At 43.4% G+C, this 131,571-nt stretch overlaps 3 protein-coding genes across 28 annotated transcripts; 1 reads left to right on the forward strand and 2 right to left on the reverse strand.

Moving 5' to 3' along the window:
* Positions 1 to 24,531: 24,531 nt before the first annotated feature.
* On the reverse strand, positions 24,532 to 80,618 carry LOC124996393 (formin-binding protein 1). Of its 25 annotated transcripts, XM_047569346.1 has the most exons (19): positions 64,179 to 64,908; positions 63,561 to 63,676; positions 59,056 to 59,112; positions 57,661 to 57,808; positions 51,101 to 51,163; positions 48,545 to 48,649; positions 44,815 to 44,943; positions 43,651 to 43,797; positions 40,731 to 40,922; positions 39,214 to 39,402; positions 34,227 to 34,241; positions 33,855 to 33,890; positions 31,798 to 31,907; positions 31,590 to 31,722; positions 31,144 to 31,268; positions 30,829 to 31,019; positions 28,876 to 29,034; positions 28,106 to 28,150; positions 24,532 to 26,964 (listed from the first exon to the last, which is right to left on the reverse strand). In XM_047569346.1, exons 1-18 carry the CDS (start codon positions 64,218 to 64,220, stop codon positions 28,140 to 28,142), a joined length of 1,968 nt encoding a protein of 655 aa, XP_047425302.1. In that variant the 5' UTR covers positions 64,221 to 64,908; the 3' UTR covers positions 24,532 to 26,964; positions 28,106 to 28,139. The 25 variants fall into 25 exon arrangements, with proteins under 25 accessions (XP_047425302.1, XP_047425303.1, XP_047425306.1 ...); XM_047569347.1 differs by lacking the exon at positions 28,106 to 28,150 and having other exon boundaries at positions 64,179 to 64,898; XM_047569350.1 differs by lacking the exons at positions 24,532 to 26,964; positions 28,106 to 28,150; positions 64,179 to 64,908 and adding an exon at positions 80,147 to 80,618 and having other exon boundaries at positions 28,157 to 29,034.
* A 3,798-nt stretch (positions 80,619 to 84,416) lies between these two features.
* agpat2 (1-acylglycerol-3-phosphate O-acyltransferase 2 (lysophosphatidic acid acyltransferase, beta)) lies at positions 84,417 to 105,283 on the forward strand. Its single transcript, XM_047570238.1, has 6 exons — positions 84,417 to 85,070; positions 91,719 to 91,852; positions 96,954 to 97,129; positions 97,975 to 98,070; positions 100,912 to 100,984; positions 101,091 to 105,283. Exons 1-6 carry the CDS (start codon positions 84,895 to 84,897, stop codon positions 101,246 to 101,248), a joined length of 813 nt encoding a protein of 270 aa, XP_047426194.1. The 5' UTR covers positions 84,417 to 84,894; the 3' UTR covers positions 101,249 to 105,283.
* Positions 105,284 to 106,869: 1,586 nt separating this feature from the next.
* Positions 106,870 to 116,081, reverse strand: egfl7 (EGF-like-domain, multiple 7). Of its 2 annotated transcripts, none has more exons than XM_047570422.1 (9): positions 115,876 to 116,081; positions 113,581 to 113,819; positions 113,119 to 113,241; positions 112,137 to 112,249; positions 110,888 to 110,983; positions 110,574 to 110,807; positions 108,828 to 108,904; positions 108,298 to 108,460; positions 106,870 to 107,262 (listed from the first exon to the last, which is right to left on the reverse strand). In XM_047570422.1, the coding sequence occupies exons 2-9, from the start codon at positions 113,658 to 113,660 to the stop codon at positions 107,243 to 107,245; spliced, it is 906 nt and encodes a 301-aa protein (XP_047426378.1). In that variant the 5' UTR covers positions 113,661 to 113,819; positions 115,876 to 116,081; the 3' UTR covers positions 106,870 to 107,242. The 2 variants fall into 2 exon arrangements, with proteins under 2 accessions (XP_047426378.1, XP_047426379.1); XM_047570423.1 differs by lacking the exon at positions 115,876 to 116,081 and adding an exon at positions 114,845 to 115,118.
* Between the last annotated feature and the right edge of the window lie 15,490 nt (positions 116,082 to 131,571).

Genomic DNA, 131,571 nt, shown 5'->3' on the forward strand with positions numbered 1-131,571 from the left:
GTCAGCAGAGATCTAGTGCTTAGCCTTGAAACCTTTGATTGGGTTCAGGGCCACTTCAAACCGTTAGCACAGAAATACTGCATATAATATAATATAATGCAAGTTGGCACAGCATAAACTATATTTAGGAAGATTATAATAATAATAAAAAAAGTTGACACTGTTACAGAGGTAATAAATGAAATATATGTTACTATTAAGGCCGTTATCATTAGCCTCAGAGTTGGTCCACTGGACTGTGTTATATTAAAACGTGTGTCGAACATTGTTCCAAGATTCATTAGAAACTTCTACTATCATATTTTTAGCCCCGCTGTGGGTTGAAAGAAAGTATGTCCTGAAAGTCAGTATGGAGCAGCAGCAGCAGCAGCTTTAGTTCTCCATCTGTGTCTGGACACCTTCAAGCACAGCCCCGGGTTTAGGTTACCCACATTCTGGCTCCACTCATCGCCCAGAAAACAATCAAACACCTGTAAAAGAAAAGAAAATAGAGCCGAGGCGTAAAAATATACTGCGAGTGCTTATATGTTAAGACAGCTGCTGGATTCCAACGGAGGCGTGCGTGCTCCTTCGGATGCGTGCTAGTTGGAAAAATGTGGCTACAGAACTCCTGTATAGACGAGAATTAAGTTCATACACCTCGCTCATTTATTGGAACGAGTCTTATATTTCAGGGGGGCAGGGTGCCAAAGTAGAGGGCTCAGGCTTATACCGTGCACTGTAAGGACTGATTAAATATGCGTTAGTGCTGTTATGTTCTTCTGCACACCTACTGGCCGTGCAGTGGCTCATGCATGGGTTTAATTGCCCCCAATCAGCCACACCTGACAGGGGGTGGTTAAGGTAGACAACACGGTTCAGCTGCACCACGTCCCACTTGTTAAACCCTTTATTTTAACCCCGTCATAATGCCTCCACCTTATGTTTCGGCCCTCGAGCCGGGTCGTAACATATTTCTGTCGTTTACTCCCCAGCTATTGCAATGAAAAGATAAAATATTTGCTGCTGTGACATCTTTCCAGGGTGCTAAATCTGCATCGTAAACCTCTCTTATGCGTTGTGGCGTCTGCTAAAACCTTTCAGATCGCCGACGTTAAGGTGGACTTCCTGGATCGCATTTAACGTCTCGCCTGCAGACGAAGCGACGTGTACGCTTTGGCATTTTCTTTCTCCGCTGTGTGACCTGAACGTCTCCGGGGCGATTAATGTAATCAACGGGCATTAACGCTGATGACATGAATTATTTCTGTGCTCTGGGGGGCGGCTCTACAGAGGCGCACATTAGCAGAGTGATTAAATAAAGAAATGTAGTAATGATGTGTCGCACGTGAGGACAGGAAGCTGCTTGTGGGGTGCAGGACGGAGCAGGTCAGGGGTCTGGAAGGCCCTGTTTACTGAATCCACAGTCTGTTAAAGACATTAGAGCCCTCTCCCCCTCAGCTATCAACACTTCTAGAAACATCATCACACAACCTCAGTCAGTCATGCAAACACACTCACAGATAAGAAGTCGGTTTCACAAATACTAAAGAACAGGGGTCTTCAGAATTTTTCAGGACAAGGACCCCAAACTGATGGAGAGATTAAGTAGGGACCCTTTACCTACTATATATGTTCTAGTGCTATTTATAAATATACATTATTATTATCATTTTGCATTCAGTATTAAGCTATCCCTTATCCCTTTACTAAATTATATTAGATTCATGTTAATGTGTATTTGAAAAAGAATATATATGAAAATTGTCAAATCAACCAAAGATTTTGTCCCTGCAGGACCCCCTAGGGGCCGCGGACCCCCTGTTGAAGACCCATGCTATAGAAACAAACTGATAATTCATCTGCATGTCTTAGAATACTGGATGACCCAAAGAAGAGTCTGCCCAGACTGTAAGTCAAAGACCCGTGGCCCAGTGGGAGAGTGCTGACGTGGATGTTTTGCCTGGAGAGAGATGCTTAGCAGTTGAGTCATCCCAGGCAGAGGGAGCCGTGTCCTGGGCAGGCTGGGCCTCTCTGACCCGTCCACGGTTCTCCTCGGGGCGTCCTCCTCCTCCTCCTACTCCTCCTCTCTGCCTCTGATTTACGCCGTGTTTCTAAAGGGAGACTGATACACTGGAAGCTTCCCCTCCTGGGAGGTCGCTCCCAAAATCATGACGAGGAGCAGCACCCCCTCACCCCCAGCCCCCTCTCCCGCTCCTCCCCTGGCAGGAGGCTGGCTCCGCGTGGAACCCGAGAGGGTCTCCTCTCTGGGAGATGGAGGCCGACTATTGGCTGCCGCAGGAACCGGCAGACAGGAGAACAGGTGTGGGTCTGTTCCTCATAAACTGCCTCTAACAGGGGCCGGAGACCCCCAGGGGGGGTCTGACACCTATACATATGTGTGCATCTGCAGCACCCACCCACACACATACACACACACACACACACACACACAATGCAAACAGACACCTACTGCCGGCTGGGTGGGCACGCTGTTTGCTGAAACAACAGGAAACATCACGGCTGTCAACATTTCAGCATTCTGATTGTTTGCTTCTGTCTTCCTACTCCATTTACTTTATACTCAAATTTAAAGTGACAAATTACACACAGGCTGATTCCGGGCCAGTGCGTTGAGCTCCTGTTCTTTCTTTCCAAATACAACAGAGGTCAAGGGGATTTGGAAACTCCTGCCACACTCAGAGCATTAAACGTTGCCTTTAGAAAGGAATCCTTGTGTGTTTTTCCTACTTCCCCATTTACTTTGAACCAAAATTTAAAGTGACATACACCAGGCGATTTCCGGCCAGTGCGTCTCTTGCTTCTCGTTCCGAAATACACAGTGTCAGGATTTGGGATTTGATCTCAGGCATTAAACTTGCCATTGAGAAAAGAATTTGTTGTTTTTACTAACGTGTCCTGATACTGAGCCTTTGAAGCCTGAGAGAAACTTTAATGTATTGGCGGCCAGGGCGGTTTTCCATCGCCCAGAGGCCGTTAAAGCTTCACATGCAGTAGGAATCCTCCAGCTTCGTCCATTTTTTCGGGTTTGATTCTGCAATTAATTACCTATGGATAGAGGAGGACCAAAACAGTAATTTTACTCGTAAATTCATATATAACTGTACTAAAAGTTAGCAAAATGCAGAAACAAGTATTTCTTTTTTTTCCCCCTGTGATTCTGACTTATCATTCCATGGAATGGAATCCAGCCAATCTGACATTCAGAGGGCCGAGTTCACAATAATTTATGACTGTCGCAGTGCGAGCGAGCACTTTCGCAGGAATCTACTTTAAAATATTAGAACATCGTCAACGGAGAGAGAGAGAGAGAGAGGCCAACAGCGGCTTGTTTCCGCTAACGAGCAAAAAAAGCTTGGTTGCGGTCAGTCTTCGGCGCATTAAAAACTCATCAGTGACTCACATCGTTGCCCTAGATGATATGTTCCGTCATTACTTTTTGGTCGGAGCCAGACCTCTTCCTCCTCTGGCCGTTGGTATATAGAGAGAACCATTATGCGGGTGATTTGATCTCCCCGTTGAACTCTCTGCAGCTTTCTTTTGTCTTGGCTCAGCTGTGCGGCCACCTGGTTGTGCCCGTGTTGGAGTATTTAATGTATTCCGCGCCTCGCCCCCTTTAAAACCTACATATTTTCTTTTTTTTTGTTGCTTTTTGCATTCGGTGCCTTTTCCATCTCTCTGCAGTTTGTGTTTTCCTTTCCCCTCCTCCTATTCCTCTACACTCCTCCTCTCCCTTCCTCCCTCCATGTGTAAACTGTGGGTGAGGGGGTTTCGGTGAGACGGTGGGAAAGCTGCTTGTAGGAAGTTTTTTTCTCCCACCACCCCCCCCACCCACCCCACTCCATGTTAACGTGTTCACCGGCTGGACGGCGCATTCTTTCCACCTCTGTCGGCCTCGCGGGTCAAGCAAAACCATACCTCCGTCGTCCCCGGTTAATGCACCGATGTGACTCTGCTAAACTCCTCGAGTGGGAGCTTCAGAAGTTCGGGGTGGGGGTGGGCAGGGGAGGTGGGTGTGTAGCGTGGGCAGACGTTTTCAGTTGAATCACTGTTTCCAGCAGCAGTCCCCCCCCAACCCCCACCCCCAACCCCTTCTCCTCTTGTGTTGTTCAGGTACTCTTTCTCCGAAATGGTTAAAAAAAAAAAGAGGAAAAGGCTTTAAATATAAACATATGTGGCACAGCAGTAACGTGAGTGTTTCCATTCCAGACTCTTGATTTATGTCTGCCAGCTAAAACACAAGACACAGGATTTAAAAAAAAAAAAAAGGAGGGGAGGGGGGGCACGAGATAGATGTGGTCAGGATGGAAAGACTGAGGACGGAGAAGATGATGGAGATTTTTTTTTTTTTTAACGACGAATTCCAAAAACCCTCTCTCTTTGCCACTCACACACATGCACAAACACACGTCACGTGCGTACGGATCCCTCTCAGGGCTGAATGATGACAAGGAAAAGATCTGGAGAGCGTTGACCGCCTCCGTTGTTAACATCTTTAAACATCTGTAAAGTCTGCGCGGCCACTTTGTTTACTCAGCCCCAAGTATCTCCTCGCCTTTCCCCTTACAAACTGGAGAAGGTGCAGAGCCCCCAGGAGACGAAAGTGCTACACGAGTGAGTCATCGCTTACTTGGAAATTATTCTCCTTTCGTGGGTTTTTAACAGTCGATCGAGGAGCGGCCCCAGACACTGACTAATCCTGACGAAAGGTGACCCGACAGCTGCAGCGCAGAAGAAATCAGTGGAAAAAGTATCCCGTGGTTCAATCTGCATTTTCACCAAGTGGTTCAGATTAAGCGTTGGACGGCGACGGCCGTGGTCGTGATTCTGTGATGATGTGGCAACACGGTGAAGTCATGACACAACATTTTAGGAATTAACACATCAACCTGGAGGAGGTTTAAGGGAGCCTCGGGCAAAGAACGATTTGAGAAGCTGGGGTGGAAATGTCCGAAAAGGGTACGGTGGGGGGGTGGGGGGGTTTGAGATGTAGCACGGTTCAGATCTTTTGGCTGATATCTGAGGTAACTTAAACCTCTCTTTACACACACGGCTTAAACCAGAGAGGGAGCAGGAGAAAGGGTGAGCTCATTTGTTTTCGCCTGGGGTCCTGGATGGCGACGGGTCAGAGGTCTGCGCTGTCAAGTGAAATGGGGATGGTTAGGAGTAAAGTACCGGGAGGATGGTGGGGTGAGTGTTTAGCCAAATCAGCAGGTAATGAGAAAGTGCTGAGTTCCTCTCCCTGCCTTTTATCTCTGTCACAGGAAACCTATAGAGTGTTGCTGCTTTTCTTTTACGTCTTTATAATCTACGCTCAGACATAAACCCAGACAAACACACTTGGTCTCACACCTGTGATTGTAGCGCCAGGTCTCCGTTAAGAATAGGCGTACTGTGCTTGTGTTTATTTTCAGGAGAAATCAAATCCAACGGCAAAGTGTTCCTTGAAAGGGCCCAAAACGTCGGCTCGAGTGTCTCCAAGAAAGCGGAGAGAGGGCCCATGGAGTTGCAGGGGGTAGAGGTATGGAACAGAAAAACACAAATCCGTGAAACAGGAGAAACGGGTAATTTCATAAAGGTTTCGCTCCCTCCACACATCGGTTGACTGCCGCCTGAAATTCTACACTAAAGTGGCGGAGAATATTTGTAAGCACGCCCATCGAGCCGTCATCTTTGTCGCCGCTATGCTCGGCTATCTCACTTCATCGGAGACATAAATATAACACTCAACTGCGCTTCTGACATATTTTTAATACATGCACATCAGTGCACAGTGCCTGTTCCCTGTAATAATAACAATGTACATTTGGCACAAATTCAAGTTGGCAGGAGGGCAATACAAGCATGAGATTCATTTCAGCTTCCTAACCCCATATGACACGCAGACAGGCTGGAAATGTCTCTGTTAATTCATCAACATCCTTCTGTTCTCTGGCACCCGAATAAAGGAGGAAACTAATTCACAATGAATGAAGAAATAAAAAAGGATCTAGATCGGGGGTCTTCAATGTTTTTCAGGCCAAGGACCCCCAAACTGATGGTGAGATAATGTAGGGACCCCCTACCTACTATATGTGTTCTATATAAAACTCGGGTCTAGTGCTCATTATAAATATACATTATTATTATTATCATTTTGCATTCAGTATTAAGCTATTCAAATATACACAGGTTCAAATATTCATTTCCTTATTTCAAGCATGTGCAACAGTAGGGTGGCCTACTGGTGTGTTGACAGATAAAGTTTCAAATCTAGTAGGGACAGTGAATCACTAAAACATTTTGGCCTCAGTAGTTGGCTGATGGGAGTGAGCTGCACTGTTTCTCTCTGCTTCTCTTCTGCTAATAGAGTCTGGGATTTTACCTTTGGACTGAATAGACTCTCGGTCAATTGCAGCAAACCTGATGGAGTCACTGTAATATGTGCCCCTCGTGATTGATTTCACCCTATGTTGGATTCACGTTAATGTGTATTTAAAGAAATTTAAATTTGTGATGGAAACTTGTGGGGGAAAATTAAAAGAAAATAATAATAAAAAAAATTGTAATCAACCAAAGATTTTTTCCTCCACTTTCGACCTCACAACATTTAACTCCTATCTTTTTAAAGTTTCATTTTGTAATAAATCACTTATAGATTCTTATAGATGGATTTTAAAGGACCAAAACAGTAATTCTGTTTAATGGAGATGCAAACAGACCGTTGTCATATCTAACTGTACTAAAATGCAAAAGTGCAAAAACAAAACAAAAAGACTAACAGCATCTTTTCCGATAGAAACCCAGATTTGTTTCATTTTCATAGAATGTGAAAATCATTAGCCAGAGTCAGAAGCCTGATCATCAATTATTATTACAATTAAAGTGTCAATCTTGTTGATTTTGCTTGTAGTTGTTTATGTTAACAGCAAATATGAAGTTAAATGCTTTTACTGCAAAGCTTCTGTAGTTTGGTTTCATTAGCAGTGTTTTAAAATTCTGCATTCCTATCAGGTATCTGTTAATATAGACTATATTGGAAGACATTTAATACAACAATGGGGCGCCGTTTGTAAAGTTGTGCATGTCAAAAAGAATACTCAACTTTTCTTACATTTAGCTCCAAAAACTTTTTTTTAATCATATTTACTAAATGTTAAATCTCAATGTAAATGTTAAACCAAAATGTTAAATGTAAAATCTAAATGTTAAATCTGAATGTAAATGTTAAGTCTAAATGTTAAATGTAGTGTTTTGTGAAACCAAATATTTAGCCAATATGTTAATTGTATCTGCCACTCAGTAGAGGTACCAAAATAAAACCTTCATTCTGAGCAGTGTTGTGGTCAGGTGGTTGGACCATGCCATCGTCGGAGGTTTCTCTCTATCGCATGTCCCAATACAGCAGAAAATGCTGGAAGAGTGATTTTGACAGAAATTCAGACTTTCACACTGTTCGACTTAATAACCACCAGCCACCAAGTTACATGAAATTGCCAAAATCCTTCAAAGATACTATATAAAATCTACCTCTATGCTGATGACACCCCCTTTTACATTACTACTAACACAAGACCTGTAGACATGTGTTTCTCTACAATTAAAAGCTGAGTATATTTAAACTTTTTCATTAAACAACTAATGATATTGTGAGGTACACGGTCCTGATTTTGTAAGAACTTACGAAACCAGATCAGGTTCTTTTGTTGATCTAAGTGGTCTAGACAGCCGATAATAATTTAAATTTTGGGCGTCAGTGCTTGTAAACTGAGTTGTTCTGGTGTCGAAAGGCTGAATTGGACACCGATGTGATGCTGGCAATGAGAGCCTGAAAGAGTTTTTATGTGACAAATAGCAGTTGAGGCAGCATAAAGACAAGTTTAATTTTTCGCCTTGAAAAGAAACATACAGAAAGTCTGAGTCTGACTTGCTTGATTTAACTTGTTACCATCAATGTTCTGTTTTCTGTCTTGGTGATACAAAGAGCTGTTCCTTCCTTGAGGTCCTTTGAAGCGGTATTTACCAGGGGTTAACAAGCTAGTAATTTCAACATAAGCTCTGGCAGGATGCATAAATATCAGATTTTACTTGCTATCTCAAAGAGATTTTCTGCCCAGGCAGATGCCAACTTTTTAATTTTAACCGGAGACACACACAACAACTGGAAGTCTAGCTGTCCAATTTTTTCTGAGTCCTCCCCCTGTATTTTTATGCTTCCCTTCTGCCAAACTTGATTGCATAACATCAGGTGTCTTAGCTCTCTCCCGTCGAATCCAGAGACATTAATTACACCTACAGTTCCTCAGAGGCTCCGCAAATTTTTCTCCAATTTTTTAAAAAGCAGTGTTTACAATTCGCGTTAGCGCCATGTGAACGGAGGAGGGAACTCAAGGTGGAAGGCAGAGGTAAAGTGCCGATTGTGTTGTTTGATTGAAAACAGCCTGCTGGCCTTCATTTCCGTGATGTTTTGGGGATAGATGAAGCAAGTCTGACTTAAGACCTCAGCTGGGAATTATTTTGCTCCTCGGCCTTTGCTGATATTCTCAGAGATGATTTATAAACCTTGCAGCTGTGTGTTTAACTTGTTCATTTTTCCTTTTGGATGGACGGATGGCTGTTATGAGAAATCATTTACTCAAAAAACAAAAAAAACTAAACTAATTTGCCCGAAATAAACACTGTAACTCACGTGTGTAAATGTCCGGACAAGTCACTGAAAGTTGCAACATGACGAACTAAGTTTGGGACAACTATTTAAAAGCCTCTGCAGGAGCCAAGCCCTGACACAAGTGTCGTAAAGTGTACAACATGACCTGACTCAAGAGAAATAAATGAGGGATAAAATCCAATAACAGGGAAAATTTAAGAGTAAAAATCTCAAATGAGAAAAGTATGTTCAGGGCCAAACGTTCTCTATCTTCAAACAGTCTGATAAAATGTCCAGAATCAAGATGTCACCCACTGGCGCTGATTGCTGATTGTTTAGCTGAATTAAAGTGAGACATGTTTTATTTATTAATTCTGCCTACATCTGGTAACTCATGCCAGTAATAGCTTCCTTGGGGAATCCTTCAACATTGGAAAGGAATTTATCACCCTGTGAGTCAGATCTTTTTCCAGTTTTCCAGTCTGAAGGAAGGATCACCCTGTGGGGGTGGAGGCTGTGTTCTGACCGACAGGGGGGTGGGAAGTTGGCTTGCTCGCCACAATCAACCCCCTTCAGACCGTTTCGGCTCCTCGACTCACCCCAGGAGAGATTAACCACCAAGTGGGGTAGACGATGGTCACGGAAAAAAGTACACCTCAGCCGCCTACAACAAAACAGGAAGGAGGAGAAGATGAAGAGGAGGGAGCAGGAGTGACAGATACGACTGGTTATGGGGCAGGGCAGTGTCTGTGGCTCTGGTGGTAATGCATCCTAACTCAGCAGAGTTCAGGATCAGGGTTCTGCTCTGCTGCGGTCCGCTGTGCTCCACAGGCCCTGCTGGAGACATTACAGGCTCCTGTGGCTGGATTAGAGGGTCACGCTGCAGGAAAATGTCCACAATCTCCAAAAAACCCACTCTACTCGTGGACTCCGGAGACTACCCCGTGTCCAACATGTTCTCTCTCTGCCTCCTCTCCTCTTTGTTTCTGAGCCTCTATTTTCATGTTGCATAATATTACATTTTGGAAATCCTTCTACGCCTCCCCAAGCCTCTCCTCAAGTCAACTCTCTCCTAAAACTCTTGCTGTCAGTCACGAAAGTGGAGCAGAGCGAAGCGTCGGAACTGAAGGGTATTTGGAAACTTCCGAGCCAGGCCGAGTGATCAAGGGAGTGTGGAAGTTCATCATAAAACACCAAATGAGAGGATTTTGTTTGTCAGAGCGCAGAGGAACAAACATCTGGCAGACAGCTTTCTCCCGATCCCTCCCCTTCTTGTGTTTCCCGCTCTCAGCATCTATCATCTTTGCAGTGTTGTTACGAATGTAAACCAACTGCACGTGCACAAAAGTTCGGGTTATTTTTTTGTTAGTTTTCATCTTTTGTCTTACAGATTTGTACAATCCAATAAATGTAGTCATCATCAAACAGCACAGAGGAAGAGCATAAATCAGGAAGTCTGATTAATACTCTCTCCTTTAGCAGTTTTATAACCCGTCTTTAAGGGCTCCAGTTTTGGGGATTTGACAAGCAGTCACCCGTGCATGATTTCAAGTAGGCCTCGATGGAGCTGACAGAGAAGTGTCCCCCTCTACTGGTGAGAATGAAAAGCAAAACCTGTGACGCCTCCCGTCATCCTCTCACCTTGTCAGGGGAAATTCAATTCAGCAAAGGCTCCTGAAATGCGTGAAATTTGATTTTAATGTTGTCTCCAGAGTTCTTCCCAGCGAAACGTCAAACCAGACTTCTTTTGTTTTTGTTGTACGCACGATACACGAAATAAATTCATACAATTTGGTTATGCATGCATCCCATCTTTGTCCGATTTTTCCTCTCCTTTCTTTTTTCTCTCCATACTGCTGATGTGTCACCAGCCCCCCCAATTCTTCTGCAGCCCCCCCCTCTCTCATACTCTCACACACACATTGGCTCTAGCGTTTCCAGATGTGTGCTGGGATGATGTCATGGCAGACCGGAGGCAAATGGGCTCTCATCCCCCTCTTTTTCTCCAAAAAACATTCATCGCAGACGAAGCAGGCGGAAGAGCAGAACGTTGATAAGTTCCCAGACATCATTGTGAGCAAACAGGGCTTAAAACGAGGTTATCTCCCCCTGATTTGGTTTTTCTGAGTCACGGCCTGTTTGTCATGAACTCCCACTGTCTATCCACCATCTAAACCTTGCAGCCCCTGGAAAAAATGTCTCTGCGTGTGAGTTATTCAATTATGCAGCGCGTTACATCCCTGGACTACCAGCGGTACCTGAACATCCTAAAACATGCCTAATCCCCTGTTAGCAGCTGTGGCTCTGTGAAAAAAAAAAAAGAGGGGGTAACTACAGATGACATCGAGAGGATAATAAGAGGAGGGGTTAGAGTGTTGTTTTTTCGGTTGCCGGACGACTGCAGTGTAAATAAATTGCTAGGGGAAGGTGAAAAAAAATGGCCGTGTAAACCGTGGTCCTCAGCACGGGGCCCATCTGAGACCTCTCGGGGGTCGTGAAAAGAGGGAGATGACTTGTGAGGGGATAACGTGAGCTGTCCCTAACCTCGTTACACACTACAGCTGGACCGGAATTTGGGCCTCAGACACCAGCTAGAGGGAGGAACCTCTCCTAACATCCAGAAAGAAAGGTTGCAAGTCCTTTGGTGACATCAGGGAAAATACTGTATGCCATTATTAGCACATGTAAGGGGCCCTTTTTGTTCATTTTAGCACCGTTACAACATCACAGTGACCCATTTATATGTCATTTTATACCAGGGGTCTTTAAAGGAAAGTTTAAATAGGGATCCTTTACTTACTAAATGTGTTCTATATTAAACTGGGCCTAGTGCTATTTATAAATATACATTTTTATTATCATCATTTTGCATTAAATATTAAGCCATTCCTTATCCCTAACATATATAACACATATATATAACACACATGCACACACATATATAAAAAATGGCTAATCAATCAAAGATATTGCAAACCCCTCTGCAGTACCTCTATGACCCCTAGGTGGCCCATGGACCCCCTGTCGAAGTAACTTCATTTTAACTGGGATTTATTTATTCCTATAAGTCATTTTTTAGTTTTTAGTTAGCAAAGTCACATAAAATGATCAGCATCTGCAGTTTCAATCAATTTCATGTAGCACTTTAGCTTCTTTAAGCCCCTATTTTTGGTTTCGCTGGCTGTTGCTGCTACACAAAGCGGTGCAAATGCAGCAAAGCCCACTTTCCAAATAGGAAAGTTATTCAAAGGCAGTTAAAAGCCCCAAATTTGACTCAAGAGTTAATATAAATTAAAACGAATAAATAAATAAATAAATAAAAGGGCTTGGTTTGACCAGGCAGGCAAAGGCGTGTAAATAAGCGACCGTATCGTCTCGTGGGGTGATGTCAGTGTGGTGTGCGCAGCTTGTTTCCACTGCACACAAGTGACAAAAAAAATATATATTTTAACGGTGGTTTAAAGTGTGTCATGCGAAAAGGAAATGGAGCAATTGCTCGCAGCTGAAAAACATTAAAAAGTAATTGTGAATGTGTGGCTAGAAAACTTCAGGAACAGTTCAAAAAATAAAAAAATTAAAAAATAACAATCAGTGGGAAAAGCAAAAAACAAACAACTACAAAAAAAAAACAAAAAAAAAAACGCTTTCTCTGTAGGATTATAATTAGGAATGTCTTTCTGAAGTCACAGTTTAAATTTGCACAGTCAATGTGTTGATTGTGTTTGTATTCCGGTCTGTGTACTGCGACAAAAGTGCACAGTACAAATGACATACAACTGGCATGTTGCTGCAAAAGTGTGACACGGGAAATAAAGATTTTTTCTTGTGAATATTTTGACTTGTCAGCCACAGGTGCAACCAATACGGCTAACAATAGCCGTGGTCCACTTAGGTGTTCCAGTTCCAGGCGTCTGGCATCGTGCATGATGACTCACTTGCTATGACTTAGTGAGACACCTAATGGAACAGCAGGATCATTAATGTCATTGGTTCCACCTGTGCTTCTCTCAACACAAGTGTAAAAAAAAAAAAAAAGGGTCTGAGCCCTCTCCTGAGTCTTGATTCCCTTGAATGTTAATATATGTTCATATTTATCAGGAAACTGAAAAGCAGCATCGCTTTCAGCTTACACCGTTTGTAATGTAGCTTTGGCACATGACTCTTTTCTCAGCCGTAGTCTGTTTAAAGCAACTCAGTTTACCAGCTAATTGCTGACTTTAATCAGATTACTTAACTTTAGCCATGAGGCTCAGATCCACAGCCCACCCACATACAACACTTGTCTTGATGTGTGTGAAAATCTCCACCTCATCTTCTATAAAAAAAAAAGGCACAAAAGTCAAAGAAAATTACCAAACAGTGTGCGAGAGAGTTGCCTTTGATTCTCTGTTGTGATTAAAAATAAAAGCAAATCTTGATTTTATTCCTTATAAATCTAAATCCCCTCTCAGCTGGGTGGTTCAACTACAAAGGAGTGTGACGGATATTCCATCTGAGGCTAATCTGTCCCGATCTGTGTGGCACCTTAGGGTGCTCTGCCACTCTGTTACAGCTCATGATCAACAGATGTTTTGGTATTTAATTGATTTGATGTATAATCTCTGAATCTGACTCCAGGGCTGCTTTATTGTCCAAAGATTCAGAGATAAAAGAAAAGAAAAAAAAAAAAAAAACTCAGAGGAGAATCTCACACCTGGATTTAGTTTCCTGAGATAGCTCATAGTAAATTCAGGTTCTGGCCAAAAATCTGCCTTTGAAGTTCAAACCTCATGGAGTCAAGCTGAGAAAATCACTACTACACTTGCAGTTGCCTCAGATGCAAGCTGGAGAACCACAGCGGCACTATCACCGTGTTTCCTTTAAGCAAACACCATCACAGCAAGCTCTGTACAAGTGATACATTATAGAGAGACTGTGAAATCTTTCCAAGGAGCCAATTTTGCTCCATTTAATAATATTTATAGAAAATCAGAAGAAGGCCAGCCATTTTTAATCCAACAGTTTGAAATTATTCAACTGTTTCAAAAAGACTAAAACCACGGATGGAATATTTGTCTTTATAGGCCAGACCACATTAAAAAAAAAAAGAAAAAAAGACTGTGACGTCGCTGCAAGACGTCTGTGTCTGAGCAGAAGTTGCACTTGAACACACCACAAAGACTACCGTTAATGCATGAGGGGAAATAACTAACTGGTGGTAGTCAGTATTCATAATTCAAGAGAGGAAACCAGTACAGCTATTCCTAGCGTCAGCACTCCAGCTGAAGCTATAAGAGGGTAATGTGCCTCTAAAACGCAATGTACCAGAAAAACATGGAGAAGTCAGCTAACAAAAAACAAGGTTAACAATACTGGATTCAACACAAACTGTTGATATACAGTTAAATGTTGACAAAAAATGTCAAGGTTGCCTTTAAATTTTCATTAAGTAAAAATACAATGACCAGAAGGGGATTTACAGTAGCTTAGCAGCTTAATCAGCATGCCTAAAACTGTGAACATGTGCTTCTTGATCGTTTTGCAGAGCAATCATTCATCACCGATGAAAGAATGGTTTCCAAAGGTTTGTTTGTGCTACTTGAGCACGTGCCCCCATGTGTATATGTTTCAGTCAGCCAACAGACTTTAGAAAAGGAAAGACAGTAGGGAAGTAGGGCAGACACAGGGACACTCCTGGCTGTGAGGTGGAGAAAGAGTTTGTTGTAACCTACTGACGAAATAATTCCTGATCCCTGAGACAGTAGAGGAATGCGATCATATTCGCTGCACTGCTGAGTAATAACACAATACTGGTAAATCTTAACTAAATTTGACATTTCTGACTCAGGACATGGTCCTGTCAGAAACGGTGCGTTGGATGATTCTGGAAGAAACTAAAAAAAAAAAAAAAACATGAATCAGTCTTTCTAGGTCAGCGAAGAAGAGGAAACAAGTAATCCAGGAGATGCTTCCCAGATGGAAAAATGTGCTTGTTTTGGATTTTGGATTTGCTTTGAATATCAAAAAAGAGGGGCGGATCACGTTTGGAGAAAACTCAACTGAAGAAAGAATGCAGAAGTTTAAACTTTAATGTGACGCAAATAAAGGATCCTTGGTGTTTAGCCGTCATATTCAAGTTTTATTGTTGTGAAAAATTGTGTGTCATCGGCATACAAAGTGATCTTTAATGATACTGAGCATTGAACGCGAGGATTACGATAATCACAGGCCAACAAGAAAGGGAAGGAAGTGGAATTAGAACCTAATAAATTTCTAAAGACATGAAACAGGCTTTGTCCTTAGCTGCCTGTGAGGAAAAAAAAAAAAACATTTTAACATGTTGAAGCAGGAAAAGCACAGCTGCAACTAATAATGGGAATGATGGCTCTTTCCCATGTAGGTGTCCCAGCATGCAGTCACTGATAATTAATTACACCTGTGCTTTTTTGCAGCATTAGCATAAGAGACAGAAAGAAGCATCTCAAGATGACATGGTTTGCCTGTGACATGTTTTTTAAGATAGCAACGATATCTTAAAGTCCAGACCAATCCAAAGTCTGCCATTTGACACAGTATTTGATAACGTTAGGTAGGATTTTCTTCTTTTATGATATGGAAAAATATTGATATTCCCAACAACCTTTACTTTTCATTGTGCTTTGTTAGCTCCTATTGACTTATCCAGTCCTTAACTTGCTAAGCTGTTAGCCTCGGTAGTCTCTAGATGCCAATACTTTTCTGACAGCAGTGTTCTCACAAATTACCACTGATGTTACACTTTACCAATGACAAGCATTCCGATATTATACCCACAAGCTCATGAGTTTCATTTAGCAAATGTCGGAAGAATGGCTCGAAAAACTGCAAAAATACAACAACTTGCTTACTAACATAAACCTTAGCCAAACTTTCTTCATTGTGGTTTTGTCTCTCACAAGACACTTATACTAACTTAGTCAATATTTATCAGGATTTGAGTTTAACACAAGGAGATACTGATTCTTAAATACGCACCATTGAGGATAGGAGTTCATTCTGCAACAACAACAGCAGCACTTGATTTCTGCAAATTGTCCACACAGGCCAGCACAAGATTCCTTCCGATGCATGATTGATAATACGGGTTGGGCAAGTAGACATTATATTTTAACTGCACTTGGTCCAATGCATACTTTGAATCAAAGCAGTACATGAGAATACAAGTACAGACAAGAACACATATTGATGAATGTTCCACATTTTTTTTTTCTTTCTTTTTTCTTTTTTTTTTTGCAGGGGAAGTTTAGCTTATAGCTTCTATGCTAACTAAACCGAGTTTTAAGCAAACATAGGCATTTCTATATTTAACATGTAACTTCACCCTTTATTTGTTTTCTTTGCCCCTTGTTGCCTTGTCGTGGATCCTGCCTTGCTTCCACTTCTTGTCTCCTGTCTCCTCCTCTGTGTAATGTATAGGCGTGGCCTGCTCCTGTTTGGCCTGTAGTTGGCACACCTGAGCATCATCAACTCATCAACCCCTGCAGAATTTAAACCCTGCTCCCTTGATGAGTTTTTGCCAGGTTGTTACATCAACTCCAATGGGATTCCAAGTGAACAATTCCAGATCCCTGCAGGGTGTTTTCCTAGATCATTTTAAAAGGTGTTAATCCATTACTGTGTTTTCTGTTTGTTCTGCTGCAGCTAAGTGACTAAAGAGGCAATGATGCTTTGGAAGTAAATGTGATAGAAATACCTTAATACAGTTTATGGGCTAATAACTTGTAATAACTTGTGGGCGGCAGTAGCTCAGGAGGTAGAGCGGTCATCCAGTTACTGAAAGGTTGGTGGTTCAATTCGTGTATGATTGTGAGTGAACTATGTTTGTTGGATTTGCATGTTTCTGCCAGCCTACCACATGACTTCTATGGTAGTTTACCACTACCAGGGTGTGATTGTGCAAGCGAATGATTCATGCATTGTAAGTGCTTTGTGCATCTAATGGAAAAGTGCTATATAAAACCAGTGCATTATTATTAATATTACTAAAATGGATCAAATCAACCTGGAGCCTGGTGTGGTGTCCTTTTAACACAAGAAATTCCAAATGGTATATTCAGTCAACCCTGTCTGGCTCACAAAACGAATCACCATAAAGAGATTGATGAGAAATCCTTTGTTTAAATACAAACACTGGTTTGGTTGCAGCCAGATTTTCATTAACAGGACCCTGGGAATCCATTTGTTGATTGGTAAACAGTTATGAAGTGAGACAAGCCTGCAGTTAAGAGATGTCTCATGAATTAACTGGAAAAAGAAATTAGAACTGCTGTACTGCAGGGAGCCTGGGATTTCACTGGAGACAGAGCCTCTTAATAATAATAATAACATTTTTGGGTTATCCAGGGTAAAGGACATCTCTCAAGAGTCGACACAGACTCCCAGAGAGACTTGGAGCTGCCTCCAGGTTTTGTAAATGTATGATTCATAACGGCAACTGTGAATCATCAAAAGCACCTATTTGGTCACACTGACTTCTTTGGTATTTTACCTCACCAACAAAATGTCCCATAGGACTCAGAATTTAGGACACGGTCCCACCCAACAGCCCAGTTAGCTGTTTTCTTAACAGGAAACTGAATAAAAGTGGAACCACATTAAGCAGAAAAAGCATCATTTAAAAATGCCTTTAGAGAAGAAATCTGGATCTAGTCATGTCGTCCATCTTCAGGTTTTGCTTCCGGGTGTTATTGATGTGTAGCTGGGTGTCGTCTGCATATGTGGAATTTGAATCTATTGCGTTTCATTTAACCTGCAGAGCTGCAGATTATTATACAGTCTAGTGAAGCTCATAAAATAAATAAGAACATCATTTGGTATTGAGGAGTTGGGGAGGATCTGTGGATTCACTGCTGGCTCCGTGTGACTGGTTTTACCATCTCTGGGAGCAAGATGAGCTCTCTGTGGTACGGCTGCTTGGAGTCAGAGGTGGTCGAATGGTCTGGACGTTCTCCACAGCGGCAGTCATAGTGGGTAAAAAAAGACCTTATGAAATTGTCCAAAGATTACAAAGAGCAACTGGAGCAACAGACGTTCCTTTGTGCTGCGGTGAAGGCATTCCTTACACTCATGCGCTGTGGTATTTACTGTGAATGCTCGCTAAGGTTTGTCTCCAAATGCCATTTTCCATCTGTGTGTGTGTATGTGTGTGACTTATCGTGGGATCTAAAAAAGAGGATGATCACACTCCATATGAACCGTCCCTCCGGTGAAAATGTCACCCTGCAATCCCAGACATGTGGTTGCCGGAGCCAAATTACAACTCAAGGTGTAGAGGTCAGCGGGGAGGAATGTCATTGTTGGCTACTTGTTTTTTTTTTTTTTTTTGTTGGGGTTTCTTTAAAAAGTGTCAAGTACTTTTTTTTTTTTTCTCCCATCAGCACATTTCCAAACCCACACACACAGGAGAGAGAGGGAGGGAGGACTCAAACATGAGATCATCAGGTTGCCGAACCCACAAAATAAGCTTCTTTAGAAAATGTCATAGCATGTGGGAATTGTTTTTTGGATCGCCGCCCCGGAGTCTCATTTGATTTCCCTCTTTTAATGTGAGGCTTTCCGTGTAAGTTCCAAAGAACAAGCCTCCCTGTTAATAGAGTGCATTCAGAGGAACGCTTTTTAAAAATTCACGTGCGCCGGCGCTGAGCTTGCCCCTCTGGTAGGGAGCTCAAGTTTTCCCCCCACTTAGCGGCAGCATATTTTCCACCAAAAGAATAAATGGGATCCATCATAATTCTGCTGATGCCTGGAGCAAAGTGGAGGAGGAGGAGGAGGAGGAGGAGGAAAAAAAGGGAAAGGAGAGGGACAAGCGGGAGCGAGGGAGATTTTCTGGGGTTTTTACGGTGTTTGACCCGCAGTTGCGCCTCCGTCTCTAATTAGCAGCAGGTAATTAAAGAGCAGTGATGAGGGGGTAGTGGCAGTCGGGGTTGCTGTGGAGAAAGTGAAAAGTATCTGCTGACGCCCTCGGGCCTAGTGTAAACATATAGCACACATCGGTGCTAGCCACCCTCACCCCCCACCCCCACCCCCACCCCGCTGCCACAGCTCTATAAGTCACGACTGCTGTGAATCACCCCAAGAGCACCTTCAAGCTTCATCTCTTTGTCATCCTGCATGCATTTTCTTTTTTTGAAATACATATTTGTTGACAGTATCACCAGATGGCAACATCTCAAGGTCGCAGCGTCGTTGCGAGGAGATTGTCCCGCCGCTGACAGGAACAAAATATGAAAAGAAATACAGAAAACTGAAAGGCTCAGTCCAAGTATTATCTCAGCTCATCTCAGGACTCTCGCTCTGCCGACAGAATAGCTGTTCCAGATGGAGGAACCAGCTTCTCTCTGACCTCTTTCTGCACGTTTATTTATTTATTTATTTCCCCCACTGGTTTGCACAGACGAGCTTCGTTAGGAAAACGCGTGCTCCCTGATCCGTGGAGGAATGTGGATGTCATTGTGTTTGCTTCTAAAATTAAATCGGTCCCTGGCTCTGAGGTGAGGCTTGACATCTGTCCAGGTGGTGTCTTTTGTGTCGTCCTTTTCCCACAGTTCTTTGGGAACGTTTGAAGATATTTTTGGTCTCGGGAAAGGTTCGCCAGAGCTGATGATCCTCCGCAGCGATGGAGGCGAAGCCCGGCCAGCAGCTGAGTGCTGTTCAGAGTTGAAGGCTGTTTACTCATTTGACGCTGGCCTCACTGTGACTAAGATCGTGAATAATAACCCTTCTCGCTCTTTACCTACACCGTGGCTTCATTAGAAGGAGGTCCACGAGGCCCTCAGGGTCTCCCGGCTGACACTATCAATAACCGTTTGATTGCGTGTAGTGACAGCTCCATTCAGGAACGGCTTTGCACATAAAAAAAAAAAAAGCTTCAAAAAGCATTACGAATAAATCAATTTAGTCCACACACAAGCTGTGTAAGCACCGTAACGCACACACAGATACATGTACAGGGTATGAGGTGAGGGCCTTGATGTGTTTCACAGACAGACGCCAGCCCCATACCGGCCTTTTTAATGACGGGGCAGACTGGGCTCATCTCCAGAGGTGTGCTTTCCCCATCAGGCGGCCCTGCTCTCTCCCTCCAGGCTAGACAGGAACATAGCAGTAATGGAACAGACTGAAAGCAGCAGCAGCAGGTAAAACACACTGGTGGTGGCCGGCCAAAAGTCTGCTACAACCTTAAAACAGACAGACGAGATCACACCACTCCACCGGAGTTCACTGGAAAAGGTGAGCAGTGAATCAGTGGCAGAAGGTGTTTACTTTAGACAGGACTGTCTTAAAAAGAAAAACGTGGGATTGTACATTAATCGTGTCATGTAGTTTAATAAGGCAGACGACGCTTTCAGTCACTTTGACCAATGGAGGCTGTTAAGTTTCTGACACTGAGGTAGCTTTCCAAGGGAACATTATGCCATTTATTAATCACCAGCAAAACACCACAAGAAGCCAACAACTGTCTGAATAAGGCATAGAAACGTCCCGTCACTTCCTTGCATTGGCCAAACTGACGCCAGTTTCCTAGGGATACTGGTGGCGCCATACGCAGACGCAGTACGGTCCGAGAGTGGACCCACGCGGAGTTGCAGTGTCGATGATCCGCTCACACTTGTGTTTTCATTTGATTAATAGAGGGTTTGACTGTGATGTCACAGCTAGCGAAGTCTCCATGGTTACGGCCACTGAGTGGCAAAAAGTGACAGCTGAACCTGGAGATTAGCAGCATTAGTTTGAATCATAGGCTTTAATAGCGTTTAAATTGTAAAAATCAATTTAAAAAAGATGAAGAGCTGTTGTGTAATTGGATATATTTTTACAGATATCTGCCAAAGAAAAGAGAAGCAAATGGATCGCTGCACTAGGGAGAAACAACTGGAATCCTGGTGTTGTGGTTCACATTTAGTTTCAGGTAATATTAATTTAATAATTTTGATATCTTAAGTTACTTCTTAAGTTACGTTCTGGAGAGCTGTCAGATAAGTTTGTGGATGCTGTTGTTTTGGCGTAATTATGGCCAAAAGTAACTATTTCAGTTCCAACAGTAAATAATAAAAGACAAATGGAATATTTGTGATCACTTCTCATCGTCCTTTTAACATCTGGTTGGACGCTACAGTATTGTATGGCTAACATTATTTCTCAGTAAAGCTCTTAGTGTTAGCATCTTTTATTTAGCTACATTTATCATAACTGAAATGACCTAAAACTAACTTAAACTAACTGAAACTGAGGCTAATCCACTTTTCCAAATAATTGTTGAGTCCAGTTGTCCTTAATTTGATCTGATAATCCACATTTTCCCAGTCTCGCTGTATTTACTGATACATGTCACCATGTTTTTGCCACTCAGGCGCTCTGCTCTACCCCCACAAGTTACAAACAGATGTTGGATATGTACTTATTTGTTGCACATGTATTTTTTTTTTTCAACTCTCACTGTCCAACAGGACTGCTTTATGGAGTGGTTGACATGGCAACTAGTGGTTATTGTGAGGTCACATCAATTCTATGACTAATAACTAAAACAAAACTTACCAGAAAAATTGCCACTTCAGCATCCATCCGCGTTATATTAACTACCTGACATGACTGAAACTATCCATGAAATAAAGTAATTTGACATGTATTTTAGTGTTTTAGTTCGGTCCAAGCCCCATCGACTAACGGCGGAGCTTATGACCTATACTGCAGCCAGCCACCAGGGGGAGCTCTACCTACTTTGGCTTATTCACAGTCTATGGAATGAAATAGCTGCCTTTTAATGGCCTCCCATTACAGGTGGTTAGCTGGAAGAGTCTATTTAGAGGAGGACAGCATTACGTATTTACATGAATACAAATTCCTATCAATACATCACAAGCACAGATACTCATATAACTCAATGCAATGGTTCGTCTTTTACTGCCCCCCGCCTTAGCACAATGGTTTAGCCCATGCGTTCTTCAGCTGGTGGTCAGATATCCTTTGACCAAAGCTAAGGGAGATCATCAGGAGGAGGTGACATTCAATGATTTGAAACTTCTCAAAATAACATGAATTACAACACTATTAATGACACTAGATACTAAGTGTTCATTTCATTACCGTGCTGAATCGATACTGTACAAAGCTGACGGTCGGATCCAGATCCTTCTTTCCACTTTGGGCTTGCAAGTGATTTCGTGCCGATGAATTTGATGTCTTTTGATTATATGGTTTGACTTGAGTCCAAGGTGTGTGGCTCGAGTCCACGCTGCGTGCATAAGCAAAATGTTTAATCAACTCTACTTTAATGTCTGGGAAACTCTAGTAAAACATATTTATGTAAAATGTAATCTTGGAGAAGACTTAAAGACCAAAACCTGGCAGATGATGTAGTAAAATGTTTTTCAGAGGTTCCTCGATGAAGAACCTCACCCCTTCACTTTTACCCTCTCATCCCTCTTAAGTTTCCCTCGGGTCCTGTCAATTAAACTTCCTTGAGTCCTTTAAGGCCCCGGCTTTGGTTAGTGAATTAACCCCAAAACACACACATTGTTCCATAATCCAATCTGCGTTTAGTCCGTTTAATGTGCAGACTAGCTCTTGCAGTTAATCCACTGAGGTAAAACAGTCTTCCTCCATCTTACGTTTAAGACAAAAGCTGGGTTTTAGTGATGCTATTATATCAGCGGAGGTCATTCGTGACACTCTGCTCTGCTTCCTTTCTGTACGTGGAAGGAGGCGCGATGTCTCCGAGGACTGTGCTCCATGTCCAGACTCTACGCAGCAGCAGCAGCAGCCCTTTCAACCTGCATGCTCTCATTACCTGAAGCCTTCGGCACTGACGCTGCTGTCTGCCCGCACTGAAGAAAAGAGAATAAACTGAGACCGAAACGAAGAACTGCACCCACCTAGACCAGACCAGACCAGGCACCCCATAGCAATGACACTCCTTGATGGATGCAGGATGCAGCCTGACACAGACACAAAAACAGTTTAGGAACAACTAAAAAAAAAACCTGGCCTCCAAATCCACTAGATCCCAAACTGATCAAGTATCTGTGGGATGATCCACAGAGGCTCCTCCCCTCAACCCACTATTGCCAGACATCTTCAGAAGATCCATGTCCAGTCTCAAAAACAGTTTTGGAGGCACAAATATCAGGAAGGTGGTCATAATGTTAAGGCTGATCAGTGTATTTCATCATGGCAGAAATATTCGATTCGAACATTCGAGTCAAGTAACGGCAAACCTTCTGAATTAATTCAGCCCACGCTTTGAACGTGTCTCCACAGGTCCAGCGTCACCTAAGACCCCCCTAAAAAATAAAAACAGTTCAAACTATCCATCAGTGTCTGAATTATACACCTGCACCTGAGATATTATTTGGCCGGATGGGGATTATTCAGAGGCAGGTTTAGTCAAGGAGTTGTGGGATCATCTTCAAGACCAAGCAGATGAAGCTGAAGTAGCTGCCAAACCACTCAAGGTGTAGGAGTCTGAATAGACGGCTTCATAATTTGACTATGTGGCGATCCTGCTGTCTTTAATCGTGCTTATCCGGTTATTACTCCGCTGGGTGTTTTGCTGCTAACTACTAGCATGCTTGTCGTAAAAAACTAATGTCCTGCATTCACCTCGTTTCACTTTTTCCATCTGAGCACTTTGAGGAGGGCCGCTGCAAACGTCTTGCTCGACATTCTTTTCCCGCAATTGCGAATCATGTAAATTGACAAAGCAGGCTGTCCCTGCCAAATAAACCAATTAACGGAGCGAGGGGAGGGTGGCTCTGAATCAGGCTGGAAAGGGAAAACACTCCGGCCCCGCATGGATTCGCGAAAGCAATTAATTTTCCTTCGCCGCTTGGAGCCACCACAGTTCCAGGGGGCAAAGGCCAATGAGGCTGTTTGAACGTGTGCTGGAGGAGGTGAGAGCTGCATCTGCTGCACAGCATGCGCCTGCATATTTGTGCAGGGGCAACTGGGACTGATCACAGCTGCACCCCGACGGGACGGGATCAATCCCCGCGCGAGACGGATCGATACACGTGACTGAGGCGTGCATCTGGTTGTTGGATGCAAAAAAATAAACAAAAACAAAAAGCAAACAAAAAAAAAAGCAGCAGAGAAGACTTTTACTGAAGTAAAAAAAGGGAGAGTGAAGTAAAGGCCGGCAGCATCCAAACCGAGCTCTCTGAGGTCCGGTGTGCATAATTCAAAACCTCTGGTAGTTTTTTCACTTTTAGTGCCTGAGAAATCCGATTATTTTTTGAGCAAAGTTACTAAGTGTATATATATATATATATTTATATATATATATAGCCATAAAAAAGAATGAGTCTTCTCCTTTATTTCCAAGGAAAAGTTGGAGCTTTGGATGGAGCATGGCTACCCCCTAGTGGCCGTGAGGAGGAACTGTCCCATTTCCTGGTTTACAAAGCCTCCTGTCACCATAATGTCACATTTAGTTATGAATACAATTGACTAAAGAACACTTTTGTAGATTACTTAATGAGATATAGATTATTTATTTACTGTACATTTGCATAAATGTCAAAACTAGGCCTTTAATTGCGTGAATGCACGGGATATAACATGCCAAATATAAACACTGTAAATGTTTTGAAATTAAATCAAATATTTACTGTGTTCGGCTCCTCAAACCTGAAGATTTGCAGCTTTTTCAAAGCGTTTCATGTCTTTTTAAAGCGGCTATGGGGCTTTAGGATTCGCAGTGAGCTTAATTTATGTTCATTTTCCTGGGTTAGATGATTAAAATATAAGCGGCAGAACAATACATGAAAATAACCTTTCGCTGCTAAAGGAAAAGAGGTGAACATTCTGTGGCCTGTCACCATGAATCTATATTGTTAAGAATCGAAAATTTTGAAATTACCAAGTGAAGAAAAACTGAAGACACAGACTCCTTTACTTTCCAGGCATATTTAATTGGCACAGTAAACACATTACAAAGTATTCAGTGCTCCAAAAACACAAGCATGGGCTACCAAACGGAACACAAACGAAAAAGTGCAAAAACACACCATTTGGTAGACCTGACAAAGGAAAAAAAAAAAAGAAGTCTTACTTTGCAAAGCAGATAAAGTAACGGTAAGACTCTCAATAGTTAAAATAGATGTTTTTTCCTTTTTAAACTTTATTTATATATTCATATATATTCTCTCTGATTCCGCGCCGTTTCCACTGTACAGGCAGGTTAATCTGGGGCTAGAAGGTTTGTGGCGGTGCTCTCGTCTCAGAGCGGTGGCCAGACACAACAAAAAGCTGCTGCTGCTGCTGAAGCCTCATCATCGGTTTGATCGGTTATCACTCAATTTAACGAGCAAATAAAAAACGGGGCTTGATATCTCGACGAGCGATGGGGAGGGGGAAGGGGAGGGGGGAGGAGGCCCGTGACACTCGATTCAGCAGGGATTCGATCATTCCTTCCATCAAGAGTCCAAATGATCAGCACGTCGTCCGTCGATTCCCCCCCCTGTTCATGAACCTCTAGCAGTAGACGGTGAATATTCAACGATGGCTTCATCCCTAACGCAAAGCTTTCTTAGGATTTCAGTCCCATTCAGACGGAATAAGCAACGATACAACTTTCCAGCTCAAAAAAAGAAAGAAAGAAAAGAAATCAAATATAAAAGATAAATGTTGAAATCATTATGTGCCATTGAACGGGGGTGGAGGGGGTGGACATAATTTATCTTAACAGTGATTATAAAAACTTTTGAGATAACCTTCGTCCTCATACCACAGCTGACGTTGTTCTTATTTATTTCTCAGTTAGAACGCAAACCCGGTGATGATCTACATGTCGTCACATTTCAGTCACAGGGAGAAAATGTGGGTCACAGTATATTTCCATATACAGTAATAGGACTGTGTTAAAAAAAAATAATTAAAAAAAGAAAAAGAAAAAAAAAACATCACAGGTTTTTATTTTGCTGCTTGGACCAAGTGGAGACATTTCCACGGCTGTAAACTAACAAACGACTTACGTTAGACACTCTGATCAAAACATACTAATAGTTTTACACACACACTGTACTTAAATTCAAAAGCACAAGACATCCTTGACCTATTGTAGCATGAGATCGTTCAGAGAAGCAACATTTCGGGTCCCTAACATCCTTTTTTAAAAAAAAAAAAATAAAAAAATGGGAACACTGGGAGGAGCAGACTCTGCCGTTAGAAAACAGGGAGACGTGCTTTCAGAACAACAGTAATAATAAAAAATAATAATAACAACAATAAAAAAAAAAAAAAAAAAAAAAAGAGCCACAGGCACCGAACCCAAACAGTAGCATTCAGGTTAATTCATGACCAGGCAATGAGGGTTAACTGAACACAAAGGCTCTTCCTACGCGCTGCCAGCAGAGGGGCGAGGAGGAAGACAGGGCAAGCATGCAGCACACCACAACGCTGAGAGACCCCCGCCCTGAGCTGCTACAGCGATAACACAAAAAGAGAACAAAACAAAACAAAAAAAAGGCTCGAAGCAGCCATGGAGGGAGGACAGGGGGACGGTGGGAGACGGGAAGGGAGAGGAGGGAGGGAGGGTGTGGTCAGAGAGAGGAAGAGACGACCAGTGGGGAGGAGTCGGTGACGGTGGTGATCATGCATCGCTTTTCCCTCCAGCTGATCCTGGATATGTGTGATCATGGTGAGGAGAAGATGACACAGGAGACGTGAGACGACAACAAGCGGCGGCCGTGCGTGTAGATGGTTAATGGTTAGCACCTTCTTCCGGTTCCAGTCAAACCTGTAAAGCTGATTTGAAGCGGTGAATGTAGATGAGCCACAGATGACCACACACCTGCTGGTCTCCTTCCTGTCTCTGACCACATCCTCTGCCGTATATATATGTGTATGTATATATGTGTTTGTGTGTTTATGTGTCACGGAATAAAGGCAAAAAAATAAAAAGAGAAGGCGGCAGAGCCGGAGGGGTGCGTTCATGAACCGCGCGTTGCGCAAGCGTAGTTAGTTACATTAAGAAGCACAAAGCTGAAAACAACAGAAAGCAAATAGTGTGGATGCTGAATGGGGGTTAAGAATGGAGGAGAAGTTATGAGCGCTGAAATTTAGATCTCTTTATTCGCCGCTTCACGTCGCAGAGCTCTGCGCAGGAAGCTTCCGATAGTATTTTTTTTTTTATTATTATTTTTTTTTGTTTTGTTTTGTTTTGTTTTGTTTGTAAAATTCTGCTGTGTTCAAATCGGCCCGGCTGTCTCGTTTAGATTCAGGTCATCGATCGCTTTCTCGTGAGCGTGAGAGGAGCGGTGCGGTTTGTCTCCGAGGCTGCTTGCCCTGCCACTTCCTCAGCCAGCCTCGCGCTTTTTAGGAATCTGTAATTCAAGAAAAAATAAAAAAGAAAAGAAAAAAAAAAGAAATACAAACAAACGAAAAAAAAAACGACAAAAGAAAAGTTAGCTTTAGGAAGGAGAATTGAGAAGAAGAAGACACCAACCCAGAACATTCAGACGTGGAGAGGAGACCGTTGCATGTATGAAACCACAGAATGAATGTAACCCATTAACACAAAGATGTATCTGTTCAACTAAAGCCGGGCTCAGGCTACAGGAGGTCTCAAACCTTTAACAGGGGGGTCCACGACCCCTAGTGGGTCTGTGGAGGTACTGCAGTAGGGTCACAAAATTTCAGTTTGGGGGGTCCTGGAGCATTGAACACACCATCTAACGTGATCTCCTGGATGCAAACTAAACAGAGGCTGGTGCAACAACTTCCTCTGATTTAAACAGTCCACTAGATGGCGGTAATGCACCTGCACTGGTTGGCAAACTGTGAACAGTTTTGTTGTAGCTTTGCAAGCAAGCGTGAGGAGAACTGTCAGTTCTAGTATCTGTTGTTAGCTTACAAGGCTAAAACGTCTAACGTTGCATTATTTGTTCTCGATGGTTATTGTGGAAGTATTGCAGCCAGACGTAAATCCTCCAGATTTTAAGTGTCAGCTGTGTTTGTTAAGAACTGCAGTGGCCTAGAGGAGGCTTCTAGCAGTTTGTTAGGTGTAAGAGGAGATCTCTAAACGACGTAAGATCCGGACCAGATTTCTCCACAGATCTGTAATAGAATTCGAGCATAAATCTCCTGTAGTCTGAGACCAGCGTTTCCCTCTGGCTTGAATGCACGTTAAAATGCAGCCACCGCACTGAAACATGCTGAAATCCACTCACGATCCAAATCCCCACAAATGCCGCAGCATGCACCGCATTTCAGATGCTCTTCAGAAATATTTACCGCACAACCTGTCCACAACAACCCCATGCTGCACCGCTAACGGGCCCGATCAGAGCCAGCTAAAATGAGTGACAGGAGTCTGAAAGACACTCCTAATGATTCATGGAGGAGGTGATTTCCGAGTCGGGTTACAGACTGAAATGACACAGAGGCCATGCTCACACAGCTCAGAGACCCATGCAAGAAACCACAAAGCTTCATGACCAACTCCATAGCACAGCCCAGTCTCACCATGTGTCCTAGCACAGCTAACTCCTCTATTCCTTTACCAATGGCCTGGAAAAAAAAAAAGGACCAGAACAGCCCGGCACTATCATTATCAAAAAGTGAATTTAAAAAGGGGGCTATTTCTGTTACTAAACTTGATCAATAAGTGTATAAAATTTCTTTCACAACCTCTTCCTGGTTTCTATAATTAACCTACAGCATGCGACAACATGAGGGACGTGGATTTTTTCTTTTTTTTTTTTTAATTTTCTTTCAGTTTAACCTACAAAAATATCTTTTATTTATATTTTACAGCAGATTTAAATAACATTTGCGTGACTGCACATCGAACATGCATCTCCTTTAAGGTACAACGAGTGACCAAAACACCAAGAGAACTTCGCGCGATGACTTGACTTTTTCGCTCACCGTCACTTCGGATGATGCGCACATTCAGATGTTTTCAGTCGTGGAGCTTGATTAAAAGGTCGACATTCTCCAATATAAACATAAAACATATCAAAAAGGAATACTGCGTGTTTTCAAATGTACACGTGATCTTTATGTTATAGCTCGTGTGACCACAATGTGGCGCCGACGTGAATAGGAGGGCGAGGAACTACAAGCTTCTCCGCGCTGCTGCCACAACTGTCCCGACTGTGACGAGGCACGAGTTTGATTGGTCCTTCCTCCACGAGGAGTCAGGAAGCGTCTGAGCTACGACCGACAACCTTTCACCTCTGCAACCTCACCGTAACATAAGCTTTTCCAGAGTTAAATGTATGTCATAGCACCTTTGGCATTCGTCTCCAAAAAGACCTCGACGTAGGATGTGGGGACGTATCCCTCCTCGTCCTCGTTCCTCCGCACTCGCGTCCATCCGTCTCCTTTGTCTTCCTCTATGACGTACAGCAGCTCGCCCTCGGCCACGGAGATGGTGCCCTCGTTGTGACCTGAAAGATAACAGAGGAAGGAAAGAAGGGGTGAGAGCGCTTACAGGAACTAGCTTAGACCATACGTCTTCAACAGGGAGTGTGTGACTCTCTCTATAAATATCTATATATATAAATACTTCTGATCTTGTCAGAGGGGAGAGATGTTGGTCAAAGTGTAGTCGCATATCCCGTCATTTCTTACCTACTGCAGTTGGCTAGGCTAGTTAGCTGGTGTTTTCTAGTGTTTTACTTCCGTGGCTAGGCTAATTAGCTGCTGTTTGGTAGCATCTTACTTGTGATCTTGGCAGAAGGGAGAGATGTTGGTTGGAGTGTAGTTGCATGTCCCACCACCTCTATTACCTACTGCTGCTGGCTAGGCTAGTTAGTAGCTGTCTGCTGGTCGGTTTTTCTAAATGAGCTTTGCCTCAGATCATGGCACAAGGGATTGTAACATCTTGTCCCATTTATTAGTGTATTAATGAATATATATATATAGATAAAATGTCTCATCAGCCAAGGATTTTGTGACCCCCCTGCAGTACCTCCATGGACCTGCTGAAGACCTATGTTCTAGATCATATTTCCATGAAAGTGTTTGGTAACAAGTGTTTTGTAAGAAAATGCAATCATACAACTGTAGTTTCACAAGACAGAGTCATTGTGCCACTGCTCGGAAAGTTGCATTAACTTGAAGAATGAAATAACAACACAACAGAGAAATGGCTCAATGGGTCCCAGAGCTTGTGTAATAAACCTAAAACCTATTGCATGTTTTATCAGAGCCCTTGATTCAATTGAAGTAGACTGTCCGTCCATAAATGAAAAATTTAAAAAGTTAATACATTAGACTTCTGTATTCTCCAGCCTTTTCCCTTTCTTTCTTTTTTTTTTGTGTGTGAAACACTAAATTATTTCTTCCCTTTCCAGCTTATAAAAATAGTGACAAGCGAGACCTTTACTTTAGAAGACATCAGGTTATAAAATAAAGATGGCAGTGCCTAAAATAAATAAACAAATAAAGTGGTAGATGGTTTCACCTTTTTCCGCCTCCTAGATGGTTGTGATATTTTCTTTATGGGTTTGTACTTTTTATATGACGCGGCTTCTTTTGCACCCCTTTGTCAGGCTGGTGCACGCATCTGAGACCAGATGACCACACACACCCAGTCTAGTCTGGTTCACATTTGAGGGTGTACGTGTGACTGGCTGCAGCCACACGTCAAACGCTGGTTCTATTTTTTGATACAGGCCACGTCCGTTTCACTCCATTGTGCTCGGAGGATTTTAATAATCTAGGCCACACAGGTCTGTGGTGGCGGTGTAATATGTTGCCCTTTAATTCACTTTTACATTTCTAATTGTCGTCTATTGGGATTATGCATATTCCTATTATCATCATTAAGAACATTGTGAGGCTATATATAAATATATATATATTGGGATATATATATATATATATTATATATTGGGATCTAGTGAATTTAGAGGCCAGTTTTCTTTAATTGTTATGATGGGTGCTACATGTCTAAGTTGCATCCACACGAATGCCAGATCCTAAAGTTTCCCAGCAGAACACTGAACTGTCACATGATGTTATTCATTTTTCCTTGTCAGTGGTTTTAATGTTGTGGCCGATCGGTGTTGAAATGACGTGTGCTTCTATTCACACTCCTCTGCACATTTCCGCAGAGAGGTTACAAGCCCTGCACCTCCTCCTCACGCAGAGGAAGCAGAATCCTCCACTCAGCACCCGATAAGAGTCAGCAAATATTTATAGTAGTGTTTTGTTTGATTTCCATCGTGCGTGGTTACCTTCGAAGGGGTACAAGGCTTTGCAGGTGCCGATGGTGGGCAGGGTCTCCTCGTCGTCGAACTCGTCGTCGAACTCCGGCGTGGAGGAGGTGGGGACGGGGTTGGGGTTGGGGTTGGGGGCTACGTTGACTTTGACCTGAATCTCTGAACTCTGCTCCTCCGTGTAGCTGCCGTCCGGGCTGCTCAGGGGCCAACACACACATTAAATACACCGTGAAACATACATAGTTTTTTATTTTTTTATGACAAACACGAGGTGAGTTGTGGAGTCTAGTGTGTGGGCGGGGTGGGGGTGTTCGTCAGAGTATACCATACCTCTCTCTGTCCTGCGCACAGTTGTTGTTGCTCACTGCCGTGTTGTTCTGGGTCTCGTAGAGTCCGCTCCTCCGGTGGGTATCGCTCTTCGACGGCATCCTCTCCTCCACCTCGGCCAACCAGCCCTGCAGCAACGCATGTCATCGTTACGGGCTGGATGGTCTCCCGTTTGACCCCCGCCTCACATTCCGCCTCCCCGCCATTTATTTACAAGGTTAAACCCATCCCCGTGCTCTGGGACTCGTCTCTGCCCCGGACAGAGCTCCGACGTGCAGCCAGGCCCCTCCAGCTGCAGCGGCACATCTTTTCCTAATATGGAACGGCGACGGGGCTGCTCTGGAACGACTCCAGCTGGAAACGTATGCTCCGGCTCCTCATTATTTACCGTGTCTCACTTAAACCAAACAAGACGGCTTTGCCAACAATCACACTGCCACTGAACTCACCTCAAACTTCTGCATTTCGGCTTGGAGCTTCTCGATGTTCTGGGCTATCTCCGCTAGCCGCGGGTCTACGCTGGCCGGGTCTCCCATCTGAGGGTTCTTCACGTATACGTCTTTCATCTTAGTTAAAGCGTCTCTGTGAGGGAGTTTATTAAAGTCAGTACAAGGGGTGAATCTCGGAAGGGAAAAGCTGCTTAACGCTGCCTTTTACCTCTGGTCCATCTCTTTTTGTATGTCCTTGTTCAGCTCGTCGATCTTGCCCTGCAGCTTCTTCCTCCTCTGCTCTGGTGGCAGGTGACTGAAGTCCTCCGGTCCAGAACCCTAAGAACGTAAAAAAAAAAAAAAAAAGGGAGAAAGAGATTTGGGAAAAGGAAAAAGAAACCGTGAGAAAACTTTCGCAACTTTCTGATTCCTCTAACGGGGGATCGATTCTAGTTAGGTGCAGTATCTCCATTTGCAGTAAACCCCCTGAACCGAGACCGGGCGATAAATGGACCGCTGTTCAGATAATTGGGAGCTCTTGTTATGTTCTGACCTCATAATTCCTCTGAAGGAGATACTGCAGCCGTTCGCTAACACGGACCGAGCTGGGATCGCTGCCCGTGTATTTACTGGAGGCCTTTTCACCAGTTCAGTCGCCGCTCTCTGCGTCGGAAATGTAATAAAAGCCTCAGCTGCGTCCTTTTACCGCTCATATAGTGTTTCGTTGTGAAGTCGGTTAATGGGCCTGAAGACGTCGGGACTGTTCTCGGTGTGTTCTTAACATTTGGAGTGTGAGAAGTGCGAGGAAGGCGAGTCAGATGCTGCTTCCAGTTACTGAAACGAATGAGTCATGCTGCTCGGCAGTCTCTTAAACTTTCTGTAAACATCAGGTGTTCAGGTGTTATTTAGTGCTAGCTGGAAGAACGCAAATTTAAATAAATATAAATGAAATGCAATGCATAGCTGAGCTTTGAGCTATGTGCTAATGTCAGGGTGTCACTATTCACAATAACTTTGACCCTCTGGGGTTAATACACTTCTACAACGTGCTAAAAAAGAACTGGAGGACTGAAGTGGTCAAGGCCTTTCTGTTTTGGATCTCATTGAGATGGGTCACCACGTGATATAAAAGAGCTGGAGCTACGGACTCGAGGTCAGGATTCACTGTACACGGGCCACGGGTCAAACACAGGAGCTGAGTTACCGTGGTCGGCCTTACCCTTTCTCCCCGTATCGGCATGCAACACTTACCAGGCATGCAACATAACAAAGATTTGTCAGTCTTCATGCAGAGACATGCCCCTTCTAGCAGTGCAGAGGCCATTCATTAGTGCTTACATTCTCTATGTGAGCCTAGATAAAGTGAAGAGACTATTAACTAATGTGTTAATATAATATTGTGGTTACATTTGATCGATGGATCAACAAAATCTAAAGGCAGACATTTAGCTGTTTGTATAGAATCAGGCAAAGATCTACTCATTTGGGAACTCTTACTAGTTAGCTTAGCTTAGCATAAAGACTGGAAGCAAAGGGGAAGTAGCTAGCCTGTCATGTATTAAACCATGGGTCTTCAACAGGGGGAATACAGGGGTATTGCAGCGAGAGGTTGATTGATTAGACATTTTTTATATATATTTTTTAAATTTCCCCCACAAATTGAAATTTCTTTAAATACACAATAACCTGAGCGTATTTTAGTAAAGGGATAAATGGAATTTGCCTCCCTACACCACATGTTTGCTTAATACTTAGCTTAATATTGAATGCTAAATGATAATAATAACACATTTAACACGTTTAGCAGGTAGGGGGGTCCCTACTTAATCTCTCCATCAGTTTGGGGGGTGAAAAACATTGTAGACCCGTGTATTTAACAAAAAAGGGCGTGATTATAGGTGGTTTAACTTCCAGTTTGTGATTTTTTTCCCTCTTTAGATCCTGTTTTATGCTATGCTAAGCTAACTGCGTTCCTGACTGGAGCAGTAATGCATCAAAGTTATCATCATACACAGAGAAAAATAATCAATATTCCAAGAAATGTGAAATTTCATTAACGATTAAAGTAACAGATTCTCCGTGACGGCTTCACGCCATCATACGATTCTCTTAGGTTAGCGTCACAAAATAGCGCATGCATGCAGTGTGAGGACACGTGAAAATAACCTCTACGCAAGATCAGATTAGTTTTTTTGTTACGGCACAGACGTACACAATTTGTTTGAAACAAAAACAGGGACTACAAGTCAGACTAAGACAGATATAACATTGAGTAAATCTGATCACCTCAATGAGATTCCGGACGTGGGAATTGAGTGTGATCTGCACCACAGAGACCACAGACAGACACAGATTGGGGAGAGACAGGACGACAACCACACAACACAAAATAAAAAACAAAAAAACACACAAAAAAAAACAGCAAAATAACACACAAAATGAGACGGCGACATGAGTCTCGGGTCCATCGGTGTGTCACAGCAAAAAATTAAACAATTAAAGTTAGATCCGAAAAGCACAGATAAATAAATTAAACGAATAAAACTCCAAAAACATCAACGGCGCACGGATCGTTATTAACAATGTGTTACTGGGAGGACACAACATGCGTGCTACGGTCATGCCGCTACGGTCGTGCAGTTATACGGTCATGCTTACCAGCTTGAGAGAAAGCTTCACGGGGGGGAGGGAGAGGACAGAGAAATGGCGAGGAGCAGGAGAGAGAAGGAGACACAAGTCAGCATCGGGAGAATATTGCAGCCATTGTGTTTCATTTTCCTTTTGCACACACACACAAAAAAAAGGTTCAACTGTGTTTTATAGAGAATGTTTTTCACTGCCAGACTTCACCATATGAAGAAAAGACTCCCCGTCTTTTCTGATGTGGTGAAGTTTAACATTTTTAACACGATGGATTAATGAAAAATGAGAATTACGTTGGCAAAAAAAATAAAAAAAAAAAATGGGCCAACCTACTGCAAAAAAAGCGTGAAGTAGAGAATGAGGGGAAATCCGGGGGAAGACAGATGAAAATAAATGCAGAGGAGTGGAGGGAAAGTGTGACTGCGACAGGGGGGGGGATGGATGTACCCTTTTCACTTCTGGTTCCCTCTCTTTGCTGCCAATGCAATGACACGCAGGGGACAGCAGAGGGCGTCAGAAGCTCGTTATCACGTTGGCAGGTACGTGTGTTGACATGGAGGCAGATACTGAACACAAGACAAGCCGAGGGGGAGACGCTTTGAAAACAACCGCTCGCTATAAAGAAAAAAAATCTACTATATGTTTATGTGTCGCAAATGAAAGAGGCAGGAAAATAAATCATGAAATAAAAGGCCAGTAGAGTGAATAATAATAATAATAATAATAATAATAAAAACAGCTTATTTATGGAGTCATTTGAATAGAGCAGGTTAACAGCCATTGGCTGGAGGAGCTGGAGCAGATGACTTGTAATCCTGTTAGGGGCTCACAGGCCGGTGCACTGAAGAGATCTGCTCACTTTAGTCTGTTAATCAAGTCATCCACCTGGAATGGCCTGTTACAGCCCTCGCTACGACGCCTTGTTCATCCGCACCCGTCTCAGCTTCACACATCTAAATGCTTCTCTCATCCAACTACGTGTCCCTTATGTAAAAGTATACATATCAGTAAAGGGGTTAGGATCCAGTGCGCTGCTCTGCTTGTAAGAGAACTTTCTGCTTTAAGGTCCGGACTAAAGAGAAAGATTAACCCTTTGACTTCAACACTAAGAAAAACGATTACTCACGATTAACTATCACGAATGTTGAATCTATGTTAATAGCGCGCACTGCAAACCGAGTATTTTGACATATCATTATTAAACATGATTGTGCAGATTCTTACGATATAAATACTGAAGCTGTGTGATGTATATATTTGTATATTTTTGAGCTACTGTTCAAAAGCGTTATATCTCAAAAAGCATAAAAGCCACAGCTTATCTATTTGTATAATGTGTTCACACAGGGGAAAATTTGTGTATCTTACAAGCTGGAATGAGTAATGACAATGATTAAGCATTTTATTGTCTACTACTACGAAAAAGATCAACCGTGCGGCTACAATGCCAGTCAAAGGGTTAAATCAAAGATCCTGCCCTGCTTCTTTCCCCAAACGTAACAATAAAAGCTATTTATCACATTTCTTACGAAGTTAAAATGTTCTTCTCGTGCTGCGGTGCCTTTATAACAGCTGAATATAAAACGAGTCCTCTATGCTAGCTAGCTTAAGCTAACTGACAGGAAGTTAGCAAAAATTTAGCATTAATTTTTCTTTTCACTTGCAGCAAGACTTTATATATCATAGTTTCTTTCCTGTTGCTGTTTCTTTTATCTATAAAAAGTAGTTTTAAGTTTATCCGTCTTAAAAATGGCACTTGTTCCTTGTAGAACCAGTATTAAAGACTAAAACGACAGCGAAGACATGAAGATGATCCTTGTCTCTGATTGAAGTTTTGAGCTTTGAACTAATCCACCCAGACAGACATAGATATACAGGTATATCATACGTCTTTACAGACACATAACACCGCTGCAGAAAAGCAGAAAAGCACAAAAAAAAGCCCTGGAGGGGTGAATTCTGGGTACTGTAGGCGAAAAAAAAAAAAAAATATAGAGCCCAAGTGTGACCAGCACCTGTGGGGTTCCTCAACCCCGACGTCTTAGGTGCTTGTGACACTTTGTGAATTGACCCCTCGTGGATGCTCAGCAGGGAAACCCTGACACAGCAAGCGACAAGAAACCTCAAGCTGACACGTGTGATGTGGGATGAAGTCATCATCTTCTCTTCCTCTGTCAAAGCCTCGTGATCAACACTCGAGGCAGCCACAGACACTAGCCTCAGCCGTGACGACGTGCGCCGTACAGGCAGCCGTACAGGCTAGTGCCTGTGCTGCTGCCGGCCTCTCGCTAATCACACTCATGCGCACACATCCAGCGTCCACTCGCACTTTACTCGGACCGCACACCTCTCCTGGCGCCCGTCGCACGCACACTTACAACATATTGCCTTGCTTCGAAAGCATATGTGGGTCGACCCAGAGTCCTCTTCATAAGCTCTTTGTGATAAATGACCGAGCGCGGGGATTGCTGCTGTGGTGGTCATCAGAGAGAATAAAGCTTCGTCAGTGACAACAACGCTGATGCTCTTATACTCTACACCGCCTTAAATTTGACTCCCAAAACACAGACACTTTCTCCTGTTCCTCCCAACCGACACACACACACACACACACTACATAGTGACTGTGGATGGATAAGACGACTAATATGCAGCACATGAACCTCTCCTGTGCAGAGAGACTACATCCCACCTCCACGGGCACATGATCCCTAATGTCAGACTATGTTCTCTTTGCAGGAGGTAGCAGAGGGATACGGTTTTATTTAATTGTTTTGCCTGCAGGTGTGACCGCGGAGTAGACTTTAAAGTAGGTTTTATAACTTTTTTTCCTCGGCTAAATCCTTTAACAGAGGCCTGAAACGACCCCCCAACCCTGAGCTCGTTCCCTTGGTTCCTCCATTTTTAAAAATCTTCTTCTATCCCTGCAACTGAGCTCCTGATCCCTTCACTTCGACCCCTCTCATATCTGTGCAATATCAGGGTTTTCTGCAGGTTTCAACGTTTTTCAGGAAGTATGGATTTAAGACTGAATGCAATTTAAGTCCTACAATGCAAAATAAACTTGAATTTAGGGCATTTTAAAGAGTTAAATTGGGATTATCAAATTTTAGACTCTAAAAATCCAGGAGCCTTCAATCTGTCTAAAAAGTGTCAAATCAACCAAAGATTTGCAGGGACCTCCAGGGACCCCCTGATGAAGAGCTATGGATTAATCTGTAATAAATGTAAAATGCAATAAATCAAGAGTCAATGCTTTCCTATTATGGACAGAGTTTTACAACACACAGTTTTTTTTTTAAACTTCCAAGCTGCCTAAAATATTAAGCCTTACTTCCCCAAAACTGCCATGATATTGCAGAGCATAGGTCTTCAACAGAGGGTATTGCAATCTTTAAATACACATTACATATTTTAGTAAAGGGATAAGGAATAGCTTAATATTGAATGCATTTTTAAATAGTATATTTTTAAATAGCACTAGAACACATACAGTAGGCAGGGGGTCCCTACTTAATCTGTTCATCAGTGTGGGGTCCTTGGCCTGAAAAACCCTGATCTACAGATTAAATATAAGAGCTAGTTGACTGTGTTGTTTAAACAGACGGATCCAGGCCTGTTTGAACACCTGCTGATAACTAGTCAGGGCAACTTTAACAGAGGAATAAGCCCAAACTCCCTCCACTGTCCCTGAAATACGTGTTTACTGATCTTTAATTTATTCCAAAAGGAAAATGTAGTGTCTATCAAACAACATCTAAATACATGAAAACGTAAACAGGTAATACTTATGAGACATGAAAAGAAAGTATGAAAATGTCAGCTACAAAGGGCTGTCGAACATATTCTGACCTTAAAACCTTCTTTCAAGTGAAAGGTAAGGCCGGTCTTTTTTATCTGTGTATGGCCAAAAACAATGCGTCTGATTTAGCGCATTTTTTTTTATCACTCATCTCGACGGCTCTTGCAGAACTTCCGCTTTCAGAAAAACGTGCACTTCCTGCTCAGTTAAAAAAAAAAAAAAAAAAAAATGCACGCTTCCTTCTTTTCTACCTCTTTGCGATCATTTCCTCCATGAAACGCTCACGCGCTGCGCTGTTGCACCACATTGTTCTTTGGCCCTTTTTTCCAGACGTCACCTTTAGCGCCGATGTTTTCACTTTTTGCGCTGCCCTTTCAAAATTATGAGTGTAAACAAAAAAGAAAGTGTATTTGTGGGATCCGGAAGGAAACGCTGTGAATCGCCGCCTGTTCCTGAGGTCAGGGCGACTGGTGGTGGTGGTGAGGGGGGTGGGTGGGAACGGGGGTGAGGAGCACTCAGGCGTACTCTGACCTTCCCCGGTGACTCCTGCTACAACACGCACTGGATTCAGAACAGGAAGTGGTGATGACACCCACCAGGACACTGGGCTGGTGCTGATAAAACCACCATCCAGGAAGCCTTCAAACTCAACTCTCCTGGCCATGATATAACGATTTTGATTATTTATTTTTTTTTGTATGTGTGTTCTTTGCCTTAATAATACGTGCAAATACAAAAAAAAATAAAAAATTAAATAATAATCTGCCTCCAGCATAGACTGCAGGGAAGAGCCAAAGGGAGCGACTGCAGGTTCCATGCTACTGCCAAGACTGCTCAGGAGGTGTCTCGCTAGTTTCTGAGAGGAACTGTCATGGTGAGCACGGTTAATGTGAAGAATGAAGGGACAAGATGAAGAGAGACTGCTGGTGAGTCAGACAAGTACCATGGATTCATAGTCACGCGCTACGGAAGCATGCTAGAGAAGCACAAAGGCTGAGCACTGTATGAGCGAAGGCCGGTTAAAATAGCCTCATTTTGAATGGAGTTCTGAATGGTGGTCGTTTTGGGAGCGGGGTCCTTCGCTCATACAGTGCAGCAGGTACAGAGCTCAGGTACAGGTGTAGACACACACACACACACACGCACACACACGAACACGAACACGTGCATGCACAAAGCTGGACGCACACACACACTTACCCCTCGCCTCAGGCTCCGGAGGCAGTGCATTTTGGGTTTGGAGGTCATGAAGTCGTTGAGGCGGTGGGAGAGGGGCTCCTTTTGCTGCTTGGGAGACTGGGGGTCGTTGGGAACAGCAGAGGGTGAGGGCGGGGATGAGGCTGGGGGGGCAGGTGGGGGCTGGTGGGGGGACGTTAACAGGGACATAAGCTACCAGTAAGAGAGGGAGCCATGACGGAGAGGAGGAGGAGGAAGGAGGAAGGAGGAAGGAGGAAGGAGAGGAAAAACGTGGGGCGAGAATCCAACGAAAAAAAGGAAGAAAAAGGAGGAGGGAACACAAACGAAATAAATAAGCCTCCGACAAATATTAAAAAATAAACTGACAACAGAAACAGAACACAAAAGACGACCAAAGAAACCTAGTTGTATGAGTTGTGGGGGGGTAAAAAAATGTGAAACACATAAAAAACTGTTAAAAAGAACAAAAACAACCAGAGTGAGTAGGAAGCGTAAAATGTGTTAAAGCAAGCAGCTGCAACAAAGCGAACAAGAGTTTCAGTCAAAGCGCATGCCAGCTTCCATTTCAGAAATCCCTGTTCCTCCTCCTTCTTCTTCTTCTTCTTCCTCCTCCCTGACCTCACCAATGTGCCAGCTAAGACGGGAAACACGCGGCATCCCCACGGATAGCAGCAGCTGCTCAAATCGAGGCTCGGGGCTAATTGCTCGATGGCAGCCCTAAAACATCTGCCTGCGTAACTCATCACCGACAGTTTAAGAGTGAGAAGCAGACACCACACAATGCACATGCAAGTGACGCCGAACCCTTCAGAAAACTAAAACACCTGAATAGATTGTTAGAAACCCTTCGACAGGTTGTGCATGCATGCGGTTTAAATGAAGTTTGTCTCATTTTTTTGGACAAAACTCAAAGTGCACTATGCTTTCTCATTTAGCATAACACACACACACTCGATTGCACACCCACACTCGAATTCAAACCAAATAGTGCCACCAGCCCATACGGCAGCCAGAGATCGTTTTTTTCTTTTCTTTTGCTGTTCAGAAGCGGGAAACTGAAGGAAGCTACCCGAAAGCTGATCACCGGTCAGTGGGGAAACGCTGAAGGGGGAGAACTGTTACTTCAGATCCGACAGCACGATTAATGTCTGAGTCCGTCCGCAGAGCGAAGGTGGAAATACATTAGTGTGTGTTACAGAGAGGAGGCTCCAAAATCATTGAGGGTGATTGCCAGGAGGGGGAAGGGAAGGTGGCAAATAATAATAATAATAACAATAATAACAACAAAAATGGCAATACTAGCTTAACGGAGCTTAACATAGTGAACAGAAGTCAAAGGAGCTACACAAAAATGGAAATAAATGCATAATCAGTACTCGTCACACTGCTGCAAACATTGAACATGTGTTTTTTTTTTGTACAGACACAAACATTTAAGATCCCACTCCACGAGTTGACGCCCGGGTGATGAGGCTACCGCACGTTCGAGTGTCTGCGTCGAGTGTTCGTTCATGCGTTACCTTGTTCTTGTTCTTAATGAAAGGCCACAGTTTGCCCTTGCTCTTGCCGGCCGGCTTCTCTTTCGCCTCCTTGGAGTTGGACAGGCTGGTCTCGGACACCGTCCTCTTCATGGCCTGGCCGTAGTCCTCGAACTCCACGTCTCCCGGGGGCTCGAACCCGGACTTGTAGGACTCCACCACCTGCTTCGAGTCCTGTTGGGAGACAGTAGTTATAGATGGATATGTCATCTCCTCTTTGTCTTTAGCAAAGGCAAACATGGAGCAAATTATGGAGTTAGGTGTTTTGGGGATTGTGTTTCTTTTCTCTCTTCTTATCAAATGCACATCGACCAATAACCGATATGTAACGTTACCGGTACAACAAATGCTCTTTTTCCACAATGGGTTTATTTTTTGCATGTACAAAGAGCATCATAAAACAATACAATGCTTGTCTGTCAAAGCTAAAGTTGGAGGTTTCACACCTGCTCAAACGAAATGAACTATGGGAGGAAACAAACTAAAGACCAAACAGCTCTGGTGTGAAAACGACCAAAGGTGTTACATCCTAACAGATTCTGCTTGTCTGAGATGTCATTTGAGTTCAGCCCCCACTGGACATGTGTTCTGGCAGTGTTGATCTCTGAATTCATTTTGGCCTCACATCTTAAAAGTCTTCTTTGAAATTTGACAATCAGGTGACAATCAGGCCCAACCCCCGTCACTGCCATTTTTGGTGTCCCAGGCATTAACATCACCAAACCCAAAGCCAACTTCATAGCTTTTGCTTCACTTCAAGCTTGGAGACTTATCTTCTGTAATTGGAAATCTGACAGTCCCCCCCAGCTAGTTAAAAGAAGTGCTTTGCTTAGTGCCTCTAGAAAAACTCAAAAATCATAGATTCAGGTCCCGACACAAATTTAAGGTTGTGTGGTCTCCATTTGTTGAATTCATTCTTGCTCTGTCACATTCAGAAATAACATGATTGGTCGTATTTGTCACGACTACAACAGTCTTCCTTTTTGTATGTATCTGATGTCTTGACGAGTGTCTTAATGTCTGCCAAAGCTGCACTGTTAGCTCTGAGCATTTACCCCTTTACTTATATATGTATTTTAAGAAATGCAAAATTGTCGGGGAAAATTAAAAAAAAAAAAAATTAAAAAATGTCTTATCAACCAAACATTTTGCGACCGCCCTGCAGTATCTCCATGGACCCCCTAGGGGTCGCGAACCCCCTGTTGAAGACCTATGGCCTAGATTGTTGTATACTAATGCTATTTCTTTGTTTGATGTCTGATGTGCAAACACTGCATTTAAAAAAAAGTCTCTGATCATGACCAATGAACACAAAGGGTGATATCAAATCAGCAGGTTTGCAGATAATGCAAGTTTAGTTTTGTCTGATAACAGTCTATAAAAGCAGAAGCACTGTCCTTATGCAGTTTGTAGGCCCCAGAAGAAAGAGGGAAAGACCCAAATCTGTCAAGACAGGAGTTATGACAACACACTGAGCTAGAGGACACAGCCAGGCTCGTCAGACGCAGGAAGACTCCCATTAATCAGCTCCAGTGTTTGTCAGTCTATCTGAACCGATAAGGGCTGAGGGTCTGTTTGGATCGGGGGTCAAAGATCAGCTGTTGTTTTCTCCATACATGAGAGAATAAAGGAGGAAGCGAAAAAACGGCAGAGGGAAGCAGGATGTGATGTGTGATTCCCTGTTGCTGTTTACCGCTGCATAGCAGTTACAGACTGGAGTCGTCTCCCTGGAGCGGGGCCATACACACACACAGAGATAGTGTACGCTCCCAGGGGGATGAGCTTGGTTTTTGTCATACGGCAGGCCGCCAGCGTGTGACTTCTCATGATATCACACTGCTGATTTTGTCTTTTAACGTGGCGTTTCGTTTCAATGGCAAAATAATAAATAACAGACAGCGCCGAGACAGAAGTGAAGCCAAAAGCTTCAGTCGTGCTACAGAGAAATGTGAGGGCTGAAAATGGAAAGAGCTTGTCGTCTGTTGTGGTGCGAACATTCTCCAGAGCAGCTACAGGTATTGAAAAAACGTCAATACCACTCTCATATCTGCCCATGAAATATGAAACTAGACTGTTAGCCGAACTTAGCGAGGAGAATGGAAACTGGGTGACTTTTTAATTTATTTTTTATTTTTAACAAATATAAAGGGTGTAACATATTTGTTTTCACTATTCACTATTTCATTCAGTGCGTTTACATGCACATCTTAATCGAGCTCAGAATTCGCGTTGTCTAGTTAAAGTCCAATTAAGTCGTATACATGGCAGAGAAAATTGATTTCCAATCATATTATCTGGGTGTCTTGGATGCTCGGATAACAAGAACTCTGATAAAACTGTTTACATGCACTTAAACCGACCAGCAGTCGGCTGCAGCAGGCTGTACAGTTAAATTTGGATTAAGGCAATAATTTGCTTTTTCAGGTGCATGTAAACATACTGACTATTGTATCTGTGTGACTTTGGGAGGACGCCCTACAAAGCCACAGACACATGTTATGCAAATGTCTTCACAGTGTAAACTGAGCACCTTGTTTAAGTCAGGGGAATGCCCCTTTAACGACTATTTTTAACACAAAGCCCTAAAGAATTCCTGGGGAAAACACAGCATGTGTTTGTACCTCGTTGATCTTATTGATTTTCTTACTGTAGAGGGGATATCTGTTGAGCTGCTCTCTTTTCAGCCACAACAACAACCCTCCCACAGCACTTCGTTGTTCACAGGTGGGTTGTTTTTATGTTTTTAAAAGCCCCAGAAGAGTCACATTCGCCAGTGTGTGGGCTGTGACTGGCAACCTGGTTGAGTGAGTAATATGTCCCATATGGCGCTGTGTGTGTGTGTGTGTGTGTGTGTGTGTGTGTCTGTGTATGTGTGTGCAGACATGTTATTCCGCATACTCACAGCCTTGGGATCGATGCACTCTGCAGCTGCGGTCATGCCATCTAGACACTTTCCCACGATGGGCAGAACTTGGCGGTCCACATCCGCAAACGTCTTCATGCACACTCCTATCCTGTCAATTCGTTTCTCCTCCATGTCTTGCAGTTTCTACGTTGACAATGGAGACACATATTCATGAGTCATGTGTTAACACAAGCTTGGGAAGGGAAATTTTGAGAAAGAACAGTTGTTCAAATTATAATATGTGGTTGGAACCAGAGAAAGTAGTGTATTTTATCGAGCTTACTGTCCCGTGGGAAGACAGAGTTGAGGAAGCTAATGAGCGTAAGAGAGCTAGATATGCAGAAATGGCAGCATATGCTAAGCTAAGCTAAACTAAGCTAAGCTAAGCTAAGATAAGCGAGGATGGAGGGCCCGTGTGCGACTGGTGGATGCAGGTTGACGTGGATGCTGTGGCAGTACAGTGAGCAAGTGAGTGGGGAACACGCTAGCTGGGGAGCATGCTAAAGGTAAGGCTAGCTGATAAGTGTTAATAGTTGCTAGGTGGTTTGGTCTAAGTCAAGGACTCCAGGATGCCAGAACTGTCACTGTTAAGCCTTCTTGAGGTGTCGTGGGCCTAACTTAATGAAACATCGGTGAAGGAATGGTGCCCACTTGAAAACCCCAATGATGTGCCACATACTGCCTGCTGCCATTGGCTAGACTGGTTAGCTGGTGTCTTCTTGTTGGTTGTTAGCTGCTAGCTGACTGCTAGCCTGCTGGTCGGTTTGCAGTTGGACTGGGCTTCTAAATGTGTTTTGCTTCATGTCTTGGCACAAGGGATTGTAACATCTTATCCTGTGTGATAATGGATGCAAAAACACCACAAAACACTACACTGTGCCTTTAATAAAGATTGCTTGCGACCCTTAGTGTTTCCCGCATGGTGAAATTATATTTTTAGTTGTCGACCCAGAGGGGATTGGGGGTTGATGGGTTGCAAACAGCTTTGAGCTCACATGCGAACTAATGACTGCGCATGAATGCACCGTACTGGCAGACTATTCACAGGCTGCATTAGAGGTTTATACAGACAGAAAATGGGTAGAGGGCTTATTTGCATGGACAACTGCACAAAACAAACCAGGTTGAGTAAATGATGTGCTGCATTGTCACTGTGTTTACCTGGAATATGTTGGGGATAATTATGTAGTAATGATCATTCTGCTCCTGGTTGAACTTTTGCAGGTAGGAGGAGTATTCGCCTTTGCTGTCAGCCGCCATCTGGTGTCTCATCTGAGCTTGCTGTCTTGCCTGAAGAAAAAAAACACAATACAAACATTAAAGTCACAGTCACTTCCCTAAGCCTCACATCCTCTGATACGACACTCAGCCAGAGTGTGATCATTTAAATCGGTTGATAAAATTTTGCGTATGATTACTCATGCTTACACACATACAAACATGGAGCTCGTGGATGCACAGTCACAGGTCAGTAAGCAGCAACAGCCTGTGGTATTAGATTATATGTAGGCCAAAACAGACACATAAAAAGGGAGACGACAGCCTGCACTGGCTGCGGAATGGAGGGATTTTGGATTTTGACTGCCCGCCCAGTCTGGCCTATCCCTACTATTGGTAATGTTGATTATTTTAAGCTAGTTCGGGCTAAGGGAAGGAAGGCAGGCGGTCAGAAACGCAGCAGGAGTAGCCTATTACAGATCCACGGAAAGCAGATGGAGATGAGATTATCTCAGCTAGACAGCATGTGGGGTGTGTGTGTGTGTGTGTGTGTGTGTGTGTGTGTGTGTGTGTGTTGTGCAGCTAAGTACTGATATCTGTTTCCTCTTTCCATCACATTGCAGGCTCGTCCACACGTAAATAGTAGTTTCATCTATAACAAAGAGTCTTCTCATGAACCTGTGATAATAATCAGTATTCCATCTGCAAAAATAAAATGAGCAGCGGAGGGAACGTAACCTGATCTGTCGTAGTCCAGCTGGGAACTTTCAAAAGGGCTTCACCCAGGTTTCACCTACACACTAGTCTCACACTCACACACACGCATGGGTAAGCAATCGAGGACGCGGCGGGAAAAGAAAAAAGCGGGCATCGGAGTCGAGACGCTCGTCAGATACAGCGCATGAGGGATGACAGATAATACTAATGTGGAAGGTGATCGCCGCTACCTACAAAAAATGGAATGTGAAAAGCTCAAAAGCACATGTGAGAGTCCGGCCGTTTGAAATCACGGAGCGTGCAACTACGTGTGTGTTTTTAGCGTGCCGGCGGTGCCATTGAGATGCATGCAAAGTGGGGAGAGTGCTTTGAGAAAGGATGAGCGCTGTCGCCATGGCAACCTAACAGATAACAAACGTTCGACACCGAGCTGCTGCGCCTGCAGCCTCATCACATCCTGTTGTCATTTTCTGCAAATTACCCGTTTTGCCTGCACACAGCTCTGACAGTTCACGGATCTTTCTGTCAAATGCTTAACTTACTTTAAGTTAAAGTTCATATTTGCCTCTCTCCATCCTTTATTTTTTTTCCCACACACATGTAAACAGCAGTAAGCCACTGATCACACTCAAGACGGGACAGGGCGTGGTGACAGACCTGGTCGGGGTCACGGTACATGTCAGACCATGTGTGTGTGTGTGTGTGTGTGTGTCGAGACACAAGTCGAGACAGCGTGGGTGTGTGTGTGTTCCCACAGATATGAAAGGTTCTCTCTCCCACTGGACCTACCTTATGGGAACTTCGCTTCAAGGCATTGCATAAAATAAATATACAAACACACACACACACACAAAAGGATTGTTAGCCGTTTCCAGCTAAACAAGAAGTTGCCATAGATGCACTTCCTGGACCACCAGGCGTGTCATCACCCCAAAAGGGGAAGTTGGTATCAGTGTAAACAAACGGCATCACCACTACAATAGTGGAATTAACTACTGTTTCACGCTTTTAGTAGAGGCCGAACAGAAGTGGAGAGGAGTTCATTTTCTAATGCTTCACGGCTACAGATGTAAAACAGAGAAGTGTGTCAGCGTGAGAGACGTGGGGGTCCCCTCAGAGATCCGTTACAGCCTTTGTGGATATCTTAGCCTGTGGATTCAAACCCCAAATTGAGGGATTTGTTTGCCAGAGGTGGAGAGGGAACAGTTAGAGGTTTTCGCTAGCTGCACAGAAAAGCCACAATACCTCAGCTCAACAAACTGCAGCTCTTTTGCATTAAAGGAAGAGACATTACAGAGAAATGCAGCTCCTGGTGCTGAACTCGTCAAACGTGAAATACTGGCGATTACACAATTTCTCCATTAGTAATTCATCATATTGATGTCTTTAGCTGCAGAATGCTAATATACACGTGTGTCCTGCCTGTCTCAGATCTACAAAACACAAACTAGGGTTACGGCTGTAACATTTCATCCGTTATGGCAATAACTATATTCTTTATTACCTCCCAACAAAACGTGCACACGACTTGAATCTAGTTTTAAACACACAGTAGACAGATTTAAAGGGAAAACATACACACGAGTACCTGTTAGAAAAAGACAAGTAAGAGAAATATTTTTTTAAAAATGTGAAACATGATATCTTTTAATGATACTGGTGCGGAGGAGTTCAGACTTTCTCTGTTCCGAGTTCTTCATTTCCGAACAATGGACATGTGAGTAGGTGAAAAACTGCTCTGAGGTCAGTTGAATTACTCACGGAGAAAAGAATAGGAACAGAAAAAGACGGGTGGACATTTACAGAGAACTGTCACACAACTGTTTGCACATCGATTAAAGGGCGATACCGGTTGTTTTGAATGTTTTAATCCCATTGACTACATTCGTTTTTTTTGGCTCTACAGCTTTAATAAATACTGCCTCTCTCTCAGTTACAAAACTACCGGTATGGTCCTTAGTGGCTCATAAGGATGTTTGTGAAGCTTTTTCAGAGACCGTGTTACACAACATAAAACAGCATTTATTTCCTTTTACTGAATTCTGTGTAATGTTTGAATTGTTCCCGCTTCAGCCAATGGAACAACTGTAATCAGAGACAACGCAGCTCTTGTTGTAAAGACTAACTTCTTGAGCTGCTGTGCCGAATCTTTCCAGTTGAGTTCAGTGTTAGCCTAAGCCTATTGTGGGCTCCTTGGCTGTACGTCCGGAGTGCAGAAAGCCTCTTTATTCCAGCCTATATTTGCATAATAATCGGGTCTGAACTGTGTCAGCTCTGAGTCTGAGCTCCAATTCAACAGCTGATGAAGCAAGCGCAGGAGCACGCGCTGTTGACCCATGATGCCTTGCGGGCGTGGGAGCTGTGTGGGTTAAAGGCTACGATTTTAAAGCGCTCTTTTAATTGGTCATGACAACAGGAAATGACATCAGGCTCAGGCCCAGGGGGCTCTGGTCTGCAAGTCCTGAGAAAACGGATGATGTGTTGATTTACTTTACGGGACATATAATCACTGAGGAACACCGAAGCTGCATATTTGGTTCTTGGCTATGAAAAAGCAAAGCAAACCCATTTGTGTAATCCACAGCGCGCATAAACACACACACGAAAGCTCCGTCACTGACGCAGGCTTCTCTGTCGTTAAGGGTCCCTGCAGCACAGCAGAGTGTTTGGTAGCTGCTCTACGGTGATAATGAGAACTCACTATCAGCTTTGTCAAGCAGCAGATCACTGCGCTGCCGAGACAACGCCAGCGTTTACACACTGTCCCTGGCATCGAGCACATGATCACTCAATCTCTGCTGTCTCTGGGCTTAAAAGGGCAAAAAGAAAACGGGGAGAGAAGGGACAGGGGGGAGGGTGCGGTAGGCTGGGCAATCGCGTTTAAGCAATCGAGGGCATCCAGGACAAGCTGGCGTGACTCTGGTGGTCTCAGCGCGGGCTCCGACATGACACGTACCTTTTCCACGTCGGCCTTCGTCACGTTAATGTCAGCATCCATCTTCTCAAAGTATTGCTGCGCTCTGTCGGCCTCTTTGCACTCCCGCTCGAACTTTCTTTTACACTGAAACAGAACAGAAAGACGTAACACTGTTATTTCGTGGCAGCGACGCTGGAAAACTTGACTTTTAAACTAGCGCATAAGACTCAGGGGCCAAAACCGGCCCGCCATAGGGTCCAATCTGGTTGGATGAATTTGCAAAAGTTACATTGAAGATATTAGCTGATATTTTTCGGTAAAATAAGAAATTGCACTTGCACCTCTTAAGAAATTTACGGTTCTTCATTACATGTAGCTGTACTTTTCTGCGCTAAAGCAAAGGGAAACATTTGGAGTTGTTGTTATTTACTAGTTAATAAGCTACTGTGTTACTGATGAAATTGGGCTGTACTGTATGCAGCCCCTGAACTAAAATGAGTTTGACACCCCTGCAATAAAAGGTACGCGACATTACAGCTAGGGAAGTGTCAGAAAGTGACAGTTGAGCAAGGAGATTATCAGCATTAGTTTGAATAATAGGCTTTAATAACGTCTATAACTGTAAAACTAAATAATAATAAAACAAAAGGTGAAGAGCTGTTGTGTGATTGACTTTAAAAAAAGATTTGAAAAGCAGTGAGATATGACTCTCTGACTGAAAGAAGAAGTGAAACGCATCGCTGCATTATGAAAAAACAGCTGGAACCCTGGCACAGAAACCTGGTGTTATGGTTCACGTTTAACGTCAGGTAATATTAATATTAATTAATGCTGTATTTTCTGATGAAGACATATCTTAAGTTACTTCTTAAGTTTAACGCTACAGTATTGTACGGCTAACGTTACTTCTCAGTGAAGCTCTTAGCGTTAGCATCTTTTATTTAGCTACATTTATCACAACTGAAATGACCTAAAACTAACTGAAACTGAGGCTAATCCACTTCTCCAAATTCATACATCATTGTCCTTAATTTGATATGATAGTCACGATAAACATTTTGTATTTACTGCTACATTTCGCCACGTAGTGCAGCAGTGACGTCAATGCATACCCTTTATAATGGACATCACAACGAGGACGTATGCGTCACATACATTTGAAGCCCGGCATTGTGAGCGGTTTATGTCACTGACGCAGCAAAGGGGTCTGTTAAAGTCTGTAGCCTGCAGATTAAACAAATGTTCATAGTGGCCATTTGTGTACAGAAAAACAAGCATTCATCCAACCCTCTCTCGACCCCTCTAGCCGAACAATCAGTGTTTGTTGGGCCAGCGTGTACTCTGAACTATGCCTATCTGCCTCGCACACAATGGTATCATTGAATGTGCAGAGAAGTTTGAGGAGGACAAGGCAGTTATGCATCTCTCTCTCTCACACTCTTTTTCTCTCCCCCCCTCCGTCAAAGGGGCCAGGCAGAGATAAGAAGTGGGGTTCTGTGCAATCTCTTGTTGAGCTTTAAACAAATAAATCAGGAAATACCAGACTTCCTCTAATCTATCTTTACAGCATACAGTATACAGATCAATGCTATACTTTACAACTGACATTCACTTCAGTATTTTATTGCCTGAGACCATGTTCTCTACATTTTTACATTTAAAGGCATCACAGGTGGTATTACGTGTTTCTAGCTTGTTTGACAATGTCTGTCATCTTAGCATTTCATGGTTTATATCATCTAATAAACCATTTCAAGAGTCACTTGTAACTTTCTTCGTATTTATTGAGCTTTGCAGTATTCACACTGTTCTAATAACTGCCTTGTTTACGCTACAAGAACAGAAAAAATCACACAGTGTTTGAGATTTCTGGTGCAGACAAAGCAAGAGGTCCCTCAGGGCTCTGTACAAAGACCTCTGCTTTCTCCAGACAGACACTGCCTACTGTCTGCGCTCCGTGGAGTTTGATCATGATACTTTCCGATCACAGCTCCTCCTTGAGTGCCCAGTGAAGCATGTGCTTCAGTATCATGTGGTGTTGACAGAGGAGTGAGCCTTGAGCAATGAAGCACTGTTTTACATAAGTTTGTATATTTAATTCTGCGGTGTTACACTTCAATTAGTATGTATGTCAACGGTGAACACAAAATTTAACTATGGCAGGTCTCCTTATAAACATGTTAAGCAGACTAATAAAAAACATCTGATGATTAGAGTTGGGTTAATTGAAACCTTAGGCTGTTGTCGGCTTTGTCTGCTCCCTGCAAGATAATATTTGTACTCAGCTAGAGATTGTTTGTGAGTGAAGAAAAAGCATCACTCTGTGACACTGCTCGACAAACAACACTGGACTGTGTTTTACAAGGGACAAGTGGTAGCAACTCCTCACAAGAAAAATGATCTGACTGATCTCCAGTGCTGGGAGAAAGTAGTTTCTTGGTTATTTTATACTTTCACATCTTGTTTTAAAGTTGCCAACATCAGTATGACCGCTGACAACTTCATATAACAGATCAAAGTCATTTTTTAGGCTTTTTATCTTTCTTCAAATATGTAGCTAGCGGGGAACCTCCATAAACTAATGCAGCCACTTACCGATTCCAGCTGTTTCCACGAGCTCTCGATGTGCTGCTGTGCCTTACGTCCATCATGGAAATGCTGTTGGAAGAGTTGAGAGAGAGGACATATTATCGCACTATTTATTAGCTCAAGGGATTCAAGAGCAGGTGAACCTGACCTTGACACATTAGGGATTATATATTAGAGGCAGCGTGGAACGAGAATCCGCACCGTACCATTACTCACATTGTGACAGGGGAGTATTAATGTGAACCGAGAAACTAGGGCAAATTCAAGCAGATTCCACATTGTAGCCACATTAAATATAAAAACCACACAAACCACAGGCTTAACGCTCAGAGATTTGTCCCAGCTCGAGCAGATGGCTACAAGTGTGTTTGATTGAAGAGCGACCAGCTCATACCGCACCAGGTGCACCAATGCTGCACCAGAAAAACTGCATGTTTGAAATACCAAAACCATGTATTAATCTACTGAATAACGGCATTTTAGTTTTAGTTTAAAAGAAGCATACTGCACAAACCATAACAATGTCAACCAATGGAGCAGTAAGAGCGTGATGAAGCAGAACAGACGCTGTTTGCATGATGCTTCAAAGTCACATGTCGTGCCGACGGCAAGGTTTCTCCTGTTAAAAAACATTCATCTCTACTCTCTGAGGCATTCAATGCATTTACACAGTAAAAAGCATGTCATTTTTATTTTCTCTCAAAAGAAAACCCCCCAAAAAACATAATGAACAGCTTTAATTGAGAAAACATGTTAAAAGAAACTCTTTGACGCCATTCCTCTAATGAGACCTAAAAAGAAGAATTAGGTCAGAAAACAATCAGTTTCTCTGTCGGTTAATCGGATCAATACTTATTGAGCCCGCAAAAAAAACACACAAACACAACAGACAAATATATTAATTTAGCAAACACAAAGCAGTTTATCAAACCTGATTTTACTCGTGGAAATTGCATCTATGGCCACGTGTGAAACCATATAAAACTTGCACATTTCTGCCGGCCATCCATGACGGATCCGGATCTACAGAATCTGTGCGGTTCCTTTTTGATGATTATGTCATCGCCTCGACCCCGTAGCCCCCGACATCTTATAACAACAACATCAATGGCGGACTACAGCCTTGTGACGGTGCTGGAACAGATATTAACCCTTGTTGGGTGGCTAGGTCCAACATACACTGTTACTCCACCACTATGATGAGCTAAAAAGGATTATGGACTGTAGGTTTGTATGTGACTTGCAAAGCTGACTTGTTCTTTTTGTTTTTTTTGGCTGAGTTTTGTAGCAGAAAAAGTGCCAGGCTTAGGAGGAATTCATGCATCTTAATTTTGCAACTAGACGTTACCCCATGAAGCACATTGTTTCTTTATTTGGTAAATATCCAAACGGATCAGATGTATCCAATAAATAATTAGAGAAATAAGAGTCAAGCGTCTCTTCAACTGACACCTTTGATGTAATGGCTGCAAATGTCATTTTACGCTTGAAGCTCAATGGTGACGTAACACAATAGCACACGCAAAACCCTCAAATTAGCAAATGACTACGCACAAACTGGGATCTCAGTAGATCCGGCCCTTGGGTGCTTTCCTACGAGGCCTCACTTGGTCTGTCAAGGTGCACTTGGCCCGGAGGCAGAGCACATCCCTCCACGGCCCTCTGTGTGGACTGCAGCCAAAACCCTTGGAAGTGGTGACACAGACGGACAAATCTAAGCCTTTTGTTGTTTTTAAATTAGATTCTGATCACTCATAAAGGACATAAATACTTCCTCAACTGCCTGCGGTCCGGTAAGCATGCCAAAGAATTTAAAAAGAATCGAATTAAAATGAACACGACGTGGAGGCCTGACTATCAATGAGGTATCCCCTGGTTACGCCGACCACGGAAGCTGGACACAGTAGCTGAGCTGAATATCGATGCCGACATTCAATAACGGACCCGGGCCGTAATAAAGAACAGAAAGCGGTTGTTTGTACTTCTTGGGAAGCACAAGGGACTGGGTAATTCTGCGTATGAGCCTACAAGCAAGAGATGTGAAATTAAAAGTAACGTAGAAGGGCTCATCTCACCTGAATAACACTGGCCATGAGAGTGGTTAGTGAGAATGTACCCTGGTTTACCTCAGGCATTCACACTTCTCATTTCCTAAGGTTTCGGGGGAAGCTGAATAAAATAAGGAAGTGCTCCAGCGTTTCAGAGGAAGTATTTGAGCTGTAACTGACGACGGGACATCGTGGAGCCGCTCAAGTCCTGACAATCCGAAGCACGTTCTAGCATTTCGTTTGCGACCCTCGCCTTCAAATACCTGCTTGATAAGAGCGGCCTTGTCGGTGATGGACTTTGAAAATATGTCTAGGTAAATGATACCATACAGAAGATACAATTAGACTTTATACGCGACACAGTGTTGCAGCACTGGGTGACATCATTGTTGCAGCGGGGCATACTTTTCAACCAAATGTTTGTCTCCATAACAACATTCTGAAAAATACCCAGCATCTCATCTGGATTAATAAAACATCCATCACCGCGAAGATAAACAAACTACGATGACACTCTTGCCCAAACAGATACATTAGATTTACAGGATCCTGCTGGAGGACGAACATCAACCGTCCACGGTGTGACCAAGCCCAAAAGGAGACGCACGCGCGCGCTCGTTTTTAAAAGGCGATTAAAAAAGCAGCCATCAGCCATCTGGGACGCAAATGTGGCGGCGCATATAGGCAGATGTTGTGCAGTGTCTGCTTTTTCTGAGTTTAGTGACTGCAGGGATACACAGTGTATCCTTTAAAGTTCATCCAGTTCTCACTGTCGAAGCCAAGATGCACCAAAATCTGACGTGAAAGCATTTTTCCTCACGTCGTCTCTTTCTGGGGACGAAACATAACCTCTTGAAAGCAGCACATGCAAGACTGCACCTGCATTAAGGGAATGCCATGCATACCAGCAGGTGGCAGTAGTCTGGGTTAATCTCTGTTAAAAAAATGCATCATACAGAGGCGGTATCTCAGCAAAGAGCATCAGATTTCCTCTGGTTACCATAAAACCATGAAACAGAACTAGGGTGCGTAGGAGGAAACGGACATAGGTCAACTAACAGGTGAGATGTGAGACAGCTATAATTCTGTGGAAACTGCAGAATTTCCGGCCTGCGCGACAGAAACTACTCACCGTCTGATTAATCCGCCTCTTTAGTTTCCAATGTCCACCCCTGGTCTGGACTGAAATTTAGTGCAGCATTTATTCGCCAGCTGCCCCCCTCCACCTCAGGAAATATCTAACCGGCACGTATACATTCATAAACTCCAAAAATACATCACATCTTGATACAGTGTAAAACAAACATCCGCTGTCTGATAAATACGAGCGGAAGGAAACTTGCAGCGGCATTTACAGCGGTGGCAGGTGCACAGGTGCACACTCAACCTTTAACTGATGTGTTAGTCACTCGTTGGCACGGCTTGGGTCGCAGGAATGTGCGCCTGCAGCCCTATGTAGTGGCCGGCGCACAAAAAACCATAAGGCGCAAGAAGGAAAGCCACAAGTCAGAAAATATGGAGAATGAAATATCACTTTGTATTCATGTTTAAGCCGTTTAGATCAATTCTCCCCTTTCCTATATGTCTTTCTGTGCAACACAAGAAGGCACCTAAGGCCACTTCAATGCTTTAACATTGCATCCTTCTTCTCTGCCTCTAAAACCACATAAAGATGTTTTATCGTACACTATGGTTTCCGCTGACTTTTCGCTAAATGATGTTCTTACTTTTTTCTGGTCTTGGCAGTGAAATATTATATTTAATTTTTTCTGGCCGGTTGAACGTGTCAAATCTCAACTTCTCCAAAAACCAAACGGCGTCATGTGATGTGCTGTGAGCGTACAACCTTCAAGTAGGTCTTGCAGACTAGTTAAGGGTCTTGATCGTAGGTCTTCGCTCGAGAGGACACTTAAGCTGTGTGATCAGAGGCCTGTCAAGGACGGCAGTATGCTGACTAAACACCTTATTATGATTCCTCAGCACAAACACAGTCCAGTAAGACTCATCCCATTAACGCTGCCGCCTCACAATACATATCATACAATAGACCCCTTCGCAGTTTGTAAACAATAATATGTTTTTTGAGGGGTGGGGCTTAGCTGGAGGCAAAACGTCTCGAACACTACAGCCTGCAGACGCTGGTTAGCATATTTCAACGGCAATGGGAAGAATGGAAAATGCATATTTTAGAGAATATACCAACACACTCATTTTCCGAGACTCTGTCTGATGGGACTATATTCACCGACGCCTACACTCTCACTCACTGAATGGACGCTTTCACTGAAGGAGGACACAGAGGGGACGGAATCTTTAACAAATGAAGCCTTTCCAGCAAAGATATTACAAGAAGTAACTGGACTAACCATAGTGGACTGTAATGTAGTAAATGCAGCTTCTGCTTGGTCACCCCTGAAACAGCAACTTACGTGGCGAAGCGTCTCCAACAAAGATATGTACCCTGAAACACGTTGCGTTAGCTAGCGATTAGCATTAACATGTAACGAGCTGAAACTTATGATTTATCTGATATGAAGTGTTGATGAATTGTCTCACATCAATTCTTTCTTTTAATCGCCAAAGCCAAACCATAGTTGTTTACGACCGGCAGTGGCTGATTTGTGATAAGCCCTCAAGTTAGTGTTTTTCCGTTTTGACAGCCTAAAAAACATTTCCATGTTTGGAAGTGACAGCGTTCGCCTCAAGCTTCGCCCCGTTTTGCCTCCAGCTAACACTGTGACGTCACAGTGACGCAGGCCATGGAGGGGTCTATGAGGCATTCAACAAGCAGCACATCTTACCAGGGGCATATTATATTTTTGTCTGAGCCTGAGTCTGACCTATAAAAGATTCCACATTTAAAACAAAACAAAACAACTACATCTGTTCTCCCAAAATCCGTTCAGGCAACATTCTTGGCCTCACCTATAATGCCACCCCATGCCGAGCTTACCAAGAGGTTCACTGAGGGAAACAGCAAAGGGAGGAGGGGAGTTACAAAACAAAACAGCCCCTTATGAAAAACTAATGGGGGATTATTTTCTCTCCTTCTTCAGGGTTTGGAGTGTGGATTTTACCTGCCCAATAAGCTCCCTATGCAACCAAGTAGGTCTGGCCTTGGCCTTCCTCTAATCCCACTGTCTGGGTCTGCCTGCACAGCTGAATCAAAAAGAAGCAACAGTCTCAAAAAAGTGAAAGAAGAAACTGACGAATGAATGACGAAATGGGGAGGAAGGGGTCACAAGACATGACCATTCAGGATACCAGCAACACTTTGACAATGATTTTCTGCACCAAGTAAAGACCAGTTCCGACAAAGGCCTTTTTCTTTCTAGTCTAAACTTCCTATCTTTAGCCTTTTCAGACCATGAATATGCCACTGAGCGCCCTCCTTTGCCATTCATGAGTGTGTCTAAATAAAAGCTTACACACTGATCATACAACAAGGACACAGTTCTGAATATGATGGAGAAACTATTTGCTCAATGTCTTTACATGAAACGATCCTCTGTTCATAAAAGAAAGCGTAAGTTACAGTTTCATGCTCTGAAGGGAACCCCCCCCCCCGGCACTGGGTAACTGAAGAAACCCTGTTGTTGGCTTCTTTAGTCAAGACACATGACTCACTAGCACTAACATGAGCTGTAAGAAAACACTGGGGAGAAAAGCTTTTTGAAGAGAAACGAAAAGAGACCACAGAAGAAGGGAGCATTAAGAATGAAATAAAAGAAATCTGCAGAGGAATAAGGAGGAAGAGAAGTGTCAAAATGACATCCTGCAGACTCAGAGCAGCGGGGGTTTGTCCAAGAACTCTCTCGGCGAAACTAAGCCAGGCTAAACCAGAGCCAAAACAGGCCTGGAAACCTCGGATGATACTTCTCCAGAAGAGCTGGAAATCCCCGTTATCTTTACAGCGCCTAAAACTGAGCCTAAAATAAATACTGATCACTAATATCGTGCGTCTAAAAAAGGTCACTGTGCCTTTGAGAAGCATTCTGGTTTGGGCTTTCCACTTCAGTTCGCTCAGCTGGATTTCCAAGACCCAAGACTTCATAACAGATTCTTCAGAGAGTATATTTTCCAGCTGGGTAACGCTCTCTCCCTCTCTCTCTGCCCATCCACCATTTCTGTGGATTTAATGGGCACAACACGGTTATCTATGTATCATGTTGCTGCAGGTCTTTGTAATGGCCACAAGGAAAGTGACTTCACCATTTAAGAATAGTGTGTGGTGTGCCGATCTTTAGTAAATTGGATTAAAAGAGGTAAATAAGGCCGTAATGACAGAGAGGGGATGACTGTGTTGCATAGAAAGGATTCAGTCAGTCACGTTTTGCACTTCCACTCAGCCTTTGGGTGTATCTATATTTACTCAGAGATGACCTCAGTTCATCAGGAACATGAAGAGAACTCACTGGAATAGGGTTACTTCATTTCTTGCAGGGCCAGTGTGTAATCTAAAGTCACTTGCATGGGGAGAAGGACATGACGATATGGACAGATTTCAGGAAGACCAACCGATTTTCTCTCAGACTTGAGTTCCTGCAGGTAGCGGGTGAGCTCTGCGATGATTTGAGACGTCAGGTTCTCCGCTATGACCTCGTGTTGACCCGCGTAGTCGTTTAACTCATTAAGCGTCGTCAGGAAGGCTCGACAGAAGCTGTACCTGGTGAGACGTGAGACGCGAAGTCAGAAGAGAGATTTGCCAACATGGCTGCCAAACACAGAAACAGAAGTTTTTTTTTGTTGTAATGAGATGGATGGAAGTTGCGCTCCAAAATAGGCACTGTGCTAAAAGATTAGCTCGATAATTTAAGGAAGGAACACTCTCACATCTGTTCATTACGTTTCATGATGCAGCAAAAAGGCTCAGGGGTTCATGTGTTATGTACTTTTCACACTTAGGGTCTGATTTAACAAACTATAAGCTTGCGCAGGCAATTTAGCTCCCCTTATTTGGGATCTTAGGCTTCTGTATGGGTAAAATGAAAAGAGATGCTTCCAACTACTTCTAGTCTTTATGCTAAACTAAGCTAATTAGCTGTTAGGCTCTTATATTTAATGGACAGGTTTGAGAGTGTTATGCAACTGCTAAGGCTGAGTGATATGACCAAAAATGTATATATTTTTTAAAAACTCTAATGGTATCACAGTATTTTCTTTTCATGTATAATCACATGTTCACAACTATTTTGTACTGGTTGAGAGAGGAATTAATGCAGTAGATTGACTAAGGATGGACTATTTTACTGTGATGATGAGTAATTATTGTAGAATAATCCCACACTAGTAGTAAAACAGGTTAACATGTTTTACCCGTGTTAGCACTGCCTGCTGATGAGGAAAACTGGAGACATTTAGAGCTTAAAACAATAATTAAAAGTTATCAAGATGAAATGAAGCAACGGGGATGGTTCCGCTTTTATTTATTTCGACATATTTATTCGTATTTAAACATATTTATGCTGCTATGTCTGCAATGTCAATAGCAGCACGACCGGCTGCCGTAATAATTGTAGTCCGTGCGCAACATTTTTTTCCTCATTCATAAAAGGCTAATATTGAGGACATTTTTGGGGACATATATATAGGCGGGGGACAGGTCATCTAAATGGGGACTGTCCCCAGAAATTGCAGACATCTGGTCACCCTAAAAAAAAGGGAAGTTTTCTCGTTCTGCCGCTTCATTTTTTGGATTTTCCATCTTGACCACGCCTCACAGTGACACAGTCTCACCATGCTTGTTTAGAAGCGTTACATTGGAAATGGTTCGGCCTGAAACAGTGTCTCACAGCACTTTGTTCTGAACGCTGTGTAATCAACTACACCGGTATGGTGGTATATTAAAAATTCATATGATAACAAAAAAACAAAAAAACAATGTTTAATTTATTTAATATGCAGGATACTTACTTGCTCTCCTCCTCTTCTCGTGAGTTCTTCTTGGGCTGATATTTCTTCGATAAATTCCTGTGAGGACAAAGAGTTCAGAACAGTCAGCCCAGTCTGCAGATGGGTAGCGTGCCATTTCCCATTTCTCTGACACCACCCTTATAGACCTGCCAAAGGATCATCCAGCACACCATTCAATCCAGCAGAGTGCTTTATGCTCCATGCTACTACTACTACACACCCCCTTTCCTCTCTCCGGGTCATGAATCACTGCCCCCCAGGAGTATGCGCGAGCGCAGAGTCGGTCACCGGGAACACGCATGCTTTTCGAATGCACCCATTGCCCTTGTTTTGACTCCGGCTCTACGTTTAGTGGCACGGGATGGGAGCGGTGTGTAACGATGAAAGAAAATGCCCCAGTGCTAGCTGTAGGTGAGCGTCGGAAACGGGCTGCGAATCAACAGCGGAGTCTTTCAACGCTCTTCTCTCAACAACGTCATTCACCGTAGGCCACACTACATCATGTCACATGGCCGTTTCATGGAGACTGTGTGACATGTCATCACCCAACTCTCTCAGCAAAGCATAATAACGTGCACTATGCTCTGATGGATTTGGGAGCGTGTTGTGTGCCTGCGCCTTCGGGATCCTTTGTCTAATTCAACAGCGCTGTTGAAAATGAGCAGGCGAGCGGCGTGCGTGCACAAGGAACACAAACAGGAAACAGTAAAGAGCAAAACTGTGAAAAAAAAAAAAAAAAAAAAACGGGACGAAATTGAGATGCTTTTTTGTTTATTTCCCGGTCAGAAATTTGTGTCGAGACAAATTCATCATTAAAAAAAAAAAAGCATCTGTGCATCAAAACTGTGTGCAGAGCTTTGGTTATGATCAAATGTATCTGTCTTTGTCGCTGGATTACAGCTCGTTATTCACTGACGGTGCACGCGTAATTCCTGCCCAAATAAATCATTCAAAAACTACATGTAATGTAGGTCTGTGCTGCACTCCCGACCAGCTCCCCCAGCCTACACCTCCCCCACCCCCCTGCCTCCCCAGTGGTGGTGTTTGTACTGTTGCTAGGCAGATTTATCTGTCTATCTCGCTCTCTGTCCTTCTCACTCCTCCTCTAATTATAGCGCTCGTTCATTCACTCACAGCCAGATGTCATGTGTCAGACTTCGCCCCACTGAACCCAATAACACATTTAAAAGCCTGGGTCAAAATTAGACGCTCGCTCTTATTAAGGCGAGTAAAAATGCCACCGTTAGATCTACTGTTGTTTTTGCTGAGTTTTTTTGTATGTGTGTGTGTGTCTCTCTCTTAATCTGATATGACTTTGTGCTTTACTGGAAACCTACCAGAAGAATATGTGTACATGCCGCCCGGTAGTATGACCTCATGCTCTTTCTTTCAACATCACCCGGTCTCTTTTGTTGGCAGGAAATTATTTCTACTTTATCATGGATTACACCAGACTGGAATTTGGGCGACGAGGAGGAGGAGGAGGCTTTAATGCATCGCCCTGCAGTGACTAGACTGGAGCATTGTGCATGTTTACACCAATGCGAAGGGTGGGGTGGGTGTGGGGGTGGAGGGGATTATCCATGGATTAATGTGTGGTTAGCATGGTGATAGAAGCGGTGTAGAGTAGAGTAATAGCCACGGAGGACATTTGATTTCCTGGGGGAATGTAGGCTGTTTCATTTAAGGTGCTTTCCGATTGCTGGAACTTTTTCATCGCTCCTGAAAGTGTCAGAGAAAGTACCCTGCTCTGGGGTTTCTACAGTGTGGGGATTGTAAATAATAATCATTCTGAGAACTCAACTTTAGGGTCTTTTTTTTTTTAGCTTCTACATCAGGTACTTTTCCAACACAATAAGAACATTTAGTGATGTAAGTGTGCGGTGATTGCTCAAATACTGTAAATCATAGGTCTTCAACAGGAGGTCTGTTGAGGTACTGCATGGGGGGGTCACAAAATCTTTGGTTGATTAGACATTTTTTATATATTTTTTAATTTTCCCCCACAAATTTAACATGAATCTAATATATTTTAGTTAAGAGATAAGGGAGAACTTAATATTGAATGAAAAATATTTAAAAATAGCACTAGTTTAATATAGAATATGTTAAATAGAGCTGAGAGATGTTCCCGCTAGGGGTGACCTGATCTGATATTGATATCGGCCCGATATCGGCAAAAAAAAATACAAAAATAAAAAAATCTGATTATATTGACCTGCATCTAAAATCTAGCACTTCCATCCAGCATGCAGAGCCCACATGCTCATAACAACAGCGTGTGCTAAGATGCTAACGAGGTAGCAAGGAGTGGGAGTGATGATGTTGCAGCTGCAGCAGAGTGCAAAACTTATCACGCACAAGTTTCCCATGGTGGCACAGAACCGGGTGCAAGCTTAATGAGACCAACCTCACTGCGCATTTAAAGCAGCTTCACATTTTTCATCACATTATTCCAGTAAGTTAGCATGAGGACTTTCAGAAGACCACTCAAACAACCGACATCTGTTGCTGACTGTTGTTCTGTGTTTGAGTGATATCACTTAATCAAGCCTTTTCTAACATTCCACACTACGTAACAGGTAATAAAAGCATGTTGATATTGGATTGATATCGGCCAACGCTCAAGGCTGTGGTATTGGTGTCGTATTATCGGCACACACTAAGTTCCTACGTTGGTTCAGGGTTCATAAACACTTGACTCTCCCCAGCTGGTAGAGTCATCATCATGATCTCAATAAATCAGTTAGTCCATAAAAAAGTAAAGATGCAAGCCTTCCACTTACTCGTTTTATCCATTTAACAACCCAAATATTAAATTCCTATCAACTGACTAACTGATTGATTTCATGGCTCCAATCTAAGAAGTGTACCAGCAGTCTATTCCAGTAAGTTAGCATCTGCAAACCAAACTTATACGATTAATGTTTCTAAATACACCTGTGCCTTGCCAAGTCAAACTGTCCTCTGTAAAAAGATGTCAGCTATGAGACAGGGAATAAAAAAAAATATCTGCCCAACGACACAAATGAGAGAAAAGAGAAGAAGATCAAAGGGTCAATTCCATTAGTTTATTAGATTTAAGAGTCCTGCGTTTCTTTTGGTAGGAGTGTGCCTGATAGATTAAACCTGATGAGCTAAGTTGATTACACAGGATAATTAGACGTACGGCCGAGTGGCACCACAACAGTGGAGCCGTGTGTTGAACACCGGAAAACTCTCTGACTCAAGATGTCCTGGCTGTACAACCTAATTTCCTCATTTTAGTCAAATACATGTGTGTGTGTGTTTGTGTGTGTGTGTGTGTATAAGTGCATGTGTGTGTGTGTCTACTAGAGGACAGACCCCGTTTGACAGAGGCCCGTCTGTATAAACATACAGTCCGAAAACAGCCGCACCATCTGTTGAGCCTGAAGTTCAATAAAAGCCAACCTGCCATGACAAGATGGGTCGAACATACTGTAGACAGATGCCTGACTAATTGAATTATGGGAAATCTATATGTGTCCGAATACGAGTGGAGGTCCGGGAGTGCGTGCTACATGTTGTTGGTCCACTTTATTAAAAACACGGCTTTAATTCAGCTTTAAAGTCACATATTTTGGATATGATGTTTGATGTTGTTTCTGTAAGTTTGCATTCCTAAGCTTATATTTCTTTGTACGTGTGTGTGTGTAAAGTGGGTGCAGTGATACGTGGCTGATGCGTTCATGTAAACACAGACAGCTAGTCCTATTAACTGGAGCGGGGCTTAATTCTCAAAAAGGTGGGTCGTGAGTAGAGGAGCTGGTTTATGTGCGAACACTTCGACGGTATTGGCCAGTCGCTGTGAATCGGGGGAGGAAGGGGGTCAATATATGGAGCATTAGCCATATTGCCTGGCGTCTTTAGAGAGGAGGATTGCGGATTTAGGGTGGTATCTCCTACTGCGCTGGGATCACTGAGGGATGGATCGTCCCGGCTCACGCTCCCATCGCTGCCTTTAAAAAATAAATAAATAAATAAACCTGCACCGTGGATTCAAACACTGTGTGTGTGTGTGAGGAATAGTAGGCATGGGAGGGGCAGCGGCCAACAGTTGTGGCTGGAGGGAAAAAAAAATCTGGGTCAGACCTGGGGTTGATAATGCTGATACCTAGCAGTCTCTATGGAAACACAAGCTCCACCCCCCTCCCCCCACAACCTGACTTCCTCCTGCCCGAAGGCACAGCAGCAACAACAACAGACAAGCATGCGTGACGGAGACAGGCTCTTTGTAGACCAAAAAAAAAAAAAAGATGGCGCTGGAATACACATCCTCTTCCGCTCTGTAGTCATTCTGTTCTTTAAAAAACATATGATATTACATTACTCTACTCCTCATTTTAGCTTCTCCGGAGGGAGGTCAGAGGTCAGGGTTAGCTACAAGATCGGTGTCTTGTTTTTGAGGATTCCCCACTGCACGGTTCGCCCTCATTATATAATCCGCAAGAGCCCAAAAACGTGGATTCAGCTCCAGAACTCACCTAATTTGTTTTGCATAGCTGGTTTCAATCTCCGATCTCTCCTTGACAAATTTGGTGTACTTCTCCACGAACTCGATGCCCCACTGCGTGTGCTTCTCCAAGTTGTCAAACTGATCCTGCAGGAAAACAAACAACAACAAAAAGGATGTGATGATTACATCATTCAACAAAAAAAAAAAGATTACATCAATTTGAGGTTACTCTAGATTGCATGCATCGCGGGGATTGCACCTCGCTCGCTGTGGAAGTTTTGCAACCTCCAAAAGTGACGCGTCTGGAATACGACTTTTGATATGCAGTGATTTCGGGCTACGGAGCGTCCTCTTTAGCTCTGAGTGTTGCTCATAGTAAAAACAGGCGCGAGCAGTCTGCACTACTGATAACCAAACACAGCTGTTTCGGGCTGAACTCATTACTCATGATTTGTTCATGACTTGTGAGGAAAAAATGAGCCTTTACTTGGCTGAGGTCATGTCATTTCAGAAAAGAGAGTATTTCATCTGGAGTATCAATTAACACACACACACACACATACACACATGCCACACGGCTATAATTTACTCTCTATCACGTGGCTCCTTCAATCGTCTTACGGAACCGAAACAAAAAAAGAGTGACCTTGGTGTGGCTCCAACAGTCCCCCATCCTCTCCTCTACCATGTCTGGAGTCCTCCCAAAATCCAGCCAACAACAGCTCTTCTTCTAGCAGCGGGTAAAACGTGTCGGCACGCAGAGGTTTGTTTTAAATCTCATCGCAAAGCATGGGAAGTGCACCGGAGCAGCGCCTCTGCCATCCTGCGCCGAGAGCTCTTACGCATCAAAGGCAGGAAGCGGTTGTGGTGCTGAGAGTTAGCTGCAGTGTCTTGTCGCCTACAAAAGTTTAGCTGATCAGCAGTCTGGGGAGTCTGAAGGTGTGTTGAAGTGTTTTTTTTTTTTTTTTTATTCATTTATCAGAGCATCCCGAAAACTCAAGACATGCAGCTTATTTTCTAAAATTATTTCATAGAAACTACAAGTGTGATGAAATCCCCCCTCGAATGAGCATTCACCGACTCAACGACTCCCAATTGACGCGCTCAAGGGACAATAGAGATTCCCCCCAAGTGTTGGGGACTTTCCAGTCTGCTTTGTTAATCGGTTTCAATGAGCAGTCACTCATCAGCGGCCCACTCAAAAGGGGGGGTGACGAGATAAAGTCAAACAATTAAGACATTTTACTGAATAATGAGGCGGCCCCCTCTGCCTCTCCCCTGCTCTTTGTTGTCTCACTCTTCTGTCTGTTTTTTTTCTTGCTTCCCTTTCAATGCTCAAGGGCATGCTCACTCTGAGACCCAATTAAGGTAATCAAACAGCGTTTGCTTCATTATGACCAGACAGTTTTATGCATGGGATAAAACGCACGTCACCGCAGCCATAGAAAAACCTCCTCCTCCTCCTCCTCCTCCTCCTCCTCTGCACACATAACTCAGATTACCCTTTTCTGCAGGGGCACCATCTTATCCACCGTGTCCCAGCGTGGAACGTGCACCCTCGTGAAATATCCGACGTCCACGCAACTCGCCGCCTCCGAAAGCCGAGGTTTAAGTCGGCGTCCACGGGCCCATTCTCCAGGTGTCCAAAGTGGACCAGAGTAGCGCCCGGGTCAGGATCGATGTCCGCTGACCGCTGCCGCCCCCCCCCCCCACGCCCACGCCGCCACGCAATAACAAAGAAAAACGCGCGGAGTCGTGGAAAGTAATTCCCGATAGTCCAGGGAGAGAGAGAGCCGAGGAGGAACCGACCGCAGAGAGAGTGCAGGCTCACTCAAATGCACACTCTGAATCTGAGGCCGCTGCTGCTGCTGCTGCCCACAGCTTTCAGGCTTAATGCTCCATCAGGCGTAAGGTGGAATAAGTGGGATGGGAGAGGAGCATAGTACGAGAGAGGGAGCGGAAAAACAGAGGGAGGAGGAGGAGGAGGAGGAGGAGGGATGGGGGGCTTGAAAAGGAACAGAAATGACAAAAGAGGCGGGATTACACGGGGAGGGGATTAAATTCGGAGAGGGACTAGGTTATGCTGGTGGGACCTCGTAAACTTTATCGCCCCTTCACAAGCACCTTATTTTAAGATCTAATAAAATCTAAGTAAAAAAATAAAACCTATGATCCACGGTATGATGAGTCACTCTGAGGTCGTGAATCTTTGGCCAACGTCGCCCAACTTTTAAATGGAAAGTTAAATGGAAAACCATCAGCAAAGCAATTTCCGGGGCTACTAGAGACATAGCAGATTAATAAATGATGAATTAGAAGGAGGAGGGAGCCATCAAAGAAAACAACATATAGCGCGATGCTGAGTCAGACACTATCCTGTAGACGCCCTGTTCATTACATCAACCTCTTGTCGTTCCAGCATTTGAAGTATTTAATCCCATTAAAAAAAAAACACTATTTATATGATATAAATGGCTATAAAATATAAAATAAATGTTAATAACTGGCAGTTTAGCCCATCATCATTCCAACTTTTTTTAGGAGATACCCCAAGTGCTGTTCATGGACATTTTGGAGCTCATGTATTGTCTTGGTCACTTTATAAAGCCAAGACTCTGAAGTTTCTAACACAAAAGTCAGAATCCCTCTAAGTAGTATTGTTCTTGAGTAATCACAGTTGGCACACAGTTAAAAATAAGAAGTTGTTGTTTTTGCTTACCGATACCTACAGAATAAACCTAGGACAGATCTCACCAGGATAAGAGTAGACAAAGTCTTTCATATACTTCCAGTTCGAACTGTATATACAAATGACCAAAACTGAGTTTCTCTTACTTTATTTTCTAAGGGTATAACCAGGCGTTTCCAAACTGTGCCATTTAGAGACTCCAAAATTACCTTTGGAGACATTTTGAACTAAAAGGCCATAACTTTTGAACACATACAGTCTTAATAATCTTGGGCTGGACTGAAAATACGACTGAAGTGGACTGTTTGGGTGCTTACCAAAACAAAAGGGGCCTGAATTCTGTAGATTCTCAGATTTATATAAGGCTTTTCAGATGAGTTAAAGCTTGTTTCTTGTTTTTATCGATTTGAAAAAATGTGTGGGTTGAATCCTATAATGGCTCATCTCAATGAAACCAGAAGAAAATGAGCTTTCCAACAACATATTGCGTGCAGCGTTTACTCAAACACAACTCATGCACAGAGTGAAAAATACCTATTCAGGTCATGGCCTTTGAAAGAAACAGCTCGAGAATAAACGCTTTTGTTACTTTCTCCTACGTGAAGATCTTTTAAAATATGACAGAAAATGTGATTAGATTTAGATATTAGACAGTTAATTTGACAAATTAAGAAACGTCAAAGTGCTGCAAAGTTGGGACAAGCAGCAGACTGAATTAATAACAAATAATCGTAAAATACTGTTTAATAGTTGGTAGTTACGGCCCTCAAATAAGTGTGTCCTATTTCAGCTCAATTTCCAAATCAAAAATAAAGACAAATATTTTCTTCTGCAGTCACACCAGTGGAAACTATTAAGTAGGACAGAGCCAAGGATACACGTCACCATTCTCTACTTTGGTTAAAAAAAAAAAAAAAAAAAAAAAAAAGAATACCCTGAATAGAGAATGATGATTTTCAAAGAACTGACCAACATGTGCAAAATGAATTCACTTCTCACTTTTCTCACTTGCTAACGTTAGCACGGGGCACACTGCATGCAAATCACACAGTGACAGAGTTAAGTTTAAGAGTCCAACTTGCACGCAAACTTTGTAAACCCTCCACCTACGGCCCCCGTACCGAAGCCTAATAACTCCTTGTCCTGAACTAGACCTACATCCACTCTTTCATCTGCAGCCTCTGACACCTGACCCGGTTCCTTCAGGAACGAAAAAGCGGGGGATCCCGTCAGGAGATCAACCGGGCCCACTCTGCTTATTGTTTCAGGGCGCAGTCCCACTCGCTGTGATGCATGCACTATTGTGGTAGCGCATGCAAGAAAACAAATAGAGCCGTGCGGCTAAATATTCTTTTATTATGCAGGAAATGAGAAACAGGTTCCGACGGAGAACAAAGGAGACGCTTAGCAGTTACTAAATATATGTAGGCAGCCCCGTGGGCTGTAAGAAAACAAATGCATGCTTGTTTAAGGATCAGCCCCGTGACCTCCAACCCTTCCTTAGCGGGAAAGGGGATTACGGTGCAGGTTAATGTATCGGACTGCCAGTTAATCTGAACTAATGTATATTATTTAGCTTCCATTCCAGCTCAAATCTCTCATTGACCTCTATACATACAGCTGTGAACTTGTTCCTCTCTCTCGATTTAACAGCAACAACGACACAGGAGGAACTGTTTATGTTTGTCTATGCTGAATCTTCGAAGGAAGCAAATACAGGATTGTGAAACGGAACCCTAACCCTAACCCTAACCCTAACCACCCAGAATCTCTAATCTAAAATTTTCCCAGAGGGTCTTAACTTTCAGGGCATGCAAATTTGGATGAAAGAAAATACATGTGAGCAGTAAAAATGGTCAAATCTGTGTCTAAACACAACAACAAATGCAGTTAAATTCTTATCCAGCCTCATGTACTTCACCTCTCTGCCACAGGTGGCAGTAGAGAGCAACACAATGACTGCCACTGAGCAAATAACCTCATTCATTCATTAAGAATGTGACTTTACTAAACACGACAGAATGATAAATCGCATTAGAAGCAGTTTTCAAACAACCGAGATGCACATTTAAAAAAAAAAATTCAGAGGACATTTGAGTTTCACCCACATGATGAAGGAGCCCAGATAGCTTTAAATAAGAACCCTTTTCATCCTTTCAGGTGATGAAGTCAAGATAACGAGATCATGAATCGAGAGCCGGAAACATGCGAGAGACTGTGTCAGATCAGCAGAGAGAGCAGAGACCAGGACTTTACAACCTCTGAACAATCACTCCCGGGGACACTTCACGTTTTATCGGTGCCTTAGCACCTCTGCAGAGGTCGGTTTGCTGCTCTGATGATCACAGCAAAAATCTATGGGCCATTACGTACACGAGAGGAGAAGAAAATTGACGGGGGGGGGGGGGGGGGCAAAACATGTAACAGGAAAAGGAAATTGCTGACTAAAATCGAATGCAGCGCTGGAGTCTGAAATCACAATTTCCTCTTGAAGATGTCTGCACAGTCAAAAAGTAACGGATCTCAACGTCAGCCAGTTTTTATCACCTCCTGTGAGGTTGTCATAGGTATTTGGCAGCAAATATTTATAGTTGTTTTGCACCTTGCGAAGCATTAGGTAATTCTACAGAAATAAAGAGGTCTTTCATTAATTTAATTAGTGGGTTCAGAGTGTACAAATTTGAGATTAATGTAATTATGCAGGATTTCGTTGCTGGGTGCACAGCGTGCCAGATTAGCTGCTTAATTGCCTGCACAAGTAAAGGATATTCAGATGGATATGAACTAGATACAAACAGAAAGAAATAAAAAAAAAATCTATGCACTGGATGATTATGACAAATAAAAAATAACTGATACTAATGGATCCAAACTTAGCTTCAAAGAAAGACAATAAAAAGTAGGGGGGTGAGGGGACAGATGTTCAGCAGGAGGCAGGACAATGGGACAAGAAGCCTATAGATGCTTTTGTCTTCTTTTAAAGTGCTGACTAAGGACAGTAGGCTGGGGGTCCGGCCTCCTGCTGAAATCTACATCTGCAGCTTCGCCAAACGTCCCGGCAGAAGAGCTCTGGACTTTTTCCTTCAGCAGCAGCAGCAGCGGCAGCAGCTGCCGAGTCAGGATGGAAGTTCACACTATTTTATTCTGGTCAGAAAAAAAAAAACCAGAGAGGGCAGTTTTAAACTAACACCTTTATCGTAAACGCGAGTGAGGTCTGTAAGCTAATGCGGCGCCCGAAATAACTCAAACTGCACTGAACATGCGAAGAGCGAAAAAGGAGCCGCGCTCGTCCAGAGCGTTTCATCGGGCCGCGAGGGTCCTGCCAATTAAAATACTGGACAAATAGCCCGATTGTTTCGAGCAGAGCAAACCCCGGGGCCCGTCGGGAAAAGCAAAGAGGCACAAAATGGCTGATTCTCTAATCTGGCTCCTCTGGTGATTAACCATGGGCGTGCACGCGGCCTGTTGCTGACCGGACCGGACTGTGTATCTCGGCAGTGGGCGTCCGGCAGCAAGAACAAATATTTGGTGGAAATGCCAAACCCTCTGTCGGACACACATCGGGCTTTGTCCGAGGAAGCGCGAGAGAGGGGGGGGGGGGGGGGATGGGGGGCGGCGGGGGCGAACAATGCCTCCATAGCTCGGTGTAACCCCACATGTCGGAGAGGACTCACAGAAGAGGACAGACGGCGGCCTCACGCACACAAAAACACACGTGGACACACATAAACAAAGACGGGCGATCATGTGAGGCACCGCGGACTAGCTGCCCTCAGCTATTTCACCCGGGGGGTTATTGAAGGCTGGGGAGGCCGACCCGCACCTAAACGGGATTTAACGCACAGATTTAACCCGCAGGTGCAAGCTAATCCTTTCTTACTGTCGAAATCAACTTTTCTGTTCTGCGTTTTCGGCTCTTAAAGCACAAATAACATAACATCTTTTTCACTGACCCTCTGAACACACACGAGCTCGAAACCTTCCGCCGCGTATGAACAGCTGTTTGGGGCAGCGAGTGACCTTACGCGCGAGACCTCTCGTTCGCATGCCATGTAGATATTTATAGGCGCGTCACCTCTGCCGGTCTGAAACTTAAGAATGCGCATCGGCGCACGCACACGCACGTCATGCGTTCACGCGGCGTGTCCTCTCCCCCTTTAACCGACCCCGTGTCTGCCGGCGGCGGTGAGAAGTATCACGTATGAGTAGTCAGTTCCCTCAATTAGCAAACCTTCTCATTTGACTCATTTGAGTAACAGGAAGCTGCAGTTCGTGAGTCACAGTGACTGGAAGGGTGGTCAACTCATTCAGGGACATCAAAAAGAAAAGCGTTCTCCTCGGCCGTGCCCTTTGTCGAACGAGTTGTTCGACTCACAAAGAGCAATTTCCTGTCTTGTTGGTGCTGGAGCACTAAGCTTTTGATTAATCCTTGAGAAAACAATTCTGCAAACTGGACTACACTTGAATCGCTTTATATCCCAGCTCACTTACAGCACTGGTCATCTTCATCTGCAGCAGCACCTGCAAGTACTCCCCGTAAGGACTCAGCTGGTCCTCCTCTTTTTCCTTTTCCTTCTCTGTTTTCACGGAACAAGCGCCGTCCAGGAAAACGAAAAACTCGCTTTTTCGTCGCAGCATGGTTTTCATGAGTGTGCGGAGGGTGGCAAAAAAATCAAATAAAATGAGAAGTAGCGATTTATGTTAATCCATCTGAGGGGGGGAGGATGAAATGTGATAAAAGGATCGTCTTGGTCAAGCAGAAGAGTGTGAAGAGTTAAGATTCAGGATATGGTAGCACCAAAACGGAACCCACGAGTTTAAAATATCCTCGTAAAAACCCAAGTCCAACTACAAATTCCGCCTCGGCTAAGGCAAATGCACACCGGAGGAAAAGTACGAGGCAGAAATGTTGTAAGAAGCAGACAAACAGAACTTGATTAAATGACGTCGCCATTAATCAGATTAACTCACCTCCCTTCTAACTACTTTAACCACCCGATAGGCTGCTTTGTGGATTAATCCTGTGAGGCCAGCAAATACAAATTAGCAATTGTTCCTGCTGAGCAGCTTTTGTCCTTCGTTTTTTTTTTCAAGGCTAAAACTCTTTAATTTTTATATAATACAGGGTCTGGAAACATGAAGGAAACATTGGACTTCAGAACACGGCCGACATGAAAGAACTGCAGCGACACTTCATTATTAGGTAATAGCTACTAGCTGCAGCTGAAAATCATCTCTTATTCATTCAGTAAAGTTAGGAGAAAGCCAAGCCCCCCCCCCCAATGGTCTGCTATTAATAAGCTTAATAACATCATACGGATATGGACAGCTGATTGATTGAGCAATGAGTCCACATTAGCACAATGGCACTGGCTGACATGTTGAGAGTTCATACACTTAGCAATGAGTGACCTGAACTTCAATAATAAGCTGTTGCCCTTTCACATAATGAGGTTGAAACATTGAAACTAAGCTCACACGAGCTAATATTAGATTACTGCAGATGCATGAATATCAGGAAACTCGCCATCGTGGCAGCACCTGACCCAACTTAAATTATGAGTAATTCAAAAATGGCAGCTCACAGTAATTCAAAGATCAGTTCTTCAAAAGTAATACTTTTATACTAGCATTTTAACCCAGTGGCAACCCAAAACTGCAGTTCCTAGAATGGCCACTTGGACCCAATGGACCCATTGACCTCCACCTTAAAATGTCCAATTTGACAGCAGAAATATCCTGTTATACAAAAATTATCCTTTAGTCTCTGCTAATTTACACACTTAAACTTTTTCTGAATTAGCCAGGAATAAGGCGGAGCCAAGCGTTCAATGAGCTTCAATATGGATTAGGAATCCTATGGGTGACATAACATGGAGTCCAGCCATCTTTGTATACAATCAATAAATTTAACATGCTGACTGACCTTTGGGCCAAGCAGAAAAGTGGCTTAATTTTTCAGCTCCAGAAGTTGACCTTTGGTATAGCCATCAGTTTGTTCAATGTGTATCTTAGTCCGAAATCCTTAAAGAAGCTTAAGCGATGCACCAATATTAAGATGTGTTGTTTAAAATCTGCAGATATGCAGTACAGTCTACGGTATTGTTGTCCAGTAAATGACACGTACCATGAAATATGCAGGAGGCCCACATGGCGATTTAATACTGACTTCAGAGTGTAAATGACACCCCTGCTCAGCGGTCCACTAATAGTACAGATACTACACGAGTTCCAGGTGAATCTCTGCTGCACTGACATGTCTAACCTAAACCTCTGGCGCTGGTGCTAACAACACGTCAAAATACAACCTGCGTGATTACGCCACATCTCTGCCAAAGGTGTCAGTCTTTAAATCTAATCATGGCTGCCTTGTGCAATTTGAAGGGGGGGGAAACATACAAACAAGTTATGCTAGTTTATAATTAAGTCTGCTGGCAAACAGCGTGGTAGCAAATGAGAGACTAGATTCGACGTGTTTTATATTTTATATTTTACACACGGGCTCCAGTGTGAGTCTCACTTACAGTTTCAGTCCATAAATAGATGTTGCCTTTTCTGCTGGTGCAGCGTTCGGACCTCTGTTCTCACAGCTTAGCTCGATCGAAATCACACCGTTTAAAATCAAGTCATACTTTAGTGGCGCTTCACGCGGCTATGTGCCAGCCGTGTTTAAACAAGCGTGTGTGGTGAGTCTTTGAGTCGCCGACGAAATTCACGCAACTCTGGAGAGGATATGCCGAACGGCTGCTATTTTAAAACGGGGCATTGTATATCACCGGTCATCTGCGCACACAGATAAACATATAGCAGCTGTCGTAGGTTTCCCAACATTGAATCTAACGGTTTTTGTTTATATCAGATCTGTGGACAGCTCCATAGGGTTAACAAAAACACTCTCCAGATGATACCCTAGCCGACCTCTGCAAAGGATTTTGGGAACAGGACAATATTCTTCTCCCTTTCATGCTGATGCTAAAATATTGACCTTCCTTTTTTGGAGAATAAAGGCCTCAGCGGAGTTAAAAACATTAGCATACATTAGCCCTTTGACTGCATTACCAAAACGAGCTGAAATCTCTGGAGGAAGTCGTATCCCAGACGAGCTCCAGGAATTATGTGGCAACGCTTTTACTCCACCCGTCCAGGCCCTCGACTCGGGGTATGAGTAAATACGGCACTTTTTTAGATGCTGCCTGACACTGTGCGCACATGACTCATCGCGGACTGTTTAACACACTGTTGTGCGTGACAGGCGCAGGCAGTGCTTTCCGCGCTAATGCGCCAGTACACTTTGGGGGAAACGCCAATTCAGGGAGACACGGCTGTTGAGGAGGACGTCTTTGTTACTGAACTGAAGTCCTCGCTAGATGGAACGATGGATAATGATTCAAACGCCAAAACCATTTACCAGTGCGATCAATGCCTCCTCCCGCTAAAGCGAAATGGTTTGGGTACATTATCTTGCAGGCTTGTGGGCAATCAAGCCTTTAAAAGTGTGTTCATAATTCTGGTTCAATAAAGTAATCCTGATAGCTAACGAGCCGCCAAGTGACGGAAACGTCGAGAGGAGATGGAGAAGGCAGGACTGAACGCTGGAAATATCTTCAGCAGAAGGCACATGTGTGGCAACTGCACGGTTGCACGATCCAGTTTTCATTGCAGCTTTGCGTCATTTTCCGGCAGCCGCCAAAGCAACATCAAGTTTGCCCGGTCGCAACCGTGCGTTCTGCCCGAGCGCTTCTGGGGATTTCAAGGGGCTCAATTAAAGACACCACTGTGAAACCCTGCATTTTTAGGCCTCGGAAACATCCTCCTGACGTCATTGTCACACAAGAGCACAGATGTAGAGGTGACAGAGCCAACGACCTTACACCTAGAAATGAGCAAAACTTAAATACTGCAATACAGAACTGGTAATGGAAACGGCTACATTTCGCAAAAAATCGCAAATAAGCTCTCGTGAGGTGGTTTTTCGGACGTATCGATATAAAAGTTTATCGCAAAAGTGCAACAGAAACACTTTTTTCGCATTTCCCTGTCACCGGCGTCACCGTAGTTGACGCAGGGGGTTCGTGCGACAAGTCCATCTAACTCAAAGTGAAGTCTTTACGAGACTTACAGCTCGTTCCGCCAATAATCTAAATTTTGGGACCTCTTTTGAATGTGTGCCACCCGATTAAGCCTCGCGCGGTTCGCTGAATGCTTTATGAGCCACTTTGTTTATAAGCTAAAGTGGTTTCTCTACAGTAAAGTGCAGCTTGAAAGCATCAGGAGTTTGAAAGGAGAGGCCGCATAAAAAAGGATGTCGCGGCCCTTTGTTCACCTTGAGTGTCCAGAAAACAGCCGGCGACGCGGCGACACCAAAAAACACGACAGCTTTAGGGCGAATCAGGTACGTGGCGCGTTCTTAAGCGACCGAGGCCCCGGTGGTCGCATAATTTCCACTGTCACAGCGGTGATTAGAGACCGACTTTACAAATAACAGAAGAGGCGGTGGCTAAAGATTACAGCCTGTGCTGGGGAAGATTGAGTCACATCTTCATGGAGAAGATGGCAAAACAGCTTGTTCGGTTTTGAGGAAGCAGAAGCATCACACGTCAGAGGGCACCTGAAACAGAGCCTTTCAGATGTCCTCACACCCAAAGAGATGTCCCATTTGAAAAGCAAACCACAAAGACACTTAATTTACTGAAATGTCAGGACAGCAGCACATCTTTCTCCTTCCTTTTTGGACTCCCTCGGAGTGCAGATTAAATGTGCATCCTTTCATCACCATTTCATCACAGGGGTTCAAAGGAGAGAGGAGAAGAGAAAACGGTGAGGAGGTATCACTGAGTCAGCAGGTGGCTGGCGATGAGTTTAAGATTTAAACGGGGGAGGTCCGCTGTAGTCTGCCAGCGGTTTCAGCCTCTGACCCCCCACCGGCCCCAGTGCAATCACACGCAGAAGGAAACAGGGCGGCTCGGGTTTCAGCCCTGGAAGTGGCCTGAATGTCAAGTGAACAGCAGGGGGGTGAGGCTGGACCCTGGAGTCTGAGGAGTCGGGATGAGATATGACAGCAGAAAACATGGAGGAATTAAACGCCAGTTTAGTTTAGTTCTGATGTTTGGGAATCTACACAAGCAAGACCGTGAGGATCTGATTGAACACTTCTGTCTGTGGCCCTCCGGCAAAGGCTCGAACTCCACTTAACAACACGAGAAACATTTTAAAAGGCCTCTGCAGACAATACCGCTTTCCCTTTTAAATTACATTAGTGGTCAACAGACGCAGATGCCTTCAAAAAAAAAGACGAGACAAAGAAGAGAGCGAGTCAGATGCACCATCTGAACAAAGCGGAGAAGACGAAGTTCGACTCACCTTAAGCTGCTGCTCTTTGAATAGAGTCTCAGACTTGTCCATGTTGCCTCATCGATAAGTCGCGCGACAAGAAAAGACACTTTAGCATCCTACAGGCTCAAAAAAGTGCATCTCTTCCGTCCAAGTGTGGGAAAAAGTAGCTCACATCCAGTTCCCAAATAAACTGCCACAGGGGAGAAGTGAAACATTCGGGGAGTGTCAAAATGAAAAGGTGTAGTAGTCACTTTAAGCCCAGGCATGAGGTTGACTTCTGTGTCATAGTTACTTACGTACTGTTCTGTACTGTATTTAATGCGAGCATATAAAGCGTGGTTTAACCTCTTTTTTTTGCTTGACCTTTTCTTGGTTTATTTGCGGCACCTGTGCTTTCTGTGATCTCTACACGTGAGACTTGAATCAACTTGAAGGAAACACGGCGGTCTCACTTTCTTCTTTACACCTTCGTCAACGCAAAGCGAAGTCAGAAAATCTGACTTGATATAGAACGGTCAAAGTGTGAGGCCTCTAAAGTTAGCTGCAAATTAGCCACGTATAATTTAAATTATCTGTCCGACTTTAGCCCCACTGAGAAACAGTCACATGTCTCACCGCATATGACTTCTGTCTTACTCGGTTGCATTAGTGCATAATGCCTATTTAGGAATTGGTTTGGGATCCTTAACTGTGCATGCGTGTGATTCTGCTCACACTTAAGAGAAAAACTTCTTTCGAGAATCTGGCAGAACTTGGTGCCAACTTCCACAAGATTTCAGGCCACTCTGTCAAAAAGGAGGTTTGAGGTCTCTGCAGCACGGAATTAATTCCTTATTCAGTGTTGAGCGACACGGCCGCACTCCTCTCAAACTTCGTTTTTGTAATACTTTGTTATCTTGTTGGTGCTGCAACAAGGACGCGACAGAGACGGCAGCGAGCATTCCCAGAGTCTTCTTTAAGAAAACAGTGAATACTATAATCAGTGCTATGATGCTGCACTAAAGGTATTCAGCATTTTCGGAGTCAACTGTCTGGTGCTTGACTCACTGTGAGCTCGCACAAACAATAGAGGCCCATCACAATCATTCGTGTTTATTTATTTGCCCCGTCCGTTTATCTGGGCACACATAATCTTTTCCATATTTACAATATCCAATAACCTGTTAGACAAATGTTTTTTTCCCCTAAAGTTTGGTTAGGCCTCAGCTATAAAGTAGTATAAAGAAGCCTCGGTTCCATTCTATCGATTTAACGAAACAGTAAAAGTGGAGAGTGTCGCGGCGTGAACCTTCGACACTGCGTCGCCGCAGCTGAGGGGTTGAGAAACCGTGCTCGACTTTGACTTCCTGGAATATCATCTGCTTTCCTGTTCACTGCGAGGAACAACCGGATGAGCATGGTATAAACGCGGCAAGATGAGTTGCCTTCGTCTGTGGCGTTGCACCGTGTAACGTTTTAGCCGGTGCAACCGAAAATACGGTGATCATAAACTTTGGACAAAACAAGGCATTTGAACATGTTAGCTTGCATCCCCTGCACTGCAGAAATGCATAGAGAAACTAAATGTACCTTGCCTAACCCGCAACATCCTGGCCTTGCTCTGTATAAAAAAGTGTGGTTGCGCTGCATGTAGCTGGGGTTTCTGACTGTTTTCCTGTTTGATTTGGTTTTGGGACAACAACACAAGAAGCTGTTTGCATTCTCCAGTGACAACAGCCACCTGTAGAGTGTTGAACTTGTTCCTGTTGCAGAGGGTAATGTTATAGAAACAAGTGCCTGGATTCTTTACAATTCACTAAGAAAAAAAAAAAGAAAAAAAAAGCAGGCATCTGGTTGTAATACATTACTCTCTGCAAATGTTCGGTCTCTGCTCACAAGAACTTGCAAACGCTTTCCAGACACAAAGGTACTCATGAAAGCCTTCTAGAGAGCCTTGAGGCTACATTTGCTGTGCATGAGTACCTTGGCAGTAGTTTTCCTCACTCAAGAATCACAGTAGAAAAGTAAAAATATACTGACAACAGTGGGAAAATGCAAAGAATGCAGAGTGCTAGTGGTTCTCTTTGTGAACTTTGCACCAGGTAAATTAGTGGAGAATTTAGCTGCGAGTCTCCCCCTCCTTTCTTTTTTCTTAGAAAGAAAAACATATCCCTGATTTAACTATCTCCAGACCCCCTTTTCTTCTTTGTAGAGTAACATTGACTTCAGACTGCATTATCTGTCAGACTAAAATATGCTCACAGTAAAGAATCGTGATCAGGTCCAGAAACTGTGGCCTTATATTAAAAACAAAAGGAGCAAAGAAATTCAAACTGAATGCACCATGTAAAAATAAAAAAGTGTAATCTGACACTTTTCACAGAGGTTCAACTAGTATATAGCCGTGCAAGCATACACTCGTGCATGTTTGAAAAGTGACGCACGTGTACCAAAAACACACCGTCATTCATTTCAAATGTGCAGCAACAAGAAGTCACCGCTTTTGCACTTTTAGGAAGTTTCTCAGCACGGACGGCAGAATGACTGCTTTTGAAATAACTTACACGACAAAATAACAACACAAGCCACTGCAACAAAACCCCGACAACAGGAATTCTATTCACAACAACTGCTTATTATCAAGTCGTAAAAATAGTTTGACACAGTCCTGTAATCTTCATTACTGCTTTGACTCTAGTTTGCAGCACATTGCTCCGTGTGTGTGTGTGTGTTTGTGTGTCTGGATATGGGGAGACACCAGTGATAGAGTTACAGGCTTGATAAGCGTTGTATTAAATCCAACACTCCTTGATGAGGTCCTTGAAGTCATGGATGAAAGATGACACCGTGACAAGCGAATTAATTGCAGGATCAATGACTTTATGGGTGGCCCTATTTGGGGGATTTGGGGATTTTCTGGTGTAACCCCATAAGCCACAACATTAAAACCACCAACTAGTGAAGTGACGCATTTCTCTGCTTTGAGGACAAAATGTACCCCACCCATTGACAGGTGCCACGCTAACGTGATAACCACCGTTATTCACTTGTAAAGCAATCACGACTAGTGAAATCAAGTCAAATCCTAGCAGCAGTATACATCTGTATGCAAACTGTTTATGAACCTCCAAATGTTAAAGATTGTGAACTTTCCCAGTGTTTAGTTGCTTAATAAACGTGCCAGTTGAGTAGGTACACTAGTGAAAACGAATGCATTGTAACATAACAGTCTTGCACTAAATGTTAGCTTCACAACCGGTACAGTGTTCAGTTTAAGGGCAGTAGGTCTTGGGGAGGATGTAGATTGCTGTTGTGTCAAAGTTGTATTGGGTGTGTCTAATATATGCTGTACAGATTTATTTTTTTGCGGTTTTACTTTCAAGCTCTGCGTTTTTGTACAAGCGATCAAAGTGACCTTCAGTAAAACTCCTTGTATGTGCTCAAACAAAGCTGATTCTGATTTAGCATAGCTAACTAAATTAATTGGGGTTGCCAAAACAAAAGAAACAGGTATAGGTACAACATAGGTTTAGCAGTAGTCCAAAATAATTAAATCAGTTTAATCAGCAGCTCACTCAGTTACTTTGAACAATTGGTGATTAGTAAAACATTATAATAAGTTAATAATAAGCTAAAATTTAGTGCAGGACTATTATATTCGGATGCATTCTTGTTAATCTAGTGTACCTAATGAACTGACAGGCATCGATATGAAAAAACATCGATATAGCAATATTTTGCAATACTAAGTGCAATAAATAGAAAATGGATCATTTGGATAAATATTGTTTTTTGACCCAATTTGCCCAATGATTTATCACTGTCATGTGATGTACACATATACAACCTGCATTAAAAATTTCTCAGTGAACTAATATTGCAATATCGCAATATCATAATATCGCAATAATGTATCGAATTGTGACTAAAGTATCGTGATACGTATCTATTATGAAGTCGTTGCCAATAGCTACCCCTAATATATACACACACACTAAAATGTACCATTTTGTGCAATAACCTCTTAGTTAACGTGCCAACGGTGTGCGCATAAAAATAAGGGAACTTGACCACGTCAACTTCGTGCGCTGCCAGTGCTAACACAGGCTTGTGAAGTGTACCTGCACACGGTCATAAACACGAACGCTCAACAAAAAAATAAATAAATAAATAAAAACAAGCACCGCTGGATTTGGGAATGGCCGTGTAACACACAGTGAGGGGCGTGTGTGTGTATATATGCGTGTGTGTGGTCAAAGCGTGGTTTTGACACGCTAAAATGTATGATATGCAGGCGTTAGCGTCGTGTTCCCCCATAACAAACTAACACTGTGACGCGCACGTCATGATAAATAAAGGAATCAGTGATTATAAGAGGCTAATGATAATTAGCCTGCTCTTAGCTCCTATCACACACCCACATAGCGGCGCACGCTAACCGTGCTTTTAGCGGATAAAAGACAGAAAAAAAACACGGGGGAAGGGTGGAGGGGCACTGCGCATTATCGCAGGTTTTATATCCTATCCGAGAACCGCTATGTCCACACAAGGGCTAAATAACCAGCCTCACAAGTGCAGTGCAAAAAAAAAAACAAACAAAAAAAAAAACTCACCCATAGCTCTGACCCCCAGCTCATGGTTTCAGTACGATGTCCTCGGAATAATCCACAACTCGCACGAGGTGTTTTCAACACACAGTGATGATTGTTTTTTTTCTTCTTTTATACCTTGATGGTATTCGAGAAAATATATATATCTATATAAAGCCCTCCTGCGATTTATTTATTTATTTTTTTTCAGAATCTCATCCTGTCTGATACAAGATGGCCAGGAGGAGCTGCAGCATAATCTTCAAACAGGAGAGTCTCGCTATATGCACAGCGCGCGCACCCGCTTCGACTCAATGACAGCTGCCTGTGCGCGTCTGCGCGTCCACGCGATGAGAGAGAACGAGAAAAGAGAGAAAAAAAAAAAAAAATCTCGTTGGAGAGAGAGGGGTGTCACTGCTGCGGGGTTAACCAATAAAGCTAATATCTCTGATCTCTCTGTGTGCGACCGAGAAGAAGCCCTGCTCTGAAATGCTTCAAGCCTGAATGCACGAGGGGGTTGGTTCAAAAAGGTCACCACCCATGGCAGATGTTTCATTGACTACTCCCAGCAGTGGGTTTATAATACTAACTTCTGGGCTACCAACTTTCTCTTTCTGCCTTTGTCCCTGATATGGCAATAATCGGCCGTGCATGGGAAGATAATTTACCCCAACAACAGCCACACATCTTGTTGTGTTGAAGATGCATGCAGAGTTTAGGATCATGCACCAGGAAAGCATGTGATAAAAAGTTTAACTAAAGCAAGTGGTCATGACAGTCTGTTCGTTTCATGGTGAGTTTATGGAAATTTACTCAGTTTTATAGCTCTCATCCTCAGCAGGCTTGCAAACAGTCAGTGCATTTGTGTCTTTTACTTATTTTTTAATGCCCAGCATCTTACAGCGACTCCCCCTTGTTCTTTCTATTAATATTTAACTTTATAGTGATACCTAATCTTAAAAATCAGTCATTACTGAGCCACAGCGTATGTTCTCCATACCTACTGATTCCTCAGGGGCAATACGAATGTTTTGTGACATGTAAGAATTTCCAAAGAAGACATTTCCACATATTACTGAAGGAAATTGCATGTCGCAATGAGGACACACTGACACGGCCTACTGAAACACTTGCTATGTGTAAGCTGTGCTTTTCCAACTAAAATCTCTGCTGTGGAAAAAAAAAGAAGAAAGTGTGTATTAATTGTCGCGATATGAATCAATCACAATATTAGATGTTTATCATGATTGTTGTGACAGATTATGTGCATCACTGCAAAAAGTTGAAATCTGTAGCAGTGGTTTGGCCTGTATTGTTACAACAACACTGCCATCTAGTGGTAGAAAACTAAGCGGCACCATGAGGCAACAAGTGCAGATATTTCACACACTGATACGACAAAACAACAACAAAAGCACCTGTGCAAGGCCTACTGAGGCTCAGTTTCATTTGGTACACTTGTATTTTGAGAAACACGTTATATAGTTTAAGGCAGCCACGACCCAAACCTCACTTATAGCTAAAGGCAGTTGCACTGTTTACTGCTTTTGGTGTATTTCTGAAACCACAAAATGTTATGCACTTAAAGTTGCATATCGCAGGCACGCAGTTCAAGCTGTTCTAAGTATGTTTAGATGGTCAATTTGACCCCAATCAAAGTTCATCATTTAAAAAATAACAGTAGAGGGAAGGTCAGCTCACTGGTAGCAAAGGGTTATTTATGTAGGCAACAAATAAACAAAGTGCTTAACACAAAAACTTGGTCAACAAGTTTATGTAAATCATTTTCTTGAGGGTAAAATGTCTTAGAAATATTTGAGGACAATAGGAGGGTTAGGATGGTTGATTACGTTCACCAACAGGGGGAGCACAGCAGCTTTGTGGCTGTTGAAACCAATAGAAGTATGCACAACATACTTATGCAACAATACCACAGCAACAACAGGTGTCCGGGGTCTCCTTGGACGTGAAGTATCGTGGACACTGAAAGGAATTGAGCACTGGAAACCACCGCTGTGTTTACAGTCTCCAGATGGGGGAGTTTGACGGACTCAAGAGCCATCACGGACCATCTCGGTCCATCACACAACAGCTGAGTTCTTTCCAAAGCAATGTTTCCATTACACAATTCAGGCTGCCAGTTCCCCAATAAGCAGGGTGCTCTCGGTTTCACCCTGCATGCCTTGTGTGGCTCCAATTGGCCTTAAATCTTCCGCTTTTCTTGTGAAATCCTCAAAGAGGCACGAAAATAGATAAGGGCGGAACAAAAACCAAGCAGGTGCATTGTTCCCTAAATATTTTAGATAAACACATTCATAAGTAAATAAGCCACAACACACCCATATGACTACAGAATACAAAACACACTAGACAATCATGTCCGTTTCCTGTCAAGACAAAAAGTAAACACTAAACAAGGCGTGTGCGTTTCCAGCTCTTTTACTCCCTCCATCTTGGGAAATGAGTTTTGTTTTCAGCTCCTTACAAAAACAGAATAAAGTGTCATCTTATTTCATAGTTAGTTAATAAATCACACACACAGATAGGACCATGAGCCATTCTATTCTAATACACGCAGTTATTTGTATACCAGGTGAAAATCTCTGTTACAGTAGACTGAATAAGTCAACAGGTGAAGGGAATGTGTATCTCATGACTCAGGTTTATTGACTCATCATGTCCTACCGGTTCAAAGGCAAACTTTACCAACTTGACGATGATCCTGTATGTTTATTCCAACAGGTTGTGGGTCGCTCATAGTTGTGAACATACAGATCTGCCTAACCATAGATGCACACTCTTAAGTAATTTAAATTGTGGGAGTTCCTCAACATAACCTGTAAAATAAAGCAGTATAATTTACAGTATTAACAGAATAAAATGTACATAAGAATGTTTTGAATCTCTGGTTTCTGGTCTCGTTTAATTGTTAATTGAACTGACTTGCTACTGTGTGTAAACTGATGCCTTGTTTAGGGCCAGCCAGCGACTAGGATCATCACACATATTACACCAGGATTAATGATTGATCCTAATCTTCCAAAATCATGTCAAGCGGAGCTCTCGGACATGGCTGAAACTTCATAGCCAGAGCTACAGGACAGTGTCAGATTATAGCCAAGGAGTGGATTATCGCTACTAATCCAATTACACATGTTGTACTGTAACAGGCTGTGGGGAGAGTGAATCCACCTAGGCCAATTATCCACCTAGGCCAATTACGGCAAATATAAAATTTCATGTGTTTAGCCCAAATGTATTTGCAATTTGTTATTGCTAATGTAATCCAAATCTACAGGAGCGATTCTAGGGTCAAAGCTTTAGGGGGTGCTTTAATGTCAAACTACTGTGTCACAAAACTATCACTTGGTTTAAAAAATATCTATATAATCTAGATTTATATCATTAACCCTTCATGGGGCAAGGAACCACATTTGGTAACTTCAGCACACATTTTAAATTGTATCCTTGTTTCATTCAGCCAATCAGAGAAGATCAAGGAAACATTCTCAGGGCAAATCAGGGTAAGATGTGGTCCGCAAGGTCCACCTCTGCATGAACGCTGAGCATGAGCACTGTTTAATTAAGTACCACGAAGAAGAGGTCTATGTTGTCTAATGTGATAACGTGTATAGTGGCACGTCTGCATCTGCACTTATGACGTAATGCTTTATATCTTTCTTTTCACTTCCTTTTCACATACTTTCTTTCTGCTTCCACTTTCTTTTCAAAAGCTGTCTTTCCACAATACTTATATACATATACTTATACATTACTGGACTCTGGTGCAATAATATTCGCACTGTGCAATACCCCATATTCAAGCAACAACTCAGAACACATGTTCACTTATGCATTGTTTTTTTCTTTCTGATTTATATTTGTTTACCACTTAAGGACAAGGAACCATATATGGTAAATTAGTTAATCGTGATTTTCCCCATGAAAATTAAATCTTTTTTTGAAAAACTTCACTAAAGTAATAAATTCTTCTTGTGGAATAGATAGTGCCTTTCAGTGGCACATCCAACCCATTTTAAGGGGTGCTTAAGCCCCTAAACTTGGTCCCAGCCCCAATAAGAATAAGAATTGAACATTTTAAAATGTTTGTCTATGATAAGATGAGAAAAAATTCATACCACAAGATGTTGTGGTATGAGATGTTGTCTCTTAGGCAGGGTTGCCTTATTTTATTTATCTTTCTTTTGCACTTATTGTTCCTACTTCATCTTCTCATTTAAATGCAATTTATTTTCTTTCTTTCTTTCTTTAAACCAAAGTAATAGCTTTGTGACACATTAGTTTGACATGAAAGAACCCCCTAAAGCTCTGACCCTGTCGCTCTAGAAAGGGTTAATAATATTTAGCTGGTGACATTTGACATAGTGGCCAAAACCGGAAATGGAGAAGAAGAAAAAAAAACACACACACACACACACACACGCACACACACACAACGGATGACGATCGACTTGACTCCACCTCATGATACCATTTAGCAACAGATGAGCGACGCTTCATGCTCATTTCGTGCAGCCAGAGTCAAGCGCTGCCATCGCCGGTGTGTCCTCCTGACAGGAATACCCCCCTCCACCCTCCCCGAGTGTGTGATGTTTGTCGGGGTCGCTTTGCGCCCCACCTCTCCTCTACCTTAGCCGGGCAGGCTGGCTGGCTGGCTGGCTGGTTTCCTCATCCAACCCCGAGCGTGTGTTACTGCTGGAAGGCGAGAGTTTTTCTCTCCCCCCTTCTTCCCCCTCCCTTCTCTCCTCGCTATGGATGTGCTGTGGATGTTGCCGCTGCTGCTGATTCCGCTCCTGATGTGGACCAGCAGCACGTTTGTTTTCTATTTCAAAAAGTGCTTTTACGTGGCCTACATGATGTGCCTGGCGCTGGTCGCGATCCCCCTGTGCATACTGAAGAGCGGGGGCAGAGACGTTGAAAACATGAGGTGAGTTTTGTTTGCGTGATAAATGTCGCTCTGACGGCTAGCCAGCGCTAGCTCCTTAGCAGGCTAACAGGCTAGCAGGCTAGCAGCGGCCCTTGTCCACGTTAAACATTCAAATTTGCGACCTCGCCGGTCGTAATTTGGCGAAGAGTTCGTGTCACACGGGCAGACTCCGCCAAAACGTCAACACTTATTTATTTATTTGTTTGTTTGTTTATTCAAATTCAAGTTTTTATTGCGCTTTTCAAAGGCTTGTGTACATGGCAAACTTAGCATGTTTCCCCCATACATGAGCAGATAGTGTACAATTAAGTAACGGACTCAGCATATTTTTGTTTTTTTGTTGAACATTAAAAATATAATTTAATATAATAGAATAATATTAACTAATGTGTACATGTATCAGAATGCAAGCACACCTGTACATGCACCCATACATCCACATCTGTACACAGATTTATAGCTAACATGCTTCAACCTACAGTATAGGAGGATCTCAAAAATCAAAACAAAGAAGAATGAATTCTATTCGGGGTCACTATCCACATTTTATATAATCCCAGAGCCTATCCCAAGGGGTCACCCCTTGCCCCCTGTCATCACTGAGGCCACATCCTCACAAATAAGACTTTTGGGTGGAAACCACATAAGCCTTGCAAGTTTAGACCGACTGTCACTAAGCACACATTTATAGGATGCCGTTTCAGTCCATACACATACACATTCTTTCCGACGTCGTCCAGTGTCTTAAAATGACTTGACAAGCTGTTGTCGCACCCACTGAAATCACAGAAAAGTTGCACAAAACGTCCACAATTTCAAATAACAACAAACCATAATAATAAATGAATTCTTACATAAGGCGTATTTGAACGATTGTGGAAAACAAGAAAAAAAAACACAATTTTTAGCACTCACGCTGGTATTTTTATTGATATTGTAACAGTAAGGCAAAGCAATAATGTTGTTAGTCATAAATATGGTCCCACTCGCCCCTACTTTAAAACAGCCGCTGTAGGAACGTCTTAGCCGAAGGAAGCCAACACTAACATGCGACGGCTTTATCTAATGTTGCTAAAAATCATATTACCGTAACGTAAAAGCCAATATTTTTTCCTTTATGCAGATCTATCCATCTGCTCTAGAGAAATGCTCGTTGGCTAAGCTGCGTGACGTGAGCAAGTCTGACCACTGGGCACCACAAGGGTGTCATTGTTTGTCCAGTTGTAGTGCAGGGGTGTCAAACTCCTTTTTAGTTCAGAGGCCACGTTCAGCCTAATTTTGACGTGAAACGGGCCAAAGCAGTCAGATAATAGCACAAGTAACGACAGCTTCAGATTTATTCCATTTGTTGTAGCGCAAGTTAGGACAGTGTTTACATTTAATGAATTGTTGTTCAAAAAAAATAATTTCTTAAGGGAAATAAGTGCAGTTTGAGCACATTGCTGTCTGCTGTTTAATCCTGGGTCTCGGCCTCATGTTCTGTCCACCTATCCGACTAAAACAGTGGATAAATTAGGGAAAGCATACATTGAAAAATTGCATTTGTCCTCTATGTCTTTTATTAGACCCCCTGGCGGGAAGCTTTTGGCCCGCAGGGCGTGTGTTTGACACCTGTGTTCTTGTGTCCTTTATTGAAGAAACTAAGCACGTAAATCAACTCAGAGAAACATACACACAACAGGGGAACTGTAAATTTCCAGGTTAGAATCACAGTCCTATATTAAATCCTGTCTTTTAGTTTGAAAACACTGGATGAGGGAGTTAGTCCTTGAGGCAATCGATAGTGTTGTTTCTCTCATTTAGTTCCCTTTAATGTATAATAATGTTAAAGGTGATTTGGTACCTGTTAGGACAGTACTATATCAGTGTCTGTTTTGTAGCAGGAGGGTTTTTGTGGTTAAATCTAGTCGGTGAAGATGGATCGCCGCTCACATTCCAGTAATTACCTTGAAGAGACAGTTGCCAGATGGCAAGTTTCCCCTGATTAGAGTTGGGTTACTGAATAGTTATGAGGCCCCCCCATCCGCCGGCGCAACCTCGCTTGTCCCCGATCAGCTGACAGCAGCCCTGTCAGTTACGACGGCGGACCTCGCCGCCTCTAGAAATAACTGTTTCGCAGTCACGTTAGCCTTGGCAGTGTCATGTTGCCCCAGTTTGTACCACCATTCGGTCGACTCAAAGGTTATCTAGACCTGGTGACATGTGGCGAAGCGGCCGGGTCGTGGTCTGACCTCGTGTAGTGAGGGAAAAGAGTTTTGGATTGTGTGTTTGTTTTTTTTTTTTGTTTTTTTTTTACATACCAGCCACCCGTTTTTAGAAAGACAGAGGAATCCGTAACAGACATCTGCTGTCACACATAGCCGTAAAGTCTGCGGTCGACCGCTTTATTCGCAACTGATTTAGAAGACTTGGATGCAGTTATGTTCAGTTAATCTAAAGCGTCCATACAGTCAAATAATTCAAGTTCCTTTTCAATGTTGCGCTCTTGTTCGTTTTCAGCTCATTGTTACAGACGCATGGTTTTACCTGTCAGCGGAGGTCCGACATGAATCAACAGGTAGGATCTCATGACAGCAGATGAAAGAATGAGGCTAGGTTTCCTTACTCGCAATTGCTTGAGCTCAGGTTCCATGGTGTGTAACGCTGTCTAACGTCAGCGGGGGACCAGTGTTGCTATCCGTCAGCATTAAGCCCCGCGTCCACGTATAAAGCATTTCGCTCGTCACCCGTCTCTTCGTGGGGGATGGCTGATCGCCGGCGGGCGTTCCAGGCTCTGGTTGCCGAGGTATATTTCCCCGGCTTGTATATTTCCCGGCCCAAATATTTCACGGAGAGACAAGCCGGTCATAAAAATATCAGTGCAGTATGGATTGAGTGAGCTCCACTTGCCGCCACTGCTCTTTATTTGAAAAGGAAATATTGTCAATGACTAAATCATCAGTGCAGCAGTAAAGCTGTGGAAAGCTGTCGAGTGCGGGGATAGTAAATAACTTCGCCGTTTGGAGAGCGGTGATACATCCAGTACCGACAAAACAACCAAAAATCTCTAAAGGAGCTGAAGGAGAAAGCGAGCAGAAATAGATGAGGACGCAGGTTTTTTTTTTTTTTTTGTGAATGGCAAGGTCGGCTTCATAGCCGTGTCGGGTGCTTCTCTGGAAAGTTATTTGCATTTCCTGTCGATGTAAAATGAGATAACTAAGCAAATGAGAGAATATCCCTTCCAGGTACATGTAAAACAGAACAACAGTGGAATTCATTTACACAGAAGTGTGTGTATCTTCTAAATAAGCCGAATTAGTTCGGCATGGGTATTTCTGTTTGTTAGTTCAATAATCTTTGGGATGGCGGGTCAGGCTCACCTTTTTATCTGTCTAGGGGTGTGGGATTTACGCTGTTTCCTAAATGTTGTTGTGTTCTCTGAGGAACTTCCTTAGAGACTGATAATGAAATGAGTCAGGGTACCAGCTTAGCGGGTTGGCTGCGAAGAGAATTCAACTGAGGTCATTTAATTCCCTTCGAACATTCTTAAGTTGCCGCAAGTAATTACATAAGCGGTGACTTTTGCACTGGATAGAGCGTGTTATCGCCGTACTGCTGTATTGGAAGATAACCTGCAGGCTATTTGAGGTTAAAGGTCAAAGTCATTTTTCTGTACTTTACCATTCAATCAAATGTATATGGGCTACGCTGGTTTCAGTTGAGTCAGCAGTTTAGGCTGATTGCTGCTGGTGAGTAGAGTCACATGCCGGTGAACAGACGAAGACGTTAATAACTTTCTCATGCGTTGAATTATGAAGCCGTCCGACGCATTACACGTTTCTACAGGAGCTTGTGACCTGCCACGTCTCACAAATGGCATAAAAACGTGAGCTTGACAGGATTCAGCAATCGTTTTTACACGTTTACCAACTCATCATTTGACCGTTTGACTCGTGGAGTCTCCACATTCGGTTTGAATGAGCTGGGAAGTGAATTCGCGGCCTAAGCTACTGTCGCGTCTATTCATTTTACGACGGCTGAATGAGTAACGTTCAGGAATTAGTTTTAAGACTATCTGATCTGCCGCTTCCTAACCAACACAAGGTCTGTTTCATGATGAAGTAGAGTACATATTTGATTTCCTTGAGCCAACTTGGAATCATACTAGTGCTTGTTTGCTTAGTATCAAGTGGCAACTTTCGGTAGGGATGGGTATCATTAAGGTTTTATCCAATACTGGTGCCAAACTGGTGCTTTTGAAAAGGTGCTGTTGCTTAAAGAAAAGAAAACATACGAACTTAATCAAAATACGGTGCCTTTTTATTTTTAAGGCAATTTGTGACGTGCAAGTTGAGCTGAATACTAATTTAAATAATATAAATTCAACTGGTGTTTCAAAAACCCCTAGCAACTTTAAACTTTTAGCAGTTTTTCTGCAGATGTGCTTGGCGTTGGGTCTCACAGGCCATCAAAGAAGTTACATTTCTCGGCCTTTTCAAAAAAAAAAAAAAAAACGTCGTCAGATATTTAATCAAATCCGAGGTGTTGCCTCTCCTTCGACCACTTGTTGCACGTTGCCAAATCTGCTTCTTCTGAGGTGAATTGCAGCCAAACTTTTCGACCGTTTGGCCTTTGGCATTTTGAAGAATCACGTCCATCAATGCGGGTGAAAAACTGCCCACGTTGTTAACAAGTCGTGAACTGGATGTTAAAAGGTGTCTGTAAATGTTGTGTTTTATTGCAAGTTTACTTTCATGAACAGTTGACGAACATGGAATCTATTATTTCCAACATTGCTTCAGGATGTCGGGGCATTTCAACATTTTTCATATCAGTGGTAGTTTGGAAGGCCTTATTACAGCACAGCTGGAAACTGTTGCGCAAAACGTCCCTAAAAAAAGAAACGGTACGTGAACAGCTATACCCTGCATGCCAAGAAGATGGGTGGAATGCATTTTTCTTTTTTAAATAAGGCCAAACCGAGACAACAAACAGAGCAAGAAGTTGCAGGGGGTCTATGATTCAGTGATGAGAAACGCACACATGCTGAAGTGATGATTTCTCTGGCCGGAGACGGGAGATGGAGAGAGTGGCTCGGCTGTTTTCTCCGAGCGGAAAAGGTCGTTCGAGTTGGTGGAGCGACGGCGGCCAAGTTTTGTTGTGCTCATCAGGAAAACAGCTAGTTTGTTTTCCAAAATTTGCGGTCTGGTTTTGCACGGAAAAGGTTTGTAATGCGATAATGGCTGCGTGATCATTTCGATGAGCTCTTTCCCAAAATATTTCAAATTCGCTGCGTTTTGGTCCATTTTGTTGTGTGCGGTCCGGTCCCCATTTGAACTTTCCCTACTTTTGCAGAAATCTGGTTCAGTTCTGATGGTGCAAGTTAGTGCTGCAAGAAAGTCAAATGTCAAACCGGTACTGCCAACTACAGCAGGTTTCTGCAAAAAAACAAAAAACATGGATTATTGTGTGTTCTAGACCTACAGGCACAAAACAAATAAGAAGAATAATCCATTATATTTTGGCAGGTTTAAAGCAAAACAATTTAAGTTAGATAAAGTGGCATGAATTATTTAGTCTTCAAATACTGATGCCAAAGAAAGTGTTGGCTTGTTTATATTTAATGCACAGTTTAGCCCAGAAAGAATTATTTGGAGTTACAGCATTCAGCTTTATTTACAATGCAAGAATGTGTCAAGAGCTTGTAATAGCAGCAATAATTGGATTAAAAAAAAATGCTTTCTCAGTCATTTATTGGCCATGTCAGCAAATGTCCCTTATCCTTGATCTGGTCGATTGGAACGAGGATGAAAGCATTCCCAGTCGGGCCGGAGGTCACCTCGGATGTGTCTTCACAGAGTCCACATCTGTTATCTTCTTCGACTCCGCAAAGGTCTGGTGTTACAAGTCCCAAAAGACAAACGCTTATCAAAGAAAGTATAAACGCTGAAACATCTGAGTGAAATTTTTTTTTGTTTTATGTTTTAATGGATGAGTTTTTGACTCAACTCAGCTATCAGGGGTTTTAAGCCTCTTTTAGCTCTTTGTTTTGGCTTTGCAGTTTTACACATATTTACTATGTGGTCTAAAGAAAGCAGTTATTTGCAATATGGCTTGAAATATTGGCCGGCAAGTCCAGCCTGACAGCTTTGACTATTGGCAAAAGTTTGAGATGGTCATATGGTATAGTCGACAGCTTTTTTTTTTTTTTAATTTATTTATTTTTTTATAATAGCTTTTAGGCTTTGAAGTTGGTGAAACTAATGTGTGTAAATCAAAAGCTGAGTGATTTACTACAGGTATAAAGTATGTGTCGTGATTTCAGAGGCAGATGGGCGCAGATCGCTTCTCAAGGCTTATTGGAGCGTTACACAGGCAATTATTTAACCAACCAAGAAACAACCAGAGCTCACAAGGAGGACACATGATTAATCTACCAGATGCCTTTTTTAAGATGGATCCTATCGTGTGATTAAATGTCCGAGCTGGCAAGCGCATAATATACCGCAACACCTTTAGTGCTTCACAGGGTTTACGCTGTCGACCGTCTCCTCCAACCTTCGAGCTGCAGTTCTGGTTAATAATATGTGGCCTACTGCACTTGCATGTGAAGAGTAACCTGTACTGACTCAGCGCTGTAATTACCCTTTTTTTTTTTCCCCCCCTCAGGATCATCCGCTCCTTGGTTCGTCATGTCAAGTATTTCCTGGGTCTTCGTTTCGAAGTGAGCGGCTTGGAGCATCTGCAAACAGAGGGTCCTTACGTCATCATCTCCAACCACCAGAGCTCCCTGGATGTTTTAGGTGGGTATTGGATTTTATTTCAGATTGAAAGTCGGCCTGAAATGGCCGTGAGGAGCCTGGGAAGGCAGCCGATCGCATGCATTTTTCAGCACTAAAGATTTCATCTGGAGAAGTGCCGATGACTTCTTTGCCTCCTTCTATTTTTCAATCTCCAGAGCCTAAAATAACTCAGAATAACCGGGGACGATTTGTCGTACACTCAGTCCAGTTGAGCTTCAGTAATTTGAAACAGTTCTGGACGTTTTAGTAGGAGAAGAAGCAGTCATCTACAGTCAGTGCTGCAGGAGTCACAGATGGAAGAATTGTACCGTTAAGCTCCGACATCGGGGATTTCAGAATCTACAGCCGAGTATACATGCGGTGAATCTGCACTCTCTGGCCAATAAAATGGAAAAGCGGCTAATGCTCAGTGAGATTAGCAGGAGTTATTCACTCTCTGCTTCCTTCAGCTTCAGGGAGGCCTGACAGTACTCATATCAGAGCTGACAAATAGAAAGAGAAAGAGAAGCAATTTCTGTTTTTAGATAAATGGATGCTGGGTGTAAATCCCACCTCAAGTCACTGGCTACGTTTCCACGGAAAGCGTTCTGCTAATAACATGAATAATGGTCCAATCAGGAACGACCAATCAGAAAGGACCGGCCGGATCAGAGGGAAGCTTCAAACCTATTAAAGTCGTAGTGTAAACCCCTGATAATCTGTTCGTTGTGAACAGATTTGCTCGTAGTAGCCATACGAACACTTGATCCAATTGTTTCTCTCTGGTTGGAAAAAAAAAAACATTATTTTTGTTCATGTTTGCACAGTTTCCTGGCGATACAAAAGCTGGGATGTAGCAAATCTAAGTGGTTTAACTCATTTTTTATTCGACGCTGGAATCCATGTGAAGGCCAGCAATGTCGGTCTGTTCAGTCCATCGTGTTCTATTAAATGATTATAGTGTTGTAAACACAGTTGGGGGCGACTTCTGTTACATTTCTGTCGTGTTTCTGGCAGATTCAACGCTCCACAACGGGTAGAACCACGTTGTGATTGATGTTTTGTGTTGTGTAAGCACATATCGTTCCAGTAAACAATTAAGTTGGAATTTTTAATCAGAATCATTTCAGTTGAGTAAAAAGAGATTTTAGTTTTTTTTTCGATCTGATACCGATCTGCCAATCCGGGTTCCGATCTGATCGTAAATGAACAAAGTTTCCCCCCCATTGAGATTGATAAAGGCTTTTTCTTATCTTACCTTTGTTCTCCGAAAATGTGTGCACCACGCAACTGGATTAAGTCCAGTAAGTAGGGGTGTCAAAGATGTTATAGTGAGGAGAAGGTAGCTCTGCCTTAGCCCCAGAAACGAATTTGGTAAAAACCAAATGTTCTCTACCACAGTAATGGACTCGTCCTCCAACACCACAAACCCTCTGTGTTTACACGATGTAAATGATATTTGTGACGAATCAATCAGTATTGAACAGCTACCTCCTATTATCACCTTCGCCAAACATCTGAAAATTTCATTTTCTAGAGTAAAGTTCTTCCACAGAGCTGCAAACAAAACAAAACAGAAGAGGAAGAAGACGTTCTGACGCTGCAGAGATGTGGTTTTGGTTTATGGTTTGATTTTCAGGCTCGGCTAAAGCCCCGATTCCGATCCAGTCCGATCATTGTGCTAGCGCAGAGTGTTCTACACTCCTTTGTCGTGATCCTGGAGAGAGTCTCGGCCATCAACAGCTGAATTAGACATCAGATTAGGAGAGCTGGACCAGAAAAAAGGGAACACGCCGAACCACTGCTGAACAAATAACTGTGGTCAGAAGTGAGCAGCGATGCAAAGCTAAAACTGTGGTCTGACTGCTGACCCGGACAAACTCACTGATACAGTGACACGAGACGCCATCGCCTGGGTTAGCTGGAGGGTCGATGACTTCTCTACACGCAAATCCTCACAGAGTTTCCAAATGATGAAAAACACTTTATGCGTGACAAGGATTTGTGTTTTGCTTTTCCAGGGTAAAGTCAAAGTTACCAAACAACTTGAAGTTTTTAAGTCTTTGTCTTTGCAAATGTATACAGCTGCATAGTCGCGGCTCTGTTACAGTTTTAGAAACAGAGCATCTGTTCTTCAGCAGCCTCGTTTACACTGTAGTTAAAATTTTAAATCTTTTACCAGCAGGAATATGCTTTTCCAGACAGCTCGTTTAGATGTAGTCGCAGACGCAGCTTTTCATCAGTATAGCTGATGAAAAGCTGATATAGCTCAGCTTTTGTTTTAATCTCTATTCTGTTTGTTCTATTTGACAATTTCACCATCGCAATATAAAGACCCTCATCTCAGGAGCTTGGGAAACCGTGTATTTATTGCTGTGATCGGATTTCATGGTTGTTTCATTTCCTGACAACAGGAACCGAAAATATGTAAATGGTAACAATTATACTGTGGATTTTGCGCGGCGTTTGGGATGAGATACGACGGGATTGTCTGCGGCAGCCATGACGGAGCCGGAATGTGGCCGGATCCCGTGTACACTGGTCATTAGTCACGGTCTGGTTTGGATTAGCCGACAAACAGAACGAGAGCAGACTCAAATGGACTCTTAGGACTGCCGAAGACATCACTGGTGCTACCATCATCCAGGACTTTACTCTCCAATCCTCACGGTTTATCATGGGGAAGTCAGCACAGGCCTTCTGATTCTAGTAACAATGGTTCTTGTTGCTAAGACAGTCTGTCCTCTGTTGGTTTGAAAGAAGTCTGCCAGATGTAATGGTACATACCATACACTGTATAAAAAACAATGGACGACAAGTCTCTACACCCATCGTTGACCTCACCGGAGCTACAACTTCAAGGACACCGGCAGCACCATCTTGCTAGTTTGGAGCCAGACTTTGCGCAATACTGTTCGAGAGTTACCACATTACCAATAACCTGCCCATACTTCCTCTAGATTCACTAGCCGCCAGTTATAAAAAAAAAAAAATGTTGGATTATATATATTTCCTACTCTCACAGTCCTATGGAGACAGCTCCACAGAGCAGTTGTCAATGGCAACTGTCAATCACCATGATGCAACATCCTGTTTTAATAGCATCATTTAACTAAACTGAAACCAAACTTATATTTACATCAGCATAAACCATCACTGAAACAAAATTATTTGACATGTTCTTATGTGTTTTCGTTTGGGCTCACGTCCCATCCACCGACTTAGAGGAGGTGGCACTTATGACCTTTACTGCAGCCAGCCACCAGAGGGAGCTTCACGTGTTTTGGCTCCACTTCAGAGGAGCTGTCATCGTATTCACTTTTTGTACAGTCTGTGTTACGGACACACCAAAGCAACACCAAATAACTGCCGGCGACAAATGCTTATTGGGTGAGCTGGTGGTGTTTGTGCAAATATTTGCGTATTTGAAGACGAAAAAAAATGAGAAACACTCTCTGTGTGCCATTTGAAGTGCGTTATTCGGTTTACTCTTGTCACTTCAAGTTGGAGAGTTTTCTTGAAACCTCTGTTTCCTTTTTTTTGGTTCCCTAATTAGTTAAACTAAACAGCCAGTCAGGGAGATCCCTCTCACCATATCGTCCCATCACTGATGCAACATGCTAAAAATGCCGAGAAGCCGCCAACAGTGCTTCACGCATCGCCAAAGCTCGGGTCACGGACTCGACTACAGTCGACACTGGCTAACGGCCGAACATTGGCACCTGAGACGCTAACAAAACCTGCAGACTGTAATCAATATTCAAACAATAAAACACACGACTCGTCGGACCGTAGATTATAGCCGGTTCTCAGGTTTTGATTTCGGCTCTTGTTTATGCTTTGATTTATTTGAATGTCTCTAAACATTGCCTCATTCCTCCGAGTATTTAATCCAAGTGTTGAGGACACTTGTTTAGCAGAGATGTGCTTTCCCTCCATCAGCGCCTGGGAGAGTGTTTCTCTGAGCCGGTGAGTGATGAGGGCAGGCTCAAGGCCAGGTTCGTGACAGCAGGGGAGAGAGTTGGGAATCTAATTAGCACCAAGAAAACTCAACATGAGGCTTATTTGGCGTCCAAGTTACCATGCCAACTGTTACACCCAGCCATTAATAGCGCAGAGCCGATGCGATGAGACTCCCCGTTTCTGCTTTTGGATTCCTCTCTCTCCGCCGCTGGTGTGCACTTGTTTGCTCTCTGTTAATAAAACATTTCACAACGTAAGCGCAATTACAGATAACGTCCCATAAAGAAAGCGACGTCTCTCTTCCGACATCACGTGTTGCATCGGCAGACTCGCCGCCTGATGAAATCCAGTCACGGAGAGATAGGGTGGAATCAGGTGGAAAGGCCAAAGCTCGCATTGAGTCACCGGTTCAGCTCCCGTACACCTGTACACGTTTCACTGACCCAAAGACTTTACTGATAGGCAGCTTTTCATAGTTACAGCTGCACGGTGGTTTGCATCCTGGTGGTGAAACATGATCCGATGATGAGAGTGGTGTTTATCTAACCTTGAATCTCTTTATACACAAGGTGAATGCAGCAACATGTAATCTCCTTGCGCTGGTTCTCTTTATCTTAGTGCCTTTAATAAATACTGTGACCGATACAGTGAAGTGCAACAAATGTTGTACAAGTAAAGCTTCATAGTCAATGTCAAGCCAGAGGGGGACTATTATTAGCTACAGAGTTATCAACATTTTAATTAAAAGTGTATTTTATTTTTGCTGTTTGAGGTAATTTATTAAGGGTAAATATGGTTTAAATGGGTAAAATAAAATTTCATTTTTAATTTATTCAGTTTATTTTTTCTGATTTAAACCAACAGCTGTTTTAATTATGTTTTGCATTTAATTTCAAAATAGTTTGATATCATAATTAGAACATAGTCAATGTTTTTTTTTAAGTCACGTTTTAATTCAAAGAGCAAAACTTTACCTTGAGATTTACTGAAGTAATTAACATTTTAATTATCTCCCCTGCACTTCTGCTTATAATGCAGATTTAATTTATAGAGTAGGTACAGTAATCTTACAGTATAAACTTTTTTGGGTATGTGAACTGGAGGCTCTTGGCATCTTTCGTCCTCCTGAACGCCGAGCTTCTCATCCCGTGTTTCTCAGGTTTGATGGAGATTTTACCAGACCGCTGCACCATGATAGCCAAGAAGGAGCTGGTCTACGCTGGCACGGTGGGTCTCACCTGCTGGCTGGGGGGCATCGTCTTCATCAACCGCAAGAAGACGAGCGATGCCAAGAGCGTCATGGCGGACGCTGCCAAAACCATGTTGGACGACCAGGTAGTCTCCTGTCTGTCATTTAAGTTTTTATTCAATTTCTTATATGTAAACAAAAATGCACATATTTAAAAAGAAAACCATATACGTATTAATATACATCCACACACAAACACAAGACACTGTTTCAGACCGGACCGTTTTCAGTGTAGTGCTTCTAAACACGCATTGTGCAACACTGTGAGGCATCGTGAAGATGAAAAGGTCTGAAAAATGAAGCAAAAGAATGAGAGGACTAGTGACCAGACATCCCAGATTTCAGGGGACTTTTCTTGTTTTGGAAGACCTGTCCCCCGGCTAAAGCTGTCCCCGAAATAAACCCCCAATTTTTGCTTTTTATGAATGAGGGAAAAAAAAAGGTTGCGCGCAAGACTACAATCATTACGGTAGCCGGTCACGCTGCTATTGGAATGACAAACATAGCAGTTTAAATATGAATTGATACGTTACAATAGATCCTTGTTTCTTCATTTCATCTTAATAACATTTAATTTTTTTGTCCTCTGAGCTGCAAATGTCCTCGGATTTCCACATTAGCATGCAGTGCTAACACGGCACTGTGCTAGCGCTGCATGCAAACCTGTTTTGCTACTAGTGTATGATTAATATTTACTCATCATCACAGTGAAATAGTCCATCCTCAGTCAGTCTACCGCGTTAATTCCTCTCTCAACCAGTAGAAAATGACTTCAACATTTTGAAAAATACACATATTTGGTCATACGACTCAAATTAATTAGTGCGAATTTCAGATAATCTCTTGTTAATGCAGGACATGCGTTCATCTCAAGCTTCTCCTTTTATTTATTTTTTTATTCTCCTGAACACTTGTTCTTTGACCTTCACAGATTCGTCTGTGGGTGTTCCCAGAGGGAACGCGTAACCAGAACGGCGACCTGCTGCCCTTCAAGAAAGGTGCTTTCCACCTGGCACTGCAGGCACAAGTGAGTGTATTTCTTAAAACGTCCTTTTAATCTCTGAGGTTCTGTGCGCTCGGTGGAGCAGAGGGTGAGCTCTCCCCGTCCGTATCTCGTCCTTACATTAAGTCGAGGTTTCTCCGCCCAGACGGAGGTTCTGTGGGACTTCTGCCAACTTGAGTCTCCAGAAAGAGGATGACATTGTGCTGCTTTTAAACACATGGGGGAGCTAGCAGCCTTATACGGTGCAAGGCTAAATTATGATTCTACCATATTCACTGATGCATGATGGCGTCCACTCAGACTCAGCCTTTTCCAAACGAATGCTCTGAAATGATCTTAATTGTATACATGTTGTTTTTCTTTCATTCATTCATACTCTTCATACTATTGTTCTATTTATCAGAGGGCGGCCGCTCAGCTGTGTGCGTTTACACGTTTTATCTCCGCAGGTGGGAGGTCTCTGTTCTGGATGTTTCTTGGCACACGCTCACCTCAGACAGGTGGAATGAATTAGAAAAACATTGTCGAATGAGTTCTGGCCAGAAACCGCAGACCTCGTATTATGTGTGTGCTGCTGAAGATTAATATCAGTTTGGTTCAGAAATGCACCGGGGCCGAGAGGCTACAAAAATAAAGGCCTGCTGCTCCTCATTAGCGAACGCATTCACATTTTCTGTAGGCGCACCTCACTTCAGGGTTCTGCCGACACTGTGTGTTAAACAAACTGTGTTTGGATGTTGACGAAAAATAGAAAAACTCTGTTTGGTGTTTGGAGGGGAATGTTTCTGGGGAGCTGGAATAACACACTCTGAGTTTTAGTTTTCCCTCTTGGCTTCTCTTTACACTTGAGATTTTTCTGTGTGAACGGAGACTGTTTTTTTTTTTTTTTTTTTTATCTCTGCTGAGTTACGGCGCAGCCTTTTCCATTCGTACCCGGCCGGCCAGATTGAGTGGAAGCAGGACAGCCCCCAGGGGGAGACACGTTTGGCTCAGGCAGGCCTGTTGGAGGGCCACTCGGGGTCTCTCGAGAGCCACTCGGCCTCCATTAGCCAGCAGCGGTGGAGGAGATGGAGATTGTTGGAGTCCTGCTGAGCTTGTGTGTGCATGAGGGAATGTGATGTTGGTTTAGTCGGGTATTTCTGTCCGTTTTCAAATCCTTTGGCTCGCTTAGAAAAACATGAAATGTTTCGGGTTAAATTTCTGTTCTTTACATAGAAAATAAGAGGTGATTATATTTTGACATACTGTATTGACAGCGTTGGGAGTAATGCATTACTTTTCGCTGTAACATTACATAAGGCTTTACAAAAGGCCAAGGACCCCGAACTGATGGAGAGATTAAGCAGGGACCCCCTACCTACTATATGTGTTCTATATTAAACTCAACTTAGTGCTCTTTCTAAATGTACATTATTATTATCATTTTGCATTCAATATTAAGCTATTCAAATAATACACAGGTTCAAATATTTCGTTTTTTATTCCAAACATGTGCAACATAGGGTGGCATAAACATACCTGACATAAACGTACCTAACTGAGTGATGAATGAGTGATGACATCTTTCTGCCTCCATTAATCCCTTTACTAAAATATTCATGGATTCATGTTGATGTTTATTTAAAGAAATTTACATTTGTGGGGGGAAAATCAAAATTGGACACAATGTCTAATCAACCAAAGATTTTGCGACCCCCCTGCAGTACCTCCTTAGACCCACTAGGGGTCCTGGACCCCCTGTTGAAGACCTAGGTTTTACGCATTACAATTTTTTCTCATTTCTAATTTCTAATAATCACAGAGGTCATCTGTGATCTTAATCCCATGCGAATGGTTTTGTTAAATACAAATGACACCCTAAAGTAGCTACCATAATTCTCCACTAATCCAGTGCGAATCGACATCTCTGTGATTTAGGGATGAGTTTTTACTTTTTTTTTTTTTTTTTTGATTTGCAGCTTTTTTCTGCCTCTTGTCACTTACGAGTTGTGAAGGATGTGCTATAATTCAAAGTTTGGACGGATGTTAGATCGTGTAGTCGAGATGTCATTGAACTATTCACCTGTTTAGACGGGTGAAACCATTAGATCAACCATTAATGTGTTCATTGACAAAGGTGGAGCTGATTTAAATACCACCCGGTCGTTGGTAATCTCTTCCCTGGGATGAATAGCATCAAAAAAAAAAATATATATATATATATTCATCATCCATTATAATTTGCAGAGGAAGTGGTGTGAGATGGAAAGTAGCGGAGCCTTAATAACAGCATGGAAATTTGATTAAAACACAGAACTTGTTTATGTTTATGTGTAGTTTGCTTTGAATGAACCACATGAAACTCAAATGTAGGCAGGTAATATTTAAATCACAGGACGTATTCTGGTAAAATTAACCTCTTTTGAACGGGGCTTTTGTGTGCAAAACCAAAAGATCTCCGTACCTCGCGAAATAGCACAAGTAATTTAACGAAACATCTAGCGCGGTGCCAGCTTCCTTTAGGTGTTTGGTTACAATATGCACTTGTAGTTTCTAGCGATATTGATTTCAATATGAATTTACACTATCTCTATCACTATATGTTTTGCACCATGAGCTATAACTGCAGCCATTATATTGTACTGTTGTTAGCGTTTAGCCTAGCTAAGTCATTAGCCATTCCGCATCACCTTCTACTGGATGTTAAAATGAGCTACACTGAATGAAATAACATCTATTGAGAACGCCAGATCCACACTTTCAATTATTTTGGTGAAAGTAATGCAAAATAGAAACATTATAATGTAACTAATTACTTTGAAATTACAGTAATAAGTTGCCAAACACAATGTATTGAAGACCTTCTTTCTTTCTGTTTTCCTGCAGGCCCCCATCATACCCATCGTCTTCTCCTCCTACAGGAACTTCTACCTACGGAAAGAAAAGCAGTTCAACTCGGGTAACTCGGCTTGATGTCTCATTTCTCACTGTGAACCCGTCCACACGTGTGTGTGTGTGTCTGTGTGTGTGCCGCGTCATGTGATACGAGTTGTGCTCCTCTGCAGGGACCATCACGTTGAAGGTCCTCCCGAAGATCGAGACGAAGGGGATGACGTCGGACGACGTGGGGACCCTGTCCGACAAGTCCTACAACGTGATGCGCTCGGCCTTCCTGGAGATCTCCAACTCCGTAACCCATAGCAACGGGCCCGTAAAGCACTGAACAGTCACCAACACCCCAACCCCTTCCCCCTCCCTTCCCCACCACCACCACCACCACCACCCCCCCTGCCTCTTTTCTCCGCCCCATCCGAGACCCATTCTTCCACCACACACTTTTTTTGCGCCGCGCCACCCGCCGCCCACAGGTTTCGTCCCGTTACCTGGACAGGACACGACATGACACCGGCCTCTCGTCATGAAACCTCTTCGTCGCCTGACCATACAGCACAGTCAGTCCTGACCCTCACTGTGTCTGCAGCAGCACCGGCGAGCAGCAGCAGCAGCAGCAGCAGCAGCAGCTCTGCGCGCCGTGAGCGGAGTGACGGACGGCGAGCCCAGCAGTATGGATGTGCGTCGTTCACTCATGCATGCCTTTTTTGGATGGCTCTGTCCACCATTCATCTTTGCTTTGGAACGCCTGGCTTTGTTATTATCTATACTTTATAACCGTCTTTTTTTTTTTGGTACTTTCTTCTGCCTTTTTTTTTTTTTTTTTTTTTAAATTTTATTTTCAGTCTGCCTTCTGTTTGGCTTCTCTCTTCATAAATGTCAGTGGATATTTATGTTTTCCTCTCGTGCTGCCTTGGTTTCGGTGGATGCTTGCACACACACACACACACACACGAACAGAAAAGTACCCCATCTCCTTCCTTCCTTCCTTCCTGCCTTCCTTCGCTTTTAGTGCGTTCTCCCCTTTCTGCATTCCAGTCTGTTGCCTAAAGACAAACAGAGCGGGGTCTCCACGAGCGCGTGGAGGTGAGAGGTCGACGCCGGTCGTCCACTGACTCCTCCGGCTCCGTCGCTGCGAACACGACTCTATATCCACGTTGGCTCCTCGACCCGGTGACCGATAGCTCCACGACGTGCTCCATGATGTCAGAAAGCCGGGAACGCGAGGGTAGACGATGTAACAATAGCGCCCATCTGTACCGAGTTAACGGACTTCAGCGAGCAGATTTCAGTGTCGTGTGTTGTTGGTGTATCTTCGTGCTTTCTTTCAGTTTCCAAAAACAAACAAACAAACAAAAAAAAAAACTGAGCAGCAAGTGTCTTCTCGCTTATATTTATTTTCACATCATCATTATTATTTCATTTTTTATTTTTTTTTTCGGAAAGAAGCTATTCAACATGTGTCAAAAAAAAAAAAAAAAAGGTGACTTCATGAAGTGCAATGTCCAACTGTTTCCAAGTGCGAGCCGCCTGCTGTGCCATGTGCTTTTTCTTTCCTTTCTTTTTATTATTATCTCGCTGTGACGTTCTTGTTAATGAGTCATCCGCCGCTTGACTACTACCAATGACAGGAAACGGTTCTTGCTGTGAGGACGAGGGTAAAAAACGTGTGAATAACTGTGAAATTATATGTTTTTTTTTTTTGTTTTTTTTTACTTAATCTGATTTTATACGCTCCGATTATCCTGGATGATTCACCAACAGCCCTGACGAATCTACATGTCAAGAAGAGTTCAGCGACGGTGCACGACAGGCCGAAGGTTTGGAAGCAACATCCAATCTGTGCATTAGTTTGAGAGTAACTTATCAGAAGACACTTTTACTTATTTTAATTGTCGGGTATTTGAGTTTTTTCTGCTCAGACTTTGCTTCCTTTAAAGTCACCGAGGGATATTTGTAGACGGACTCAAAAGCCAAAGAGTTAAAGTGAACAATACAAACTGTGATTTCCTTTTAAATTTTTATGTTATTTTTTTACTTTTAAACTGAAGTTGTGACTCGTGCAAATCTTCTCGCCCCTAAAACTAAGCCTTTTCTTGTCTTTTGGTAACATGTTTGTTCACCTAAAGGTAAACGGAGGAAAAATGGTTCATATCAACAAAAGCAAAGTCTGATCGTGCAGTAAAAATATCCTAAAATACGTAGGACTCATGCTGGTTTTTAAGAAAGGGAACAGAAACTAGAAGTTGCTTCCAAACTTTTGGTCTGTAGCGTACTTGTTGAATTGACTGATTTTATTTTATTATATATATTTTTAAGTTGTGAGTTATTACCCCGTAGAAGGATTATCTAAAATGTTTTTTGGCCTTAAGTTTGATCGGTGGTTGTCGTTGCACTTTGGAAGGTTTACTAATGTTTTGTTTTACATATATACTGACAATAACGGCTAACCACGTAGAACTGACTGAACTTATTATTATTATTATTTTTACATCCAGGTCTGAGGTTTTCGCTTTACTCTGTAGAATCACTGACTTTTTCCCCCCATCTGAGAATGTATTTCAGCGTTTTGTTACTAATATTTTCTCTCTTTAGTAAAAAAACAAACAAAACGGGAGGTTGTCCCACTTTCTTAACTGAAGAAATGTATTTATTTGAGCGTAAACTGGCCCTGTTTAAAAAAAGAAAAAGAAGAAGAAGCTCTGATTGCCAATAAATAACGTCCTCTAAGCTCTATTGGAATATTTGATCAGCTACTGCTGTTTCAGAACCATGAACAGCTCCTCTGTTTTTTTTTTATTTTTATAATTTTTTTGTGTGTTTATCCTAATTTGGGACTAGAAAGCTGAAAAGCCTCTTACATCAGTTATTGATTCATCTCCGCGCTGACGTTTGAACATTAAAGCTCAGAATATATCATTTAACCCTGAAAACACAAACGAACGCGTTAATGTCGACAAGAAAAATGTAACAAAGGTTGAACGGAGGCGCCTCATTAGTCAGAAGCTCCTCGTGCTCATGACAGAACTACACACAGCCTGCTCACGTTCATGGATTTCATTTGTTAATTGTTGCCACAAGGGTAAAATGTCCACATTTTCTTTTACGTCTGTTCCCGCAGTTATCCAGAGTGGTTGTTGTTTTTCTGAATGAATGAAGCAAGAGGACATCGGTTGAGTCGTGGGTGGGGGACAAGCACTTAGAATAAAGAGGTCGCGGCCGATGTGTTTTCTGTGCGTTGGCACCTGAATTCAAACGTAGAAGAATGAAGATGCCAGGTGTGAACAGGGTCCTAGGATGACGCACATCTCGTGTGAACTGACTTGATCTGTACGTTTGCACTGAGCCTGTGCGCTGCTGTACGGTCGGTTTCCTGCTTTAGAAACATGTGAAAGTCAGGAGGACTATACGCCCCGATTACTAGTACTACTTCTAATTATATTAATAATAATGATAATGATAATGACTGATCTAATTATGTATTTTTTTTTTCTTAGTTTAAATATATTTATTGTCTGTAAAAGCAGATTTTTACCTTTTGCAGCAAGCGGTTCGAATGTTTAAAATAAAATTTAAAAAAAATCTACCATATTGGTTTCTTCCAAAAGTAATAATAATAAATTTAGTTACTGGAATGTTTGATCCGTTAACTCCTGCTCTTTTTTTCTTTCTTTTTTTTTCTTTTTTTTTTTTGTAATCCAAATGTGTGATTTATAAGCTCCAAACAGGCTTTTGCTACTTTTTTTCCCTTCTTCTTTTGTTGTTGACTCCCCAAGTCTTCTCGACCTTATTAAAAGCACTTTTTCATGCTGAGTTAAGGCGAAGGGGGGAGGGGGCGAAAAAAAAAAGATAAAATAAATAATTTTTCTTCTGATTTTCACCAAAGCTATTAAAGTGTCATTTAGATAAATGTGAGGAGCAGAGAGCTGACGTCCTGCTGAGCCTCGTGTGTGTCGGCGAGTGTGTGGTCCTTTTACTGTACGAGTGTGTGTGTGTGTGTGTGTGTGTGAGAGAGAGAGAGAGAGTATACGCACACATGGTCCAGACGCCCGATCTAGCATCTGATCTGAATATTGACGATGTGGTGTTGTTGATCTCACATATTCTGGGTACATGTGAATGCCTTGCAGCAGAAGAATAAATAAAACTTCATTTGTTTTTTCTTTGGTTCTGAAATTATTACTTGAGGAAATGTTTAATAAGATATTTTCTGAATGTCCTCGACACGTTTGAGTCGGATCGAGAGGCGCGGGTGTGAACCTTTGGTAATGTGCTCAACGGGAATCTGTTTGCTCCTATTAACCGTGTAAACACTCGAATCTGATCGTTTCTCTCTGGTTGGAATAAACTGGTTCTATCTCAAACTTGACGTGGCTCCATCTCCATCATCATCTTCTTCTTCTCTTGAAGGAAAGCAGCTTCTGTTGTCGTAGATGATGTTGCGTAAACGGGCGCGCAGGCACATTTATTTGTCGTCAGTGTAAACGGTTCAAGTTGAAATCTTCAATCAGACTTGATTTCAGTCACACGGAGGAAACATCATTCATATCAACTTAGAAAAATTGGTTTAGTGTTTAAAGAAAGTGAGAAAAACTTAGGATTTGAAAGAGGTTTGAGAATTTTCATTCTGTTTGACATTTTTTTTATTCTCGTACAATAGTAATCGCAATACTTTTTTCTTGTAGGCTGGGGAAAGAAACATGCGATAAATAAATAATAATAATAAAAAACTCTTTTAAATGTCATGCTTTAAAGGTAAAGAGAAATTCTACCAGTGATGTGCAGATCGATGCTGAATTATCGATACTGCCGATACCAGGTCTTCATGCTCTAAAATCGATTCTCAAATCAAAATATCGACACTTTTCATGCTAACACAGTGGAAAGTAACTAAACTGTTGAGTTGTGGCAACACAACAAACCTTGTGAAACACCTCAGGTTAAACCACAACACAGGATACGAGGCATTTATGATGAGGAGGAGAGAACAGGAGAGGACAGGGTCAGAATTAAGATACAAGCTTTCATTTTATAGTAGTTAAACAATAATTTATTTTAATGGTTTTATTATTTTATTTTTTTAAGCGTTTGAAACTGCATTTTCACATATGTTTTGTATGATTGTGTCTCTGTCTGGTTTTTCTTTTGTTGTATCAGCTCGGCTATATAGTAAATGAGGCCGCTACCTCAATATACATCCGAGTTTAAAATAAATAAATACATAAATCAAGTCTGGTGTCTTGTATTCTTCATGAAATGCACATCTTTATTAAAATACACTACTTTTTTTTAGGTTTAACAGACACATTAGGGCGTATTAATGTGAAGTATCGGACCGGTATCGGCGATACCAGCCCAAATTTTATTCAGTATTGGATTAGAAAAGAAACCGTGGTATCGAACATCACTACTGGCAACAGGGGCCTCTATGGTGGATCAACCCACAGATACTTGGATCAGTTTGGGATCTAGCGAATTTGGAGGCCAGGTCAACACCTTGTGCTGTTCTTCATGTTTTTTTTTTAATTATTTTTGTTAGTGTCATTGCTATGAGGTGGGTGCAATATGTAACGTCCTCATGAATGAATGCCAGGTCCTGAAGTTTCCCAGAAGAACACTGAACTGTTACAACATGGTTAATGTTTTTTAACTCCTCCTATCAGTGTTTTTAATGTTGTGGCTGACTGGTGTAAATGGGTCTAACCTGCCTTTACACTGACAGAATTACAAATAAATCTGAGTTCATTAAAACGAGGCAATGCTCTTACTTCTTTCTAAAAAGAACTTTTATATTTTATAAAACGGCTAAAATCAGCTGCACCTTGATCAGACCAGCACATGTAGAAAATTCCCACCATTCTGAGTGTTGTGTAATTCTTAAATAGCGCTCCCTCATACTGCTACTGAACACTTCTACCCCACATTAGTCCAGCCACCGAACACACGCGTTGCTTCTGATTAAAACAGTTTTTATTTTTATTACAAAATGTTACAAAAAACAGTACAAACGTCTTACTGGAGCACTGAGAAACAGTAACTAAAGGTACTCATAACTTAAATAGATAAATACAGACGTCCGCGTCCCGTCTGGACGCAGCTGCACCGACGCCAAACAATAACACAGGAGGCTGGTTTGGCCTTTGACCCCCGGAGGGTTCCATGTAGACGCTGCGGGGCGTGACGTAACGGAGCGGAGGTGAACCTGTCGGGAGCGGTGGAAACCAGAGACGAAACCGGGCGGCGATTGGCGTCTCTGAGGGCTGGTGGCGTTGACTGACTTCGTGGGAGGTGAGAGGAAAGTGGTGGACCGTGTTCGGCCGGGCGGCTAGTTCTCCTGGCAGGAGCCTACATGTGGAGCGGTGAGGAGGGGGGAGAATATGGAAAGAGTTACTACGACGTATCATCCAGCACAGAAACAGCTTCATCTGTGTGATCCTGACTTGAGGAGACGCTTGAGAATAATATAGGTTTCAGATTTGGGGTGTTTGGCTTAATAAAGAGGGAAAAACTCATCAAAATGTAATAAAACAAAACTTAATAAAGCTCATGACATGATAAGAAATATCTTAATAATGTAATAAAAAGCCTCCAAGGTGGAGTTCCTTTCTGTGTCTCAGGGTCAGGATTCTTCTAGATGGATGTTAAGAGCAGAATGTCATGTAGCAGATAAATGCAGCCTTGTGTTGTGCACGGGCTGGAATAAAGATTAGTTTTTGTTTCTTAGCTAAGGGCTCAGTTTTGCCCAGATACAAGTGAGTTAGTGGGCTCAGAGGAAAAAAGGCCGGGAAGTACAGAACTAGACAAATGTTAAATTTGGAAAACGGGGGGATTCCAAGAAAGTTTGACTACAGTAATGTAATAAAAATAACATTCAGCCGTTCCTGCTCCCTGTTTTCTCGCTGCCTCTGGGGAAGCACGAGAATGTCCGCATAAAAACAAAATGCAGTCAGATATTTTTTTTAATATTTTTTGTTTCATTGAGATGGATTTCTTATCATAAATAGAGAATAGAATTTTTAATATTTATTTTTTATTTTATGTAATTTTTTTTAGATTATGAAATACAAAAACTGAATTATTTTTCATACATCACATTAAGATTTTTTTTTAATTTTTATTTTATTTTAATTTCTATTTTAATTTTATTTTATTTTATTATTTTTTTTATTCAAGGACTGTGTAGTGGCTGGGAACAATCTTGTTTTTGACGCATTTCTTTGCAGAGTCAGCTTAGTTTTTCCAAAAATTAACTTTCTCTGCGATTGACATACTACACTGAAATACTATTTTCACTTTCACGACAACAATGAACCAAATGAACAACTTTTTGAGGATTATCCGTCTTGATTCCTAACGCAGGGAGATAACGCGGCTGCTCACATGTGCCGAGGCGCTCCTCCAGGAAGCCGATCTGCTCGCTCAGGGAGTCGATGCGGTCGAGCTGCTGGAAGGAGTGGGACAGGAGGGTGGTTTTCTCAGACAGGCCCTCGTCCAGCGACAGCGGGAAGAAGCTGCTGAAGGGCGCCAACACCAGCTGCAGCTTCTTAACAGGGAGGACGAAAGGACATTAGGAGAATGAGGATTATTAATCACCCTGTAAATATATATATATATATATATATATATATATATATATATATATATATATATATATATATACATATATATTATATACATTATATAAATACATATATATATATATATATATATATATATATATATATATATATATGTGTGTATATATATCTAAAAGGCCACTCTGAGTCTGGCATTTCAAAGAATCTTCACGGGATTAAACAGCAAAGAGATTTTTATGTCCAGAAGGACCGGAGGTTGCTCCGTGGTGAGCCAGGGTGGGAGGTTTCAGGGTAGGTGGCCTTTATGAGTTCCAACATGTGTTCGCGAGGTACCTTTTCCAAGAGCTCCACTCGGTTCCTCAGGCTCTGCACCTCCTCCGTGACGTTCTCCACCGCGGCGAAGCCTCCACCTGCGGAAACCACACAAAACCGCAATTTGTAGAAGATGAGGAGGTAAAGCGGCCGGAGCCGTTCCGTCCTCTCTTACACGGATCAAAACTTCCTAAGAGGAAGATGCCCCTCCGTTGGAATGTCTCTAAATGATGGACCGGGAATGGGGGGCATGAGGAGGATGTAGGGCACGGGATGGAGAGGGGGAATGTTGGATCTGGGAGGAAAAAAAAAGCTGCAGGAGAGGTCACCAGAAATACATTCATCACCCCTGTGAACATGCACTGGTCGCAAGGAAGTGTCTGTCCGTCTATAGGGAATGTTCCCGGATCCAGAACGGGATGCAGACTTGGGAACCCCCCCTCCCACACACACACACACACTTCTCCTACCCCCCCATCCCTGCTCTCTGGTTGCGCTCCTGCAGACGGACCGCGAGAGGTTCAATCTCTCCCAGATGTGGTCCATTACTGAGACAAGAGTGAGTTGAGAAACAGGGTGAGGAGGAGGGGGAGGAGGAGGAGAAAAAAAAAGGGGGGGGGGGGGCTGGCGATGACCCCCAGCAGACAGGGTTGATGGAGCTGGAATGAGAACACAAGCCAAGAACGGAGCGGAGGGAAAGAGGGAGGCGGGAGGGCGCCGGGAACCGAAATGCAGCCCGAGACTCTTGGCAGGGCGAGACTCGGCTTTTTTGAAACACATTTTAAACCCGTGTTTATATTTGTGATCTCCGTCAACATCCCTCCGACGTGTGCGCACGAACAGATAATGGAACTCCGTCCTGGGTGGGTGGGGGCAAAGCATCTTGCATAAACATCACAAACGAAAGCACCTAACAAATAACTTTCAGAAAGAATATTCTGTCATATTTTTGACCCCCACACACACACTTTTTTTTTGCCAACTCAGCAGCTCTGCGAGGCTTTCATCAGCCCGTATCTCACGGTCTTGGAGTTGAACAGCTCCAGTTTGCGGGAACTCTGATAAATTTCGAGGGAGTTCGAAGCAGGGAGACGGAGGTATTTCTCCCCCTGGCAGTCTGAGACGACTTTTCTGGTGACTCACAAAAAAATACCCCAAGGGTGGAGAGAGATATGTCTTCTTTGAGGTTTTTTGCAAAATGTACAAAAAAAAAAAAATTGGGGGGAAAAAAAGGCAATAAGGAATAAAAAGGAATATGCAGGGGTCAACTAGCACATTTGCAGACATGGAGGAGGAGGAGGAGGAGTGGGGCTGTATTGCTTTGTTGCTAAGATACAGGAAGCACACACAAACTTGGCGAGAACCAACATTGCGACATTTTTTAAGGGAACCGATGGAGTGTATGGGATAAGAATATGTCTGTATTAGCACGGGAGCTCTATTAGAGGCAGATGTTTGCTCTTTACTCACAGGACTCTTAGGAGTCAACTGAGCTGATTGTGGACTGGTCCCGGTCCCGCCGCACGGGGGCGGGAAGGGTGGGTGAGGTGGGAGGAAAGTCTGGAGTCGGCACCAGTCGCAGTGCATTATTACTCACGGTACGAGTTGAGAGTGGCATAGCGCGTACCAAAAGTAATAATGGACCGCGAAGCTGGCCATGTTCCTTTTTTGTTTCTTTCCTCGTGTTCAGACGCCGCTGAGGAGCAGAAGGATTAGGCCACGCACACAAACACACACACATAAATATCAACTATCCTGCTCATTTACCCGCGTCGGTTTGACCACCCACTGCTGCCCGGCTGGTCGGGGAGGGAGCGGCCGTGGGAGGGGCTGGACGACGGGTGGGAGGAGGAGGGAGGCTTTGACAGGAACGGCCGTCTCCGTCGAGCCTGAAGCCGTCCCCGCACGCACACCGATAGCTGCCAGCTGTGTTCACGCACAGCTGTGCGCACCGAGGCCGCTGCTGCTGTTGCTGCTGCCGCTCGCTGCACTCGTCCACATCTGACAGACACAAACAAGGGTGAGGGTGTGCACGCGGGAGGGGTCAGGCGCCGCGTGGCTGCACAGGTGAACGTGCGTACCTGTCTGACACTGGGGGCCCGTCCAGCCGAGGGGGCAGGCGCACTGGTTGGGTCTTGAGCAAGTACCTCCGTTTGCGCAAGGCCGGCCGCACACAGCTGTGAGACACACATTTGAAGACATCGCTGGGTGAACTGATCAACAACACCGCCGTCGCATGTGAACAATGTACATTTGCACTAGCGCAACGTGCGCTCACGCCGCTCCGACCCCCAGCTGGCGACGGGTCAGGGTGAAGAGCTTCTCAGAGTGTAAACCGAAAGCTAAACTTTTACTGGAATCGCTGCAACAAACAAACGGCCGGAGACGTCTTCTGAGTGGATGGCCACTGAGAGACATGGGGGAAGGAAATGGATTTTGGACCGGCCGCAGCTGTTGCAGTGTCTTTGGCAGCGGTGTGCATTGAGGTTTTGGGGCTAGTGAGGCTACGCCACAGCTACGGCGCACACTGCTAGCTTAGCTTAGCTTAGCCTAAAGCCTGGAAACAGAGCGCTAGCGCTCTCCAAGTATCACTTTCTTTTTAAACCCAGTCTTCAATGTTTTTCAAGCCATGGACCCCCAAACTGATTAAACATTGACCCCCTAAATACTATATGTGTTCTATATTAAACTCGGCCTAGTGCTATTTATAAATGTTCATTAGTATTATCAGTTTGCATTCAATGTTAAGCTGTCCCTTATCCTTTTTCAATTTGTGGAGGAAAATGAAAAAAAAAATGTATATATAAAAAAAAAGTCTAATCAACCAAATATTTTTCGACCCTCCCCCCCTGCAGTACCTCCGCGGACCCTCTAGGGGTCCCCTGTTGAAAACCTATGATTTAAATCATGGAAGATTTCGGAAAACACGCCTGTTTTCTTGCTTTCTTGCAGAGGGTTAGAAGAGGACATGGATACCGCCAGAATGATTAGCTCCCGCTAAAAGACAGAAAGCTATGCTACCAGAGATGGAATTTTACAAATTGACATGTTTTCAAAATGCACGATTTAAGAAAAGTGCGTGGCATGAATTGTGATTTATACGCTGGCCTCTTTCTTGGCCGCTCGCACTGACTTCCTGCAGCTTCTGCGGCTTGTTTGGTCCAATCCTTTGGAGCTATAATCTACTGCAGCCCTTTTTCCCCCTCGTGTCTCTTGCCTTTATGCTCAGCTAACAGTGTCACATGGCTTCATTAAAATGAGGAGAGGGAGCTATTATTCTGACATCTGAGGAGCCGCTCTTGAACTGGAGTGCGGGACCCTTCGGGTTACCTTGGTTGCAGTCGTGAGAGTGAAACCTCCTCCAGCCCGGGCAGCACTCTGGGTAGAAATGTGCAGAGGACACCACTCTGCTCACCTGCCGGTACACCACTGAGTACGTAGTCCTGCGTAGACAAAACACAGACACAGGCAGCAGCAGTTAGTGGATTTGTGATTATTCGTGCTGTCATCGCAGCATCTAGCGCGTCTGCGTGTGTGGCGGAGTCCGTCCAGCCTTCTTTTCCGTGCCGTTTGGGGCATGCCTTTCACGAGAGAATGGGAATTTCGCGGAACGCCGAAACCGCAAAAACGGAGATGAGAGAGACTGGGGCAAACAAAACATCTGAGATGCTGCTGCTCGGAGGGTCTGAGAGCGGGGCATGTTTGGTTTGGGGAAGTAGTGGAGATAAACTGAGGCAAAAAAAAAAAAAAAACTCATTTAGAAACAGAGTTGTGTTTCCTTAAACCAGAAAAGCAAGCAAATCATTTCCCAAGAGCTGTAAAAAAAAAAAAAAAAAAAAAAGCCCAAGGCCTCATAAGGAGCAGGAGAATGAAACACCGGGAGGGAAAAAAAAGGAAACTTTGTTGGTTAGAGAGGAGAAGAGTTAAAAAAAAAAAAGAAAAAGAAAAGATTAAAATGAAGGGGATGGATGCGAGGAAGGAGCGAGGGAGGGAGGTGGGGGGGTGAGTATCAGGGCTGCAGAGAGATTGAGAGTTAGCATGGAGGGAGCGATGGAGTCCAAAATAAACATGGCCGCGGTCTCTGCAGGCGAGGGAGTTCATTTCCCGTAGCATTCGATATTTAGATTCAGCCCAAATATGTGCCACCGTGACCCAGATCCGCATGTATTCGCGTGTGCAAAACTGTTTATGACCGCACTCCCTGAGATGGTGAGCGTTGTTTACTCCTTAATTAAACCTAGAGACGGTTTTGCTCTGATCCTGGGGTCTAGGAGCCGAAAGGGGGGAAAGTGTGTGTGTGTGTGTGTCTTACTTGTACGTGCTGCAGAGGCGATGCCCCTGACACAGGGTGATGTAGGGCTTGTACACGGGCTGGACGTGCGACTCGGTTGCCGTGACGACGTTGGGACGGAGGTCCCGGCCACACACCCTCCTCCTGTACAAATAAATAAATAAAATTTTAAAAAACACTCTGAGAAGTCTACGGCCTGACTGGCTCCCACTCCACTTGAAAAAGTCCAGATTAGAGCCTCAGCTGCTCCCTGGCTGACCCGCGTAATCACTCCTGAATGTGTCAGGCCTCCGAGTCGCTCTCTGACCCCTCACCGTGTCTCCACTTGACCTCTCGGTTTATTTTGGGGCCTTTTGTTGTGAATCAAACTAAGAATGACTGGATGTGGACGCCGGCTAACAGCTTTAGACCGGAAAAATAAAAGCACTGAACGCGACAATAAGACGATAAAAAAGCGGGAGGAAGAAGCATTGAGCCGTTTACCCGTGGTGAGCGAAGAACTGGGGAGTGCCCATAACGTGAAGGATGAAGAGGGAGGAGGAAAGGAGCAGCGTCTGGTACATGGTCTTCCTCTTTCCCACGTTCCCTCGCTGGGTCTCTCACACTCGTCTCTGTGTGCCAGTCGCAGGAGGGAGGGAGGAAGGGAGGGAAGGAGAGCTGTGGACCGGAGCCAAACTCTCCTCACGCCGTGTGTTTTCCTTCACGAGGACGACTCCAGCTACCTGCGAGGGGAGAGAACCACGTTATTTCTCTGCTGCAAAACAGTGCGGCGTTTCAAAAGCACGTTAAAAGACATGTCACTCGCAATAAGCTGCCGACAGCTGCAAAAAGCACATCTCTGGGAAAAGGGGGTGAAAAGACTCTGAGGGATGCACTTCAACGTCGGTGTGAGGTCAAAAAAGAGGCTATGCAGATGCATGATGCTCCCTGACCCCTGGCGGACCGCAACACAAAAGATCAGATGTGAAACAGAAATCATTCATCCCTTCACACCTTATTAGATTATTGCATACTGTACAGGATTAAGGAGAAAGCCACAGCGGATGCCAGACCCCGGGTCGACCCCGGCGGCGACTCCTCGTGTCATCCCGGAGGTGATGCTAAGGCCTCGGATGACATGTCTCTGGCATGTTTCTCTCTGATCTCCTGCTGGCTCCGTGCCCAGGAGTTGTGGGCCGGGGAGGGTTTTTTTTTTTTTTTTTGAAGATAACACGTGTAGCAGTCAAGCGTCATCACGTTGGCCGTGAGATTCACGTCCAAGAAGTTCACACACAAACCGGGAGTGGCTATGGAAGGCTTATTAAAAATATCTCCATTTGGATCATAGCTTATCGTGGAAGAGTTCCCATGGTTTTATAATAGGCCTCCGACTATGTGTGTGCGCGCGTGTGTGTGTGTGTCTGCGTGGTTTAAAACTGACACATCATGAGAAAACAGGAGCGGGTGCGTTTCTCGAACTCGCCATGAGATGGCGCCGTTTCGCAGTCAAACGCGAGGGGGATCAGATCCGCCACATCTCTTCCTTCTGCGTGAAGTCCCACTCGCGTAAACGCGCGTGGACACACTCATTAAAACTCAGAGAGAAGAAGGAATGAAGAAAAAAGGCGCACCCTTACACCGAATAATAATAACAGTAGTAATAGTAGCAGCAGTAATAATAAGCAGGGATGCCGAGAACTGCAGACGATATTTACAAGTCAAACTCCAGGACGCATGCATGGATACAACAAAAAAAATGACCACAAACCGTTGCAAAGAACAATCAGCCTTCCTAAAATTAATCCCGCAACAAGAAAAAAAAAGTACGGGGTGGGAGGGGTGCACACGCTCTGCAGGAAGAAACAAACGTGCCGAAGGTTTGTCCCGTTATATTCCGCTGGCGTTGAGGTACAAGTCCAGAGATGCAACTCCGCTACTAGTCAGGTTTTCTCCTGAAGCTCAGACTGTCAGAGCGCATGGGGGGTGATGGAAGGACCTCCTCCCACTCCTCCAGCTGGGTGTCCCGGAGCTCGGACTGCCCGCACCCGTGGGGGGACCCGAGGGTGACGTCAGACTATGCGATTTATTTATTTTTATTTTATTTTATTTATTTATTTATTTTTTTCCTCTCCATTCATAAACTTTGGGCTGGGAGTGGAGATAACTGCACGATGGCTCTATGTTTTAAAGTCTCTGCCTTGAAGGAACATTCAAACCGATTTCGGTTTCTCTATCCACTGAAAGAGGTTTGAGCTTTAAGCGTGAAGTTTGAATCTATTTTTGACGTAAATTGCTTCATTATGGCCAGTGTGGACAAAATTAATGATTACAGCATTTATTTCAAATAATCAAAATGCAAAAAGAGACAAAGTAATTAAAAAAAAGAAACCATTTTAACATTAGAGAGTGTCCTTTTTGCGCATGTCCAAACTAATTTCTACCTTTGTCGTAGTCAAATTAGCCCATGATCTGATGTAAAAAGCTATTGTAGACATTTATATAAAACATTATGCTCTATAGTAGCTTAATTAAGACCATTTTCACCTTTAGTTTTAGGGCATTTGGGCTATTAATGCATTTTTTTACGAAAACTTCACACTTCTTTCATGCACGTACAACACATCTGTAACACCTGGACATAAACCAACTGTTGCAGCGGCTTTACACCTGCTCGGCTGTGGCCTGTAGTTAAAAGGCTTCAGATGAGCAGCTCTCCTGCAAATAACGTCCTGTGCGTAAAGCTGTAAACTCAAAATATAACCGAGAACTGACTCCCATCACACTGAAGTGAAATCTTACCCTCGCTGCATGGGGTCATCAGGTGCGTGTGCGCGCACAGGCTGAGCGGCGGCCCTGGGCGCGAACCGCCGCTGCAGAGGACTGGAGGGCTCCTGCATGGTGACAGCTTCTTTTAAACCTAAAGTGGTCTTCTAATTAAAAGACACCTTCGCGGCCGATTCGAGGTGCTCCCTGCGAGTCGTCTGGCGACAAATGAAATGCCTTTGGGCGTTTTTCAGTTGCTTTTTATGCAGCGCTTCCTGTGGAACGCAGGAATTGGACGGACAATCCCAAACCGGAATTCCTGTGAGTGTTTGCCGCTGATAAAACCCCTCTCCTGCACAAACACTCTCCATCCTGCTCAAACCGCTTGGCGAATCTGATTTTTGAAGCTGCCCCCATTGTGGATCTTGAAGGGGGCAAGTTGCCTCCTCGGCCCCCTTCTCACCTCATGGCCTTCTGCTGCCTTTGCAGCCCAAGAGGAAAATGGAAATAATTAGCATTCGGTGAACCTCACTGCTGTAACTGTGGCCGGTGGCAGAGTGGGAGCTCATATAGGCTCCTGTTTACAGCTGTTAAGGTCACTGCCAGATCAAATCTGTTAAATTGCAGCACGCTGAAACCAAACAGTTACACGATAAGACGTTTCTTTTCCCTCCCTTTTGCTTTTCTGGATCTTGGTGGGGGAAATATGTCTCCTATATTTTTAAATCCGTGTTCACCTTCCTTACTAATTGTAAACTATAAAAGCCACATTCAAGCTTTTACAGATTCTCATCTCAGATTCTTAAATCCTTACTTTCACTAAAATTCCTCTGCAGCATGGGGACGTTGCGCAATTTAAACGCGTCAGCCATTTAGCAGTGGAACGGCATCGCTTACGTCCTTAGACACTCATCGTTTTGTAGGATTTTTGCACATAATTGCATTGCGTTAATCACTCTAAATTGCCTGGGCTGCCCACCCTTTGGGGGTCAGATGGGGCGTCTAATGCAAGCCCCAAAAAGCTTTCAGACGTCGTGTGTCAAAAGACAGACAAGCTGCTCCTCCTGTGCTTTGAAGCTGAGATTAGTCTGACCACGAGGAGACATTTGTCACCCTAAGTGTACGCACAGCTCCTCCGTGCACTTACAAGCGTGCACACACACACACACACACACAACGGTAACTTCCAAATGAAAGTTAATTGTGTATTTGAATGATCTGGTTTTTGCGGCGGTGTTGCAGAGGAGCTTTTGTTTTCCTTCAAGAGCTTGTACTTGGGCGAAAGTCGCGCTCAGACCCTCCCTGCGCACAAAGAGCTGTTTTCTCTGACATAACAAAAGAGCCTACGTGCTGAGGCACCATGGGAACGCTTCACTCCGGGGTCGCAGGTGAGCACACACCTTCGAGGCCCGACCGCTCGGAGGGGGCGCACTGGAATACAGGACGCGAGGACCAGTGTGAACCATTTGTGTGTCAATTTGTGCGTGGTACGCTTGTGTAACAGAGTGGGCGGGTCTCTCTTTTTTAAGGAACTCTTCTCATTCTTTGAAATCAAGACTTGGCGGACACAAGCAAAGACAGCATTCCAGATTTGTCCCAGAGAAGATGCAGGAGCGGGACGAAAGAGGAAAAAAAAAAAAAAAAAAAAAAAAACGAAGCAAAGCAGCACTTCCTCTTCAAGAGGAAACAGGAAAAGGCTGAGGGAGTGAGATTCTGGAGACTGCTCCCGTGGAACAATAAAAATCTCACTTCGGCAGGAAACGGATCTGCGTCAAAGAGGGCCTGACAGATTTTACTAAAGGGCAGCAGCGGTGACCCTGGATGGGGCACGAACAAGAGGGCAGCTGTGCCCGACAATAAAAAATATATCATAAAGACGTTTCATGCGATACATCTTAACACACAACTGTGCAGAAAGTTGCATCTGTAGTAAAATGCACGGGAGAATTATTCCAGTTGCAGAGGCACTGGGCCTCAAAGAAAACCAAGACAAAAACACAAATGCAAAACACGTTAGCTATTTTTTATTATTCCTCCTAAATTTGAACCACTTTGTTCTTTTTTTATTGCTAGCATGTTGGATTTGCTAGCAACATGAGTGTACGTGTAAAAAAGTCTAGCTAGCTTCCACTTTCCGAGTTGCACGCAGCTTAACAGCACGTCTCATCGTAAATGTTTAGATAGCTTAAAGTTGCTGCTAGCTAACTTAAAAAAAGGTATCCGAGCAACACCAGCTTTAAACTGTCGCTCAAGCGTCGTCGTGGGAAACGCGCCGTCTCTCTCCTGAATTCAGTGTTTAAGAACGGCTTTGTCTTCTTTTTGGAAAGAAGAACAATTCCCTCGGCGACAGCGAGACTTTTATCATTTCTAATTTCGGTCAGGTATGCGGCTGAGTGGCTGTACCGCGCGTTAAGTTAAGATTTCGGGCCACAACAAATGACACAATGGAAAACTACGTTCCACCGAGTCTGCTGATTCACTCCGCCGAACAAGACTGGAGGTGCAGCCCTCCTGTCTCTGCTCTGGTTTCCATGCTGAGCGGCCAAACAGGACATCCTGTTGTCCAAGGCCTGCCACCGCGGCCATCACTCCCCTGTCACCCTCGAACCCAACGACATGGGCTCGTCCAGAGCGCTCCTGGAAATGACAAGACTCTGTGCTTCCTGTACTCCACTTCAGCGGCCAGAGCTGGATTGAAAAGACAGTTCAAAACTGAAGGTGCAGATTTCTTACAGACCCCCAAAGTAGATGTTGGAATAACACTAAGGAACAGGTTTATTTTACAGTGGCCACTGAAATTATTTGGACCGTGCAATACTTTCGATTTCATATGCAGACCTAAGTCCCGTCTATCAAGTGTTGCTCTTGCACCCCTTGTTATGTTATGGGCAGAGCTAGCTCTTCTTGCCATCACAAAGAAAGTGCCGTCGCTCCATCGGGGGCTGACACAATACTACAAGCCCATTATGAACACGGTGAATTTAGTGCTAGGAACCAAAGTTGTGCACATTTTGGTTCATTTGCGTTGCCTCTATTGTTGCTTTACATCTATCATTGGTACAACTCACTGACTTTCACGAACGCAGCATGGTCTCTTGTTTTCTCAAAAAATCCAGGCCTCTCTCCATTTAGGGCTGATAACGTATGTCCGCTAGCAGCATAGTCAACGTGGGGTGGCTGTTCCTCAGTTCAGTCCATGGCTGTAGGAAACAATTGTACATACACCACATGCTAAAGTGTCCTGGAGCAAGACGCTGAAGGACCCAGAGTGACTTATAAGATCCAATCAGACTTGACAAACTAAAAAAATGTCTCTAAAATGAATGTAGCCTAAAAAAAATTTAAGTAATTGTTGTAATATTTCATGAAGCCATAACTGGACACTATTTAACAGCAATATCCATAAAATAACAGTATTTTTCGAGTGTGGATTAAGTTTCCAGGTACTCGCCGATGGTGGTCACTCTCTAAGTCGCGCCAGACTTTGCCTCGGTTTCTGTAAGCCAACTATTCCACCGCTGTCAAACTCCATCGCAAGCTTCATCTGAGCCGTCACTTCGCGGGTTCCTCCACCGACGCTCTCCATTACATCCGTTCAGACTCGCTCTGCTTAAAATAAAGACGTCGTGATGGGATCTAATCCTCGTGTAACTCCTGACTGTGCAGAAATTGTCAAATAAAATAATTTAGCTAAGCCTGTCTCTTTCTCTGGATTGAAATGCCCCTTTTAGCGGCCTCTCCTTCAAACTGCATTTCTTCCCGTCAGCCCTCCGTGTCAGTCTGTCATCAACAGTGCGGACGGAGAGATTAGGGAGTTTATACACATTCCACCAAACTCACAGTCTCAGAAACACATGTGAGTCTGATTGGCTTATTTACCATAGTAATCAAATTCTCCCGCTCCGAGGGAAGGAGCAATGTTTGAACGGTGGCCATGTCGATTGTCATCCAAAGGTTGGATGCTCTCACCGCGTTGCCGCGTTAATCCGTGGATATTTTTTCCACTCTGCCTCAGAATGATATAATGTTGTGTTCTCACACAAAGATTTATTGCCTAGACACCGGCATGTCACAGCGACAACTGACGTTGCATGAAGGGAAATATAATCATTCTTGGCTGTGAAATCCATCAGAGCCCTGGCAACTTTGATGATGGCTTGTCAGCAGCGGTATTTGGTGCTCTGCTGTTTGTTTGGTTTTTCGTGTTGTTTTTTCAAGGGTTATCCTTCGATTTCCTTCAACTATCCATCGTCGATAGGGGACAGAACATTTATAATTTTGTGAATGGCTGAAAAAACAAGAGGAAACGGCTGAGGAATAAAACAAAAAAAATAAAAAAATCGGTGATCTCGCATGTTCTAGGGAACATGAATAATTCTACTAGTCCCCAAAAAAAATGGTTTTAGATACTTGATTTGAATCCAAAGTGGTGGTCCGACTTTACCATTTTTCACTTAAATGTTCCTGTAACAAGGCCAGTGATTAAGTGAACTTTATGATCCTCCTTTAATTATTTTAATTCACCCATCCATCCTCAACAGTTTGGTGAAATGGCTTCTCGTTAAAGACCGCTTGACCTAAATCGCAGTAACTGAAGAAGTCCGGGGCTGTCAGTCCTTGACGGATGCCAGCTCTGATGACAGCCACAAGTATGCTGTCACCCTCTGCTGAATGGAGGGCCGCGACATCAAAAGAGGCTGAGTGACATCAGGGTGGAGGTTTCTGTTCAGCCATCTGTTCCCGAGTTGCCCTCTGGTAGAGACAAAGCGCCGAGACCACCAACATATCGATAGCTTGTTCCCGTGAACTACAACTTGACCTTTTTTTCCCAGTTAATCACGTTGTAGCTTTCTGGACCACAAGGAGATGTTTCAAACCGAGAAAAGCAGGAAGTCTTGGTCAGTTCAGCACAATCGGATCATTTGTCATAAAATGTTGTGCATGTGCGTGCTGATCCCTGAGTCATTCTCTAGCAAATATAATCATTCACCTGCTAGAAAATTACATTTCCAGTAAAATATTTCAACTTGGAACAAACATTCGTGATTGCATCCAAGTAATTTTGGTAATCCACTAATTCTTTCTGTCCTGGTAAACATGGATAAAAACATCTTGAATAGGGTGCATTTGTCACAGTTCATGATGCAGATATGGAGATTTTCTTGAACCAATAAACTCCTTTACAGTTTGTCAACAATGTGGTATATTTTGAGGGGCGGGGCTTAGCTGGAGGCAAAATATCTCAAACATTATAACTTGTAAACGCCGGTTAGTATATTTCAACTGACTGTTTTGGCAAGAGTGGACATGGAAAACGCACATTTTAGAGAATATACATTATACATATACATACATTAATTTAAAAAGTTGACTCTGATGAATGGGACTATATTCAGCGACCCAAGCTACACTCTCACTAACTGGATGGAGGATTTCACCATAGGAGGACACAGAAGGGACGAAGTCTGGTCTGTCTTTATCAAATGAAGCCTCTTCTACAAAGATATTAGAAGAAGTAAGTGGAACCACTGTGGAGGGTACTGTAGAAAATGCTTCGACACCCCTGAAATATACAACACAAAGGAATGTTATAAAGTTGGGTTAGCTAGTGATTAGTATTAGCATTAACCTGTCACAAGAATTCCCCACTTGTTGATTGTCTCACTCCAATTCTTTCTTTTAATTGCGCTCAATCAAAGTCATCTACGACTGTCAGTGGCAATAAAATAAATGTGCAATATGCAATAAAACTTCAAGTTAGTGTTTTACATTTTTTGGTTTTGGCCCACCAAAATACAGCAAGTTAACATTTTCCGTGTTGACAGTAACTGTGTTTGCCTCAAGCTTCCCTCTGTTTTGCCTCCAGCTAATGTTGTGACATGACAGTAGGCCATGAACGGGTGTATAATAAAACTGCTCACATACACTTCAGTTCACATAAATTTTCAGCTTTTCAGTAGACTGACAGGAGACTTCTCAGAGCAGAACAGATTTTACTGTACTAAAAACCTGAGCATAGTCAATGCAAGCCTGTTAGCATGCTGACTTTAGCATTCAGTGGAAAACGTTGATGTGCTGAAGAGTTACGATGGTGCACTCTTGTGAATTGTAGCATGCTAGTAAAGATAGCAATGGGAGCCTGTTAGCTTGCAGACATTAACATTTGCTAAAGTCTTGTTTACCATGCATTATGAGTAAACTCCACATTATGAACGGCGCCCTCTTGACATTGTTGATGGGTTTCAGTAATGGTGAAAATGAATGGTTAGTTGATAAATGGTAGTAAATGGCAATTTTGTAATATATTTGAGGAAATTTTGATGTTTTATTGTATCTTTGCATTTGCCACATTAGCCTACAACTATTAACCTCAGTGGCTTATGGATGATGTTAACAATGAAATGGCAGGTATTCTGTGTACACAGCTTTCCCTCTTATAACCACCAGCTAATGTGTTCTATTTAAAGCCAGCAAGACGCTTAGTTGATGTTGTAACTGTGTAATATAAAAACATTTTTCTCAAATATACATCAAAAAACAAAAATTACCTCATTTACATTTTCAGTTGTTTAGCAGTTAAATTTGTAGTACATTTGAAGTACACATCTTTCCCCTCAGCACACTTTCTTCCTCTCAGGTGTAGTTTTAGTGTGAGAGTGAACAGTTGTCAGACGAACAGCACGACTCCTTGTACTGATGAGAGGTTTATGAGATCCAACTCTATAGGTGCGCTACACTCTGGCCTCCTCTTTATGTCAGGTTGTAACTTGATTCTCATTGATGTGATTTTTTTTTTCTCATCAGCGTGGACTGGCACAGCTGGCGTAGAGGGTGCAGTCTCATTTGTTGTATTTACAGTAACCATCAGTTGACCACAGAGGGAATACCAACCTGATGCCGTTACTTTCTCCTAAAGTCTTAATGATGGACTCATTAAAAAGATATCTTATGCTCTAACTAAGCACAGATGGCCAAGCAGCAGTTATGGTATATATCAGACTCTGGAATAGAGTTATGTCAAACCGCAAGTAGAACCCCAGGAACCCTGCACAAAAGTCTCAACATTACAGCCATTTGATCTCTGTGTCTGTCTCCGGTTTTCTACAGTATCCAAAGCTCCGCCAGCCTTGACATTCGTTTAGCGAGAACGTGATCATTGGCGTGTATGTCAAGCAAATGTAAACTGACAGCTTGCTCAGTGTTTCTGTAAATGTGCCTGTCGAACTGAACACATCAGACACTCTGTCAAAAATATAGTCTCTGGTTCTCTCCCAACAACGTCAATCATTTCACTAAAACGAGTCTTAAAATAAATGACCTGGCGACCTTTGAGCATGCGCTGCAGCAAAACGCTTCAGTAAACAAGACAAATGGGCTTCTCTCGAATGCTACTACGTGCTGGATTTATGGGAGAAGGCGCTCTTGCAACTGTGTCAAAGGCATTAGCAGCAGGGCCCTAATGTGCGGGCAGAGGGTGAGCTGTTCGGGCCCGTCAACAAATTTGTGATGGCGCAAAGGAGATGGCCACAGCTAAATGCACATCAGGTGAGATTTTTACAATAACACATGAAGTAGGTGGAAACCGTAGACTGTGTAAACTTCCTTGTGTTGGCAGAACTGACGCTATCTTCCCAGCGTCTTGCAAGTTTTGAGCCAGTTTGTGCAATACGGTCCGAAGGTGAAGCCACACGGAGCTGCGATATCGATGACCCGACCACACCTAGCGATTTAATTTAATTAATACGCTCTGCTGTACCTCTACCAGTACCTCCAAGGAAATTTTAGATTGCACTGTATTTATTTATTTTATACAACTCTCACGGCCCAATGGGATGTTTTAGGTAGAAACTAGTAGTCACCATTGTGTCACGTTGTTTCTAAATCATAACTAAAATGAAGCTTATCGAAAAAAAATTGACACTTGAACGTGCATCAAAATTATATTAACTAGCTAAAATTAACTAGCTAAAAACAGAAACCATCCTTGAAAATATTGTATTTTACGTGTATTTTTTACTTCCACTAACATAGAGGAAGCAGAGCTTATGACCTATACTGCAACCAGACACCAGGGGGAGCTCTACTTGCTTCACTTTTGAGGAGTAGTTCCGTCGTCCATCTTTATACAGTCTAAGGTGGAAACACTTCACTCCATCTAAGGGATATTCATTATATAAAAATGTATTTCGTGTTCAGAAGCACAAAAACAAAGGGCTGTGACAGTCGGCCATTTTCAAACGTAGTTTTTTTTTTTTTCATTGACTGGCTGATCGTCATAGCGATTCAGTGCACGAGGTGAGGAACAGAAGTGATGAGAATAAGTTCAAAGGGCAAACAGAGAAAACTCTTCTTTGTAACAGCTTTGTACGACAGTTTGCTGCTCTTCGTTCCTAGCCTCCTAGCTTTTATGGTTATGGTTTCCCGATTTGAATCACAAATGCAGACTACTGCCACCTGCTGGTATGATGAGTTATGTCCTTTCATGCAGTTGCACAGCATAGATACAGATACATGCCAGCTGGCCGTTGGCCGTAGTGTTTGTGGTGTTTCCAATAGCACATTTTTGGCCTGGATTCAGGTCACAGTCGGCCTCTTTAGTTCTTCCGTGTTGGTGTTATGTATCTGTATTTTAAGCTAACCGTGTCCGAGCTGTTGCTCCATACTGTTGTCTTTGTATTTGTGCCACGAACACAATGCGACATCGATCTCATTATTTTAACTCTCGACAAGAAAATGGATAGCCTAAATGTCAAACTGTTCAGATAATGGGTGTAAGAGGATCCCGACCCTGGAGACTGCAAGATGGATTTATATGTACAGTCTAAGGAATATGGGAAAGCAAATAAGAATAAATAAAATCCTGCATTATAAAACATTATACTGTACATATCCATATTCAATGTGTAGAGAGATCTTGCACAGATTGTTGAACTTATTGTCTATAGGTACTAAAAGAGAGATCTTTGTGCGAATACATCTTATCTTAAAAAGTAGTTTTAATTTCTTTTTTCTTGTGAAATACTGGTTGGATCAACAAGATTCAGATAAAATAGTCCGAGAGGTGAAAATCCCCCTTTAATTGACTTCTCCAGGCTGTGATGAGGGCTTCGCAGCTACACAAAGGCTGGTATGAAAAAAAAAAAAACAGTGAGAATTCATGTTTCTGGAGTGGCTGTCAGGACTGGATTTGGAAACAAGTTTGCTGTACTTCAGTTCAAATCCCTCATCTGCTGACGGCGGTTTCCTCGAGAGCCATTAGCTCGCCGACTGAGGTCTGGGGAAAAGTGGTGGATTTCCGCCTGTCTGTGTGCGGAGACGTGGGCATCGCTGAGGCGTCCCGGGGGAGATTAGCCACTTACTAATAAAAGCCTGTTGGTGAGAGCGGCATGGCTGACGTCCTGTCTTCACCGACGCGCCAGGTGGTCGCGGAAACCGATCGAGTCAAGCATTTTTACGCGTCGGTTATGAAATTGGTGGCAGTTTACGGCACCGCGTAAGCTGAGAAATGTACACGTACACATTTGCGGTACACAAAGACTTCCTTTTTAGGGGTCAGTGTTTATGTCAGTGTGCCAGGACTGTAGGGCTTGGTACATTTATGGGCCACGGCATGACACACACACACACACACACACACGCACACACACACACACACACACAAGGACAGACCTGCCACAGGATGTGAAGCAGGGTGTGGTGCTCAATTTTCTCAGACTTCCAAAGACACATACAGGACATACAACACACACAGACGTACACGGTTTTGTTCCTTAACCCGTGCGTTGAAAAAACAAAAAAACAATTCTCCCTCAACATAAAGTCATTCATTCACAAACCCAACACCCAAAGTCTTTTCCCACCTCGGTGCTCCCCTATGCGGAGGTTAATGAACTTGTTTTGAATTCTTTCACCTCTTGACAGGAACTACATTCCAAGCCTTGAAAATAGCGGCTAAAACAAAGAGAGGAAGTGATGTGAGAGCACTTCCCACCGACTCCCTTCTGAATTTATCTCAGTCCTGCAGACTCGCTCCGCTGCTCGGCCCCACCCTGAAGAACCCCAAGAAGAAAGAAAGGAAAAAAAAAAAAAAAAGCAGGGCAGATTTTGCTGCCACAACCTTTAATCCAAGCACATCACTTCAGGTTAACCCCGCCGGTAAAACATCATGCAAGGCAACATCTTCCAATTGTCTCTGGACTTTGATCCTCGCAGCCTGAGCCGTCACTCGTTCCTCCAGCCGAGGTCAGTCTGGTTGGGATTATCCGCCCCGCTTGGCCCAAATTTCTCCCCTATCCCTTGACGTAAATGTAGATGTATTGGCGGCGGAGGAGCGCAGGATACATCTGTAGCGTGCGTCAGGGTGCGCGTTGTGCTCGATTCAATGCAAACCTGCTGTGACCCGTGACCTTTGATTCATATGGCATTCTGCTGCAGGGACTGTGGCAGAAAGCAAATATGTTTGAGTGCTGAGGGAGGGCGTCTCACTTTGGGACTGTCGCTCACGCGGAGCCTGTACTTTCCCGTCCGCTGTTTGTTTTGTCACGTTTCATTTGGATGTGACAAATGATCGCCGCGCAAAATGCCGCTTTTTCTTTTCTCCCTTTAAATTTTGCAAACCTCGACTTGTCGGAAAATGCGCGTGTTTCTTCCCGCTCGCGCAGATACAGCTGGTTGACTGTATTAAACATTTCCCCGTCTCCTTCTTCAGCGTCTCCGCGAGCGCGGGGATCTAATTTTCAGTTCAAGCGGCGCTATATGGTAGTGTGAGGCTTTTAATTTTGATGTAACGGTTCTGTAGGCGACATTAGAGGGGGGGAATAAGGGGTGGGAGACAGGAAGCGTCATTTAGTTGCTGCCTCAATCTGCAGAAGCAGATCTTCCGGTCAGCGGGTGCTTCCCTGCGTTAACGCTACAATAATATATGAGTCACATTGCAGGCTGATAGATGAGGAGATGAACAGGAGGGAAGGGCGGACTGAGATGGGGATAAAAGCCCTAGCAAAACCCAGAAGAAGTAGCAGAATTAGAAATCTATTGTGTTCAAGAGCAGACAGGCGAAGAGGGTGGTCTATTTGGCTAGTAACACTGGCTGAGGGGGGGATAACAGTGAAAAGGTATAAAATGGACAGGTTCTGTTGAGGTCTCGCGGCGAGTGTCTAGATTTCACCACAGGAGGTGCACGGACAAGGTGGCCGACGCCGGCGCAGTTTATTTTTGAGGATAACTCAAGAAAAATAAATTCTCTTCCCCCCTCGACGACCACACCGGGTCGGGATTGGATTGCGTTCAAGGGCGCAAGCACAAAGCCCGATGACTGCGTTTCCCGTTTCTGCCTCATCGTTCTTCGCTCTCTGTCACCGGCACCATCTGCACCACTTCCCAACAGTGTAACGCATACGCCGAAAAACACGTCTCCCAAGCAGCACGGCCATCAATGAAAAGCGTGCTGACATCCCATACGGGGGGAAAAGCCGCCCGCTCCCATCGTGTTTGCACACACACACACACTGGACATGAGGTCATGTTTCCCCTTCTATATAAATGAATGTTGCACTTTGTGACTGGAGGTAAGATTTAAAAGCTACTAATGTCGTGTGAGGTTGGAGGGGTGGGGGGGGGCGTTGACCCCGAGAGTCGAAGGAGCGCGCCGAGGTGGTTCCTACTTTTAACAAGTCTCTGCAGGCCCATCCGTCTTCCCAGTGAGCCTGTCAGTCAGCGCTCAGGGATTTATCAGGATGAAAAATGAACCGGCTCTCACATGAAAGGGCGCCGTCCGAGGCTACCGGGCACAAAGGGGGCCGGAGGTGATTGTCGCCATCACAGAGCTGCCGCTTGCCTGTTGGCTCTGTTTCTGCATTTTAAAGGGAAAATAAAAATCTATTGTAGTTCAAACCGATGCAGCGTGGCCTTATTTGGAGTTGCTGCATCAAACCAAATCACATCCTCATCTTTGAGCATCGCAAGCAAAGGTGGGTTTACACACATGAGGCGCAGGTAGGGTAGGTAGGCAGTTGGACAAATGCATGATACGACAAATGGTTTGGTAATGCTAAGATAACAAAAACTGTAAAGTAATTTGGGTAAGGTTTGAGAAAAGACCACGGTTTATGTTCAGCATGCTTTGCATCCCTTTTTACTTTTCCAAGGATAAACTACAAGGACCAGCTCTTGCGAGCATGAATTCTGTATTTGTTCAACATTTTCAGGCGTGTTTGTGAAACATTTCCTCAACGTGTCTACAGTGAGTCATGTTCCGCAGCCTCGGTTGCAAGTTTGCGGCGCATGTTTACGAGAATTTGGACGGTCCGAGGAGGTCAAGCGGTGATCCAAAAAGCGGCGGAGGGAGAGCAGCCGCGGCGTGTAGAGGATGCAGATGGCTTCTTGTTCTTCATCTGAACTCTTATCTCACAGCTGAGGTTCTTTCTTCTCTCCCAGGCTTTAGCGGGAGAACGATGCACTGTGTGTGCGCATCTGTTTCCACTTTCATTTTAATTAAAAGACAAAAAAAAACTTTATTCTGTAGAAAGACAAACAGGCAAAGTGCATTTTTGTTCCCTCAACCTCGCCACCCAAAATACTCCCCGTAAATGTTCTGTAAATAATTATCAAAGTTTTTGTTTATTGAAATGTCATATCTGTATCTGTAGGTTTTCAAGAGTTATGCGCCACTGAAATAGGGCCTTGCATAGATCTCTGAACTCCCACAACTACGCGTCTCATTAAGTGTGTCTGTTTTTTCCTCCCTTTCATACGTCATCGCACCGACAACGCCATCATTACACATTTAAGTGCAGTGGAACACTGCAAGGCAAACAATGGACAGCATGGTTGAATGAAGCAAGTTGAATGTTAGCAGCCTGGATGACGTCCGCTGAATGTGCTCTTCTCCTCGGATGCAGAGCAGCTCGAGGATCTCACCGTCTTGCCAGTGCGCTGCCATGATTGTTAAAAATGAAAAGGTGCCATAACGCTATACAAGCTATACATAAATACAGTCGCAGTTCACATCGGGATTCCCCGATCGGTGTGATTTCCCGAACATGACATAGGACTAATTCACCTATGCCTGGAGACCAACAGGAAGGCTGATCTCATGGGAGCAAACCAAAACTTTGCTCTGGTTTGAGCTCCTCGCAGCCCTGGAGCTTCTACAATGTCATCGCATAAATTAACGGGTCAACGCGGGATGACTTTTCACGCTGCTGTTGAGTCGAGCCGCTAAAATCCCGGGGTTGATTGCCGGGTCATTTGACCCAGGATGAAATGCCAGGTCGACCCTTTCATACTGCACAAAAAACCTGTGTCACCTTAGGTCAACCCAGGTTTTTCTTGCAGTGTGAAAGGGGCTTAAGAAACTGCCACCAACAATGGTTGAAATGAAGTTAAATAGAGACTAAGTTTCAGATTGCACGGTCAGAAAGTAGAGTTACCATCATTGGTCGATAGTCTTCTCTTTAAACATTTAATTGGTCAGCACCTCAATAGCGCATCTTCTTTGTTTACCACAGGCGCAGCACATGTGCCCAGCATCTCATCTGCAGCAATGGCAAAAAAAGTGGGAGGTGAAGCGCCTCTTTTTCACAAACTCAAAATCTGGTTACACTAACCTTTAGCTTTGAGACTAGGAACCTGTGGAGCTACAAATCAGCGTATAAAGCTAGCTAAAACTATGCTATGATTGACTCGTTCCACTGCTGATTTGAACACACTAGACTGGGGCCAACAGTGCATGACATATGTGAAAACTAACTTTAAACACCCAATACTGGCACTGTTAGCTAGGAGAGTTACGCAAGCAAGATCATTCTGATTAGTTGCTCTGCAGTTTATTTATTCTACACAATCATGTTGGTGTCATGGCCCTAAGGCATGCCCAGACACTGTCTTCCTTTTTTTAAAAAAAAATCCTGTCTTAAAACATTCTTTGGCCTTTTTTTTTTTATTATTGCCATGGTGTTGTGTTTTCATTAGCTTAGAACAGGGGTGTCAAACTCATGTTGATGTCAAGTGGGCCAGACCAGTAACATAGAATAATAGAAAGAGTAATAACGTGTAAGTGTCAGCAATTTCTTTTAGGTCAAAGAAGACCAAGTAAATTAGCAGAGCGTTTGCATTTATTATACACTCCTTTTTAAAAAAAAATAAATAAAAAATAAAAAAATAATAATAATTTCTTAAGAGAATTAAGTGCAATTTAGGCACATTACTATCTGCATTTAAGTCCTGGGTCTCAGTGTGGCATTCTGTCCACTTTTCTTTCTAAAACAGTGGACAAATTAGGAATAGCGGTTATTTCTATTGAAAAATGTATGTAATTTTCATGCTGCGGCCCAGATTAGACTGTCTGGCGGGCCACCTTTGGCCAGCCGGCCTTATGTTTGACTTCTGTTGCTTAGGAGGAGGCTGTATGTGCTTCACTGCTGTATTTCTATCTTTATCAAAGTACGGTTGTATTGAAATGCTCCTGACATACATAAACATGTGTATGTTGTTTTTTTTTCTCTGCATGCAGATATTGTGCAGAATCTGACCAATATCCATCCCTACAAACCTGCCAGCTAAAGGCACTGATGGGAACTGAGCCCTTGATGCTCCCTGTGATGCTAACAAGCTAATTGCTGCCCTCCTGCCAGTTGTCAAACTCCATCTTCTTCCGTCAGTAGCTGATACTTAGCAGCTGGTGAAGCAGGTGGGTGTAAAACTAGCCCCGTGTTTGTTTGTTTCCCACCCCCACCCGCCGTCGCTTCCTCTGTCCATATTTTGAGGGAGTGGGGGGAGGTTTAATCATTTCATCCTTCACCTCTCTGTCCGTGGCAGGTTGTTCCCAGATGGTAGACTGATGCTGGTTTAAAAGTTCCACTACTGTTTCAGGTCCTGCTGCTGTTCAGCTTAATCCAGAGCTGCTGCTCACAGAAAATATTATCACACATTCTGATCACTTGCCCCGATTTGTAAGAAAGAATTCACTGCAAGATCCAAGACACCTGTTTGAAGAGTCTGTGACCTCAGTTCAGGCAATTCAGCATGTGTTTATTTAGCTTTTACACCAGAAGGACACTCACTCTCATGCGCACCCAAGCAAACACAACTGACAAGGCCAGTTACTTTTAAGGTCACCGCAGGTGTGTTTGTGTTCCTGTCCTTTCACTGTATCTCTTCCTATTTGGGCAAAGTTCATCATTTAAATACATCCTTATACACGTTATATAGCCCACGCAACGTTGAAAGTGTCCGTTAATCGCGTTTCATGTGCTTCGAATGTCTTTCCTGGTGGGAAGCTGAGTCAAACGCATCCCGTATCGAGGCATTTTTAGAAACAATAAATAAAGATCAGCGTTGGGCTTCGGTGCCTTTGCAGACGTCTCTGCACTGATTAACTCGCAGCAGTTTAGGGCTTGTTTTGGAGCTGAGCCCCAACCTGGGAATATCATGATTAATTTTCTTGTAAACATCACGTCCCGAAGCTGTTGAGCGCGGTGGGACTAAATGCGTGGAGGTGAATTTGATCACCGATTTCCTCTTTGCTTACAATACACGGATCAGAGATACGTGCTTTAAAGCGGTGCTGTAAACCTAGAAAGTTATAGTTCCCTCTTAAGGTTTTATGACCCTCAGCCAACAATGTCTGGCTTTTTTTCTCGGCTTGTTAACTCCCTACTTGATCTATTCAGTGGTGTTGAATTTGTTTTGGCCCAGCTGGCTTCTAATGCCAAGATTAATATCCAAAACTGA

This window comes from Mugil cephalus, chromosome 19 (assembly GCF_022458985.1).
Source record: "Mugil cephalus isolate CIBA_MC_2020 chromosome 19, CIBA_Mcephalus_1.1, whole genome shotgun sequence".
In the NCBI taxonomy this organism is placed as follows: domain Eukaryota; kingdom Metazoa; phylum Chordata; class Actinopteri; order Mugiliformes; family Mugilidae; genus Mugil; species Mugil cephalus.

Excerpts from the sequence above, each read along its gene's own strand:
- LOC124996393 (XM_047569345.1), bottom strand. The coding sequence starts at position 75,623 with ATGGACAAGTCTGAGACTCTATTCAAAGAGCAGCAGCTTAAG. Across the intron at positions 63,677-75,581 it reads TCAAAGAGCAGCAGCTTAAG|GATCAGTTTGACAACTTGGA; the intron begins GTGAGTCGAACT and ends GTTTTCCTGCAG. Across the intron at positions 29,035-30,828 it reads AGCCTTGTACCCCTTCGAAG|GTCACAACGAGGGCACCATC; the intron begins GTAACCACGCAC and ends GTTATCTTTCAG.
- agpat2 (XM_047570238.1), top strand. The coding sequence starts at position 84,895 with ATGGATGTGCTGTGGATGTTGCCGCTGCTGCTGATTCCGCTCCTGATG. Across the intron at positions 91,853-96,953 it reads GAGCTCCCTGGATGTTTTAG|GTTTGATGGAGATTTTACCA; the intron begins GTGGGTATTGGA and ends CGTGTTTCTCAG. Across the intron at positions 98,071-100,911 it reads ACCTGGCACTGCAGGCACAA|GCCCCCATCATACCCATCGT; the intron begins GTGAGTGTATTT and ends GTTTTCCTGCAG.
- egfl7 (XM_047570422.1), bottom strand. The coding sequence starts at position 113,660 with ATGTACCAGACGCTGCTCCTTTCCTCCTCCCTCTTCATCCTTCACGTT. Across the intron at positions 112,250-113,118 it reads CGCCTCTGCAGCACGTACAA|GACTACGTACTCAGTGGTGT; the intron begins GTAAGACACACA and ends TTGTCTACGCAG. Across the intron at positions 110,984-112,136 it reads CTCTCACGACTGCAACCAAG|CTGTGTGCGGCCGGCCTTGC; the intron begins GTAACCCGAAGG and ends TGTGTCTCACAG.